Source organism: Ixodes scapularis, unplaced genomic scaffold, assembly GCF_016920785.2.
Source record: "Ixodes scapularis isolate PalLabHiFi unplaced genomic scaffold, ASM1692078v2 PGA_scaffold6__148_contigs__length_123643588, whole genome shotgun sequence".
Lineage (NCBI taxonomy): Eukaryota > Metazoa > Arthropoda > Arachnida > Ixodida > Ixodidae > Ixodes > Ixodes scapularis.
In genome coordinates, this window is record NW_024609881.1 from 105,724,007 (window position 1) to 105,840,347 (window position 116,341).

The 116,341-nt window shown below is 44.7% G+C and overlaps 4 protein-coding genes and 1 non-coding gene across 7 annotated transcripts; 2 read left to right on the forward strand and 3 right to left on the reverse strand.

Annotated features, from left to right (window-relative positions):
• Window positions 1-242: 242 nt before the first annotated feature.
• Window positions 243-35,878, reverse strand: LOC115326524 (cytochrome P450 3A4). Its single transcript, XM_029987434.4, has 14 exons — window positions 35,667-35,878; window positions 17,111-17,207; window positions 16,572-16,624; window positions 16,257-16,353; window positions 14,718-14,843; window positions 13,033-13,282; window positions 11,883-12,013; window positions 11,141-11,249; window positions 9,465-9,552; window positions 6,863-6,971; window positions 5,170-5,258; window positions 3,445-3,585; window positions 2,087-2,252; window positions 243-487 (listed from the first exon to the last, which is right to left on the reverse strand). The coding sequence occupies exons 1-14, from the start codon at window positions 35,720-35,722 to the stop codon at window positions 407-409; spliced, it is 1,593 nt and encodes a 530-aa protein (XP_029843294.2). The 5' UTR covers window positions 35,723-35,878; the 3' UTR covers window positions 243-406.
• A 1,739-nt stretch (window positions 35,879-37,617) lies between these two features.
• Window positions 37,618-37,701, forward strand: Trnal-cag. Its single transcript has one exon. It is a non-coding gene; the product is annotated as a tRNA-Leu (tRNA).
• Window positions 37,702-37,812: 111 nt separating this feature from the next.
• LOC115326526 (mitochondrial dicarboxylate carrier) lies at window positions 37,813-65,670 on the forward strand. 2 transcript variants are annotated; one of them, XM_029987438.4, is made up of 11 exons: window positions 37,813-38,520; window positions 39,838-39,955; window positions 43,088-43,207; window positions 45,634-45,794; window positions 46,664-46,705; window positions 47,169-47,283; window positions 48,011-48,103; window positions 48,524-48,604; window positions 54,475-54,531; window positions 59,471-59,602; window positions 64,196-65,670. In XM_029987438.4, exons 2-10 carry the CDS (start codon window positions 39,848-39,850, stop codon window positions 59,585-59,587), a joined length of 894 nt encoding a protein of 297 aa, XP_029843298.2. In that variant the 5' UTR covers window positions 37,813-38,520; window positions 39,838-39,847; the 3' UTR covers window positions 59,588-59,602; window positions 64,196-65,670. The 2 variants fall into 2 exon arrangements, with proteins under 2 accessions (XP_029843298.2, XP_029843299.2); XM_029987439.4 differs by lacking the exon at window positions 37,813-38,520 and adding an exon at window positions 39,013-39,105.
• A 102-nt stretch (window positions 65,671-65,772) lies between these two features.
• LOC8031142 (putative phospholipase B-like 2) lies at window positions 65,773-96,583 on the reverse strand. 2 transcript variants are annotated; one of them, XM_040205689.2, is made up of 12 exons: window positions 96,479-96,583; window positions 90,266-90,443; window positions 88,099-88,345; window positions 85,565-85,662; window positions 78,765-78,982; window positions 77,548-77,639; window positions 75,900-76,057; window positions 75,361-75,453; window positions 72,176-72,247; window positions 71,433-71,585; window positions 69,213-69,372; window positions 65,773-67,988 (listed from the first exon to the last, which is right to left on the reverse strand). In XM_040205689.2, exons 2-12 carry the CDS (start codon window positions 90,427-90,429, stop codon window positions 67,695-67,697), a joined length of 1,749 nt encoding a protein of 582 aa, XP_040061623.1. In that variant the 5' UTR covers window positions 90,430-90,443; window positions 96,479-96,583; the 3' UTR covers window positions 65,773-67,694. The 2 variants fall into 2 exon arrangements, with proteins under 2 accessions (XP_040061623.1, XP_040061624.1); XM_040205690.1 differs by having other exon boundaries at window positions 90,266-90,460; window positions 96,479-96,562.
• Window positions 96,584-105,221: 8,638 nt separating this feature from the next.
• Window positions 105,222-106,085, reverse strand: LOC8026940 (microtubule-associated protein RP/EB family member 1-like). The gene has a single exon (XM_040205691.1). It carries the CDS (start codon window positions 106,080-106,082, stop codon window positions 105,222-105,224), a length of 861 nt encoding a protein of 286 aa, XP_040061625.1. The 5' UTR covers window positions 106,083-106,085.
• Window positions 106,086-116,341: the final 10,256 nt, after the last annotated feature.

Consider the following 116,341-nt stretch of genomic DNA (forward strand, 5'->3'; position numbering starts at 1 on the left):
CATCAATTGTCATTCGTGACAATATTTCTCCTTAGCCAATGAGACAGCGGAATGACCATATACGGAGCGCGAACTCGTCTGCAACCAGAACTCGGCGTTCTGACGTCACCGTAATCCCTGCGCAAGAAGCAGACGAACTTGCGCCCCGCATTAGAACACGTCCCGCGTTTTTCTAATTGTCAGGGGACTATGCCTTCCTTTTCTCGCCCTGACTCGGCGTATGAAACCAGAATGAAAAGCAATTGAGGCACACACACAGGTCAATCCATGTTTCCTACGTTACATTAGGGCGGTGTCGCAGACTGTCGAAACGGAGCTTGTGCCGATGCTTCGCCCTTGAAGAAAACGAACTTCTGCGCACGCGCTTAGCGCATCAGGAGCTTCAGCTTCTGGACGGAGCAGAGCTTCAGAGCTTCTTCACCTTCAGCCAAGCGCCTTCGGAGGGATAGCAGAAGACAAAGGAAGAGCCCAGCTTAAGATGATCCTCCTGAAAAAGTTTGTGAAGCAAAATTATTTGATCTTTATATAAATTGGCTGCGTCCTTTGTCTTGAAGTCCTGTGATTCATAAAATGGAGTGTTTAAGGAGCGGTCGTTCGATTTTGTTTAGAAGGCATACAGTAATTTCGTTCTGTAAAGTTACGTTTATCAATTTCCCCGCTAACTTTAGCGGAGAAACTTTATGCATAGGTCGCGTCACATCAATTCCCCCTCTAATTTTAGCGGGAAATGCACGAACGAATGGAGGGACGGACGGACAAACCTTTGAGATTGGTGGTTCCATTAAAAAAGCATGTCATTCTTTCAAGAATATGGTGAGCGTTTTGGTGTCTAAAATAACACAACTTGTTAAAACTTCCTATTGTTATTTTCTTAAACCACCTGAGGCTGGGTGGAGGACGAGAAGAATTCAAAATGGAAGAGAAAGGAACAGAATAGTAGAAGGCAGCGTTGCTAAGAGTTACTTTTTTGTAACTATACAGGTTACCGTTCAAAACAATTATTTAGCTAGCGTGATCCCAGTGAGGACTACTGGAGCCAGGTGAATTGTCATTGGAAGGCGTCCATGGCCTGCTGGAAAGCCTTTCTATCATTATTTTGACTTTTTTTTTCCCTACAATCTCGTGTTTGCAAGAGCGTTTGCGATGAAAAGCACGAAAGCTCCTATGATTATTCGGTTCTATTTAGAGTACTCGCAGCAGCCATGAAACACATTTTCAGAGTTGTCATCAACCTTTCTAGAACGAATATGCATCTTCTCTTTCATTTAGTTACTTAAAACCTACAACGTAAGCAAACGGGACAGGAAAGAGAGGACACACAAGCGCTTGTCTGTCCTCACTCTTTTGTCCCGTCTGTTTGCGCTGAACGTTTTAATCACCATGCATTACCAACATGCCCAAGCTTTCATTTTGAACAATTTCCAGTTAAACATGGAGTGCATTATATTCACTAAAGTATCAATATCTGACACCTTATTGTATTATATTTTTTTGTGTGTGGCTAGTGTTATTTTAGTGTTTAGCGCTGAGCGGGTGCGTTTTTCCGATCGTTACTCTTCAAAAAGTCGGCTTTCTGACCTCTATATACGGTGAAAGGACACCCAGACGACATTGTTTTGATTTATTTATTTATTCCTTAATTTGTCTATCGCTTTTTTTTTAATTTCCAAAAAACGGAAATCCGTTTTGTTTTGTTTTTTTGTTTCGATTTCAGATCAAGGCTTGCGTAACCGGAAACAATGCCTATAAGCACCAGGATAGCTCCAGTATCTTCCATACGCCTCATTCGTTCTTGTAACAATTCTGTTCCTTTCACTTCCGCTTTTCAGTTCTTCTCGTTCCCCACCTAGTTTCAGGGGATTTAACAAAATTATGATAAGGAGTTTCAACGTCTTGTATTTTCGAAAACCTAATCTTACACCGGGAGTTTGAATGTGGGCTTTGAAGCATGATTTCACATGCGACTGAAAAGTCACCCAACATGAACAATACTGTAACGTTAAATCTTCGAAAAGTTTCTTCCGCCCACTTTCTACTGTTTTCAGGAAGCTCTTTGAAGGACGCAACAAAGATCGATTGCACAAACCTCAACGTGTCTATCGTCCAGCAGAAACTTGTACTTGGCCAGCATCTTTGCAAGTGTCAGTTTCATCTCGAGTTGGGCGAAGCGCATTCCCACGCAGTTTCGGGGTCCGTTGCCAAAGGGCTGAAAGGCCATTGGGTGGATGCTACCCTTGTTTTCTACGCTGAATCTGAATCAGGGAGACAAAGAAATTGCAGGGCCGAAATAAAGATATGTGCAGTGAACCAGGGTTCCCGTCACTGAGTAAATGAATGGCGATTCAATTCTTAATTTTTCCGAAGTAGCAAATCAGCTTTTTATCAGGTTGACCTATTCGTGATTGTAAATAAAAAAAAAAACTATTCTCTCTCTCTCCCTCTTTCTCAATTTTATGCATGCATATACAGTATTTTTTCGTGCATAAGTTGCGTTCTTTTTTTTTTTCTTACTTTCCACCGGTGCGGGTTATACAACGTTGCTACTCATACCATTTATCTTTTTTTCTTAAGTATGATCCTTAACTACAGAAATTTACCATGGGAGTTCTAGTTCCATTCTTTGACGAGAATATTCATACTTGCTCTCGCTTGCGCATATATTGCGATCATACTAAAAGTACGGGCGCTTTTCAATGCAGTTTCGCCTGAGCCGACCGTACAAATATATAGGTGCGACTCATAGATAGAAAAATGCTTTATTTGAAGACATCGAAAGGATCGGAACAAATCATGAAAAATAGTATAAATATTTACTCGTTTTATTGCATTACGGATAAGACAGAAAGCTTGAACAATCCTCAATTTGAAAAGGAAATTTAGCTTACCATTCTGACCTTCAGATGTCAAATAAATTAGCTACCACCAACGCTTGGCGAAAATTAAAGTTTATTATTATTCAAACTCACAAAGAGATAGGTAACATACAGCACATGAGCGAAAAATGAATGAAAACATGAAGAAAACAAAAACCAAAACTATAAAACTTTTTCGTTTTTTTTTTTTTTTTTGCATTTTTCCTTTATAAACTTAATGGCAAGCGAAAAGAAGTAAACCACAAACGATGAAATGAAAATTTAGCTGATGAGTTTTTCTTCTTATCCTTACCACGGGATGTCATTACCTCTCGAGTTGCTCAACAAGAGCAAGGAAGCAAACATAATACTATCATCAATGTTCGGAATATCAATCCATTTATGTACACCGTCAGCATGCGTGCTCGCACAAGCGGAGCCTTTCCTATGTTCTGGAAAAAGGCTTTGTGTTGTCACGTTACCGTTATTCGATTAGTGGGAATTGCGCGTGGATGTTTCACTCGAATATTGCGGTCGTATATTTCGCTTCACATGTGTTCGAGGAGGGCAAGATTGTTCTTCTCAGGCTCACCTCTCCGGATCAAACTTCTCGGGCTCAGTCCACAAGTCTGGATCGTGCTGAAGTTGGTACGGAGGAATCACAACGTTCATTCCGGCCGGGATCTTAAGTCCATCGTGCTCGTAGTCGTGCTGGCAGGTTCTCGTGATAAACCTAACAAACAAAACAAAAACAAAAATGTTTACGATACTTGGCGACCGCCCTTATGGCTTTGAAACCAACTGTATCCGCGGGCAGCTTACAAAACGCAGGCTGTGGTGAGTTCCCGTCATCTCATTATTACTTCAAAGCCAATAAAATTGCGGCATTTGGTGATAAAAACGTCGAATAACGAACCAGGAAGCAAGAGCGTAAACTTTATCAGGCGCACGTTGCGTTAATTCGTCAGCGACTACAATTGCGTTCATTTGTCTTTTTAGAAGAAATAAAATACGCCGTGCCTCAAACAGCGGTCAGGCTCTTTAAATCGACCGCCAAAAATTGGTTTCTTAACTAATCGCGCTACGACTTTTTGCAGCGTTCCCCACAGATGCTGCATTTTTTCTATACTACTTGCAAAGAGCGAACTTAGCTGAGGAAAAGGGAAAAAAAGATAAAGGCTTAACTCCTATGGAAATGCAGCGAAGCTACCGGTCTTGAAACAATAGAGCGTCGTTTGGCACGGGAGACAGGAGATGGCACAAGTTGTCGTGACGCCAACTGCCACCAACAAACGAACGTACGGCGCCGAGAGCCGGCGTCTTTGGCAGACGATTTTTTCTAGTCAAAAGCGGTGCGCATTCCGCAGGCGGCGACAGTTGCAGAACCAAAAACAGGCGCGGTAACAAAAGGAACTGTAAAGCAGGGGGCATAAGTGCACAAAAAAAAAAAAAAAACAGTCAAAATAACTCGAAAAACCTTCTCTTTTTTTTCAATCGAATATGTGTTCATTCATTATGTTTTATTTGTAAGGACGATAAAATCGTGCATTGACAACTGACATCGAAAAAGCTTGCACCGCTTTTGAGTCGAAAATATTGCCTGCTATTTGACGTCGGCTCACGGCGCCGTACGCTCGTTCGTTGGCGGCAGTTGGCGTCGCGACCACTTGCGCCATCTCTTGTCTCCCGTGCCAAACGACATTCTATTGTTTGAACACCGGTGGCTTCGCTGCGTTTCCATGCGAGTTAAGACTTCATCTTTCTTTTTTTTTTTACTTTTTCCTCCGTTTTTTCCTTTTTGCAAATTTTATAGAAATAATGCACCATCTGTGGGCAACGTTGCACAAAATATGTAGCGCGATAGGTTAAGAGACCAATTATTGCGATCCATTTAAAAGCCTGGCCACTATTTCAGACACACTGTAGAACGACATCTGCCTATCTAAGGCAGCTGAAAGCATATTCGGAGCACAAGTTCGTCTGCTTCTTTTTGCAGGGGTTTTGATGACGTCACAACAACGCCACGCTCTGATTGTCTCTGATTGATCGATAGTGGGTAGACCTGAAGGCAGCTTGCTTCGAGGTCTACCCACTATCCTTCTATCAGAGCCAATCAGAGCGCGGCGTTCTCACGTCACCACAACCCCTGCAAAAGAAGCAGACCAACTTGCACTCCGCATATGCCACGCCCTTGGTTTCATTTGGCTGGCTTTGATTATGGTGCCTAAAAACCTGTGGCAACGTCAATTCTATAAGTGCTTTCCTCCATTACATTAAAAAGGTGTGGAAGCCTTTCATATTAAGGGGTTTCCTTTACCCGGTGACCGGTGGGTAGAACCTCAACGACTCCGAGATCACTTGGTCGAGGTACCGCATGCCGAAGACGTTGTCGTAGGTGAACTTTCCCTAAAACAATCATGTATGCTCAGGTTACCTGCAGTCAAGATGAACTTTACTGAACGTTAAAAACGACTAATACGACTATCACGTAGTATATAACTTCATACATTCTTAGTGTGGACATGCAATCAGTAAGCGCTCCGTGTAACAGGCCCATTTTCAAGATGCTAATTAAGAAAACATTTCACTCAAAATATTAATCTTATGAACTTTCAGCGCTATTCTTCTTTAGAAGTCGCCAATAATTTCTTCTTAGCTTATCTAACTTATCAGCAATTTATAATCTAACTTATCAGCAATTTATCAAAGTACACATTTCGAAACTTGTGACTGCGCAGATGGTCATATTTGTTTACACATCTGTGTTGTTGTTGTTGCTGTTTTTTGTTTTTGTTTTTTTTTGTTATTAGAGGAAATAAATTAAGCATTGGTTGAGTGTTAACAAATATAATAGTTTTCTTACTTGCAAAAATGTATGATTCTAACACTCAAGTATGTCAAAATAGTCAGGGAAATAATAGAAATTGCAGTAACGCAAGTGTGAGGAAACGTTGAGAACCTTACAGTTTAAGAAATAGGGGTTGTATAGGGGCAAATCCCTTGTCCTATATGGAACAGCCCAAAACAACAATTCGACGTTCAGTCCACAGATGTCAAAACGAAGATACCAACTTTAAAGTACGGCTGATACAACTTATAAAAATAATTAATGTACGAATTAAAGGCTACAGTAAGACAATCAAGGTTTTCTTAGCCCTGCTGCCAAAACCTCAGTGTTTTTTGTTGTTTTTTTGTCTTTTTCGCACATTATCTACTTAATGCGTTACATCCAACAGCTATCACGCTGCTCGTAAAAGTTGGTACCGCCAGCTCGACATCAGTGGACTAAACGTCCAAATGTGGTTTCTTGGGTGTTACATATAAGACAAGTGGTCTACACCTATACAACCCCTATTTCAAAGAGTGTAGATTTCAGCATGCATACCCTGCTTTAAAAAAAAAAAATATCTTATTGTCTTTGCCATTTGCAGTGTTTGTGGGACTTTTCAGTAAATCACTCACTTTGCTAAGGTTTCGGCGGAAGCCTGTCTGTCATTTTAATTTTGCTGACACAGCCAGAAAAAACAATAAGTATTATGTGTGCGTGCTATGTGGCACACTATTCCATAAATGTGACTTTTTATAAATGAGGATGTGTTTATTTCAGGTGCAAATAAGTAAAGCTCCCTTTATTTTATTTTTCTAATTGTCCATTGTCAGTAGTTGTCAGTAAGATTAATTGTCAGTAAGACGTGGCGTCAAATAACTACCCTGATAACTTGTCCGCCTGTTGTCACGGCTGGTTCGAAGTATTTACATAGCCGTGCTCTGCAATCACTTCAAGTGTACAAATTGCGATACAGTAAGTCGCGGTTAAAGTAAATACAGAGCAAAGTGTTAGTTCTTACGTAGTATCACGCGCTTTAATGCAAAGTTCGGGCATGGTTTTATGGCGGTTGGTCCAATGACTGTGAGCCCTTTTATGACGGTAAATAGTCCACCTCTTAAAATCGCTTACGTACGTTTTGCTTAAAAATACAATTTTAAGAAAACTGCGTAGATATATTTACGTCTCTCTCCAGTACGGCAGTTATCTCGCTCCTCAGTCTGTCTTGGACGTCTTGGAACTTTGCCAGCAGGTATGTCGTGAACGTCAAAGCCGTGCTCGTCGTCTCAAAACTGTGTTGGTGAAAGTAACATAGGCCAAAATACTTTGTGACTCTCGCGATTTGGTCAGAGATAGATATTTACAAAGTCGCGCAAAGACAAAACAGGAAGGAGACAGAGATAGGAAAAACCGCGTTCTTTCCTATATCATTCTCCTTCCTGTTTTGTATTCCCGCTACATTGTGAATATGCGAAACCAACTAGCCGATCAGCTCATTTTGATACAGAGATAAATATTTTGATGCAATAGTCGGTAGGAATGTAGCACCTACATAAAGCAGAACCTCGTTTGCCTTAGGGAAGAACTTGTCAGCCAACCACAGACATCATCCAGAAAGGTTTTGCTTCGGCGCTACTTTCTTTTAAAACCCGTGGGCCGAAGCGAGACGATAAGATCGGGGCCTTATTCCCTAAGTATGCCGTAGAACGAATCACAATCAGCAAGGACTTCTGGATATAGTCTGTTGGAATTTAAAAATTCCAGAAAAAACGCCAACCCTGAATTTTCGAAGAGAGATAGGTAGCGAAGCGGCCGCTAAGTAGGGACACAGCATTCTTGTGTAATCTCCAAAAAAAGAAAAATCAAACTTTCTTGTGATTTTTCTTAATTAATGCCCATCAAAACAACGCCCCGCCTCATGTCCAGGACAGCTCAGTTCCTTGGACAATGAGTGGAGCTGTTTCGTGCTTGCGAATCCTATCCTGCGGAATTTCGGGCTTAACACGTCTAATGCCCTGTTGCAGGTAAAGAAAAGCAAGAAAAGCTGCTCCCGCGAAGCCTTCCACTCTTTCCACTTTACAGAGAGTACGCTGGGGAGGAGGCGAAAGAAAACGGGGGAGGAAATACTTGCCTCCTTTCCAGTGTTTGCTCTGATAAAGTGGATGTCTACTACGTGAACTTGGGTGTCTACTCCCGTGTCTGACGCTATTCTAATCCTTGGGTAGATGAAAGTTCCTTATTATGATGGACAGAAGAAATTCAAGATATTCCAAATGGTTGTCCATAGAAAATAATGCAAAATAGGGACTGTCATAGTGATGAAACGTTCACCACAGGATTAAGCGCTGATTATCAACTGATTATTTCTTAGAAAGACTCCAAATAAATAACTCCCTTTCTGGTGTTATTGACACTTCTAGACTTCCACGAGAATACAGAACAAACATTCTCAAACTGAAACTACCCTTATCCTAGACCAAAAAAGTTGCCTCACTGTCCAGCAGGGTTACGGATGGTAGTATGACATATGATACTTCTTTTCTTTCTTTTTTTTTTATACGCTTTAACAATCTCTTTGAATTGCTTGTTATTATGTTTGAACAAAATGGCAGCGCCACCGACACCAAGGCTTAGACGCGTAGTCTCTACAGGGCAATAAGTGTCGGGACGCAGACCCTTTTTGCGAATTTTGGTATGCTAGTAATCGCGTGTTAATGTGTACGTTTCTCGGGTTATAATTAATCTTAGCATTGTACCATTTTCTGTTTATAATGCTGCCAGAGTTATACAGATGTGCGGCTGAAATCACGTCTTACAACGTTTTTGCTGAAGGGCGAATGTCCTAGAATCTCAGAAATTACCGTAAACTGTTCTTGGAAACTCTCTGAAGAACTACATTGGTAACTCTCTAAAAAAATGACACCTGTTACTCCCTGAGGAAGCGCCATTGATAAGTCTCTACGGAACCGCACGTTGTAACTCTGTAAAAATAACAGTCATCTGAAACTCCCCGAGCAACCGCCACTTCGTGAAGAAACGTCATTGATAGCTTCTTGAAGGACCGTCATTGGTAACTCTCAGAGGAACCACTAAGGAAAAGGACTTGTTTCCCAGCAAGTTTCCAAACAGTGGGACCTATAGGTGCTGCGAGTCGTCGTTGACTTCCTGGCATATAGCGTCTTGGCTTGAGGATTCATTCTTCTGTTTTTTTTTGCCACGTGTTTTCATCAAAGTTCGATGCAGACTTCATATTCACAGGAACACTAGCATGTCATCCTAATGCTTTTTTTCCCGACCGTGCTTTAAAAACTAGTCTGACCAACTACCTTGGATAGATAATGCTTTTTTTGGGCGCAAGTTTTGCAACCATGGGCAGGACTTCAGAAGCCTTCACTATCAGACAATATACACACGCCAGCAGCAATATGGTGGTACCCAAAGGTCGTAGTTGCCAACGGCTATATGCAGATCAGAAATGTTATCTTCACCACCCGATTATGCACAGAAAGATGAGCGAATGCAGCTTTAAGTGCATTAGATGGATCACTTGTTCTCCACGTAACTTCATTTATATTGTTTACTGCATTCTAGCAATATAAACTCAGATTACTGATTTCTGCATGGGGAGCGGCTTATAAGCATATGCTTTCATCAACCATGTAACGTCCTTACGCGCTAATGGAGATGCATCTGTAGGATGCGTTCTTTCATTCTTATATTATGATGAAAAGTGTGATTTTTCTCTGCGCGGCATGAGTGATTTAGTGCAATTTATACCAACTTACCCAGCAATTAGAAAGACTATAGCGTTGGCCTGTATCTCGGCATTGTTCAGAGTCCTCCTCTTGCGCCCGCTTGATTTAGATTCTGCTACTGAGAAAGAAACCCAGTTTAGTTGTCAGAAAAAAAAAGACTTTAAGATCAATTAAACCTCTCTCCGCACAACACATAGTACAACAAACGCTGTGCGCTCAATTAGTGAATCTGAATCCATTGGTAAAAGAATTCAAGTTTTCAGAAGTACCTTTCTAGGTTCAGACTGGAAGCTTGGGGGCGTTTTGGTAAGGCATGATTATTTAAAACGTACAGCGAAACAGACGAGACGGAAAAAATAAAGGAGACAAACTTCCGCTGAACTTACAACTGAAGTTTTAATCGCCAAGGTACAGCCTATATACACGATCAAACAAAGGAAGCACACAAACCAATAAGACCCCTTTAAAACACGCACAAGCATCGCGCATGGTGTCGTCGTGACGATTAACCGACGGGGCGCTGACACTCTTCCCCCAAACGCGCTATCGCCTCTGCCTCTATAATCTCCCTGGTCAGGGTATGGCACTTCTTCCATGCTATGATAGTACACTTTTTGTCATGACTGTGGCTGTGATGCGGAATTTAAAAAAAATGTACTGTCATTGGAAGAAGTGCCAATACCCTGACCAGGGCGATTATAGAGGCAGGCGCAATAGCGTGCTTGGGGGAAGAGTGTGTCAGCGTCACGTCGGCTCTTTTGTCGGCTAAAGAATTCGATTTCCTTTCAAGACGACAGCAGGCGCGATGATTGTGCGGGTTTTAGTGGGGTGGCTTTGTGTGTATTCATTTGTAAAATCCTGTATATAGTCTGCGCCTTGACGATTAAAACTTAAGTTGTAAGTTCAGCGGTTGTTTGACTCCTTTCTTCCGTCCCCGTCTGTTTCGTTGTACGTTTTAAATAATCATACCTTACTATAGGCTCAAGGTGCAATCAGGGACGGTGGGAACTGTAAATGCTATCGAACACAATTTTATTTATGTCATTTCAAACAAAACGAGACGAGTCATCTATAAAGAAAGTTACTGTAGAAACTCTATTGCATATGTTTCTTTCCTGTCGTTCATTTTTTAATGCGTTAGCATTGGAACGCTCGTTTTCGAGAAAACCTGCCTGAGCCAGTCCGTGTTTCAGCGTCACGCTAAACGTGGCGAGTAGAGTGGGGTGGTGAGGAGGTATCGTGTCGGCGGCAGGAAGAGAGGAAGAGAATGACGTCAGCGCTTCGGACCAATACGAGCGTCGCACAGCTGGCGCGGAGCCAGACCCGAGCAGGCGCCGCGTCGCTTTGTAATGCGCAGTTGCCGCTTCGGCGATGGATGTGGTTCTTTCCACAAGTAATATGGCTGACCGTATCCTAGACGACGACCCGGAAGAAAGCCGAGGCCCCGAAACCAATGATTTAGTTTTTGTTTTAGTTGCCAATTTTTCTAGTTTTTATCAATGTCCCACGTTCCGCATAAATGAAAAGTTACCCGCTGATGCCAATCATGCATATAGTTTTTTTGTTTCTTTTTTTTTTTTTGTCCGGGAATTTTGCCTTTTTATTGTGACGTCACAAGTTTAGTTTACGTCAGCCTTTCTGTGAAGGCAGCCATAGACAAACTTTAATTGTCAGACTCGCTTAAAACTTGAATCAAACTAACTCACATTGTGATGTCTCGCCTTCGTAGCCCACAGTGAGCTGATGAACGTTTACAGCTGCCCCTTCTTCGGCCTCAGCGTTCAGCAAAAGTTGCAGCAGATCTTCTCGACGAGTCTGAGGAAAATACACAAATTTGCTGTGACAATCTCCAATATTTGCTCTATTCAACATAGTAGTTATTCATCCTATACATACAATTAACACAATGTCATGGGGCAAAATTGTCATCTTTGTTCTACGGTTAGCAAGGCTTGTTACTTCCTACTTTCATAGTATCTCACGTTCCACTACACCAGTCTCACCACGTTCCTCTTTCTAGGTTTTTTATGGCAAATGTTTTCAATAACACGGAAAAGGAAAATGAGGACCGGGTCAGTTGGGCTTAAACCTTCGGTGCTTTCCCGGGGTGGGGGCTGAGGATTAAGTATGGCTGAACCTCTTTTAAGGTTTAGCCTGAAAACATTGGATTAAAAAGGCTGAATTTTTTTCTAGGTTCAACTAGGACACCCGCATCTCCGCTGTTCGCACAAATTCAGTTGCTGTTCGCACGCCGTATTGTCTTTGAGAGCTTAAAAAATGCGGGGCGTCGGTTATTATATCTTCGCTTTTTGCTTCGAAATTCGTTCCTCAGCCCTCTTATCGGCTAATGCTGCAATCTTGTCTGCGGAGATCTAACACAATTCTCGGGACTCGCCGCGTCTGGCGTGTCTTTTTAACCTGTTACTAACTATATAAAGGGACACTTGCCTCTGGATTAGACCTGCGCATGTCAATTATCGGCATGATGCCATATCTGATGTTGTCCGACGGTGCCTTCATGAAACGTTCCCTCAAAAGAAATGCCAATTTCCATAGAAGAGAAAATTCTGGAAGGCAAGCTGAAAAACGGACAGAATGTTCCCCAGAAATGTATTAGAGAACGCACGACGATACCAGATATATTCTAAACTGAGCTTGTCTTTAAAACTCTCGTGAAAACAATTTATATATATATTTTTTTTTTATTCCGGATGGGCCCATATAGAAAGGTATTAGTATGTTTAAAAAACCTATATTAGAGCGATTGCTTTTATGATGGGCTTCATTATCTTTGACACGAGCTTCATTATCTTTAACCCTGAAGACCAGACATTGCGTTGCAGCTCTATTCTGAGCATCTTCAAAGACTGAAAAGTACACTTAAAATGCCTGTTTGGCTGTTAATGCTCATATGACCCGCAATAATGCAGCAAAATCCAATCGACTGATGAGATAATCGAGCAGTTTTGGAACGTCCAAAGTAATCAGTCATTACAGGCAAAAACCAAAAGACCAGAATTGCGAAACTTCCTTACGACAAAAAAAGTTGATGAATTTATATTACGACAAAGTTACGATCTTTCAAGTATTCCCGAAACAAACTTTCCCCAAGTGTTGCGTAAGTTACAACGAAATCATGATTTCGTCATAACTTACGCAAAACTTACGAACTTACTCAAAAGTTCGTAACTTCGTCGTAAGATAACTTTACGAACTTTTTTGTCGTAAGAAAATTTCGGGAATCTTGCCTAAGATGCATAGGCTTCCGCGAAACTGCCGTGAACGGAGAATTCACCCATGCAAGGACGAGTGACGTCACCTGACCTCTATTGACGTCACGTGACCGCTACATTTAGCCGTCGCGTGACGCTCCTGTGACAATTCTAGCCACAAAACAAACTCTGCTTTATTTTGTTTTTATTTTCTTTCAAATTTAGCTAAGCATAGGACAATTTATGGAGGTAAGTCCTCTTCTCCCAGTCCGTTCTTTTCTACCTACGTGTCTGGCTGTGATGGCAGTTTAGGAGAAAATTAAGAAGAAAAAAATATTCTAGCATTCAGAGGATAAATGATCACATGTTCTGTATGAGGTGCTTACCGACGAGAAACGTCAGCCAGCCCGTGCGAAACTGCTGCAGGCTTTCCATTATTTCCTTGATCATCGCATTCATGCCCGTCACTTCGGAATTCTTTTGAACGTCCGATTGCACTCCGAAGGCCGACCTAACGATCACGTCCATCGTAAGTTTCTGGAAGACCGCCCTTATTTCGAATGCCTTGTCTTGGTCATGGAGGGAATCAAGAACTTCCAGAAACTCATCGGAGCAGACGTCCATCAGATGTGATAGCTGCAAGAGAGGTTCAAGGTACAAGGATTGCAATATTTTCAACGATATTCAACCGCCACTTTTGCGGCGGTCGGGAGGGGAACTATATACTTTGATTTAAGAATTGGGCGTTCATCTTAAAGCCTATGGCCGACAACCAGCTTCCTTTCTTTTTTTATATATAAATCAGCAATCAAGACAGCCCGGTGTTCACATCTTGTATTAGCATGTTGTCTTCCGATGCCCACATGTGTGTGTGCTTTTTTTTTTTTCATTTGCTGTTCCACGAAAAGTAGAACATGAAAAGCAATCCCCACGGCAATGAAGGTTAGTCGTGGTGAAAATATGACCACACTCTTGATGTGGTAATGGAGGCTAGACGTGGTAAAGACAGACAAATGTTGTTTGGGGGAACAGAAATAAAGAGCTGATGATGATGATGATAATTCCGGTGATATTGATGCTGATGGTGATGATCATGATGATAAATAAAATTATAAGAAAATGAAGTAGCAGAAATGCGTAAACACACACGATCCATGAAGCTCATCCCCTCACACAGGGGCGGATTTAGAGGGTTGGTCCGGATGTCCTGACCCCCCTCTTGAATTCTGCATGTCTGAAATTTAGGGCGTGAAACTAGGTAGAGGGGGAGGGGGTTCCTAAACAAATGGTACGCTGACCGACACCTGACCCCCCTCTCAGGAAATTCCTGCATCCGCCCTTGGGCCTCACATACTAACGGCAGAAATAAAGAGCTGATGATGATGATGATGATGATCATGATGATAAATAAAATTATAACAAAATGAAGTAGCAGAAATGCGTAAACACACACGATCCACAAAGCTCATCCCCTCTATATACCAACGTCAAAAATAAAAATTAATTTCTATTCTCGAAACAATTTTAGAATAACTGGAACCGTGTAAACGTATCTCTGAAAAACTAGACCAACGGTTCTCAAACTGTGATCTGCGAACCCACAGGTGTCCTCGAGAACACTCATGGGGGTACGTGCTCATTTTAAACAGCTATAAAACAAAAACAAAAAAAAAACTCTTCTGTGCCATTGCACAAGACTTCTGATGTAGAATGCACTGGGGCCCCCGAACAACCTCCGAGTAAATTAGGAGGTTTGTCGTACGGTCAAACGTTTGAGAACCAGCTAGACGATTAGCTAGTAAACACCGACCATGTTTTAGCAATTCACAGTGCGCATTTCTCTTGTCGCTCTATATTGTGTTTAGTTCACTGACTGTAGTAAATTGAGTATACTATTGAGTAAAGTCCACTTCCGACGTCAATGCTTTACTCGAAATGTTGGATTTTTACCACCTGCAATATTTACTGCTTTGTTTTTACAACACTTCTCGCTCGCCGTTTTCAAAATTTTTACCAAGTTTATTGCCAGACAGATGCTCTGTTCAGCAAGCCTGGTTGAACTATGACTCACTTTTTTCATGTTGCTTGAGGTGAAAGCGGGTGTCAGGAGGCTTCGCATGTCCTTCCATCGTTCTCCGTCCACATTTATAAGACTGAGTTTGCCCAGATGGTGCTCCTTGGAAATCGGAGATACCACCTGCACGCATCAACTCCTCACTAAGTATTGCGAACCCTATTATATACCTTAATATGGTATTATTATGTCGCACCAAAGAGGCACATTTATCAAGAAAAAAAATACGATTAAGTTTCGTTTATTGTCCGCGCTTTATAAGGTGAAAGCCTTATAAGGTGAAAGCTTTATAAGGTAAACGCAAGTTCGTCTGCTTCTTTTGCAATGGTTGTGATGACGTCAGAACGCCCAGCTCTAATTGGTTCTGATTGGCAGGATAGTGAGTAGAAGACCTCAAGGGAGCCATGCTTTGAGGTATACCCACTATCCTTCAATCAGCCAATCAGAGATTGGCTTTGAGGCAACCCCCATCCTTCACCTCCTTTCCTGTTTGCCAGGAAAGAAAGAGAAGGAGCACGCAACGCGCGCGCCTCGGCGAATTCAGTTACATGATGAGCAGAATCCTGGGCCATGCAGGAAAGCCGAAGTTATGGGGATGAACGCGCAATTCTGGTTCACGTAGGGAGTCTATAGAAGAACTCTAGTTAGTGGCAGAGTTCCTGTTTATAGCTACCTATGGTAGCAGAGTTGCGCATTCAGCCCCGGCGGGTTGCCGTAGCACCGGCTTTCCTGCACGGCGCTGGATGCTTTGCTCGTCATGCGCCGCCGCGCATGGAGAACAGGAAAGGAGGAGAAGGAGGCGGAAGCAGGGAAATGTACGCCGGGGCGCGTGCAACGTCGGTGGAGCGACCGTAGCGGTAGCTTTCCTGCACGGTGCTGGATGCTTCGGTCCTCACGTGATTGATATCGGCGAATAGTGGCGTGGCGGCTCGGGGAATATACCAAACGCGCAACTCTGCTCCCCCTTCGGGGGAAGCGTGTCGAAAAACTCTAGTTAGTGGATACACGACTCGCTTCAAGCGGCAACACGCCGAAGCCCGACGAGACACGCCGCAGAGCGACAGACGCGTTCGTCTTGGCGTCCAACGTTCTAGCGTCGCGCTTGTCGTGAGGCGCTGCAAGAGGCTCTGGCGGCGATGCTGACGCAAGCTATAGGGTGTGCTGCGTTGATCTAATCTGGTGACGTTTGGAAATTCGCACGCCTCGTCTGCTAGTTGGTATAGGGAGTGCAAGTTCGTCTGCTTCTTTTGCAGAGGATGTGGTGACATCAGAACGCCGAGCTTTGATTGGCTCTAATTGAAGGATGATGAGCAGACCTCGAAGCAAGCTGCCTTGAGGTCTAACCACTATCCTCCAATTAGAGCCAATTAGAACTCGGCGTTCTTACGTCACCACAGACCCCAGCAAAAGAACCAGACGTTGCCTCATTCCAGGCAACGAAAGCACAAAATTAAAATAGACTCGTAAAGAAACAAAAACTAAAAAAGAATAAACCATACATAAGCCAAGATTTGTGCAATGGACGTTGTGACTCACCCCTCTTCCGTGGAAGTTGCTGAAGTCCTTGATCTGAATCTTTTTGATCAAGTCCAGGTCTTGGATGATCAACATGGGTTTAGCTCCATTGTAAAACCTACAGGGGATTTTGGTGATGAAGGAAACAAAACAAATGCCTTACACTACTTAGCCATTATATTTATTTACCACTCAAATTGATCATTATTGTTATTCAAGTTTTCTTAACGATTTTCCACAAAACAAACTTCATGTGCGTTTTTTTTTTTTCTGAATTAGAGAAACTATATCATTTATTTCTAACAAATAGGCTAATCGGCAAAAATTATCGCTTACCCAACAACGTCTCCGTACTTCTTAATCCAGTCTTCAAACGATTGGGCAGCTCCCTAAAAAAAACATGGCATAAAAATGCAAATAAGAGCTCGAATGACCAAGCGCAAAGACACAGTGAGCCAAAATCACGTGGATCCACTCTCCACAGAGCGCTCAGAAAGCCAAATATCGCAGTCTACAAAGGAAGCTGAAAGAATGACGAGGTAAGAAAAACAATTAAAAAATAAAGTCCGCGTTCTGACATTATTTTTTGACAGTTCATACATTTACCCTATGCTGATAGCTATAACGCAGGCTGGATTTTCAGGTCGAAATGCTTTCTTTGACCTCGTCAACCTACTTAGATCCCAATAAAAGGCAGAAAGGGTGTTCTGCCCAAGCATACGCAAGCATCCCTTCGGGTGCATGACTTCTGATTCAAGCATTTGTCACTCGATACTATGTAAACATATCAAGCAATAATAAAAGAATATGACAAGTACACCCCAAGACGATTCTCTCTTACCTAATTTTCTAAAGACGGAGTTCATTGAACTTACTTTCTCAATGAGCTCAGTAAGATTTCCGGAGAACAAACTTGGCGTAGGTCCAGGTATTCCGATTTCCTTGAACAGTGAAAATCGCTTCCGTCTCCACCTGTACAAAGATCATTTCGGTTCCTTTTACACTACGACAGACTTTACGGAGGGTGTTTGGGGAAAAACATTTTAACACTTGCGCAACCCGTAAGGTGAAACAAAGCGACACCTGGAGTGTAACGTCGAAGACGCTCTAAGGTGTCATCTCGGAGCAGATGGACTGAATGAACGGTAAAGGTGCTAGCGCGCACCATAGAGTCCGCATCGGCGTTTCGTATTAAACCGAGTAGCACACCGAACCGAAATTCCACAGCGTTTTGGAACCAATAAGGGTGTACTAAGTAGAGAGCAATTCAGCTGCCTGCGCAGCAGGGGGTGTGTTTTCGTACGTTACTACGGTACAAATAGTCAAACCTGCTAAACGAAAAGCGTCGAATAATCAGGGACAAGAAGTAGACAAGACGAAGTGCACTCTGAAATCAAGGTTTTTATTGAAACACATGCACACTGCTAATACCTTTTTTTTTTTTGGCTATTCGTTTAGGAACTAAAACTCTATATCTGTCAGGTGGATTGACGGGTCACTAACGCACTTGCCTTCCCCTTGCTTTCTGATACAGAATGCATCGTAAAATTTTAAGGCAGTTTCATCTGCGCATCTCCCGAGAATTGTTGTTTGTGCTAATTCTGGGTCACATGGGCACCTATCATAGTGCACAGCCAGATTGACTGGCGGGGACTATTTTACTGACCATGCAGGTTGTCTTGCTTTCTCATTTTCTTGTTATTAGCGCCCTGTGGTATGTTTTGGCGGAGTGCCGGAAATGCCCCGCGTCGATATGGAGCGCGGTCGACGACGTAAAACCACGAAGTATCCCACTAACAGATATCGCTGTAATAACGATAATCCTTTACATGTCCAAGAGACTGGAATATCGATCTCTTTACTTTTTGCGCCCTTGTTACAAGATGTCCCGATTAAGCATTGCTCGGTTGAGCGATGCTGAACTGTACGATGAGCAGTGCAATTTGTCTGAACGGCACACTGTTCAGCTGTGAGCAAAAAAAATCACTCGCAGGCATTTGAGAAGACGCGATCTTCTTATCAATGCGCCGAGAAATGGAGGGAGAGGAGAAAACGATAGGGCGAGGAGACGTCAGAACGCCGAGCTTTCAGATTGGAACGATTAGGGGGTAGACAGAAAGCTAGCAGCCTTTGTCTCCACCGCACTCGTCGAACACTTTAGAACGCGGAACGCCGGCGTCCTGCGTTTGGCTTTCGCATTCGAAAGCGTTTGATGAACGCAGTTGAGACCATAGAGTTGTTATTATGTGCGAGACGTTCAACTGGCGCTAGTGCGCTCTGGCAAATTGAAGCAGACAGCAACCAGTCGGAAATTGACTTCCGGTACAGCATTTCTATCTGAAAAAGTGAGTGCATTTCCTTCCTGCGCTTTATTATAAAAGCAAATATCCCGAATAATTCCCACTTACTAGGTAGATAGGAACATTCCTCAGTCACGCAGGTGAAATAAGTCGTCCGTTACGGTGTTTTTATTTCAAATTTATGGCATTAAAGACTGTGGTCAAACGGCTTCGCACATGGATTTAGGTACATTGTCAGACACTGCTAGCGCGAACAAGGCGATGGCGCTTTCCAGCATGGGGAATATACGTGCCAAACGAACGAAGAACTCGTAGAAAGACAAGAGAGACAGCAAGAACTACGCAATAACACTGGTAACCCCTTGGGCACGCGGACGATCAAAATAAATTGAAGGCCACGTAATATAGTCCAATTTGCAATAAATTATTGCTGGCTTGTTTCTTTCTGCTGACGAATATCTGCAAAGATGCTTGTTCGGAGTTCAAAACATCAGGGTCTCGACGTATCAAGCAGAAACTTACCTCGGATACGTCTTTTTACCGGTCCCATTTACACAACTTACCAAGTATAAACAAAAATACAAAAATGTCCTAAAAATTAGTTGTTGTTGTTGTTGTTGTTGTTGTTGTTGTTGTTGTTTTTGTTGTTGTTGTTGTTGTTGTTGTTGTTGTTGTTGTTGTTGTTGTTGTTGTTGTTGTTGTTGTTGTTGTTGTTGTTGTTGCTGTTGTTGCTGTTGTTGTTGCTGTTGTTGTTGCTGTTGTTGTTGTTGTTGTTGTTGTTGTTGTTGTTGTTGTTGTTGTTGTTGTTGTTGTTGTTGTTGTTTTACACTTGAAGTAGAAACATGGATTTTTATTGTGCAAATGGTAAAAGTAAAATACGTATTCGAGGAAACTTTCAACTTGATACGCTCAGTCGCTGATTTTTGACGGGCCATTAATTGTAGCTTGTAACATTATTGAGACACCCAAAAATAAGCGGCTCAACGTATCAAGTTGAAACTTACCACGAATACGTATTTTACTAGTCCCATTGAGTCATAAAAATTCCAAGCATATAGATTATGTACAACAAACATTAAAAATAAAAGACTGTCCCCTTTAAAAACGTGGTTTTTTTTTTCTTTTTATTTTGTATTTGAGATTGGAACTTAAAGTTTTAATGCATAAATCCAACCGGTAAAATACCTATTCGAGGTATGTTTCTACTTCTTACGTCAAGTCCCTGATTTCTGCAGGAGATTTTAGTGTCGAAACTTTATTTTCAGACACCCTGTAGAGCAACCTAATGTTTTACTTGCTTTTCTATTATTTATTGTACACTATCATCATCGTGCATAAAACCCGTTATTACCATCTACTAGCGATGGCTCGTATGGGTCCACGTATTTGAACACGAAGAAGCAATGTGCGGTGTAGAAATTTGGGATGGCCGGGGTTCCGCCAAATTTCTACACGATGCATTGCTTCTTCGTGTTCGCGGATTTCTAACTCTTAAAATGATGGAAGTCATCGAAACGTAAAAATCGCATAATCCCGCTCAAATCGCCCAGCTCAGCGAGTGGTACTTGCATTTTAATAAACACTTAATTTTGTATTGGCAGATTTCATTCCATAGGTTTCCAAAAAAACACGGGAAACTACAAAAGATTGATAGCCGCCCCTCAACGAAGTTGTAGCTTCTGTCGAAGGAGAGCTCTGACTCCGATCGACTCTTGTAGAAGCGTTGTACTTCGTCATCTTTAACGGCTGGGAGTTAGAAAAGTCGTTTACTAACCCGTGATAGAGAAAACGTTACCTGCAGCCATACCAACGCGAAGGGATTGAGGAAACGTAAGAACTCCACAGCGTAAACAACTGTACAGGCCGCAACGGAGTCCTTCACCATGGCGTCGGCCACTCAATGTTCTTGGATTCGTTCAAAAACTTTTCCCTGTTAAGTACAAAACGAGCGTGTTGGTAACGGTAATTAGACATGAGGAAGATACATAGAAAGGGGGGACGGACAACGAAGACTTCCAACTAGCAACAACATTTATTGACCCGAAGTTTGCATATATAGGTGAAGGAGGGGAGGGTGAAAGACGGTACACTGGAAAGTGGGAAAGCGATGGGAGAGAGTGTAGAGCCGGGGAAATGAGGGACGATCCCGTGGGGTAGACATCTAATCGCTCGGAGCCGCTGAAACGAGGGACGTCAGCTCTGGCCCCAGGAAGTTTATCTCCCTCCTGGATAAGCCTATGGACGGGGATCCGAAGTTGCTGTGACTGTAGTGCATGGCGAAGGCCTCCATGATCTCTCGTCCGTATCTTGAGGCGTGACCTCCAATCCTGGTGGTCGAGGGAAGGTCGGCCGAACAGGGTTCGCTGCACTCAGAGGTGTGTTTGGCAATCGGGTGGTAACAAATCTCCGAAGTGTCGGAGGCGGCTTTCTTGATCTCGTTTGCATGTTCCCTCACCCGATCGTTTAGGCATCGGCCCGTTTGTCCGATGTATTTAGCACCGCAGGACATGGGAATCGAATACACGCACTCTTTGCAGCAGGTTACATAATTGGTCTGGTGCTTTTTCTGGCACGTTGGCGCTGGACCGGGGTTGTTGACCTTTCTACAAATAGAAGCTAATTTGAACTTGCAGGAAAATACAACGTTGGTGTTGAAGCCGAGCGCAATAGATTTCAGGCGATGTGAGGTGTTGTGTATGTAGGGGATGCACGCGAAGCGTGACTTAGGAGGGAGGGGTTTGGACTTCTGCCCCGCGACAAGTCTTTTGATTGTTGTTTCAATCAGGTCTCTCGGGTATCCTGCCTTTATGAGGCGACTAATCTGCTTGGATAGGCTGGGGGCGGAAAGGTGCTGACAGGATTTAACCTTTGCCGAAGCAACTAGATTTCGAACGATCCCATTTTTTACATTCCTTGAATGTGAGCTGTTGAAAGGAAGAACGGGCTTAGAGGACCTCTCATCCTACACTCCACCATCTCCGACTCTGCAGCCATAGAGACCGTATTCCAGAAAAACTCACATGGGCTTACGTTCACCAAAGAGGCCCCCTCCCCTGAGGGCTTACAGTTCCTCGATCTCAGGTTGGTCCCAACTAGCAAAGGTATCTGCTGGGCTCACCAGCAGAGGTCCTCTAAGCCCGTTCTTCCTTTCAACAGCTCACATTCAAGGAATGTAAAAAATGGGATCGTTCGAAATCTAGTTGCTTCGGCAAAGGTTAAATCCTGTCAGCACCTTTCCGCCCCCAGCCTATCCAAGCAGATTAGTCGCCTCATAAAGGCAGGATACCCGAGAGACCTGATTGAAACAACAATCAAAAGACTTGTCGCGGGGCAGAAGTCCAAACCCCTCCCTCCTAAGTCACGCTTCGCGTGCATCCCCTACATACACAACACCTCACATCGCCTGAAATCTATTGCGCTCGGCTTCAACACCAACGTTGTATTTTCCTGCAAGTTCAAATTAGCTTCTATTTGTAGAAAGGTCAACAACCCCGGTCCAGCGCCAACGTGCCAGAAAAAGCACCAGACCAATTATGTAACCTGCTGCAAAGAGTGCGTGTATTCGATTCCCATGTCCTGCGGTGCTAAATACATCGGACAAACGGGCCGATGCCTAAACGATCGGGTGAGGGAACATGCAAACGAGATCAAGAAAGCCGCCTCCGACACTTCGGAGATTTGTTACCACCCGATTGCCAAACACACCTCTGAGTGCAGCGAACCCTGTTCGGCCGACCTTCCCTCGACCACCAGGATTGGAGGTCACGCCTCAAGATACGGACGAGAGATCATGGAGGCCTTCGCCATGCACTACAGTCACAGCAACTTCGGATCCCCGTCCATAGGCTTATCCAGGAGGGAGATAAACTTCCTGGGGCCAGAGCTGACGTCCCTCGTTTCAGCGGCTCCGAGCGATTAGATGTCTACCCCACGGGATCGTCCCTCATTTCCCCGGCTCTACACTCTCTCCCATCGCTTTCCCACTTTCCAGTGTACCGTCTTTCACCCTCCCCTCCTTCACCTATATATGCAAACTTCGGGTCAATAAATGTTGTTGCTAGTTGGAAGTCTTCGTTGTCCGTCCCCCCTTTCTATGTATCTTCCTCATGTCTAATTTTCCCTGTTGCCAGATTTTTTGAAAGGGGTTTATTCGCGACTCCAGCAAAACGAACGCCATTAAGCGGGAAAACCGGGAACCAGCCGGACCAGGTCGCTTTGCGCTCCTCCACGTCTCTGGTGGCTTTCGCGGACACGACTTGTCGTCGCAGTGGCGAACAATGTAATTTGACGAAGGTCCGAAAATTTTTTAAGTTTGCCTGAGTGTTCATTAGTGTGGTGAAGCTTCAGTAGATTGTTTCCTTCCATCACATGGTGGAAAGCCCGTTTACTCCAAAACACACGGTCGTGTGCTTTCAATTTCTTGGATAGGGAGGAATCACGGAAAAACTTTACGTTTTGATTTCTTGTCTGTCTCGAATCACATTCAAAGTGACGACTACTTGGTCACTGATAAGTGGTTTCTTTATAAGGATGTAGAACAGTGGACTGAGGACGACAGACGAGGTGTTTCACTGGAGGGAACACCAATGTTGCAGTCAAGTGAATGGGAAGGTTCGATAGCTGCTTTTCTTGAGTTTGGTTGTGTTCGATTAGCTTCAAGTTTGAGCCACCCACGCCGGTCGGTGGTTTGGTTATTCATCTAGGCTGCATTTCGCCGAAAAAGCCTCTGGAGCACACTGAAGGAGTTGGGCAGATTTCGCAATTACTTGATTCAGAAAAACCTGCTTGACAATTTATGAGGAAAATTATCTGCTTTCAAAAGGTGGGAGACGCGTCCCGCAAAGTTAGAAGCTGTCGCGGCATTATGATATTTCGCGCGTCCAATATTTATATTATACCCCCGTCGAAGTCAGCAAGAATATATGTCTACATTGCTCAGGCTGACCGGCCACAAAAAATACTCATTTTCTCTGTTCAGGATTCGAAGTCAAGTTCAATGCAGAGAGGTTCTGCGTGAATCTCCAATGAAAACTCTCTTCAGTTTGTCCGTATTCGTCTCCGCGCTACCGGCTAGAACCATTTGGCTGAGTTTAAGTAGTATCTCTCTGTCTGTCAAATATACTTTTATTCCGCAGTTCACTTTAATAGCTAGTCAACTAAGCTCATATTTCAACTCGAAGAATATACTAATATCGCTTTAGTGGGACCCATAGTATGTAATATAATACATAATTTGCTCGACCAAATTGACCTCTCGATTGCCACTAAAACCTGAATTGAAATATGAGTATCAGCTGCTTAGTGGGGCGCCAGTGGGTTAACATGCTCCTTGGCTCAAGAAGTGCCTGCTTAATTTTCGTAATTTCCCTGCAGCCTGTGTTGTTCACCGAGCAGACGACTGGAGCTGTTTCTTAAACGCTGATACGCACAAAAGATCGATTTCGCGGACAGATAAGTCGCATGGTCGAGGCATCCGAGTTAGCTGAAAATTACTCTCGGTGGAACAATTCTGTAGTCAATGCCGCCTTCCTTAGATGCAGTGGCGGATCCAAGGGGTGGGGGGGGGGGGGGGGGGGGGCGGTGGGGGCGATCGCCCTCTTCCCCCCCCCCCCCCCCAAACGCCTCGCCAGGCCACCCCTCCCCCCCGGGATTTTTCGTCAGCTTGAAGAAACAACGTAAGCAATCGACGCGAGGGACAAAATATTAAACCAGGGGTGGGTAGACGCGCCTGCTGGACGCTTCCAAAATGGGGTTTATCTCCGTCAAGGTCACGGTACGTCTTCCTGACACGGACGGCGCCAGGAGTTTCGAAGTGGAGAGGCAGTGGGGAGGCGCACCAAATATCAGGGTCCTGGACTGCAGGTACACTTCCAAACAAGGCCAGCACGTCGAGCACGGGGGGAAAATACCTTCAACATATATATTCCCCTTTCTCTCTCTCTCTCTCTCTGTTTCCTCTCTTTCTTTAGAGGTTGTCTGGGAAAAATTTGTGCCCTGAAAGCTCCCAAACGCAGACGCCAAGCAGCCTTCCTCAACGGTACGATCCTATACACAGCGGATTATCCTTCCTTTCTAGCGGCCGCCTTTTCATCACTTTTCGTTTAATGATTTCTTCGTGGTTCTGGGCTTGTCTTTTGGCATGTCGTTTTTGGCTTGCTTTGAGATGGTGTCGCCCACGGGCTCACTAAATGCTCATTGCCAAGGGAAGTGCGGAGGGGACGTACCAGGAGGAAACGTTCCAGGGGAGGGGGGGGGGTGGAGCTTGTACAACCTGGTGACCAATTGCTTTTCTTCTCAACTGAGAGAGGAAGCAATTGCTCTGGGTACAGTGTAGTCTGGGTTTGAGCTTCTCCTGAAGACGCTCCGGACTTCCCCACGACCTTGGCTTAATCATAAGCCCGCTTTCGTCCTCGCCTCCATACCTCACTGAGGATCAGCGCCGCAGCGCGGAATACAGAAAGAAGCCGACGAGCGCCAGAAGGGGGAGGTGTTTCCTCTAATGGGCTTCATACTGCCTGCGGTACGACTTCTCGTTGCGGGAAGCTAATAAAAGAAAGATAAACGGTACGAGCACTCTAAAGGCTGGAGGCTGCTTACACCGTGGCTTACACGGGGTCCTCAAGCCGACGCCGTAGGCATTTATTTGTATACAATGCCGTTTCAACTTAGGGTGGCGGGACATATTTTAGGAAAGGCGCCCGCTACCCCTTGTCTCCCCTTGGCGCCGTCTTTACTTTTCGAGTTAAACGCGGCTTCTGTGGATTGACGGCAGAGCTTTCGCCCGGCTTTGCAGGAGCGAATATGTTTGTGTTGAACGGAACAGAGGCGGTGCTTGCTGGTATGCAACTGCGGCTTGGAATTCCCTGCCTAGGGACTTAGGGAAAACGAGCCCCTTCAAAGATGCGACTATACATAAATTAAATAGACAGTGCCTGAGCCCGTTCAAGTGAACACCGACTCCCAAACATCCATGCTGCAGTCGTGATGGGCCTTTAGCCCAGTTGAGATTCGCCGACCGGACAACCGCTCTGCCCCGTCATATCTGAAGTCCTCTCGACCCTGACGAATGAGCTAACTACCCAGAAACAAGTAAGTGTTCCTTTCATAAAGAAAATATTCAGACGAAGTGCAATTGAATAAAAATTGGGAGGGTCCATTGCTGGTTAAAGGTCTTGTCTAAGTTTAAAAGTTATAGTTGCCGAACTGCAACATGCTTTCAAAAATATTCAACAATTATTCGCTTTCGTTCTCTCGAGTTGCATCCAGAACACGTGAAAACACGAGTTTGGGTTGGTAATTCCGCATGTGCTCCGCTCTGGACATTACAAATATATGGCGAACAACCGACGAACTTGCCTGGCAGCGTTCGTGTCGCTCGCTGCGTCAACAGTGTTTTGACGCCGCGAGCAGCGTCGAAGCCGCCGGGCCATTTTTGTCGCTTGTTTGCAACGTAATCGCTCCATTGAAGCAACCGGCGACAATGAAAAATATGTTTTAAAACCACGTTCTGCATTTTGGCACTGAATATAAAGTTCGAACTACTATGGCAAGCTTAATCTCAAAGAACAGCCGAGTTTTAGATTAGAACGTTTTTCGCATTGTCATTAGCTGCATGAGCTTCCTCCGTATAGTTGGCAAAGGTTGGCTCTCCGTACATGCTCTGCGGGTGTAACGAGAATATGTAAATATTTAAGCAAAAGGAGCCCAAAGTTGTAGCACCGAACATTCATCGCCAGTAGTTAAACTTCTTTTCTATTTCTAGCGCGCTGCCACGCGATCGGAGTAATCCCGTTTCCTATGAACTACAAAATTCCTTGCGTTATGGTGTTCAGAAAGGATAGTTCCACCACAATTTTCTAGATACTTACCTCTCGCATGGTGACCCGAAAGGTTTTAATTCAAAGAGTTCATCCTCGACAGGTATACCGATACAAAAGCTCTTAAGATCTATATTATGTTATCAGAGTTTAGTAAAAACGATAACTCCACAAAAAATATAAACACTCCCCCCACTTTCTCCCCCCCCCCCCCCCCGCCGTTTTACACCGAGGAACCGCCCCCCCCCCCCCCCCCCCCCCTAAAATGAAGATCTGGATCCGCCCCTGCTTAGATGATCAGAACTGGTTAGAGTCTATTACCGTCGCTCCATAGTTTCGGTTTTGAACGAAATCTCAGAAACGAAGGTTTGACATGAAAAGAACAAAAAACACAAAGAAAACAAAACTATGCCTCTGCAAGTTTATGTGCACAAGCTACACTTAACCGTCTCAGTTCAAATACCTATAAAATTGGGCATTAAACAAAAGAAAATCTGTTAAATCGGATGCGCCACCCGTTCAAGCGGCCCGGCCGAGCCGACGCAACCTGAACCCAGCCGCCTTGTTTGTGTGGTGGTGGCGCCCCCTATAGACCAGTGTCCGCGCCAATTCCGGGGCGCCGCCATGTTTATCTACGCTCGCGCCACCACGCGGAAAGAACTGGCAGGCAGGGAGGGGGGGCTGCCAGGGGCTGCGTCGGCGGCGTTGCTTTGGGTAGCTGGATGCGGCAGGCTGTCCGAATGCACCGACACATCGTGAAAGATGTCTTCACCAGAAGCCTCTGCGGCCCGTTCTTCAACAGGCAAGATGTCGTGAACATTCGAGAACCCATCTCGATCAAGGAAAATAAGGGAAAACCTTTCTTGTCTTAGATGTTCTCGGTGTCTCTGACCCTTGACATCCGCGTTTCAGTCCGGTTCATTGCGTAGTAAATATTTCGCTACCGCTTTCTTGTAGCTTTCAAATGCTTGATTGTTGGCTTCTTGTATACGACATTACATTCGTGGCACGTTTGAGACCGATTTTCGCGATCTGCTTGCCTTTCTGCGGCAGCGCGGCTCTGCCAAGCCGAAATAAGTGCGAGGCGTTCACTTGATCGAACGCAGTTTTAGCGAATGAAAGCGAGACGACGACGTTTCATCGAATGACTAGCGAATGGGTCTAGTTACATAGACAGCTCGGATTAGCTTTCTTTTGTAATGTGGCGCCTTGTCTGCCGCTGCGAAGCGGAGTAAACGAGGGCTCCGAGCATGTTAGCACGCGTCCCCCCCCCCCCCCCCCCCCCCCCCACACACACACACACACACACTGCGAGCGTCTGGGTTCGAAACAATTAATTGCCAGTTCTAAAGAATGGTACTTACTTGAAGTGGGAGCTGGAATTCTACGAGGTACCAGAAGACACTTACTATCGGGCAACGAAGCACGGTGCCTGTGGGGGCGGAGTCTAGGAACGCTACTGATTAATATTGTGACAGGCGATCAGTTATGATAGCAGACAAAACTTCGACTCGTTTGTTCAGAAGTTCGCGGTGATATTTTATTAGCCCTCGTTACAGCACACCAAGGATCTTAGGCAGTGAAATTCACATCACGCAGGCTCGTCCGTCGTAGTCAAATGAGCGCAGTCGACGATGAGGTGTAATGAGCTACTAAGCTTCACAAGGAAATTGCGCGTGAGAAAGAGTTTTGAGGAAGTCCAAAACACCGATCCAGCAGACGCACGCACGTACGTTTACTCCGGACTTCATGAACCCGACGGCGCAAGATCAAAGAGCACCGCCGCCATCGCCACCCGGTTTTCTCTGCACTTTGCGCGACGACGGCACTGCAACGGAGGGCACTCGCCTCGGCGTTAACAATCCGCGAAATAGATTAATTTCCCACTCTTGAAGCCATTCCAAATGATAAATGAAAATACCTCGGCGTTGTTGAACATCTGACGACACAACCAACACAACTGTGCCGCTGGCTGCGTGAGCCTGACACAAATGTGCCGAGCGCCTGCTCGGCACCGTTGTTGCTCGTGAAAGCCTGCTTATTTGTAGTTGAGACGATGATTCCACATCTTTCGTGGTGCTTGCAATAACTTTGAAGGGCAGGGGAACCTTCTCACGAGGACATTGAAGACACTCAACACCGGAGCCACCAAAGCAATCGCACAAACCGTCGCCATGTTTGCTTCTTCTTCGTCACTCGCGGCGCGGTCAACTCGTCGCAAGATGTTTTCTGGCTCGGCTAGATGAAAACCAACAACGGCAAAGTGGCGTATGGACACACGGCTCTCACATTACGGGCACTATACTCACATACCGCGGTAAACAGGACCGATGCCGGCGAAACGGCATTTGGCACACCAGCGAAGAAGCCCTCAACGGGAACCGGCGGCGCAGGCCGACGCAGCCCCCCCCCCCCCCCCCCCCCCTCCCCGTGAGCGTCTGGGTTCGAGATTATTGTTCGCTTTTGCTCCTTGCGGTCGAGGCTAAAAAGAGCACTTCCGGACAAAGGTCTATAGGTCGCTGGAGTCGCGAATAGTAACTCAATCACCTGTTCCGAGTTCTTTAGTGACAAATGACTAAAAATTTCTACTAATAGGTGCGAAACATTTCTGAAGAAACACCGATTAAATCCTTTGCCAAGCTCTATTTTCATTTACCTCAGTTCCTAAGGAAAACCTCTTCTTATGAACCTTCAACGGAAGCGAAATTTTTGCGCCTATTTCTTTGTGTAGACGTGGTCTCCCTTATAACAGCAGCTCACAAAGACCAGTCTTTCTTCCGCGAACGCTAGAAAAGCAATTTCAAATCAAATAAAACGATTTCTCAATACCACCTGGTAGTTGAGGGGCCGAGATTCGTTGAAATGTCTGACTTCATGGGCCCATCAGTAGCAGCGCCACAGAGCGGCGTGCCCGATGGAGGCACCTGTGAACGCTTGGCACACCTCCCATTTCTAGTACACCAAGGAGGTTAGAAGTACTGGGAGGGGGCACGTTGCAATATTGGTGAAGCCTAGTCATAAAAAGTTTAAACGATTTTGTGCCCAGCGTGACCACAGATCTCTCTGGCGATTGGTGCGCGTGACATGTCACGTGCGAGATGGATGGTTGATTGTGGAAGGATTCCTTGCAGGCTTGCGCGCGCTTCGTCCGGTAGGTTTTATCAGATCGAAAACTAGACTGTGGTGTATTCTAGTACCCCATAGGAAAACGAAGGCTAGCTCTGGCTACGGTCACGTAATGTGGTCACGTTGGCATGGTAAGTAAGGAGAGTAAGAAGGAAAATGAGAAAGAGGCGAGGCATCAAGGGAGCATGGCTTGTGGAGGCTACGCAGCCGACGTCATGCCCTCTCCTACCCTTCTATCCTACTTGTAGTACACCATACCTCGGACATTCCCCTTCGTCAGGATTGTAACGCGTTGACGATAAAGCTGGCGCCACCTAGTGGCGACGATAGTAATTGCGGTACCCTTGGCCATTTATGGGCCCGTGACGTTGCGAGAGGGACGCCCCGTGCAAATATCCGAACTATCCCGAGTCGCATCGCGCGGCTTTGATGGCTGATTTTGAAGCGCTCGCCAGGATCCGTCGGTTGGAACGAAAAATATAGCCATCCGCTGAAAATGCAAGCGTGTGATTATTATTTACAGATATCATGGATCATATTTCACCCGTTTCGAAGTGTTCCGCGGATACGTCAAGTTTCCTTTCTCTTCCCCTTTAGCTCTTAGCGACGACCCAATAGGCCTGTTTCTCTCGGCTTGGGGCGCTGTATACCACCCGCGAGACGCGACCAGAAAAGAGGCGCCTTCGAAGTGGAGACAACTTCCACCTCCATCCACTTTGGCAGAGCGACCGTAGGAAAGGAGGCGATCTCCTCTCCAGCGTTAATCGCTCTGCTAAAGTGGAAAGAGGTGGGAGGAGCTTCCACTTCACCACCGAGACCGTAGCGTTCGCGAGACGCCACAACATAGATGGTGCCTGGAACGCGTCTCCGACTGGTGTGTTTACCGCGTCCAAAAAAGCGGTCCCTCAATTTCCGCCTGATGACGTCATAGAAGTGTCATGCTGTCGCCGATCGCGCTCCTGGCGGTGTCACAGCACCTGTGGTAGGTGTGGCACACGCCTGTTCTGCTGCAGTTCGCTGTCGAGCTGGACACGAGTGCCAGCACTTAGCGGGCACTCGTGTACAATCAGTAAGTACACGAATCTCAGCCGTACGCTAGCGTACCGCTCGTGCCCAATAAGCGCCCTGCACTGGCCTCTAGTAGGTCACGTAGCAACATCCAGCGATACAGCCCGTGGCCTTGCTATCGATAAGTGACGAGTGTCAGACATCTCATTATCTCTCCGCAGCCAATGAGATTGCGCCATTATCCGATAAGGACACCGAAGCACGAATCACGAAGCCCGAAGAGAGAACGTAATAAGGCATGGCCTTTGTCCTTTTTTGTTGTTTTTAAAGCATGAAATGCTTTCTTAGCGGAACCCCCCTTTCTCCTTATTCCGAAATTCCCTCCATTTAGCGAGAAAATCGACGTCACGTGACCTAAGCACCAATTCTGTTTCCCCGCTAAATTTAGCGGAAAAATCTATGCCACGTGACCTGACTTCACAGCAGACCAATTCATTTTGTTGAGACGTTTTGTGTTTGTCCCCTTCTTCGTCCGACGTCTCCGGTTTTTCTTTGTATTTTCTTTTTTTTTTAAATTTCTGTAACAATAATTAGCTTGCCTGTTTGCTTTTTTTACAATTCAGTTCCCCGCTAAATTTAGCGAAAAAATCGACGTCACGTGACCTGAGCACCAATTCAGTTTCCTCGCTAAATTTGGCGGAAACTTGACGTCACATGACCTGACTACACAAGACCTATGCGGACCAATTCAGTTTTCCGGCTAAATGTAGGGGGGAAATTGACGTCACTATACGCCAATTTAGTTTTCCCGCTAAATTTAGCGGAAATTTTATCTACCGTTACAATACGTCGTGCAACCTATGCACCAATTTTGTTCTCCACTAAACTTAGCGGCAAAAATTGATGTCGCGTGATCTGTGTACCACGTCAACTTCCCTGTTAAACTTTGCAGGGAAACGATTAAAGATATAGGCTCTTCGCTCCTCAAAACGACTGTTTGATGTTTTTTAAACAGATTTAAACGATCGCTCTTCAAATACTGCATTTTATGCCTAACAATATCTTCGAGATAAAATTGACTGTCAATTTTTAACTGTCACTGTAAGTGACTAGGGCAGGGCTCAACTCTGAGTACGGCAGACTCTTTCTTTAGGTTATTTGCATAAATCTGGCAGTAATAATGCCTGGTTTCTAATTAAGATGTTACCTATTGCCAGGAGCGGGTCCGGGTAGTGCGAAAATTGGAGATTAAATATCAAAAACTTTAGAAGAGTATACTGAGCAGTGCGATCACTCAGCTCTCCAACGACTCGTATTATGGGGGGGAAAAAAACACCGAGGAAAGCGCGGGAGCCGTTGCTGATTAAGTTAATCTCAGCTACTTTTATGCTATAGCGGGTAATAGCATCTTGCGTTATGGGGTGCAAGGTACGTAAGTGCAGGGCGCTCGTCCAAGGTTGCTGATTAGGGGGTCTGCGCGTCATCTTTAACAGATATGAATATTTTCCCTCTCATGGTTGTTTATCTCTCCTAACCGGCCACGGTCGAAAGAAGGAATCGAGTGGAAGGTTTCCGAGTAACATCACATCTATTTTCACATTAAGATACAAAAACGACAATCAAAACATACGGAAACCTTTTCCGAAATGGGTGAAATATGACTTGTGTTATCCGTTAATGACAATCACACGCTCGTATTTTAAGCGGATGGCTATATTTTGTGTTTCAAGCGTCCGATTCTAGCGAGCGCTTCCAAAATCGGCCATCGAGGCGTGCGATGCGTCATGAGTAGGGATGTCGCGAACTTTTGTCGAACCAGATTTTTTGGTCGAACTTTCGGGGTTCGACTGGGTCGAACCGGTTCGACGAACCCTCGACCTTTTCACCAGATTCGACCGGGTCGACTTTGTGGACAGTGTGGCCAGACCTTGATACGTCTAGGTTTGGAGAATTTCTTTTTTTATGCAAAGGGGTATTTTATTGTGTGAACAACTGCAATTAAAAGAAACTAATTCTATTCACTGAATAAGTTAATAACTTAAATTTTAGTACTGTATTGACTGAAATAGCCGATCAGCGCTGCACTTGATTCATCTCTTAGCCATTACCATCCAATCCGAAGCCAACTGGCCAGCCTGTCGCGCATGCGCACACGAGTCGAACCTCAATACAAGGTCGACGAACTTTTAAGTCGAACCTGGTCGAACTCGAACCGCGGCCGGTTCGCGACACCCCCAGTCATGAGAACTCCGTCGCAATCGTGATGTCAGCCTCCTCCGCACAGCCAAAGCCTGGCGTGATTATAAGCGCCGCCACGCGCTGACTTTTGCCTGTTACAATCTCGTGTTTCGGAGTGGCGGAAAACTGCACCACCGGCACGACGACCGTCGTGACATATTCATTTTGGCCCGCCGTGATCTACGAACTCGAGAGCGACGAGGATTTCGACTACGAAGGGGACTCGGAACAGGCCTGCTAGAAGTAAGCAGCCAACGGCAGCACCGCGAAGACCACAACCGCGAAGAATGCTGTTAGGCCTAACACACATATCCTAATCATCAGAACTATAATCCTCTTCACTAGACGCGGCACCGCGGGCCTCCTTGGTACGGGCTGTTGCCTTTCTGCGGTGCCGCGGCTCTCCTGAGCAAATAAAGATGATTATGATTATGATTATGTCAGCCGAGGACGTGATAGTCATACTCGCACACGGTGACGGACAGGCGATTCGGGCTAGAACCGTACGAACCATCCGACAGACCGACCGTCCGCCCGACAAAATCTGAAGGGGGTTGGGGTCCCCATGGAATGCCTCGCATTTAATCATGATTAGCCAACTTGGAGGTAATCGCTATTATGTGTTTTATTAACAGCGTGCTCACTTTTACCCGTTTCCTTCGCAATTCGTGCGGTTCGCTGAGCTTTTCTGCTTCTCTTTTCTTGGAAACAAAGTAGTCGGCACAAAGCCAGGTAGCAACCGAATATTCTTGGTAGGAAAACCCAGACTCCTGGGGACAGTGGGTCGCCTTTCATAGCCCTCATCGCGAAGATGGTCACTGTACAGGCGATCGGTTTTCGCCGGCACCACATGAAAGACGCTCGAGACGGATCCACACGCTTCGGAGTTCCTCATGGTTGGGAAACCCGTGGGTGGCGTCTCGCAGTTCAGCACACTCTTGCAGCAACTCTCTGCCGCGCAATAGCGCGGCATCTTACACGCAAACGTGTGAATAAACAACTCGGCGGTACCTACGTGGCCAACTCTTCAACCTTACGTTGGCTCTTTACGATTGCGTGATTACGTTCACGACCACACTCCACCTCACAAATGTATGCAGTAAAGACAAGGGCACAAGCGCGTGAGCCTAGCTGAGTATGCTTTTGTTTGTACGAGAGCTCGTGCATAGAAGGCACTTTCCAAAGCCACGCGCTCGTGTCCGTGACTTTGCCTGCACTGCAGATGCTTGTGAGATGGAGTATAGGGTATCTATATAAGTACGGTGTACTGCCGAGGGTGGCACCACCGTGAGAGGGGCAACACGTCACTGTTGCATCTCTGCCGAAGTAAGATACAAAATCAAAAGTACACTTTATGAACTGAGCATGGTAGCTTTTTACAGATGGCAGCTCGAGAGAACACCGCGCCGAGCATGACAACCATAGAAAAAGGAGGGAAAGCAGAAGACGTCTATGGTAAAACTGCCATACTAATTGCCGACTTTCGGTGAAAATTCTTCGCGCTGAGTGGAGCATGAGCATTGCTAAACAAGAACGTACAACGTACCCATTTCAAGAACGTGCAATGTACATAGGTTCTCAAATGGGAATCCTTGAAGTCCGCCTTGGGGTCCCGAAGCCTTAGACCGTCAGTCAAGCCGATCAGTAAAACTTTTCTTTTCAACTGATGCTGGTTGACCCACAAAGCCAAATAGGCCCGACCACATGCACTGAGTGAGAAGAGTCGATTATTCTCCGTTTCAGAGCCTCAAAGTTGGCTTGCATGCATTTAGTTTTCTTCAATTACACTTTTGTTATGGTAATCGTCCATTACCCTAGGTCCTCCTTCCCTGTTAAATGGGGTCCTCCCATCACTTCTGTTGATTCAGAAGGAATCTCCGATAGATTAGTGGTTGAGAACCACTGTCCAAGAGTATGCATGCACCTCATACCTATAGTATATTTCGATCGCAGTAATAATAGTCGTTCATTTAGTTAAGATACAACAGTAAGGGTGCAGGCGAGCTGGTGGATGTTAACCATGTTGAATATACCTGAGACTGGGGTAGAAAAAAACATAAAAGTCGAAGAAACAGAACGGGACAGGACGACCTGGCCAAGTGCTACCGTTCAAATCAGAGAAGCTATACCTCTAACCTTCTTCTTTCAATGGCTTCACTCAAGTACCGGGTAACCATGTTTATGTGTGTATGTGTGAGTGTTTCTTTTTTCTAACAACAATATTTTTGTTGCGCATTCTTTTTTTTTTTTCCTCTCGATTTATCGGTACTGGCGGATATATTACTTGTGGATGTCGCAGTACCGGCGAAGGGTTTATGACGTATAGTTTGGTCACTGAAACGCAGGGCATAGCGAGTCCCGATTGTTTTATATCGCGGGACAAGTCAGAATGCGACATTAGCCGATAAGGACGCCGACGAACGAATCAAGAAGCAAGACTCTTGAACATAGCAAGTCACGTGCTTCGTTTCTCAAGTTGTCGGTGCCCATACGGTGTGCAAGTTTCTGTTCTCTTTGCGTACCTCGTGCGTCTGCATGCCTACACGCCAAATACGACCACGTCATTTCGTTTTCTTACCGACGTCAACCAATGAGAGCGCACGTTTGAAAGCCCCGTCATTGTGCGTTCCCTGCGCCATGTTGCCTTTTGATTGGCCCGACTCTCCTCGCGTTCCGAGACGCCAAAGACGCACCTTGGAATAAAGTGCCTAAGAGATTCCTACAAATAGCGACATTCTTTGACGCGCCGACTGCGTGACGGTGCAGATTTTAATGGCGGCGCACAGCCGAGGTTTGAATTGAATGCCGCCATTTTGTTCCAGCGGAATATGCTTTGTCATTTGTATTGGCTGTCATTACTTGTAAAAGAAATATCAAGGGGCTTCACCTTGGAACACTCGCTCGCCGTATACGGTACGAGGCGCAGTTGCTTTTATACTCACAAGTATAACCACGTGAGGACGACGACGATCAGCGCTGCCCACACAAAGTCCGACATTTCTTCCGAAACTTTCGTTGCTAAAAAAAAAACCGGGACCGTCTCTGTGGTGGAGTCTTCAGACAGAGAACTGCTGAGGTGCGACAGGTTCTGGGTACACCTAATCTTTAATTGTGCCGACCCTGCGACTGACTTCCTGTCCAAGGGGTTAAGGTCCAAAGGTGTAGCAAGACGTCTGAACCGACGGCTTGCAAGACCCTTGCGCAACGTAAAGTTGTGGCTAATGATGAGATATGCACAGCCAGTCGACAACTCGAAGTACTCCAAAAGACAGGGTTATCGCCTTCCAAAGTGCACAGTGCGTAATCCAAACTACCCCGAGGGATCCTTTGCATAATTGATATCGACTTCTTCAACGCTTCTGCACGCTACCATTTTTGCCATCTTAGTCTGCTGGGCTGTGAAACATGCACTGAGCACGCCCAGTCGTTTTCTTCTGCGCGATACCAGATGCCGCACATGCGTTCACAGCACAGTGACTCGGCATTTTTCGCCTGGACGATAAGCGACAGAAAGGTGTACTACCCAAACACCAATCTAAAACATTCTAGTTTCTAGGTCTGCGAATACCCTCTTCTTCATCCATGGACAAGAATAAATTTATCAGTGAATTTTTTTTTTTTTTTTTTTTAGGAAATGTTTTGTTTTTGGTGGAATGACAATTATTAGGTCTACAACATAAAACTGGGCAATGCACCACCCGCGGCATCAAGACAGCCGATGACGTCAGTTCCGTCCGCACTTTAAAGGCCTTTTAAGTGCCTTGACAACCAAAGGTATAACCACAGTCCTTAGATGCCCTTTTAGTATAACTCATGCTACTACTGCATAGGCAGTTGTGAGAGTCTTGCATAAGCACGTGTAGGCGCTTATGCGCACTTGTTTGGTGCATAAACTTTCCCCGCTGTCTGGTGCAATTTTGCGTCTCGTGTAATAATATTCCAGTTAAATCTGTTAGCTTCGAGCGATAATTTTAAGCGACCAGAGAAGTTGATAATGCCACCACGATATCAATTGTGTGATCCGTTTTGCCGTGTCCAGGCGTTAACTTCGTGCACCCGATTGTTGCTGGGATTTGCTTTGTTGTGTCCCAACACTGCAAATAATGCCATTTCATTAATATTATTTTAACATTTATATTGTTTTGCAATAATTTCATCACTCAAAGTCTCTGCATTAAAATCAAGCCCATCATTCCCAAGACGTAATCCACAGGCGCCTTATTTTTGCATTCCCAGTATAATACACTTTCTTACCCGATTCATGTTCACAGATTTAAGTTAAGCTTTTGATAATAAAAGCTAATAGCTTTGGCGGTTGATCTAAACGCAATTCCTTTTTTTTTTTTTTTCGCTCTCTGCCTCTGCACCCGACGGCAGACATAGGCCTTTCTTTGTGACGTCACGGGAGGAGAGCTGCGGCCTTATGGTGACTCGCCCATTCTCACTCCCACAAGTAAGGAGGATAGAAGGGTAGGAGTAGGAGAGGGCGTGACGTCAGCCGCGTAGCCGCTACAAGCAACACCTGCTACAAGCCATGCTCCCTTGACGCCTCGCCTCTTTCTCATTTTCCTCCTTTCTCTCCTCACTTTTCAGGCCAACGTGACCACATCATATGACCATAGCTAGCCTTCGCGTCTAGCCTTCGGTCTGATAAATCCTACCGAACGGAGCGCGCGCAAGCCTGCAAGGAACCCTTTAACAATCAACCATCCATCTCACACGTGACATGTTACGCGCACCAATTGCCAGAGAAATTTACGGTCACGTTGGCCACAACGTCATTTCAACTTTTTATAACTAGGCTTCACCAAAGCTGCAACGTGCCCCCTCCTCAGAGTACATATTCAAGGACTTTCAGTACTTGTTGTCCTCAGGCGACCTTCTTTCTCGTCTGTCAGGATGGCCGAGCGGTCCAAGGCGCTGCGTTCAGGTCGCAGTCCGGTCTTCCGGGCGTGGGTTCGAATCCCACTTCTGACAAATATGTTTTTTATCCTTTGTTTTTATATTTATTGAAATATTTTTACCCTTTTTATGAGAAGTTATATTTCAATGTAAATATTTTTTTTTTTTTTTTTTTTTTCAGATGGCCCCATTGCTCTTTCGATGCGAGCTCCGTACAATAAGTTACATTATTTAATACCGATGTAACGGGGGTCTGCCTGATGCAGGTCAAAGACCCCATATTAGCAGTCCTGCTGCACTGGCAAAATTACTCAGCTACAGCGTAAGGTAACTAAAATGGTAAAGTGATAAAGTCGAACAGATAATGTGACTATCTGACGTGAGACCATCGTCATGTCCGAAGGTTCCTAATGAGCTCACAGACTTTTCGCTGCCTAAACAAACATTTTAACGTCTGCTTTAAAGCCAAAGACTACTACTTTTCTGCAAATAATTATTGTTGGAAATAAATGCTCGATGGTAAGTTTGTTCACCTCTCAAACCTTCTACGTTGCCTTCTACCAACGTTGTCTTCTACATGGTTGACGCCTAACGCCACCTGGTAAGTGTAGAAAACGTTATATGCACGAATGGCGCCTCGGTCGCATAGCTCGGTCGTCGTTAGAAGACCGGAAAGCCATTCTGCATTCCGCCTTTCCCCTCCATCAAATTTCCTTCTGCTACAGCTACAGCTGGCTACAGCCGCCGGCAGCAAGGCAGACACAACGTCTACGGCGAAATGGGTTTTACGCTACCTGTCTGGAAGAGGAAATAGCAGCTGCAGAGACAGGATGTGCTCCCAGAAACGCTGAGAAAGATAATTCTGCCGCTATCGCATCGCAGCGACGCGTGAACGTAAGTTAAAATCATCGTAGATCTCCGTTTCGACAGACATCTGTCAGCGATGTGTGCATACATATACCGGCATAGCCTCATGGAAATCTCCATATTTGACTCGCAATGAACGGGAGTAAGGTCTACCGAACCTTCCTAGCACAGCTGGCTCAAAATGCTAACTCAGACCGGCGTGCGGTTTCTCATAGTTTCAGTTATTTCCCCACACCGGCGCCTTCGGGAACTTGACCCCTATTTTCGACTGGGTTGCGTTCGCTCCAAACACGTTGTCGAACTGTGTAAGGAAACTGGTTGAGCCTGCAGGAAGGGCTCCTACTTTCTCGTTCTTCTCTGATATTCGTATCGAAACGGTAGCAATTTTCCTTCGGCCAAGTGGAGGCCACCAAGTCTTTAATCTCGCGTTCCGCAATTTTGTGTACTGATAGCGTGTCGGATTCTTTTCACGATAATACTGATAAGTTTGTAGGTTTCGAAAAGTCATTGTGTACTACTCTTCGCGCAGGGACCGAGTGTCTGGTTGTTTTCGCGAATGAAACGCTAGATTGCTTGTTTTCGAGTGAATTTTGTTTGGACAGCACTTAAAAGGTTGGTTCCTTTACTGTTTATTTTGTGTGCGAGCTCTCCGGCATTGCTCCACAATTATGTGATTTCACTGAAAGCAACCGCCAATCAAACAAGCTGTTAGTATTTCACAGTATCAAAATACTTTTCTCTCATCGGTCTCGTAAGGTCGTAACAGTGTTAATTGCTCCCTGACAAAACTCCCATTGCTAAGTGTGTAACTAGTGGCAATATATCTATCGGTATTGTATCCCAAACCCGAAACTGAGGGGACGGGGTTACTGCAAATACCTGTTATTGGCAGGTCGCCACCATATGTACCAATACAGCTATTTGTTTATCGTGTAGCTCTTAAACCATTCAATGATGTCGCCAAAGCAATGATGCCCCAAAAATCATTCAATAATATGTCACCACTAAGGCACTGTAGAGAAGCAGTGCGCAAAGACTTAGACAAGCTGGACACCTTCATCTCTCACTTACAGACAATAAATTTGTGCTAGATAAATGTGCGATGATCTCACCTGACGCCCTCCGTAAAATGTTTAAAAATATGTGGAATAACTTATTTTTCTAGAGCTAACTTAAATGTTCATAAAGAATACAAAGCATTTCTCCTCTTTTTTCGTTTTCTTTTTTTCTTTTTCTTTTAAAGGTTGCACAAAAATCGCCCTTGCTATGAAGCAAACGAGTGTTCTGAGGAAGTATGTCTGGAATGCACCGAGTCATTTGCGTTCTGTCTTTCTTTCTTCGCAGGCTCTGCGAAATGGAGTCTCAACCGCCACTCCAGCAAGTCCGTCTTGCCAGATGGTACTTTGGGGGCCTGGCAGGCTCGATGGCTGCCTGTGTGACTCATCCCCTCGATCTCCTAAAGGTCTGCTTCGAACTTTGTTTGTGGATTTCGAATTTGAATCGGAATATGCTTGCGGCCCCCAGAGGCATCTGTAGTCCGTCATTTTTTTTCTTTTATTCAGTGTTTGAATTTGCACATGGGCCGTACAACCTGCGTAGTTTGATTGTAAGTTTAGCTGGGCTTTCAGTGCCGGGGCCCTAGACTCGCCAAAACAGAAAGTTGGTGTTGAATTTTACGGAGTGCACCGATTGGGCACTCGCAACGATGGCGGCGCGGTTTTGTCGCCAAGGTCTAATTGGCACGCTCCGAGAACTTTGGGCTTCAGCTTTCTGTTTGACGAGTCTGGAGCTCGTGGAGTCTCCAACCTCTGGGGGCTATTCCTGGAGCTTCAATTAACCGTGTTTCCAGGGTTGGGCAGTATTTCAAATACAAGTATTTGAAATATGTATTTCAAATACTTTGTGTATTTTGCATTTGTATTTAATTACAAATTGGGTAATGTATTTGACGTGTGTATTTAAATACTAAAACTCGGGTATTCCAAATACAGTTGTAATTAAATACAATTTTGTGGGCGAAAATACATCCCTCAAATTTATTGTCACTGTCCAGAGCAGAAAGAAAAGTATGTTCTGCACCGAATGCAGTCTCTCAATCAAGCACAAGCGTTTAGTGACTTTGTGATCGCGGTGCTAGTCCAGGGCAAGAATAGTGACGAAATCGATGTTCACAGGCAGACTGGTTAAATAAGTGCCTGTGACAACTTGTGATGCTTTCCAGCCTGATTTCCATTCATATTTTTGCCTGGAACATTCTAAATGCGGGGGTCGTCCAGATTTTCGTAAATGGTGCGAGTTGCAACAATAAGAAATTCTCTAGCTAGGGCCGCGCGTCTTGGTCGTATCGGTTCTTTGTTGGTCTATACCAAAATGTAATCGACAAAAAAAGCTGCTTGAAGCTCTGTACTTTTTTCACCTATTACGTCCAAGCTGATTACATTTTTCTGTGATTATATCTCTATTACTTTACTAGAGCCTCGCACACTAACTCACGAGTGTGCGATGCAAAATTAAAATGAGATACCCAGAAACCCTTTGCAGGTGCTCTGAAGTCGCTGACACAAATTTTGAGGAATGTATTTGGAAAAGTATTTGGAGGAGACCAAATACATTTGTTTGTATTTGTATCTTGTAATTAAATGCTTTTTTGGAAATGTAATTAGATTTGTAATTAAATACATTTTTGGCAAAGTATTTTGTATTTGTATTTCAATAGATATTTGCATGTATTTTGCCCATCCCTGCGTGTTTCCAAGTGTAATGTCAATTTTCAAACCCTGGATGAAAGCCTGCGTGTCATCCACTGAAAATATTTCTATATGTTCTATTAATTAAATTTGATACCTTCTTTACCTTTAAGAGATATTGTGTTCCCCACACTCTGGGGAATCGCACATAATACGGCAACACTGCAACAGGATGTTTCTGCTCCCAGTCTACTATGCAATATTTCCAAAGATGTGCACCATCACTTTCCAATGAAAGACATACATTCTGCACATAGTAGGTTGGCATCATATTGGGGACTACCAAAAACCTGCCTAACATGTCTGTAATAAATAAATTTGAAACCAACGAGTAGTTTTAGCAGGACATTTGTTGAGGATCATCGAATCCCTTTAAATATTTTTTATGTCCGAAAGCTTTGGAGCGCAGATTTGATTCCCTATCTGCATTGAGAAGCGTTATGCCATTTAGGAACGCCCAGTTTTGATTTTCTATTGGCCATACCTCCACATTGCTGACCCTGTTTCCCGGAGGTTACATTTTATTTTCAGCCTTGGGCAAAACGTAAAGCCAATATGGCTTCCCTTGACATAGAATCTAATATCTTCATATCTCCTAGGATATTACAGTAGATTTTTGTTTTGTTTCTAGCTTAGTCAGGAAGAGGGTGACTTGCACTTAGAGAATCTTGTTAGTAGGCCAAGCTTTGCTCTTTGACAACTGATGTTACAGATTGCTACCGCAACATTTCTTTACTAAGCTATGGCAACTAGCATTCCGGAGGACATTCAGCGATTCAAATCGTTGAAAGCACCCTATGCAGAAGGTGCTTGCAAAACTGAGATGCTGAGATATGCTTCATTGACTGTTAAACTTATGCATCCCACCTGGAGATGGGTGGTCGCTTTTTAGGGCAGCTCGTTCCACTATGCATGCGTCTTGCATGGCCTGTGATGCATGACTTCTTCAATGAGCCATGCATTTACTGTCTCGGGATCCACCAGAAGAGACACAGTAGCTCCAAGCAGCATGACTTGCATTTTTGCAACCTCCCCTTGGGAACTCATGGCCTTCAAATGTTTTTATTTTGGATTTTTTCTTTGTTCGGTTAATGGATTTTAACTCTTAATTTAGGATAGGGAGCCCATACACAAGATTATGTTACCGCTCTCCCTTTACACTGAGAATGGTGTTAGTACTTTCTAAGAGTCCACTGATATCAAAGCTTGTGCATGAGGACAGGAGATTTTATGTTACATTGCCTCAGATTTGATTGCCCGTACAACATTCTGTGCCGCAGATTTCCCACTGCTGCATTGTTTGTTTAGTGCACTGCCGAGTGCAAAGAAGCAAACTCTTTGACATTATTTGTAGGGCGCTCTAGAGCTACTAGATATGCCACGCATTGAATTTGTGCATTTCATTTCGATTACCATCTAGGTGCCGCCATTTTGGGGCTTCATACAGAGCAGATGGAATTAACAATTGTCACAATTAGAAAATGCGACTTCCCAGGGTTTAGCTACAATGTCAGAAAGCTCGGACAACATTTTTTCGCTCTTTCGCGGACCGGTTTAATATTTCAGGAGGACAGAAAAACATTTTCAGCGATTTCAGATAACTAGCAGTAATCGTTTTGAACACCAAGATTGCCGAACTGCCATTACTCTGAGGCGTAGCTTATTTCGTGGCTCTAGAGCAGATGAGAGTCGGTTTTACAGTGCAGTCTGTTTATCCCGGGCCCCCTAGTCGATGTACGCCAAGACAGATCTGCGGATTCTTCTTGGTGGTAGGCATGCAAGAGATCTGCGGTGTCGTAAGGAGTGGCGTCGGCTGTAGTCGTTTCCGTAACCACTCTTCCTTCCAGGTGCACTTGCAGACGCAGTCTGTTGGACGCGTCACCCTCGTCGGCAGCACGGTGGCCATCGTGAAGAACCAGGGCGTCCTGGCGATGTACAACGGTCTGAGTGCCTCCATTCTGAGACAGGTGGGGGTGCTGTCTTCTCGAAGCTCGTGCTCGAGACTTCAAGGCCTTGAAAGCGAATCTAATGCCTGTCTGTTTTGGTTTGGATGCACATTGTGCCGGCCCGGTTGTGTTCACTGACCTATTGGGGCATTATGTACATTACAATAATTCAAATGTTAGAGAGATTATATTGATGTGTTGGCACTTGTCACAAAAAGTTAGTAAAAATGTTCACAATCGTACCTTACCTCTATGCTTGTCTGCCCGTAATAATAATAATAATAATAATAATAATTTTTATCTTTGGGTACCCAAATGCAACCACGACAGCCTTTTCTTTGGTGCACCAACACAGAGACCCAAGAACGGGAAACAAAAATCAGAAATTGACCCACACAATAAAAAGTAATACTTTAAATGAAAAATTTGAGCAGAGCCAGCTATGTTGCTGTCTAGTTAAGCGAATAGCTGCAGACATAGTTGAAGGAGTCACAGTCGGTCAATTTTCCCGCTAAATTTGGCACGTAAACTGAACTATCACGTGGCCTAGTATGCACGAGCCATGGGACTCTAATCGATTGTGGTGCATTGTAATCAATGATGAGACGTCGTCGTGAGGAGCTGTCGTATAATGACACAAATCTAGAAAGTGGCCAAGTAGGTTTTGCATGGCAAGCGAGCTCCATGCAAAAGGAAAACTGACTTCTTTTTTTTATTTTATCTGCAATATTATCTATATATTTTTTGCCAAAATGTCACGGTCATCTCTCTATGCATTTGCTCTCACTGGCTGTATCAGTCAAAAGCATGAGAGCTGCCTTGACCTTGCATTTTTAATCTGTATGTTCTGTGTTGGTACGTCTTCTAGCCTTTGACTGCACTCCGATTTAGGGTCAAGGGAAGTGGAGTGTTTGAAAGGCATAATGTTTCTAGACAGGCTTTGGTTGCTTCACTTTTCTTGGCGAGCTTTCGACGTGTGGATGGAAGGAAAGTAAACCGGTCACCGGAAGACGCTTAGTATTTTACCAGAACGAAATAAGCGCCGAGTGACACCAGCAACTTTTAACGAGTAACAAAACACAGAGTGCCTGAGGCTCTGCTTCTGAAAGAACCACTGACCTTTCTGCAAGGATCGAAAGTATGCAGGGGTGCTGTTTAGGAAACACCACAATCTAATGTGTTCCAAGGTGCCATGGCTAGCCTTTTTTTCAGTGATCGATGACCTGTTTGCTTGTTGTTATCCTATTAGTACTGTACATTTCTTAAAGTTGGCTACTGCCTTTTCATTTGGGTGTGTGCTCTTCTTATCTTAAGTGCCTTTGAGCTTTGAGGGTATAATTCAATAAATAAATAGAAAAATTGGCAGCTGCCCTCATCTCCACAGTCATATAATGCATGACATGCAGCGTTTAAAGGGATACTTCAACGAAATTTTAAATATTCCCGTCGTGTTCAAAAATAGGTTGAATATGATCCACAATATCCGTAAATGACAATCGCATGTTTGTACTTTGAGCCTGGTGGCTGTATTTTTTGTTATAAACGGCCCACTCTGGCAAGTGCTCAGAGAAGGCCCAGCGGAGACCACGTGACATCCAACGCAATCGTGACGTAGGTTGTCTCAGTACGAGCAAAGCTACGGCGAGGCTGACGTCGAGAGGATGGCCTAGTCGTTCCAGCCACCGAAGCGGCTGCTTTTGTACGAATTTTGAGTGACGGGTTAATCTTCTGTAATCTTGTAGGGGGACAATAGCGACTTCTGCGACTCACAAAAGGCATTCTCGGGAAGAGGGGAGTTCCTCCTTCCCCCCCTTCTCTCGTCGTGGCCGGAGGCGAGACAACCTCCGTCACTAGCTGTCAAGGTTCCTAGACGGGCATTACAAGCGAGGCGTTAGCGACATCCACCAGGTGCTCTTTGCTAATCTTTTAATTCGTTTTAAAATTCCTTTTCGTGACTTGTTTAACAAGATATTAGTATCTTTGATGTGATGCTGCTTCTTTGAACACATATAGACCAAAAAATGAGCGCCAAAATTTTGTTGTAGTATCCCTTTAAGGAGCGAATGTTTAAATTTGATTTGACGACACAAAACGGTCATTTCAGGGACATCAATTTCCATCACGGCGGGTCACGCGGCGGCAATTTTCACGCCAAATCTAGCGGGCAAACCGAGTTGGCGTAAAGGTCACGTGGTGTCGGGTCGCATTACATAGATTTTTCCCGCCACGTTTAGCGGGGAATCCAAATTGATCTGTAGGTCACGTGATGCGAGGTTGCCCACTAAATTTAGAGTGGAGACTAAATTGGTTCATTAGTCACTTGATGTCCCTTTCTCCACTAAATTGATCAGGAAATTCATAGACATAAAAAATTTTGGGACGGGAGGAGGGGTTCGTTGAAAAACATTTCCGCTTAATGAATAAATTATTTTCGCTCGTCTTTGCAGTTGACTTATTCGACGACGCGCTTCGGCATCTACGAAGTCGTTCGCCAGGTCGTGGTAAAGCCAGGCGAAAACCTCAAGTTCTACCAGAAGGTGGGGCTGGCGGCGTTTGCCGGCGCGTCTGGCGGTTTTGTGGGCACCCCCGCCGACATGGTGAACGTCAGGTGCGCCCCCGTCCGTGTCTGAAGACGCTTTGCCGATCTCTTACGCCGGTGTTGCTGGCAGCAACTATGCTGCCTGTGGCTCGTCGCTGAGAAACACTTTGTGGAGTTCGAGAGTGACCGACGCTTGAAACGGGAGCTAGGGCAAAATTTAGACAGTCTCTGGTTTGCCTCGAAGTCGGTTCAACACGTTAATAGACACACCTGAATTAGCTGACCGAAATTACAACTTCCCGAAAACTTGTTTTGAGGTTGACGTCTTAAAACACTATATAGAAGTTTGTTTCGGTTTCGCTCCCCAACTCTTAATGTGCCTCGCAGCGCAAATGTGGCGATAAAATAGTTATATAGGTACTATTCTGACAAGCACTCAAAAAATTATTTGTCGGGAAGAAATATTCTGGCCACTAATCGTGATGTCGCATAGATGCAATCATTCCCTTTATGAGGAAAAAAAAAGGCTTTGGAAGCCACAATTAATTTGAGAGATATGAATCACTTTTCCAGAAACTACCACGTTTAGACAAAAGGCTAGTTCCGGTCAATTACGTAGGCCTTTTAATCAATTACCCAAGCACCGAGGAGCAAGCTTCAAGTGTAGTTACGTACACTGAACCTGCTGATGACTATGCAGTACCCCTCCTAAAGTGAAAACCTGAAACAAGTGGCCTCATTTTGGCTATTCACTTGAGTTTTTCGTACATTTAACGCAAGCACGTGCAACACATATACCTCGGCCTCCTGCATTCTCCTTTGCACTTGTGTAATGGGGCAAAAGGTCCATTGAAACGATGGGGTAGGAGGAGGGAAAAGTAGTTCATACCCGTACAAAACTTTTACAATCTTTCATTCTTCGTGGTTATTCGTTTCAGAATGCAGAATGACATCAAGCTCCCGAAAGAGAGCCGAAGAAAGTGAGTCTGTCTCTTTTGTTATCATCCGTTTATTTTATGGGTTTGTGAACAGCGAAGTTGCCTCGATTATTGTGCATAAAAAACATGTGTTGGGACGTTGATGCCCGCCCAACGATGTCGTTATACGACGATCTATGCGGTTATGAAACTAGTCGATGAAAAACGAAGAACCTAGTAGGTGGTCTGCCTCGTGCAGGAGCTTTCTACCTTTGATAGCACTTGAACCTACGTGCCGCCAAAGCCTAGCATAAGGCAGTGAGCATGTGCTGAAGGCAGATCATGAAGTGGGTTCTGAACCTATTGCCGGCTATAGTTAAAAGTGTATAACTGACGAAGGAAGTAGACTAAATATGTCCTTATCTGCTTCAGACAACGTCAGCAGCGAAACCGTTTGATCCATGCCTAAGATAAAGCGGGACAAATTTTCTGTCATATTTTCAATTTGTGTTTTTTCAATCGACAGCTACAAAAATGCCCTGGACGGGTTGTGGAGGGTGTACCGCCAGGAAGGGCTCACCAAGCTTTTCTCCGGAGGATCCACGGCAACCGCCAGGGCCGTCCTCATGACTGTCGGACAGGTGATTGGGCGTCTTGGAGTCGCTAGAGTTGCGGGACGATCTATGTAGTCACTGTCAGATTGAGAACGGTTGACATATAGTTGTGGCGGGGGTCCACCCAATCTGCCCACTTTGTGTGACTAGCCGATCCAAAGCATCCAGGTATACCTTGAATGATTCTAGTTTGCATTGCAATTACAAGCACGATCGCAAGCTGGGTCATCTCTGGAGAGCTACAAAAGGCAATAGAGAGCTTGCGCACTTGTCTATGAAAGACAGTTCTGACACGAACAAGGTGACTTCACATGTTTCAATCTAATTGCCTCTGAAACATACGATTGACCCTTCCATTTTAGTTAAAAAGCTTAAAAACATCACAAAACCATTTTCATATCTGGCGTACTAATCCTTGAGAAGCTCCCCCTGCATCTGTAAACTATGACACGCATACCCAATTTTTTTATGCAAACTAGTTTTTCCAATAAAACTACAATAAATGGAACTCCAATCTTGTTGTTTTTTTTGTTTTTTACCATCTTCAGTTTTACAAAAGAGTTTATTCTCTTTCTCTCTACCAATACTCAGATATGTTTGAAGTGTTCGCTTGCAGCTTGAGCATGGTACAAACAGATTGCCTGACATTGCCACCTTCCCTAGACGTGCGTTCTTCAGGACGCATTGCACGTGCGTGGCCTCTGTTGACCTTTGCCTTAACGTTTGTGCGCACTTTTCTCTCTTTGCCTCGCAGATCTCATTCTACGAACAGATCAAGCAGACGCTTCTCCTGACGAGGTTCTTCGAAGACAACTTGACGACCCACTTCAGCGCAAGCCTCATGGCTGTGAGTAGAGGCCCCTCTACTTGCACGTTTTGCCGTTGTTCAAAGATGAGCTTTGAGCGAGCGTCTAATTTCGGGCGATGCTTTGGAACATGGGTTCCTGAACTGGATTACTAGGGACCCGGGTGTTCTCCAGAGATTCCTCGAGTGTTCCCCAGGCGTTTATCCTGTTTAAGTAAGAGACCTGTGCCAGCCACGGATGCATAACTGTGGCCCATTAATTTCCTACACACTAAAATCTGGAGCATCCACTTTCTCACTTGGTACTTAAGAAAGCCGATCGCTGTAATTTACGTAGGGAACTCGACGAATGGAGGAGCTGATCACGTGTTAAGACCGAAAAGAAGCAATCTGCGCTGATTAATTCTGGTGAACTATCGTGCTCGGGTACTTTTCGTTAAGCCAAACTTGTCCCGTTTCCAGGCTGGAATTGCAACAACACTGACACAACCTTTGGATGTGATGAAGACCAGGATGATGAATGCCAAGCCCGGGGAATATGCCGTACGTGTCTCAATGCTTGTCTGTCGATTTTGTAAGCCAATCGTAGAGTACGGGGCATGTACCCATGTCGCAGTAAGCGCCCAGCCGCTGCTTTTGAAATGTCTGGAAATTTAGTGTTGGACATTTAAATACCTTACTCTTAAATGGGCCCTGCAATCATATTTAAGCGTCTGCCTTTTTTGCGGTTTCCACGTCTCTTGGGGTTCGGGCAAGCCAGCGGGCACGGAGAGAGTAACTGAATATCAGTGAGTCATATTTTAACTGGACGACGCGGAAACCTCCTCCACCTACGAGGGCGACCCACGTTGCCGAAAGCACGCAAAATGTGACGTTTTTGGTCTTGGGCTTACTACTGGTCAGAGCCGCTAAAAGATTTTTTTTAGTCGAGATACAAAATACAAGTGTCGCGAACCGTTTTAATTATGTATGAAAGTAGCTTTTGTCAGTATTTTAAATCAGAAAAGAAACAAATGCAGTTTATAAAATACGGAAACAAGAAAAGACCCATCGAGAAACCCGCCACCAAGCGGTGGAAAAAACGGCGCATACTAGAAAGGGCTAGTGGGATGACGCTCCGACGAACGGCGGGCATAGAAAGATCCCGGATGTACGCGGCGGTGCTGCGGTCGTATACCGGCTCGAGGATCCGAGTGTTCCGAAGGCTTTCGGCGCGGGCTTGGCTGACGATTTGGCCATTTGGTGATATGGCAGTGCAAAGTGGCTCCCGTTCTGAATTTATCTTTACTCCGTGTTTGCTGTCATTTGTGGCCAATGAAGTGTTATGCCGAATTAGTCTAATCGTGCAGCAAATGCAATGCAAGCCGCCCTGGACGCCCGCTTCATCCAGCCCAGAGCCGTTTATACTGAGAGAGTTTGGCCTTCTTAAGGAGATTTTGGCAGTCTGACAACCACAGCAGCGTAGTCTGACAACCGGGGGATGACTACTTCCGTCCGCCATATTGTGGATCTGACTCATAGGAACTCTACGCGATTTCACAGGAATGAACAAGACAAAGAAGTAACGCCATATTGTGTTATCGCGAAATCCGCTGGTTCTAGCGGCCAACAAGCTCCGCCCATCGGCCAAACTCTCTCAGTATAAACGGCTCTGATCCAGCCTATCCAACACATGCTTTAGTGGCGCCCTCTCGAGCCGTCAACACGGAGTGCGGCAGCCGTGAGCGCTCGTTGAGCTCACTACTCCTCCTCTAGTTTACGGCCACTCAAGCCAGGACCTACGACGTCATGAAGGAGGTTATTTGTTGCTTGTTTTTGTAATTCTAATTTGCCTATAACTTTTAAAATAAAGCGAAATTTGAGAAAAGTTTCTTTAAGTTACTACGTTCAGTGCACTCAGGTTCGGTGCAAATTAAAAACCAGTCAAAAAGTTGTTGCAGGGCACCTTTAAAGGGACCATGAAATGACCTTTTTACTTTTTCCAGATAACTTTTACATTAAAACCGTCAATGTTCACTGAATGCCGAACAGGCATCCGTTTTCGTCTCGGTTTATTAACTTCTACACAAAAAATTATTGAAATATCGACTTTTTCATTCTCTCCAACTGACCGCAAAACAAGCCGTGACATAGGCCGTTTCCGGAACCGGAAGTTCTCTCGGCAGTAGGAGAATGGGAGAGTTAGCGGCAACGAGTTGGGGCGCGCCGGTAGGTTTTACTGCGCTGATGTCACCGACGTATTTCCTGAATCGGCGCCTCTCATCGCTGCATTGCAGCTGAGCGAAATTCAATGAGATATGTTGCGCTACAGCGACAGCATGGGACTAGTCCCATACGCCGGTATGCCTGTTGGGAAGTGCAGCGAGTCTTCCGGTGAAGACTCCAGAAGTCAACCACCCCGTCATTGTTGGCAGAAGGGCCGGCCCGTGTCAGTCGTTTGCAAAGCGACGTAGATGGCGTTTTTCGCGGCCTCGGAGATGCAGGAGCGAGCCGACGTTAAAAAAGATACGTTTGAACTACGAGTGTCAGCAAGAGCCACGTAAATACCTGTTTACACTCGGAGCAAACGCGTGCGCTTGATGGAAGTGCTGTATTCGCGCTGTTTGTAAGCGCTTCGGGACCGTTCTTTTACGATTGCAACTCGATACTGACGCGACACTCGGCAAAGAAAGGTTGGACCGGGGTTGTACGTATACCTCCCACGAACTGTTATAGCTCGACAGTGACGTGCAGTCTGTCAGAATAAAAATGGCATACCAATAACAAAGTGTACATACCGTGTTACGAAGGTAATCCATACGGCGTTTATTTCAGCTCTATATCACACAAAACAAGAAGATACAATCGACGAGAGTCCCTTTTCGACGAGTGTTCGTCAACACTGCCTCGGAAAACAAGGGGAAGAGATTGACCTCACCTCTTAATCTAGAATTGAGGTCAGTGATCAAACTACCGGGTGAAACAAGGAGACGGTAGGCTCTTTAAATCGACCGGAAAATTCGGTTTCTTAACCTATCGCGCTACGACTTTGTGCAGCGTTGCCCACAGATGGTGCATTTTTTTCGTAAAATTTTCAAAGAACGAACTTGCCTGAGGAAAAAGTAAAGAAAGAAAAAGGCTTAGCTCCTATGGAAATGCAGCGACTCCACCGGTCTTTAAACAACACGGTGCCGTTTCACACTGGACACAAGAGATGGCGCAACGAACGCTGCAACGAACGAGCATACGGCGCCGAGAGCAGGCCATTTTAGCAGACAATCTTTTCGACTCAAAAGCGGAGCGCGTTCCGTAGGCGGCGACAGTCGCAGAAACAAAAAAAGACAGGCGCGGTAACAGCAAGGAACTGCAGTTCCTTGTCTGCAAAAAGGCTGACTCTCGGCGTCGTCTGCTCGTTCGTTGGCGGCAGTTGGCGTCGCGACCGCTTGCGCCATCTCTTGTCTCCCGTGCGAAGCGGCGCCGTTTTGTTTGCAGACTGGAGGCATCGCTGCGTTTCCATAGGAGCTAAGCCTTTTTCTTTCTTTACTTTTTCCTCAGGTAAGTTTGCTCTTTGCAAATTTTACAAAAAAAAATGCACCATCTGTGGGCAACGCTGCACAAAGTCGTAGCGCGATAGGTTAAGAAACCGAATTTTCCGGTCGATTTAAAGAGCCTACCGTCTCCTTGTTTCACCTGGTATAATACGGGAAGGGTCCACAAGGGTCGCGCGGGCATATTCCATTTAGCACGCCAGCCGGTCGTAGGCAGACTGTCTTGCGACGAAGCAACGCAGCGCCGAGTCGGATTGCCTGCTAGGCCTATATTCTGAGCAGCTCGCTTCGTCGGAGTCGGCGAATCCAGCGTTCTTGTTTGTCGTGGTCTGTTTTAAGTACTGTTTTCTTGCTGCTTGAAGTCGGCACGCGCGGGAAGAACACGTAGAAAAATAAACGTTCAGTCAGTCAGAGTTTTGAGAGGAAGGAAAACAAAGAAAATAAACGTTCGTCGGTCACCGCCACCCAAGTAACTGTCGGCCCTGCCCTACTGCGCACGCGCAGTAGTTGCTTCGTTTACCACACGATAGATGGCGCTTGGCTCTCAGCATTATCAAATTTGGCAATTTTCGCCACACATCTCTAATTATGCTACAAAATGTGGATCTGAATATTATTTAACAAAACTTTTAGGAAACATTCGCCGGCTATTTATTGTTTACGATCGCGGTGCTGGTGAGGTAGGCTCTTACCCAATAGGCGACCTGGATTTGGCTGACGTGCTCCATTTCCGCGGATGCATCGTAGTGAACAGGCGAAGGAAGGGATGCGCAAAAGAGTCCAGTTTTCTTTTAAAAGTTCTATAGCAAATAATTTTTTTGGCTTCCTATTTTTGTGTTTTTGTGTTTCTTTTCACACCTTTTACGACGTGCGGTGGATGAAACTCGATTTTAAAATCATTTCATGGTCCCTTTAAAGAGATACCGAGTCAAAAATTTGGATTTAGCAGAATAAGGCCGCAGAAGCGTTGAACGGGGCACTACGAACTCCAAAACCTCACTCATACGTTGATATCTCAAATGGATGGCCATACTTTTGGAAAAAAAAAGGGTGCGATCAAGCGAGGTCTTTGACGTCATTTTTCTCCAGGAGAATTTGAGAATGAGGGGAAGCGACCTCGCTTTCTCTTCTTCTCGCTTCGGTTCACCAGTTTGACGGGATGAAGCGAGGAGGAGAGGGAATGGAGAATCGTGACTTGACTTGTCGCATCGGCCTCGTCGGCCGTGTTCAATCCCGCTATTCTTTTCCAAAAATAATGCGATCCTTTAGAGATATCACTGTACGAGTCATGTTTTTTGGGTTTTGCAGCGTCCCGCCTATCCGTCCAGCCTTGTTTTGTGAGCTCGAAATTTCGGTTCAGTACCCGACCTAGAAACGGAAATGGTCCCCCGCGGCAACCGCTTCTCCGAGCACACCGGCGCATAGCGGAGAAGCTTGACACGTGTGTGCTGAAGCAAAATATGCATGCTGGGGCAAAGCGGTGCAGAGCCGTATATTGGGAGAGTTTGGCTAATAGGCGTGGCAACAAAGGCGCTGGAGTGGAGAAAAGGGAAGGAAAGGGGGGAGAGTGCCGAAGGAGCGAGAGAGGAAGGAGGAAGCAAGGAGGAAAGACCGCCATTTTGACGCAACACACTCTCGGCGCAGAACACCGTTGAGGTTATGCGTCGTCTGTGACAGGCAGCCTTCTTTTCTGCCCAAATAAAAGTTTGCGGTCAGACGTCGAGAAAACTTCATTCGTTAGCTGTTTAACCAACCGAGGAATATCACTTATATCATTTTCTTGCCAGAGCCAGCGAAATGAAAGGAAAGAAGCGAAATTCGGATGTCAATCTCGTGCATTCCATTGGACGAATGAATGAAAATGGCGGCCCTCCCCGCAGCCGGGAGTTGACGCGCATGCGCTCACGCCACTCACTCGGCGCCACGGGCCGATTGGCTCACTCGGGAGGGGGGCGTTACGGCAGCGAGATCGTAAACCGTGCACACTCTCGCAATATACAGCTCTGAAGCAGTGAAGCCCACCCCCTCATGCGTCTCTGCTGCATTTTTGCTCTCGGACCTATTGAGCGCCCATCCACCGGTCTTCCAGGATTATCGCCCGATTTTGGGTGGGCGCTTCCAAGGTACTTTACGGTAATTGTTTGAACTGGAGCTACTGTTCCTGTATAGATGATACCTGTCACACTACCTGCAATCACTAGGTATTTAATACACCACTAAAGCATACATACTTTGATGGAAGCGTGGGGTATCCAAGGCACTAATGACCAATGGCTAATGAAGACAGGTATTTTGCCACATAAATCGATTAAACCATTTATAAATTGACTCTAATGGTGTCACTGTTTGTGATACTGAGGAGAAAAGAAACATTTGTATGGTTCATGTTTGACTTTCGTAATTATCTGCTTTGAGTATGGCACATCTGTCTGAGTCTCAGCAGAAGTGGAAATTTTTACAATGTTTTCTAGTGTCCTTATGTTGTGTCTTGTACGAAAATAATTTGCTGAATTTTTCTCTTTTATGTGTAGTTTTTTGTGTTTTTTATGTTTTTCTGAGAGGTGAAACACTATTTTTGGAAGCAATTCCGAAATCAAATTTTTTCCATCTTAAAGGTTATGTTTACCAACTTCAAAATAAAGCGTTTTGTTCTGAGTTTTTTTTTTTTTTTTTTTTTTATTAATCGAGGAATATTGATTTTTGTCCGCCAACTGTAGTTTAGTGCATGAAAATGTGTGATTTTGGGCTAATGTTGATATTCTTTTGCTTTCTGGCCTTCTAGACTGGAGCATCTTGGCTGAGGCTGCAGTGTTTGCATAGTCTCACGCATGCAGATGAAATTCTCTTTGACATAATCACTTTTTTTTGTCTTTTGTGCATTTACAGAGTATATGGCACTGCTTCATAGAAACGAAAAAGCTGGGTCTTGGGGCATTCTTCAAGGTATGTGGTTGGTCGATGATGATAAATGTCATGGTTGGGGGTCACCCTCCTGAAGTTGTTTGTCAATCTCAGTGCTGTGTGGAGAATCCATGTTATATGTAGGAACTATTGGAACAGATTATACACAGGTCTTAAAGTTGTTTTCACTTCATTACGTTTTGTTTGTTTTTTTTAACTCTGGTAGTTTGGTGTGTTTTTGGTTTGAAGCATGTCTAAATAATGTTGAAGTATAATGACATGGCTTTATAAATGTAGTTGCCACACTTTAGAGGGGCACTAAAATGCTTTTGAGTTTGTCTGCTTATGGTGGTAACTCACTCTGTGCGCTAGGCGACCTGAAAACCCCAAAATTACGATCGTGCTTGGCTCAGTTTTTCTTCTGCTAATGGCACTAATGGCCAACCACTAATCTTGTTGCACTCTTTTAATGTGTCTTTGGCGGGAAACAAAGCTATGCACGATCACACTCCTGACTGTTATGGGACGCTTATAATACATACAGTAGAATCTCGATGACACAATTACGGTTCGTCCTAATTTTGGGGCGGCACAAATTTTTTCTAATTTCCGGCTGAAGTCTCTTTAAAGGGGTACTCCAGCGATTTTTTGAGCTACCTCAACTAACTATATTTTCTGACTCCCCGGCCTTTAGCCTTTCCGGTATGCTATTTAGCAGCGCGAAATTCATAATAGGTATTGTGAAATCGGCAAATGAAAATGGTGCAAAAACCAATATTCAAATATTTGCGCACTTTTCAGTGCCGTGACGTCAGTGGCAGGCAGGCTTGCCAGTTGAGCAAGTAGTCTAAATATATAATATGCTAATCATTTGTTCCGTGCTGGAGCGCGGATACGGGAGCGAGCTTCCAAAGCACTCATTTTACACCAAGAAACTGCTTCAAATCCGTTGGGAACAACTTCTGTAGTCCAAAAAGTTAACCCCTGCCTTCCACTGACGTCACTTTGTTGTTGCCAGTAGAGACTTTCAGTTTGAAAAACATGGTGAAGACCAAAACTGTACATTCAATAACTTCGTGAAAAAACAATATTTTGACCCAATATTTGGGATACTATTTTAGCAATGTTTGTTGGTTAGTTTAGCAAAATTTCAAGCAAATCAGAGACAATGAAAAAAACGGTAGAGTAGCCCTTTAAGGGGCACTGCAATCATATTTAAACGTCTACCTTTTTTGCGGTTTCTACGTCTCTTGGGGTTCGGGCAAGCCAGTGGGCATGGAGAGGGTAACTAAATATCAGTGCGTCATATTTTAACCGGACAACGGACAACGCTGAAACCTCCTCCACCTACGAGGGCGACCCGCGGTACCAAAAGCAGGCGATATGTGACGTCTTTGGTCCTGGGCTTTACTACAGGTCAGAGCCGCTAAAAACTTCTCTTTAGTCTAAATACAAAATATAAGTGGCGCAAACTGTTTTAAAATTTTTATGGCAGCACAAAGTGGCTTCCATTCTGAACTGATCTTTACCCCGTGTTTGCTGTCGGTTGTGGCCAGTGAAGTTTCATGCCAAATTAGTATTTAATCGCGCAGCAAATGCAATGAGAGCCGCTCTGGCTGCCCGCTGCATACAGAACATGCTTTAGTGGCGCCCTCTCACGCCGTCGACAGGGAGTATGGCAGCCGTGAGCGCTCGATTAGCTCACTACCCCTTCTCTAGTTTACGGCCACTCTCAAGCAACGAAGGACGTCATAAGGGAGGCTCATTTTTGCTTGTTTTTGTAAGTTTAATTTGCCTATAACTTTCAAAATAAAGGGAATTTTGAGAAAAAAAAGTTTCACTAAGTTACTACGTTCAGTGCACTCAAGTTCGGTGCAAATTAAAAACCAGTAAAAAAGTCCTCGCAGGGCCCCTTTAAGATTAAGGGGCGCGTTCAGTTGCGGCTCCGGGAGTCGAGGAGCTTGCACTAGATGGCAAAAAGCGACTCCTGGTGCGGGTTACTCTGGGGTAGAGGAGTTGCGCTCTCGAACACCGTGTTTTGAGACGGCGGGCGAAGAGTGAAATAAGCGCGGTATGACGTATTTCGGGATTGCTTACGAAGTTCCGGTGCTGAAAGAAGCAAAATGGCGGGAGAACCTCAGTCGGCTGCGGTGTGGGTCTGCGTTTTGCTTCGCTTTTGATAACGAAAGGTTCTCGAGGTAAAACGAATAACAAGTTCGAATTTTGTTTCCAGCCCAAGCTCTTTTCGGAAAATGTCTTGGAGTGTATTTCGTTTGTTAGGGATATTCTAATAAACCACGTAAACGTTCATTCGACACAATGTTTTGATCGCCTTTGGACGGAGACTCTCTTATTATCGACGATAGTCCTGTTCGTGCTGGACAGAGTAAGGCAGGGTATGAACGTGACTTTGGTGCTCGGTTGGACGCTCGCGTAAAACGTGATCCCGATTAATGTTTTGTTTGCGTAGCTAAATCGGGATGCATATGAGCACGAGACAGTGGCAGAAGCTCAATTCGGCACACAAAACGTTAACCGTCGAGCGTGGCAAACTTTCCGTCTCTATACGAATAACTTTTACGGGAACTTCGTAAAGAAGTGCAGAGAAAACGTATCGCCGTCTAAAAGTATCGTAACTGGCGGCACAGGTTTTTCCCGAGCTTCATATTTTGTGTGTGTTGCTACGTTTTTGTGGGTTTTTACAACAGTAGCAGGCCTTTGCACCGCCCTGTGAAGGGATCGATCGCTTCAAACAGCAGCACTAATGTCCACCGTCGCTCGCTTTTTCTCCAACGACCTGTTCGAAACTTCTTTAATACCGGCATCAAATAAATGGATCGTGCTCAACGTCGTCTGCTTCCATTTTATTCGGAGACCGTCTGCCACAGGGAAGGAAGCGGAAACTGCATAGGAGCAGCTGAAGAGCCGCGCTTTTTTTGCCGCTCAGTATGCGCTTGGAAAACTTTTACTTGAGTTACTGCGTTTGGAGCTGAGGAAGCCGCTACTGAACATGCTTCTTGCGTTACGTTTCAAGATAGTCCGAATGCTTTCTCGGGCCACGGTGGCATCACTCGGCTGCTGCAACAGTAGCGGCCATTTTTGCGTCATTTTTGTTTTACGTTCTTTCTACATATTTGCCGTGCAATCAAAAACCGTGCCTGCTTTCCGAAATTCGAAAACATACCAGCGTCCAGCATTCCTTCACTATACCGTATTTGCTCGCATAATGAACGCACTCTCATAATTAACGCACCCCCTAAAACGGGCACCAATATTTGGACTTTTCTTTTCCCTCGCGTAATGAACACACCTACAATTTTTGGCTCCGCAAGTCTCGAATTGCATCCAATTTAGCTAGCCACCAAGCCAATTTTTTTTTGCTGCCAAGCGGTCGGGCCAAGTCGAGCCAAGCCAAGCCGCTCTTGTAATTGCTGCAATTGCGTAGTTAAGGAAGTGATCAACCGTGAAACCGAGCGTTGTGCACACTTGACGAAGGTTGGGTCAAGAAATTGCCCAGCCCCGAACATTCTTCGCCTATTGGATGCATTGATGTCAACAAACACGCCGTCGTCTGTGGTCAGTTTTCGGACCGTGAGTGAAAGTGATTAGGCCTAAGAACGGTCGCGTTGCTCTCTTTGCTGAGTGAGCTTCGTAGGGCGCTTTTTCTTTGGCAAAAGGCACGCCGAAAGCGCCCTGAAAAGGTTCGCAATTTATAAAGCATGGTTACTGTGGCATGCCCCCGACCAGTTGTGGGTGCGCCTCCATCAGTGGAGATGTGCCCAGTACCTTGCCGTGTCATATTGGCACCTAATATGACATTCGCACAAAAAGTGTAAATGGAAAACTTTTATGTGTGTGAATTTTTTGGGAAAAGAATTGTGTTCATTATGCGAGTAATTACGGTATACTATGTTGTCGGTGATTTGAATTCGACTTGCTGGAGTAACTCGCATTCACCTACTCCAGGGTTGCTGCTTTATTTTTTGTTATCAGATAATAGACGTTAGGTTAGCCATGTTTGAAATGTTGTCTTATCTATTTTCTGTCCCTTCTATATTTTTGTTTCCTTTCTACTCCAGTCTCAGGTTAATTCAACATGGTTAATATTCATGAGCTGGCCTGCACCCTTACTATATTTTGTATATTAAACGGGTTTTAGTAACTCGATCACTCGAGTGAACACGAGAAATGACGTTCGGAATCAGCGCTGATCTTGTGATCGTCAACGAGCAAGCATCCGCAGAACTGGCAGAACTCTTTTTGTTTGCACACGCACATCAGTAGAACTTTGTGAGATTTTCATCAACCAACTTTTGGAAGGACATCTCTCATCTGCCCAGCTTGAGTTTCCACTCGTTTCAACATGTCTCGCAAGAGAAAAGCGCCGTCCTTCAAAGAGAAGCTGGAAGTTCTGAGGAAAGTGGACGAGAACCCTAAAAGAAAAAGCACGGACTTGGCGAAGGAGCTAGGCCTGGCACCATCGATGGTGACAGCAACGTAACTAACAACAAGCAACCGCCGACGACTGCTGAAACACTGAATGCCCTCGACGTGCTGCGGCGCATAGCGAGCCCGGTCAACGTCAGCGACGACACATGCACACGTTTTTACGTGTTCCAAAGGCGTCTCCCGGGTGACGTCGAAAAAAAAAAAGGACTTGGATGAACATTACTGGTTTCTTTGGCGGGGAGTGTAACCAATAAATTGCAAGTTGCCCTGCCCCCCCCCCCCCCCCCCCCCTTTGCTTTCAAGTACTTTTTTAGCTTGTTTTTTTTTCCTATGAATTTCGGATGACATGAATATTTTCCGCAATCCCTCGAGATTCGTATCATCGAGATTCTGCCGTATAGATTGGGGTTATTGCCATCGAAAGACAAACTCAAAAACCTCTTGTGTGCATTTCAGTATGTTTGGTCGAGCGCATGCTCAGCGACCTAAAACAAGTTTAACGCTTCACACGGTCGTGCTCCTTCTTTCCCAGGGCTTTGTTCCAGCTTTTGTGAGGCTGGGTCCCCACACCGTGCTCACTTGGATCTTCCTCGAACAGATGAGGCTCAATTTTGGCTCCATCAAGGACGTCAAGCCCAAAGCACCGTGATCTTCCAGTCAGAAGGCAAGACATGGGATCTCTTGCATTTCAGGCTCCACGCTACTCTGGCTTCTCAGCTTACTACCGACAGTTGCGTATGAGAACACCAACCTGTGTAGCTCAGGCGTGCTTGGGGTGTAGTCCCTTATGAAGGATTTTTCACAAGGAGCAACACCTGCCTCGGGGTGTATGTTCCATTCTTATGACGCACAAACAGTGCTCAGCAAGTCTTCCGTCAAGTTTATCCCTAAACTCTCGATTATGTCTGTAGAAACATTGGGTCTCGCACGAGTCAGGGAACTTTGAATGGAGTCGAGCCCATTCATAGCGAAACCAGGTACAGCAGGTTTCGCTATATCCTACATTCAAATATTTGTAACAAAAATGTACATAAAACATGGGTGTATAACGAGACAACTGGTCAGCTATATCCAACTTTGTTGGAATATGCGGCCCTCTAAACCATGAGAGCGCATGCATTGTTTTCAGAAAGAGAATGAAAAACCTGCGCAGTGCAAACTGAAACCAAAGTGAGCGAACACGGAGAAGAAAAAGACAGAGGAAGGTCCGCAAAAAAAACAATGCCAAAACGCACGGTTTGGAGCATTCCCCCGTATCATCTCGGTGCAGGCTTCCCAACATTCTGTTCTTATGCAAAGTTTATGAACAATGCCTATGTTGGCCTATTGAACTTCATGGTTTAATGCTGCCCTCTTACTTTTATAATAGTTCAGTGGCATACCATCTTGTTTTTGAGTGGGAGGGCAAACCAGACCTCCCCCTCCCGCCGCCCCCCCCCCCCCCCCCGAGTCGGGGGGCAGTGCCCTTGGGTATCCCTTGGGCACTGCCGGCCAGTGTTTGCCCTGCCCAGTGTTGGCTGTTTCAGGGGGGGGGGGGGGGGGGGGCAAAACACATGCCTTGCCCCCCCACTCTGAGAACTGGGGGGGCAAGCACCCCCCTTGCCCCCCGGTTGGTATGCCCATGTAGTAGTCATCTTATTTTAATGATTGAGCCACAATTTGACTGTCGCTATGCTGCATTCTCTTGTGAGTATGTGAAGGCTCGTAGGATCTAGCAAGATGATGAACAGACATGTGCATCAATACACAGTACCCATCCCGAATTCGCAGTTTGGTTTTGGTCAGTGTTGAGAGTTACTTAAAGTATTATTTTTGAGTAGATCATACTTACTACTTCGAGTAAGTTTAGAAAACTTGTACTTTACTTGAAGTGCATCCTCTGAATGTGTACTTGTACTTAAAGTATGGTACTTTGCAAGGAAGATACAACTCCTGACTTCAAAATACATTCCCCAAATTTGAAAAAAAAGGCATATCATTATTTGAACACGCGCTATCATCTTTCAGTACATTATCTGGTCATTTCTCCGAGAGGCAACGGCAGCTATAAGACCGATACAAATAAGTGCCTTATAAGTTGATTGTGTTAAATAGTTTGTCAGCGAGAGTAAAACAACTACTTTGTGACAACTTTACTTTATCCAATATTTGCCACCATTTTAGGAAATAACTAATGCACCCTCATTACCCCTAAAACAATGTAGGTATACCAGTTTGGAAAAAAAGAAAACTGTATAAGGAAATGAAATGGCATTATGAAAGATTGTGTTAAAAGGTTTACTTTAAAACTACATTGTATTTATAGTACCTTACTTCAAGTACATTGTGCCCAGTGTACTTACTACTTTACTTGAAGTACATAGCCTCTTATTTACTTTACTTGAGGTACTTTTTAGATGTACTTTACACAACACTGGTTCTGGCAATATGGCCACCTGCCATAAAAAAGCTCTTGGACAGAGGTTCAGATCTGCATTTTGACCTCGCTATTGCTTTGCCCTGACACTTCAATGCAACGTATATCAAGCAAGGCGCTTCTCCCGATGGGTCACGTGCACGCTGCCTCTTTCCTGCAGTAGCCCCGTGCACAAAGGGAAGAGCGCTTCTAACTGCCGTACGTGTTTGTGGGGCCGCTTTCCCACATAGTGGTCGTATGTGAATCCAGATAGTGCCCCTCAGAAGCTTCCTAGCACACGCGGGGTCGTTTTCCTGCACCGCACCCGTGCACTTGGGAGAATACCCTCGTTTCGATGCATGCGGACGTTGTGATTGCATGCTTCCGGCTGTAAGTAATTTATAAATAAGGCCAGAACCATCACACGAGGAGGCTTGGTTTGTTTGCTTCCAAGTCTTCAAGAAAATGTTACTAGAATCAATGTTTAAAAGTGTACAAGCAGTAGTATCCTTATGTGAGCATTTCAACGCTAGCTCGCTGAAGTTGAAATTCCGTCGGCCTTTTGAGCTCGCTGAACGATGTAAAAGAATGCGTTTGAGGAGCGTGTACTCTGAACAGTATAGGTCCAGAAATATACTTCAGCTGCTTTGCTGAAAACAAGATGTGCCACGAAATCATGAGCATTTTTTATTACAGGACACCATTGATGCAATAACAAAAGTAGGGTCAGAACGTAGCATTCAGTTGCTCAATACCCAGTTTAAATGGGGCTGCAGTGCACTTGTTGATTTGAAATGATACTTGCAGACACGCGAAAATCGGTTGTAATGATGTCAGAAGTACAATGTTTTCTTGGCTACAGTCCAAGGGCTATATTACATCTCTAAAAGCTGAAATTTTATGCGGTGCAGACTATCTACGGGTGAGGACTATACGAGGATTTGTTTTTATAGATTGTTCCTTATGGACTAGACGTGATGGGCTTTGAAACGGAAAGGTATGCTAATGATGACTTATGTCTGATATGAGCTTTCGTTGTGAGCTAGTGAAGCAGCCACTTGCCAAGGTGTGCTGTGTACGAGAACCTTTTTATGTTCGGACTAGAGTTGCTGGATCCTCGGAAAGCAGTTCCATCGCCTTTCCTGCCTGCTAGCAGGATACAAGCAGATTAGTAACATGTTGACAACCCAAGTCTTTGTAAAGCAGCCTGTCGCCGCGAATTTTAATTGGCTTTCTAAAAATGGAGAGATCGGGGAGAACCGGCTTATTCCATGGACCAAAATGGCGACCGTACGGGAAAGCTTGGCACTACTTTTCCGCAATTTAGTGGCCTTAGTATGCACCAGGCATCAAGTGCAAACTATATAAAAAAAACCTTGTTTAAACTGAAATTCGCCCCGACGGACTATATCCAGGAAAATATGGTACTTTTTCCAGTGGTGCTATTGCTGCGCCATTTGCACCAAACTGTGCCAAAAGGCCTGCCCCGCTACATCCTGCTACATTTAGCCCAAATGTGAGGAACTTGCGTCAACATTCATACTGAAAATACTATAATGGCTCAGGCCCCGATGCACATCCAGGTCGTTATGGCTGACTTGCACGAATTTTCACAGCTTTTGATTTTAGCCACAAATAATGTTTTATCCTATGTGACCTCTCCGTCAGTGTCAAACACTGACAGTACTCGGAACGTTCGCAATATCTCTTATGTTCGTAGTCTGCTGTAGCGTGTAACTTATCTTTGTTGACCATGCTTCTCACCACGCTCCTGTGTACTGTAATGAAGCGGCAATCGCAAAGTAAGCATAGCCATTTGGTTTATCTTGGTTTGCTGGAATGCATCCGACTGCTAAAGGGAAAAAAGCATTCTCCCAGAGCAGAACGTTAAACACACAAACGTCGGACATATTAATTTAAAAAAGGAACTTTGTGAGTGTAGAAGTAACAGCTATTAGTTGCAGTAAAAATTTCCGAATTAAACTGCGGCTATTATTTATGATAAGCTGCGGTATTCTGGCGAAACCTAATTTAAATTCGGGACTTACCGATGGTACTCGCAATACAATTTATACAAACAGCTCTATATGTTTATTTTATTTGAACTCCGTTGTTTAGTTGTCACCTTCATGTTTTGTCCGTTTGAGATACAGTCGATAGAACAAAAATATAACTAAATTAGGTGAAGCAGTAGAAGGAAGCTTGGGACTAACTTTACCGACTTTGACTGGATTGCTTTAAGAAGGCATACTTATCGTTCACATGCCGATCTCTGTTATTATGAGGGTCTACATACAGAATGTCATTCATTTCCATAATTTAATAAAAAAAAAGTTTTTTTTTTAATTTGAGTTAAGAATTTTTGTTTTATTAGGACCTTTAGAACTTGAGTGAAACCTCAATTTGTGTGCTCAAGATTATTCTAACATTATTTTAGTGGATTATACTATTCAGTTTACATTTTGTTTCGTACCTAAAACGACCATTCACAGCATTCCATACTGTCCTTCATCGATCAGCCTCTTGTTGCCATGCCTAGAGCTCCTATGTGCAACTAAAGAGCTAGTGCTGTATTTGAGGAAATCAAACCTGCAGTTGCACAGAAGTGTGAAGGCAAAGCATGCACATTTTTTTTAGTTGGATAGGCCAATGCACGAATCTTAACACGTAATATTTGCAATGGTGCAAATGAAAATGAAGTGTGTGCTTGTGCTTCAAAAGTACTTTCTCCTGCTTCGTAATGGACATTTGGCTGCTTCAAGAGGTGCTACAAAATGACTTTGGTCAGTTGCGTCACTGTCCTTCATTTGTCTTTTTAATCCATGCAACGCGTATTAAGCGTCTTCCTTTTTTTTCTTTTAGAAAGCATCTGCCAATATTTCCGTTGGCGCCATCTGCCAGGCCGCAGGCTAAGGAGCGATGAACAAGTGAATTGCCACATTCCATTAGGAATAGTGCCTACAACTTGGGATTTCTTCGAGTCGCTGTCTGAATGTTGTAAACAGTTTTAAGTGTGGCTTGTACCAGTATGTCGTTGTGAGCGTCATTTCACTTCACTGACTCTCGATTGGTGCATCAAAGTTGCTCTGCAATGTCACGCATACATTCTGCATAACCCGGTGATTTAGAAACGGTCGTGGTGAGGACAAGGTACAAAAAGGAGTGTAGCGCTTTAGCCGTGTAGCAAAGATTGTGCTCCGTATTGTGATTGAACGACATATTGATTTTTTTGTATTTTTTGGGTATAGGCAAGGTTGATTGCTGGATATATTCAGATTACGTTATTCTTTTAGGTAGGGTGGTTGCCATCGATGGGTCTCATTGAGTTGAGGTTTCTGGAGAGAATAATTTTGTAGCAGCGTTTAGAGTGTGTCAGTTTGAACTGGCATTACCATGAGGTGCCGAATTATTTTTTGCTAGACCTGCTGGAGTATTTATGCCATTACAAAGACTATAATTTCAGTGTGTGGTACAAAGGTTCTAGGCATTTGAGGTGCATGTAGTAGTGATATAATGTTTATTGGGTAAGTTAATTAAGGTAATTGAGTCTTCACTTTTATCTCAGGAATTCCTATTACAGTTACGGCTCATGATGCTTCATTCAGCTTATTTCCAGGTTATACGTATGTGCATACTTGTCGGATTACTAAATGGCCCAGACATTCTACACGCCTTTAACGTGATCTGAAAAAGGTTTGTGCATGATGTTTTTAATAAAGTTCCTGAAACAATGGATACTTTAGTATTGCTGGCCATGAGTCACGGCCGTCCATTTGTTTCCCCAACAGTATTTTTTTTGCGTTATCCTAACTTGCCATTTTTGTCAGGATTGATATTGTCTGCTGTTGCTTGGCTCATGTAGACCAGGTATTGGTGTCAATGTTTACCACCCCCATATAGATGTTTACAAGTATGGCTTTTGGGTGCGGCAGTCTTCCTGGTGGCATATGTAGATCATCTGATGGTGAAGTCTTGCTGAGGCATACCCACAGTTGCTAGACTAGCACCCAAACAAAGCATTTCTCACAATAACCACAAACCAGCCTAGCTTTTGAAGAATGGTCGCTTGCAAACATTTGTAGAATGTTGTCGAGGAAGGTCGGCGGTGGTGGCGAGTTGCCTTTCTAGTCGAGTGGCAAGAGCTGCTAGGTTTAAAGGGTGCCGTCTGTTGAGCCGAAAGATTGTTGCAGGAGAATCTTGATGTCTGCCTATGGTTTTAGTAGGTATGACTAGAGACACTGTTTTATTCAATGTTAAGGTGTTGTAGGACTTGGAAACAGGACTGTATCTTTATTTTTGTACAGTGAAATTTATGCAATAAATATCTCTGGAGGGACTGTGGTCTCCAATGGACTTGGTTCATGTGGGCATGGCAGGAGGCAACAAACTTGCTAGAGAAGGGACAACTGAAGGATCTCTTCACTAGAAAGAAACATCGTGCAGCTCTCATGTTAGTGACAACACTTGATTCTGTTTGCAGATGGGTTCCTTCGTGGCACATCTGTTCATTTCGATTCCTTGATTTCTAGCCTTCGCAATTTGATTGCAGGCACGTGAAAGCGGGCCAAAAAACTTGTTGAAATACGAGCACAAATGCACTGACTTAAAACTCGATGTGACGATGTATTCTTCGCACGTAATTGGATTAGTTGGCGATAGCATGCACAGAAACACGAAAACTGCCGTGATCTAGCGCTTTTCGAGAAGGTTCATTGGCCTCATTGGCAGGCGTCAGCGTTAATAGCGCTTGAACTAAATGTGAAACGGAGTACCGTAGAATACCGTGCATGGCACCCGTTCCGCACTAAGCGCCCACCCCTAAAACTAGAAACATCAGATAATATATGCACAGCACATTTATATGTAAAATTGATGACCTCACTGGCGCCCATTCCCACTTTTGTCGCTACTGTATTCAAATTTTGAGTGGGAGCTTGCTTGGTATTTTACGGTATAGCGTTCTTCCGTGTACTGTTTTGATTTGTTGTAACCGCAGTGGGTGCAGTAAAACCACTCGTGCTGCTACAGCTCTCCCGATTAAAGGGACACCGACAGAGTATTTATGCTCGCCGAGGTTTTTATTTGAATGTGACTTCTAAAGGGGCCAACCACCCGCAACATAATTTGCGTATCAGAATTCGTTTTCTTTCCCCCCGAAAACAGACGGTCGAGAATTGGCCATTTTCAGTCGCGCCCACACTCTTTTCCGTTTGGGCGCACATTTATAAAAACTGTGAGAGATGTCAGTTTTAATGTTTGTGCAGAAGCTATTTGGTTGGCTTCCTGAACAGCAGCCCAACAATTTCAGTGTCAACAAAAGCTTAGCAGCGGCGGAAATGACTCTTTTTCTCGTTTTCCCCAAAGAGTCCTGTGCATTAGCTGATGTCAAGTGATGGCTTCCGGGGGTGCCACCCCACCCCAGCAAGACAAGCCTTGATTCGCGATCCAGCCTACTACAATAGAGATCAGTGGTTTTCGTCGTTCAGCACGCGGACCACCAAAAATTTCGTGAAGTGCAGTGTAAAATCGGTGTTAACAGATGTATGAAAGCAAAGTGATTTTTCGACGGTAGAACCCTCCTTCTAATCGGTGCATAGAAATGACACAGCGGAAGCATAAAAATAATTACTGGAAACAATGTTTGTTCTTATGCTGTTCACGAGAACCAAGCAGCGATAGCAGACGACAGAGTCAAAACGACCTCCTCTCAAGCTTCTCGGCGCTGCCGCTACGGGAGGTCGGCAGATGAATGGTGCTTGTGACCCGCTAAATCTAGCTAGAACAAGCATACCTCGCGAAAACGCAAAGTGGAAATTCGATTTCGTTTCGAAATTTCACTCCTAGTGGGCCCATTTAAATTCACGGTTGTAGGTAGCGGTATGAAAGCATTTCTCATTCATCGGTGTTTTTATTACGTGTGTAATTGGTCACTGCATTCAAAAACTGCCCACTTTGTGTCAATCTCCAATAACAATACTTACCAATAAGCATTTCTTATGTTTGTCTTCAAGCAGAAACATGTTTTCAAAAGTGTCAGGAAATTTAGAGCACAGGCTCGCAGTTCCTGCATAGCAAACGCTTTCCGCAGTGTCCAATTGTGGCGGTGGTGGGGATATATAAACATATTTTTCTAGGCAACAAAAGGAATTGGAAAACTAATATATTGGCGGTATCATTGCAGATAACGAATTGTGAGCAATTAATTACGTGGAAAGAGCCAAAGGCATTTACGTTAATAAGAGACCCTTTCAGTGCGATGATACGTCACTGCAGACATGGCTGGCTAATCTAGAGTTGGTCATGAATTTGTAACAAAAAATGGCGGGGAAGTATTTGATTGTCAGATCTCTGGTCTTAGTTCCTAGACTGTCGGCAGGCTCTCGTCGTAAGACACCCCATGCAGTTTTAATGCACTCTGTCGTGAGCAGTTGTTGCGAATCGGCTTTTCCGCATCGCGCGACCTACGACGAGGTCCCCGATGCCTACTTCCCGAGCCCCACTTGTGGGTGAAGGGCGTGAACTGCCACAGGTCCGGCTGCCCGTCGTGGCGGTCTTTTAACCCTGACGTACTCCACCGAAACGGCGGGAGCGGGTCGTAGGTGGGGCCTGCCACGGCGGTGAACATCAGGTCCGCGAACAGTCTGCTGTTGGTCAGCTGAAGAGCGGGAAAGACATCGAGGCCTACATCGCCAACTTTTTCCATCGCTTATCGGTGATAATCCGAAAAACGCTCGCCGGTAAAAGTTTCGTCAGTTCAGATTAATCCTAAAATACTCCGAATTTTTAAGTTGCGGCCGCGGTAAGATAAAAAGTATAAACGACGGAATTATACAACTAAATTTTATAAGAACACAGGGTTAGTGGTCCTGAGGAGAGGCCACTTTAGTTTCCTTTTAAACCCCCCATCTGTTGATAAATTGAGGTTTACTTTTTAGCTCGTCAAGGTTAGTTCGGGACGAGTCCTAGTACTAATGGGTAACGGCCGAAGCTATTGTTTTAACCTTCTAGTTTGGATCACACAATGTGTGTGCTTCTTAGGGACGAGGGGTAGTGTTTTTATAACAGTGACTGCTATGGACCCGTATATTCAGATGGAGACTGCAAGTTAGGCTAGTTGGTTCTGATTCATGAAGGGGATATACCGCAAAAAAATTACAGCAAGATTCATTGGTGGATTCTTATGGAATCCGCCAATGTGCACCACTGTGCGTCGGTGCGCTACTGTTGGCTAGTGTCACTCTTTATGGTACCCGATGACCCAACATGCGATCATCGTAGAGTATTAAGCAATACCATGAACAAAGGTATAGCGCTTTAGCCAGGGTCATGGAAAAGAGCCCAGGGACTGTCTTTTAGATGAAGAACAGAAACAGGATTATGTCGCAAATGGTCTAAATACCACCACGGCGAGACAGGCGGGTACATATATCAAACAGCTTGTGTCTGCAGTATCGCTGCCATCCTTGCCAAGTGGTGGTAATGCCTGTGGTTGCATTGCACGCGTTTACTCTCCTTCGAAACTTTAATACGGCCCTCTTTGTTATACGGTACATGCACACTGAAAAAAAAAAAACCTAGCTTAGACATTTCGTTAAATGCAATGAAAGTGCGACAGCACTTGATAGGGTCTTTAACGGTAGCATGCGCATGGGGTAACATGGTACAGTGACGTCACGTGATGTGATATAAACGTAATACCATGACATCACGTGACATTGTCACGTCACGTCACACTGAAACGTCAGGTGACATTGAGACATCATACGGAGAAAGGTTAGTTCGTGGAAGTTCCCACCAATGAAACTATCCGATTTAAAAATGCAATTATGAATGGCAGTGCGATAGTGGCAAGGAGCTAAGCCGGACGATCGAGACCAACCTTCATGTTGGTGGCTCCGTGGGATTCATGACCCAAGTAATGGAACGGGTACACTCCGTCGGCAGGGTTCAGGTCGCTCCTCGCCGAAATGGCGTTCTCGGCGCTGTACGGCGGCGTGCAATTGCAGGCAGACAATGGGTCCCTCGTGTAGTCGTTGTACCTGGCCGGACAAAAAGGCCAAATCTTATATATCTTCAAAACATTGCGCCAGTGCAAGTCTGTCTTCCAGCAGCTTCTAAATTTTCTTTCTCTCCATATGGAGCCGAAACAGTGAGCGAATCCAAAAGCTGGCTTATATTACCACGGCGAGGAAAGGTCCATGCTATAACGCAGAGCGGGCGCAATAAACCCTTTTTCAAAACCCGTTCAGCAACACTGGCGGTCGCCATTAGGCTAGGTGGAGCAAGCTGCCGCCCGTTACAAAGGATATAACCATTATCATCCATTTATTGGACACAAAGGATGCGATTAGATCCGAGACCTCGCCGAACGCTCACGTGGCCCTCGTATCCAATGCATGCTGAGAATATGTACCCAAACAGTGGCGGCCCCGGGTGACTGACGCACCCGGTACTAGGTAGCGCTCGCTGTTAATAAATAAAAAAAAAACTGGTTTGGTGACGCAAGTCGCTGCCCGAATCAAAGGGTTCAGCCGCATCCATCCATCCATGCGATAACTATACGATTCTAAACTGCGGCGTTGTGTGCTCGGGCGATCATCGTCTTGCCTTGTCAAAAACTTTCCATTTTTTTTTTTTTTTTTTTTTTTTTTTTTACATTCATGCAGGGTACGGATAACGTTGGTACCGACGGAAAGGCCTTTTCTGCGATTTCGATTTCAGATAAAGCCTCGGATAACTGGCGACCATGATTTTGAAGCGCCAGCATTTGGCTGTTTGAAGCGTAGCAACTCTGAAGTGTCACTTGTTTAGTGGTTCTAATTATACCAGGGTCCAACAGAAAATATCGGCAAGAAAAAGTAGATTTATTTGATTTAAATCAGATTTGTCTGATTTAAATCAGATGTGTTTGATTTAAATCAGATTTATTTAATTCCAATTAAATTTGTTTTATTTAAATAATATTTATTTGATTTATTGGTATTAATTTGATTTAAACCAGGTTTATTTGATTTCAATCACCAGCTAGAAACAAAGTGATTCTTTATCACCACCTATATATTTAAACATGACAGATTGATTGATTCATTGATCAATTCATTTGATCACAGAAAAATAATACGGAAGAAAAGATTACTGCAATAAACTTTTTAAGTGCAGTTTAATTAACAACTCATTTATCTAGACACACCATACCAGAAGCAAGCAGCTTATTTTTTGGTTTGTGAAAACTTGTACTTGCTTTATCGTTTGCGTCCTGATTTGCTCTCAGTATACCTTCCTTATGGTGGATGTTGTTACCAACACGCTCGTTTTGTACTTACGTTTCTTGTTTTGGTTTCTTTCGCGTTTTGATTTGATTGCAGTAGCTATATCATATATAACTAACAAAATGAACTGTAAAAAAACATATATGCTCTCTGATTTGCACAAAAGAGTTGTTCATGCTTAACCAGCTTCAATTTGTTTTTTAGCTCGATGATTCTTTGATCTAAATACATAACAAGTGCACATAGAAAGCATCAAGTGATAGACAAACATTAAAAAAAACGATTTTTGGGATCATTCCTGGGGGAAAGGCGTGATTGAGCCATCATAGTAAAACCGGTGCGATTTAAATAATTTAAGCCGTGGTTTAAATCACGATTTAAATCATCTTCATTTTTATTCTCCACCTTGAATTATACTGATATGTGCCACGGCACGGATGCTTGATCAATGCCGTGTGCACCACCTTAGGACGTCCGTAGAACCACGTGGGCTGGACAGTTCGGTAATGCCTCAGCACGCTAGTTTCTCAAATTATATATGGGGAGACAGCACTTACCAGGCGATCACCGTTATTGCGCTCATTTGGAAACAAAACAAAGGAAACATTATTTTTGTTTTCTATGTTTTTCTACTCTCTTGGTCTCGGGTTTTAGTTTTGTTTGCACGGTAACTGCAAAATCTCCCACAAGGCGAGTTAATGGTAACGGAATCTGTACGTGTGATCAGTGTTTCTACTCTGCTCTTTTCTGCCTAAGTATTGGGTTCTCTTATGTTTTTACGCTTGTCCACTTGCTGATCTGGGGGTTCGCCGTGACCTAGGCAGTGGTACCTCATCAGCTTGATCATAGACTCCATGTCGACGACCTTGCCGTTGTCCCTCTTGAAGATGAGCGCCCTCGGAGTCTTGTCGTACGTAAACCAGTCGCCGAATTTCTCCAGGTTCGACTGCCAATTGCTCATGTTGAAGACCACCTCAGAGTACCTGTGTTCAATAAGGACTGAAATTTGGTAGGGACATGGAAAAAACAATTTGAAGGATGCTATGGCTACAGTAGAATGCATGTTTGCCACGCTGTTTGAACGTTGAAACAAAATAGCGATTTTACTTTATAAACTTTCTCAGAAAAAAATTATTAATTCATAGTGCACCTTTGATAAAATAATGTGACAACCAGAAATTTCTTTGGGGTTTCTTTTAAAGAGGTCATCCATCATGTCATTCTTAGTACAAGCAGCCAGTGACTTAGGCAAAAGAAAATTTTAAAGTCGAGCCCTTCCCCTTCCCCCCGAAAGGATCCTTAATCTTCAAGCCCAGCTTCATAGCCAACTCTCCGACACCCGAAAAATGATTCCTGGCTGGGCAAGCAGCAAAGGTACGGTACTGTGTAAGGAACTGCACTCGAGCATTCACCAGCAGCTTCGAGAGGACGTCACCATATGATGATATGAAGCATGAATCGCACCGTATCGTAAATCCTCGTAGCTTAATATACCCCTTCCCTAAATCTCGATGACAGAAAACAGACATGTGTTCTGAATCTTCGACAAGTTCCAGCGGTGGTATATGCTTACGGGACGTTGTAACTTGGCCAGTAGGTCTGCCTCCTCAGCACCTTTGTCAGATCTTCCTTGTAAATGTAGCCCCTGCGCATGGTAACATCCTTGTCTCATAAAATGGTCAGAATTAAACTGGGCACAACCAGGTGTAAGCCAATCGGACAAATAACTGAGTTCCACGATCGTACCATATTTAAGAGTCTTTAGGGAGTTTTCGTAGAGCATTTTCCTAGCTCCGCTACGCTCTCCGGAACGAAGACTCCACTACTGCGCATGCGCGGCGCTAGCCTTGCCTGCAGAGTCCCGGATCTTCTAGCCGGTTGCTGAGGACGTTGCGGGACAGCGCGAACCATCTACGAAAACTCCCTATTAACTTTCGCGTTAGCGTTCCACCCTGAGCTGCGAAGTAATGTACATGGCTATGTTCCATTTGTATAGCGGAATAGCCTGAAGAATTTCGCAACAACCGGGCTGACGTGCGAAAAGCGATATCTCTGAAATAAGTAATATGGGCTTGTCAGCAGGGTATCAACTGTATCAGAACCGAAAACTGGAAAAGAAAAAAAGTGTCTATTTTCCTGAAAATTTAAACTGAAACGTTATACTTTTTTCTTTTCTTTCTTTTTGGTGTTTCGGGGCAAACAAATAATTTTCGCGGTTTTCAGTTTAAAACTGTGCATATAAAACGTCCACCGCGAAAAGTAGTGTAACGTATTTTGATGTTTGTATTTTCGGGTAGGTAACGTTCTTGAGAGAATTCAACCGAATGACAAAAAAAAACAAAAACAAAAAAAAAACAATCTTTTTGAGAACTTTGTTAGTCACAAGCAGACACGTACGTAACGTGTTAATAGTAAAGAGTTACTTCTACCTAATTACCTTTTTGCTACTGAGTAACGTATTTAGTTTCTTTTTATTATTTTTTTAAGGAACGAGTAACGTGCTCAGTTACTTTTAATACAAAGTGACGTGTAAAGGTATTTCGTTACTTTTGAAGAGTAACGTGTACAACGCCGTTTAAACAGCCTGGTTTTAATTCTAGCCTGAGTATGCGTCTACTGCGACAAAGGCAAATGGGCAATGCGAAAAACAACTAAGCAGTATGAGAGTATGGCAACGTTTATCGCCGAACAGGTCAGTCAAACTCTACAGCTGGGAATGTGCCTTCACCCAGAGAACACAATAAGGTTCGTTGCTTTAACCTTCTAGAACCGTGTACAGACCAAGTGTAAATGCGGAGGTTGCCAACCCCGGAAGGCACAGAACCCATTCCCAACTTATAGCTTTAGAATCAGAGAGAACGACAGAGAGAATGGAACCCCTGATACACCAGCTCTTCCTGAAGCACTACAGTGAAATTCCTTGGAGCAAGTCAGTAGAACGACTCTTCAGCGTCGCCGGAGTATGTATTCTCAAGGAAGCGGCGAAACAGATAACTCATAAAAACTTCGAGAGGCAGCTACTGCTAACAGGCAACGACACTGAAAAGAAAACAATAAACCATAAAACAAAAGCAGTTGTGTATTTGGTTGTGAAAGTAATGGAGAAAGTAACTCGCTACTTTTGTGATTAAGTAATGCGTTCCTTTTAAAAATCAGTAACGAGTAACCTATTTAGTTACTTTTGGTGGGTAACGTACATGTACGGTCACACGCATCTATGCACCCACCTTCTATTAGAATAGGTGTGGATGCTTCGTCTAGAATGTTAACATTCACCAATGTTAGCGCTTACAGGACAGGAAACAACATGATTTAGACATTCAGGCGTTGGCGCAAGTAGCCACTGGAATTCCCGCGACCCTGCTGAGGATCATGCATTTTATGAACTAAACTTTATTTAACGGCTAAGAGATCAGCTCATAACAGGCTCACTGTTTTTGTTCCACGCAATTTATGAGCAGTTCCAAGCTCTTCCCTCTTAGTATTAAACAGTTTATTAAAAATGTAGTTTTTTCTTCTCACTCTATTTGTTCCTTTAACAACATGCGAAAGCGAACCGGTTCGAATCGGCATGAACGGCCATATTTCTTCACTCCGGAGCTGAACCGGACCTGAACCGTTTTCACTGAACCGGAACGAAAACCGGAGCTGAAAACATTTCGGTTCGACACCCTGCTTCTCGGTGAGCAAGAAAATGCAGGGGAAAGTATTAGAATGACGTAGTTTTTAATCATTGGGGAATTTTTCGTAAACCGTTTTCCTACCTCCGCTACGCTCTCCGAAACGAAGACGCCAGTACTGCGCATGCGCGGCGCTAGCCTTGCCTGCAGAGTCCGAGATCTCGTAGCGGGTTGCGGAGAACGTTGCGGGACAGTGGAAACTATCCACCAAAAACTCCCTATTAAAGCAATGCTTTTTAACGCCGCCCCCGAACCCCAAATGTTGTCGTCATGCGTTATAGAGAAATTCCGCTTCCCCGCTAAATTTAGCGGAAAAATATACGTCACGTGACGCCTCCTGACTTCACGTGACCGGGGAAATTGACGACACGTGACCTATATGTGAACTCAGTTTACCTAGTTTACATTTAGCGGGAAAATTCACGTATGGTGGCCAAAACATAAATTCAGTTTCCTCGCTAAATATGTAGGAAAATTGACGTCACGCGACCTATACACCTATTCAGTTACCCGCTAAATTTAGCGGGAGAATGCACGTCCTCTAACGTTCACCAATCCAGTTTCTCCGCGAAATTTAGCGAAGCAGATCGCCGTCACGGGGCCTATATACCATTGTGACGCCCCGCTAAATTTAGCTCGAAAATATACGTCACCTGACACACCGTTTACCTTACCAACTCCCTATAATGCACCTCACGCGTTATAGGACTTTGAAGTTACAGGTCGCTGCCCATCTTTAGTTTAGTTTGCTTTCGCAACCCTTTCGATATTAGATTAAGACTCTGTTTAGAAACAAAGCCTGATCTCCTGCACCATGCGTGGACGCTGCGCGTGCGCAAAAACGAGCTTCTCGAAAAATGAGGAAAGCGCCTGGATGGATACGCGGCGCCAACAGCAGTGCCACCTATGCGGTGTGGCGTCCGTCGGACCCGCGTTTTTGTGCATACCTTGGATATTTTATATTTAAGTCGGGCACTCGATGTGCATACTTTTGGGTTTCTATAGGCCATATCCGGATTTCTATTGTTCTCTGACTACGTGGACCAAAATAACATTTGACATTTCAATGCCAACTCACGGAAGCTGCTCCAGGACCCAGAGAAGGTTGTCCTGCAAGGGCTGGCCTGGAGTGAACTTCTTGTAGTCAACGACCATCCACTGGTTGTTGTATCTGAACGAGGAGAGCTACCGTCTACGTTGTGAACGACCACAAATTGTGAACAAACAGCAAACTCCCACACACTAAAAACTGCTGCATCTTTTATTTTTAGCAACTCTGGGAACAGTTCGACTTCTAGACAACAAATTATAGCAAGTTTTTTTAAGAAGGGCTAGAGAACATTTAGGGCAATGGTGAGCCATAATTTAATCTAAACCTTAGAAAAAAAAGAATCAAACTTCGTTCCTGTAAATATTTTGTTGTTGTTCTTTTGTCACAAGAGCTTTGTTTGGGGATTCCCTGAGTTTTATTTTACAGGAATACATCAAGCTTACGGTTCCTTGAACTTCGCTAAAAGATACGTCCGCAGACGCCCTGAAGAACACACGACGTGCACAAAATTGGCGGATCTGTCTAAAATGTCGGTTGTCGCGAATTGGCTCACGAACTAAACTCACGTTCCGCTGTTGTATCTGCTGAAGATGTCTGCCCACTCCTCACCCGACGTTGCCAGTCGGTTTGCGGCGATGTTGCGCACATACTCGAGGTTAGTCGTGGGTTTTACGTAGCTGTACAGCGAAGAGTTGAAGTTCAGATTGGTGGTTTCCATGGTAGCCTAAGGAAGGTTTTATCATAAGGGAGTTTTAGCGAGTCGTTTATGAGCTTACGGTTCCGAAATCATGAACGGTGCCCGTTCCGCGAAGCCGTACGTTAAGCATATTTTAGCGAATCGTAGAACTGGTGCAACCATGTGAACGATGATGAGGATTGCGTTTGACCGGCAGCGCCATCTTCTAGTAAACATGTGAAATGATCTGCTGCGTGCAAAACCGTGGCGGCTCGTGTTTCTGGCGTACGTCTGATATGAACAAGACTTCCAACATAACATTTACCTGGTCGCAATTTCAAGACCTGCTAAGCTAGATAGGGTAAAAAGTGTCTCAACAGCCGCAAAAATAGGTGGTGGTGTGTGTCTCCGTCATCTTGAACTTTGTGTGCCGTCGAATCGAACCATTTCGTGTTCTCGCGATCGCCAAGGCAGCTAGTCAGTCCACAGATCGCAAAACATTTGCTGCGATCTCTAACCATTGTGAGCCATCCTCGAAATGCTTTGGTTCTACCTCTCAAACGAAGCAGAGTAACAGAATGCCAAATCGTCTCCCGCTGTCCTAAGCCTAACGCTCGGCTGGCGCGGCGGACCACGACCAACCGCCATCTTTTTTTTACCTGAGTCGTGTACGGTGCTCGCTCCGTTGCGGTTACGACTCCAGTGGCCGGAGTGGGAGGAAACAAGAAGAGCCTCCCGATGCCTCCAACGATTCGCGCGCGCATGCTCAGTGGCATCCCCGATGCGTTCAAGGGCGAACCGTTTGTGTGGAAACGCCTCGCTAAAACTCCAGACTGCTCAATAGAGAGAAAAGTACGAAGAGCAAACACGAAAGAACAAAAGAAGCTGTGTCACTTTGTATTGTGGTGTATGTTAAGTTGTATACGCTGCAACTTAGGTGTGTATAGCTCATGAAATGCCTTTTATTTTTATACTTCGCCAAGCACTTTTTTCAGAACCACCTTACATACAGTAATCAACTCAAAGTTAAAATCCCCCAATTTACCTTTTAATGCCTCCATACCCCAGACCTTCATTGATTGGAATTGCCTTTCCACAGGCATAGTCTCAATTACTAACACCCCTGAGCTTAGACCTGCAATTACAACTTTGTTAACTGGTGGCAACTGATCGCGTACTAATTTAGTATTTTCCCCTTTTTATTGTTTTTACTTATATGATTGTGTTACATTGCTTTCTGGCCCTGAGAGAAAAATTAATGAACTTAAATTAAATGAAATTAAATGTATAATAGAAAATCGAATACTGTAGTAGACACGTCGTGTTACGAATTGTGTCTCGCAGCTCCCGTTGGTTAATTTTTTTATGAAAGTCCCAACTCAAAAAGTAAACATGAGTAGATATGGTTTAATTTGCACTGCACAATCGGAAAGTACTACGTTCTTGGCGAGCAATGCATGCTGCGCGTGCTTAGTGGCATTATAGGTTTACTCGATGACCCGATAAGTCTATCCCAGAAGCATACGGACGTCACTCACGAGTCCAGAAGAAATCAGGTAGAAGTCGTCGCCAGAGCAAATTCTGCCTGGACTGGACGAGAAGGTAACAGTATGGCCTGGGATAAGTTCGCCTGCAAAAGAAGACACGGTTGTACGTTGCAGGCATTGCAAAATTATTTGAAATCACTATTTATCTTTCTTTGAAGTCCGTGATAGTTGCCATTGTGGTACATTCCAAATCCCGTTATCATCAGTTTGTTTTATAGTCTTGATTGGTCTGTATCATTTGCCTTATACTTTAATCACACAAACTTGTCTCAAAGATCATTATAACAATTTCAAAATTATTATACGACTTGCACTTCCTAACCTACGCCTTAATTCCTCTTGTATATGCTGCCTCTCAAAAAACTACCCAGAAAAAAATATTAAAAAAACTATTACGTCTGTTACGTCGACGTTGCGTAATTCAAGCTGGCTTTTCCGAAGATAGGCTTCGCCTCCCATTATGTGTGGGTCCTGGCGTCTGCTCGGACTTGTGAGTTTACGATCTTTATTCTAGATTAAAGTCTCTAGTTCCATGAACATCTCTCCAAAGTGAAATGCTGTCTTTCAGGTGACATATCGTACAGCTGGCACCTGGGTGCCTTTGGCCACATTTGAACCGGTTATTAAGAAGTCACTATACTCGACCGCCTTCCTTGCAAGAAATACCATTTAATTACTTTACGTAGTACCACTTCTAAAATATGAACGGTACACCTTCTCCCAGCCTCTCTCCCGCTAGCTGCACGACTCCATTTTTGAGCGAATTCACTGTGGAGGACGAACATTTTAGACAATTGCATTACTTTTGTGTACAGCAGTGTTTCTCAAATGGGGGTCCGTGGCCCCTTTGGGGTGGCGAAGCACTGCTTCATTAGTCAAGCCCGGCAATAAAAGTTGTCTTTTTTTCAAATACAAACAAATGTTTTTTTTTTTTTTTTTTTTTTTTTTTTTTTTGGGGGGGGGGGGGCCGAGTTATCTTCTGTTTATGTCAGTAAGAGATATCTACTCCACACTAGCTCTCAGTTAACTCAATTTATTATATAATTACTATATTTAACCTATACCTTCGCCCTCCCCTCACAACGGACAGAGTCCTCCATCATCTCCGCTCATCCACTAGGGGTCCGCAAAACATCAATGGATGAAACCACTGATGTACAGTATAGGGGCTTTAGTCGTTCTCAGAAGCAACAAAGGGAGTTCCTTACTGGAACCGAAGGTAGAGTGGAACTTGAAGGAGTACTTCTTGAGGATGTGCAGCATGCCAGCGTACGGCCCCCAGAAGACCTGGGAGAAGTACAGGTCTTCGCCACCGGGGAGCACTTTGACCAGCGCCGAGCAGGAATCGCTGCCCGTCACCTCCTGCCGCACGGCCCTCTTCAGGGCGACCTCGAGATCCTCCAGGTCGCCGTCCACGTTCAGAAGTCTGCGGAAATGACAGCGCCCATCGGTTTGCGCATTCCTTGCAGCCGATGCTCACTCATAGCTTTTTGCTCGCAACCGTGCAAGAGATTAGCTACCTTTTGAAGATCTCAACAGCATATATATGTGACTGGCAGCTTAAGAAACGGGGGGCGTGGCTAGATCCGCGCATCTATAATTACTTCTGCGCAGCCAATGAGACTGCAGCATTATCCGGTAGGAGCGCCGAATAGAGCACTGCACGGGCCGGAATTTCTAGGCCCGGCCCGACCCGGCCCGGTAGAGACACGGCCCGGGCCCGGCCCGAGCCCGACAGAATATTTCATTTCTAGGTCCGGCCCGACCCGGCCCGGTAGAGACACGGCCCGGGCCCGGCCCGAGCCCGATAACATTTTCAAATATGAGCCCGAGCCCAACCCGAGCCGGAAAACTGGGACCGAGTTTTTTATATCATAAATATGTCGACTTAGAATATGTATTGTCGAGAGAATGGGTGAAATATGCGCATCATTTGCGACAGTCTTTGAACTCATCGCACACCGACAATCCTTGAGACAAAAGTTGGGAATTTTTTATTTATGATTTTATTAAAAAGATATTGCACTTTTCGTTGTTCTATTCAATTTGTTTAAGAGAAATTTTCTTCCTACATATTTTTGTGGAGAAACAATAACTTGTCCATGGGCTCTCTCTTCAGGCAGGTCCGTCTTGCTTGCATAATGTAGCCCACCGCGCTAAAGTTCCGTTCGCTGCTAGCACTTGTAGCAGGGATGCACAGGATGCGTTTCGATAGAATGGACAGTTTCGGGAATTCTTTATTGTGCGCTCTCCAGAAGTCACAAAGATCAGCCACTCCTGAGCACGAGTATAGTCTTTCTTGCCATGCAGATACTCCTCCAATTCGTCGGAGGCTACCTTGTCCTCCTGCGCGTCACACCAGTCTTCAAACAAACCCTGGCACCTTCTTTTTGATGCGGAATCTCGAACGTCATCGTTTGTCTCATCTTCATCTTGGGTCATTGCTTCGGTGACACGGGCAAGTAGCTTTCTGACGTGCGCGTAAACTTCAAGGCGCTCGTCCTCGGGCAACCTGCGGAGTTGGCGGAACTGAGGCCAGAGAAATGTGGCAGTGTTGTGGAGGAGGGAAATTTTCAGCTTCGTGTCCAGGAAATGACGAGCACGGGACTTGATCTTCTCGATTTCCACTGCCTCTACAGCAGACACTGCCGCACCAGGTTTAAGATGTTTCTTCAACGCAGAAGCGTAAAGGACAACCAGAGGTAGTGTTGGACGTCTTTCCTCTTCGAGCGCGTCGGTAGCATCTTTGAAGGGTTGCAGGAACACGATTAACTCGTTGAGTGTTGTCTTGTTCACGCTTTCCATCAATAGATTGTTCCTTGACTCCAGTAGAGCTTCTATCTCCTCGAACGGAGAGCAGACGGACTTTAGCCATGGATACCTTTGAATTTAAACTTACGGCACATGACCCGGGCCGACGCGATTTAAAATTTACGGCACACGACTGACCAGGCACGGACCGGGCCGGTCCGGGCCGACGCGGCCCGGAAATGTTTTTTTTTCAAGCCCGAGCCCGGCCCGGGCCCTAAAAAATACGTGCTACCCGGCCGGGCTTTCGGGCTTTCGGGCCGGCCCGAGCCCGTGCAGTGCTCTAGCGCCGAACACCGAATCACGTATGCAGCGGCTCGAGAAAGCAGCGAAGGCCACGGAAATACCCATCCGCCAATTTGCTTCATCGACACAGGCGATCTTCGTCTCGCCTGCCACGTTAGAACCTGTAACGCAAAACCGTAAATGCCGTTGACACCCCTTTCCAACCCCCCCCCCCCCCCCCCCATTTCTTCCACCCCACCCGTCCACCATACGTGGTTCATAGATTCATCGCCTTTCTGCATAATACGTGAGTATCCTGTGTACCCGTTCTGCAAGAAAAAAAAAATATGCTTGTCGAAATGGTTGGTGGTAATAATAATACGTATACAGCCAATCACAGCAGTCGACACGGATGGAGCTGATAAGCTGGCGAGCGACGGTTCTGGAACCAAGGTTCTGACTAACAAACACACACTCTAAAAAATGTCTGTAAGTCTACTTTCACGCACAACACTCGGAGAGCCAATCACCGCAACTTACAGAGGTAGCTCAGCGAATGACGGTGCGGAATCATATGTTTAGACCAAAAAACGCAGTCTGAGTTGTTACATTAAGCAATGCAAAAACATCACGCTTGCATTGCTTAATGTCACAACTCAGACTGCGTTTTTTGGTCTAAACAGATGTTTCCGCATCGTCGTTCGCTGAGCTGCCTCCGTAAGTTGCGCTGATTGGCACTCCGCGTGGTGTGCGTGAAAGTAGACGCACAGACTTTTTTTAGAGTGCAATCGGAAATGCAGAACACTTTAACAAATTAACCGGGTTTTTTTTTTTTTTTTTTTTTTTTTTTTTTTTTTTTTTTTAATCGGGGTTTGATGACGGGTTTTACTCAAGGATGGCCAATTCTATTTCAAAACTGCATACACTCAGTCGTGACGCCCAAGACGTTGTGGTTGAACCAATCACGTGCAAGAAGATTCCCAAAAAAAAGGTATGTATCATTCACTATTCGCTTGAACCCTTCATCAGAACACCATGTTTGGTTCTCGCGTAAACTGCGCGACAATGGTGGCACGAACACGGCATTGGCTGTTTTATTTATCCCTATTTCCGGCACCTAATCCAGCACATTCCCTCTCTCGCCTTTTACTCTGAGGGCCGGGTATTAACGGACATAAATTGGCGATCACGATATTCGTCTTTTCGATGGTGGCCCCTGAGTTATGAGACAAACGGGAAACCCGGCCGACCATTTGTTGGCGCCATGCTTGCAGTGGAAACTGTGGGCTGACCGGACTAATGAATTGTCTGTCTTTTGGTGCCTGACCCCGCTATTTGCGTGCATGAGCGTGCGCAGGTAGTTTGATCATGCAATCCAATTTACAAAGCTTTTTTTTTTTTTTTTTTTGGGGGGGGGGGGGGCAGGAATGTACAGATTTTTTTTAACTGTCAGTGTACACAAATGTAGGCTGGGCAGGTAAGTTATGCGGTCTTCCAGTTGCGTACCAACTTGTTTTTAAATGAGGGGGGGGGGGGGGGGCAAACCAGACCCCCCCCCCACCCAGGGCCGGGGGACGGTGCCCTTGGTATCCCTTGTGTGCCGCCGGCCAGTGTTTGCGCTGCCCAGTGGCAGCTGTTTCAGGGGGGCGGGGGGGGGGGGGGGGCAAAACACATGCCCTGCCCCCCCCCCCCCCCACTCTGAGAACTCGCCCCTCTTGCCCCCCCCCACCCCCCCCCCCCCGGTTGGTACGTCCATGCGATCAGGGGAAAATAATAGATAGGGTTAATAATTGACTTTTCCCGGTCAATTATACGCCAATACCACTGACGAGCACCAGCTGTAACACGTGGTGTCAAAATTGCTATACGACTGTTTAAAAAATAATAACCTTCTGTACACGAACCAGCATGGCTTTAAACGGAAACTTTCAACAGTTACTCAGTTAAGTGAATGCTTTCATAACTTTTCAACGTCTAATTGATGCCGGGGGACGAACGGACGCAATATTGTCAGGTGTGTCAAAAGCTTTTGATCATGTATCGCGTAGATACCTAATAAATGAACTTAAATGAATTGGAGTCAGCTCTAAATTGGTTCAATGTATAAGTGCATACCTACATAAAAGGAGACAATTCGTTAAAATAAATAGCACAATATCTGGCGTTGTACCAGTATCATCGGGGGTCCAAAGGGCTACGTTTTGGGTCCGGTTTTATTTTTTATATATATAAATGACATAGCACAAGCCATTGATGATTCTGTCATGATGCGATTATTTGCAGGGAACTGCCTCATTCGCGCAAATGTCAAAACTAAGGAGGATCAAGCTAAGCTGGTCGGTGCTCTACTGAAAATTGGGTCTTGGTGCCGAGAATGGGGGATGGCAACAAATAAGAAAAATATTCTACCCTATGCATACACAATTAACGGGTCGTCTTTAAGATAAGTAAATAGCTACAAACATATGTTTGTAACAGTTTCAAATGATTTCAAATGGAGGGGGGGCTTATGTCGACAACATCAACTGTTTTCCTAAGTATACATTAGGATATTTGAAAACAAAGTTTAGGGATGCAAAAGTGCTCAGCTGATGGTCTACAAAACAGTCATACGACCAAATTACAGTACGCAAATGTAATATGGAACCCCCATCAGAAAATTAAATTCAGAAATTAGAGAATGTACAAAAGCTTGCTGCCCGGTATACGCTCTTCAATTACAAAAGAACACACTCTGTTACTGTTAGAACAACTAGACATTTAACCTTGTCCGACTGGCGCAGGAATGATAGACTCAAGGACTACGTTTTCGTGATGCATCATAGACTCATTAACTTTGACTTTACAGTGAAAATTTGAGATCATCCCCTTATTACTCGCATTTTAAGACAGCCATTTTAAAAAGATGCAGCCATTTCAAAGTAGAATCAATGTATTTCACTATTCTCTCTTTCCTAAAATAATAGAGGAATAGAACCTTCTTCGGCAGGAAATTTTGAACCCATGTTCCCCCACAGAGTTTTCACATAACATGAAGCGCTTGCGAAGCTAGTTTCTTCTTGTTCCATTGAGCGGTGCACGTGCGTTTTCTAATAATGTTGTGTGCGGTCATCGTAATATTATGACGATGTGTTTTTGCTTCGTTCATGTGTTGGCTCGTGTTTTGGCGAATGAAAATTACGATATGCATACGGTGGTTTCTCGTTTCCTGTAGCTGTTTTATTAATGTGTATCTTTCTGCTCTCCTGTAATGACCCCAAGAGACGGGTTACAAGTATATTGAAATAAATAATGAATAAATAAACAAAATTTTGTTTCTTAAATTTCTAATATGTGAAGATACACGTGTAGGGTTGCAATTTCAAGCTTGCTGAGCGTGATCGAAAACTGCTAAATCTCTCAGTTAAAAAAAGAGGATTTGGAGCGCGTGAGAAGCACGGCACTGCGTTAAAGTTACCAGTCGTGAAACAGACGCAAGGCTGCGGGTACAAAAACGCGCCTACGCGTGCTTTTCCGTCTCTTTATCATCCGCGTTTTCGCAAGGCCAGCTTTGCGCCTATTGCACGAGCGGTAACTATAGCGCACTACCGTGCTTCACACGAGCTCCAAGACTCTTTAGAGCGCAGCTCTTAAGGGCTGTTTATACTCCGACGTTGAGCGCAGTGAACACAGCGTAGCGCAGAACGTGCGCCTTTCAGTGGCCAGGAACTCGATATCTGCGACCAATCAGTATCTGTGCGCGCTGCGCTACGCCGCGCCCGTCGATGTCACGTTGGAGTATAAACGTACCTTTAGGCGCCCGTTTCCGGCTTGAGCGGCGTCGCCGTCACCGTCGGCGCCGGTCTAATTGCGCGTGCATTATGAAAAATGTCCCATAATGCACCGCGCAGGACCCTCGTGACGTCACTCGTGACGTCACGAGGGTCCCGCGCGGTCACTCGTGACGTCACGAGGGTCCCACGCGGTGCATTATGGGACATTTTCTATGATGCAACACGGGGGGAGGACGAGGGGAAGGGGAGGAGGAGCGGGAGTAGGAGGAGGGGAGGGGGGGAGGACGAGGTGGAGGGGAGGCGAGGAGGAGGGGAGAGGCGAGGAGGAGGGGGAAGTGGGGAGAAGGGAGGGGAGGAGAGGAGGGGAGCAGCTTGAGGGATGAGGGGAGGAGGAGGTGGGGAGAAGAAAGAAGAGGAGGGAGGAGGGGAGCAGCAGTATCAGGGAGGATGAGGAGGAGGGAGGAGGGGTATACCCTCCCCTCAGGACCCTTCCTTCCTCCTCCTCAAGAGCTGCGCTCTAATTCGGCGTTACAGAGTGTTGTAACGCCGTACTAAGTCTTTTTAAACTTAACTAATTTATTGTTTTTCGAAGAGGCTTAGAACGTTTCCAATTAAAAAAAAAATTTAAGGAACAAATCTAAGTTCATTAATCGACTTATTGTGACGATTAGGCCGCTATATTATGTCCGCCTGGCCGAATAACTTACCTGAAAAGACCGCATTAATGGATTCCACTGCTCTTTTCAAACGACTTTGTGAAGCCCAGAAAGCATCCTGTACGTCCAGCTTGTGTTCAGTTCTTCCTTTCCAGGTGAAACTGGACGCTAGCTGGACCAGGCAGGTATCCAGCCCCCCCCCCCCCCCCCCCTCCTCCGAAATCTGCCATTTTGCTGGGACCTCCTCCCACCCCTCCCCCTCATACTGCATTTTGTCATAAGCGTGCCCCCCCCCCCCCCCCTTCCCCCCCGCCTCCGAATCAAAATCTTGGCTACGTGGCTGAGCTGGACACATGGGGGCTTTTTCTAGACTTAGGCAGCACGCGCTTAATTACTTGATGGACAGAATAATTTCATTGATCAGGGGTAGCTTTCATTTTAATGTTACCTTTAGAAATCCGGTCATTGCTTGCTGCATCGCGGGTCTGCAGGACTAGCAAAAATCTGTAAACGGATTAGGGCTGATTATTTTGTATGTCCACTTACAGGAGGTTTGTGACGTTAACGTAGGAGTAGTTTGGGAAGAACTTGGTGTGATTCAGACCGTCGTTCAGCCCAGCCAGCTGATTCAAGATCAAGTCAACCTGCGCAGAAGATGTTATGCGATCATTATATATCCTCTTCCAAGAAGGTTTCGATTGACCGGGCATGTGCAGTCTTGAAACAAAGCACGCATCATTCTAAAAACACAGACAAATACAGACAGACACATAACTTCTTCGAACTCAGCAAGTTTTCTTTTTTTTAGTTACATACAATTTATACATTGAAAACATCGGCCGTATGAAATCAGCATTCTCTCACTAAAAATTATGGCCTTTATTCGTTTTCTTTTTCTTCTAAAACAAATAAAGACGCGTTGTCTGTTCAAAATCTTTTATAAACAGGCAAATCCTAATGGCAGTGGGAAATGTGCAATATTCTTAATGATCTTCCCTCGTTGCTTGAGCCTGTTTGACCGGACGGTCACCCTCAGAAAGCATTCCTTCAGTGATTAAACGATCGTGTCTGAGATTTTGGTTGCGCTTAAAAGCGTTTACTAAACCCTAATCAAAAGCGGGCGCCGTCTAGTAAACGCAGCCTATAAAGTATCCGCGTTCGCCACAGTGGGGTGCGGGGCACGCACCCGAAGCAGGCATGTTCTGAACACGATGCTCGACCTAATCATAGTTAAGCCTAAGTAATTATCGAGGCTAATTACTTAGGCTTTAGCGTTAATTAGCGAGGCTAATTAACGGTGATCGCCCTAATCATAGTTAAGCCTAAGTAATTAGCGAGGTTTACCAAGGGGGTGGCGGGTATGGCACTGCGCTATCCGCAGCCCGTCGTCTTTTTTCTCTGTCATGAGAAGGAGGCGAACATTGTGTAAAATCCCGGGAAGCACATAAGTGTGCCGTGCTTGCGACGGATCCGAAACCACGGAAAAGTTTTCCGTAACCAAGCAAAACAAATCGGAACGCTTGCGATTTATCAAAATGATCAGGACAAGTTTTTTTTTTTTTTTTTTTAATGCATGCAATGCTTCTCCCGTTAAATGTAGCGGAGAAATTGACATCACGTAACCTACACGCAGCGCGCAAATCGACGTCATATGACGTATTCACATATTCAATTTCACCGCTAAATTTGGCGGGGAAATCGATGTCCAGCGGATAATTGACGTCGCGCGACCTGTATTAACGCGATAGCGTTTAGGAGCTCATGTCGCTGAAAATCCGGCGTCAACATCGGTGAGACCGAAAAATCCCATAATGCAACGACCGCAGCCACGTGTGACGTCACACGTGAGTGTGACGTCATGACCCTATCGACCCGCTAAATTTGGCGGGAATACTTTCCGCTATAGACCATTCCATTTAGCGCTCTCTGGGCGGCACCATTTTGTTCGACCACAGCGCCCTCTCCACACATCCGGGAAGTTCAGCGGGTTCGGCGGGGTAAAACGAGAGAGAGGGCACGCCGCCGCCTCCGCTAGCAGACGACAAACCGGGAGGTTGCCGTTCTCCATCTTTGGGCTGTATCGGCGGGCTCTACCGAACACCGAACTCTCGCTCGTGGCTGCCGTTGTGAAGTGGTTCGCGTTCTGAGAATAGTTGTGGCTACTCCAAAATCAGCCTATAGCTCTCTGTTGTTCTATTTTGCTAAATGATGAACCAGCATATCTTTTTTTCGTTACTTAAATAGCAGTCGAGTCAGCCGGCAGTACTACCCTCAACTACTGCTTGTATTGCGGCAGGAGAGCACGTTTTTATTTATTATTTCAGACTTGCACTCATGGTCGCTAAAGGCCTAAACCAGTACGAACTTTTGCATAGTAAAAAAGGTACAGCAACCGGATTTTCTTTTCGCCAAAGAGACCGGTCAATCTGACACAGTTTTCCCTATTTTTGTTTTTTATTTGCACGCAGGTAACAGTGCAATTGGACCCTGTGAGTCTTTTTATCTAGCATAGTATTATACGATAACTGGCATACCAAAATCTGCGCATCTGCGCTTGAAAGTTCCAAAATGACGCGATTTTAAACAGAGTTTGCACGCCAGCCGGACGCTAGCTACAGCCCACTCGGCAGAGCGGACGAGATGCGGGGTGAGAGGGGGAGTGCATTTTTTTCTCTTTTACCCTCTCTGCTATGACCCTAATGGAACGGTCTATATTTAGCGCGTCAATAGGGTCATGACGTCACACGCACGTGTGACGTAACGCGTCACGTGACGCTACCGGCTAGATCATGCACACACGCTTGCACAGCATGGGGAACGTTCACGGGTTAATATGGTTAATATGGGAATCCACCCTTAAAGGCGAAGCTTAAGCGCCCCTAAATTTCAGGTCAGTCATACTGATAAATTTAGGGGGAAAATTAATGAAAATATAGTTATTCTTCTTCACTCCCCGAAACGACTCTAATGCCTTTTAAACTAAATTAAACAACAGCTCCCTAAAATACTGTATTTTATGCACTTTAGGACTTTGGGGAGTAAGTACGCTGTCAATTTTTCTTCTATAACGTTTCGCTTACCTGGTGCCAGTAGGGGTCCGTTTTGCGGTACTTTGCCGCCTGCTCGTTCATAAAGTCAAGGTTGGCGCTGAGAAAGTCGTACAGTCGCTCGCAGTACTCGGCTTCCTTGTCGCAGTAGTCGCTCCACTGGTTGCTGAAGTGCTTGGCGACCAGGTCTTTGGTGAAGTAGGCTTCCAAGAAACCGGCGGCGTACGCCTGGTACTCATCGGGGAAGACCTCGTTGGTGTAGATCTCGAGGAAACCAAACCTTAGATGTTCGGAGAAATTATCAGAACAAAATAATTAATGTTTTTTTTTCTCCAAGTGCATGACAAAATGAGACCGATGAAAAAAACTGCGACGCAGCTTGACAAGTCCTCGACCCACCATCCAATTTGGAGATCGTTTTATAGTGTGATCTTGATATTCATTAAAGATACATAAGGATACAAACTGTCACAAAATGAGCTACGGTGAAAGAGCTTGTTTCTTCGGGTTTCGCATATCTAGTGAGATGTGCGAATCCCGATTTACGAAGAAGTAGGCTCTTTCAGAGAAGCTCTGTTTGTGGTGAGATGAACATTCAGAACGTACACAAGATTCTACTAATCATCTTGACTGAAAGAAGATTGAGGGCGCAGGGAAGCTGGTGAAGGCCAAGCAACACAATGAAACCCGAGACACGGACACAAAAAGGACGCACACAATGCCAAGACGGTGTTGTGTACGTCCTTTTTGTTTCCGTGTCTCTGGTTTTATTGCTTTGGATAATAATCTTGTATATATTTTTAACGTATAAACCCTATGCATTAAGCACAAAGCGCTGCGCGGTCTTCCATTTCACTGTATGTTGCCTTTCTGTGCTGCCGCGGCTCTTCTGGGCCTTTTAAAGGGTAACTGTAAAGAAAAAAAAAGTTTTTTTTTGAACAGCCTAATTGGGACAAGCATATCACAAAACAAATATTCCGCGAAAAAAAAACTTTTTCTAGCAATATTTACGCCACAGGACGTAATTTAGTCGGAGTTACAATTTCTCCGTATTTGAAACTCCCGCTCTTTCAACGCGCGCGGAGTGGCTGCTTTTACGTCACTCCGTGACGTGTAGCAGCCACTCCGTGACGTATAATACCAACTTCGTGGCGCGCGGTTTAAAACAGACGAAATAGCCGCTAACTAAAATCAGTCTCGCGCAATAAATATTGCTGTAAAAAAATTTTGTTTTGGGCGGAAGAATTGTTTTGCGACATGCTTGTTTCTTTGCAGTTACCCTTTAGGACATCAGTAAATCGCAGCGGAAATTGGTTTTGATCGCATGTTAAAACTTTAAATCTTAAGCGTTTTCTTTTTTCTCTTTTTGCGTACGTATTCCATATAACTGTCCGTATATATGCGGCCCAAATGTTTTCTTTTTTTTACCAGCATGCAATAGCGATTACCCACAGTGACAGTGTAAATAACATTCGGCAGATGTTCGCATGAAAACTGTTTGTAAAGCTCCAGGTTAATTTAGTAATGCTACAATTCTTTGGCGTGCACAACCCCGAGAACCACGTGTCCCTCCGTGTGCGCTCAGTCCGCGATAGTCTTGTCCTGGAACACGATGGCGCATAACAAAAAATTGCACAGGGAAAGACGACAATAACTTAGACGACTCAAAAGGTTGTGGAAGTTATACGGAATCCACAATGGATCTTAGCGCTGTAAAACGAGCTGGAAAAATTTGTTCCGGCACAAAAAAAAAAAAAAAACTTTTAGCGAATGTGCATTTTGGTGGTGCATCTTAACTGGTGGAAATTCGAGGCATAGCGTCTCTCCCGCGAAAAGATGAGACCAGTAAAGGTGCTGGAATCAACGGCGGACATGCTCACTGTGGCGTCCTTACCCGTTAGTCACAGCGGGCAGACGACGCGCTCTCTGTCGTCTGCTCGCTGCGCCTACCGGGAGATGGCGCCACAAGTTACAACTATCGCTGGCTCGGTCGTCTGCGACCACCGTTGGCCCTAGCAAGTTTATAAGCGTAACTTTTTTCACGAGAGAAGATCTACGCCTTGGAATTTTTTCACCAGGAATGCGCAACCTAAATTCACATTCGGTGAAAGTTCAAGATTTCGATGTCTGGCGTCGATTGTTTCCGGCTCGTTTTATAGCGCTTAGGTCAATTGTAGACACCCTCTATATAGATACTTACCCTGTTTCGTTGATCTTGTTGTCGAAGGATCCCCATGCCACGGCAGTGTCGCCCGGTTTCCCCCTTTTGATCTCGAAGCTAGCGGGGACCACTTTCAACTCGACCCATGCGTCCAGAGCTAAGGTTGACACCAAAAGGGCAGCGAGCACCAGGACCTTGAGCATCTTTCGTCTTGATCCTGCGGCAACAAAGACGCTTCGTACGACATCATTTATCGCCACCGCAGTGCCGTGACGGCTGCAATCTACGAAGGGAGTCCGGCAAACGAAAAAGCTAAAAATTTACTTAGACGCAAAAAACAAAACAAAAAAAACAAACACTCATGAGTTGGTTATTATCTTGGTCAGCAAAAGTAAACATACAAGCGGTAGTAATTCAATGCAAGTATATACATCGTTCCTTTTTTTTTTTTTTTAGAGGGGGGGGGGGCGGTGAAGTGTTACCGACTTGCTAGATTTAAACAGTCCTGGATTGCGCGGGGGGGGGGGGGGGGGGGCTTTCACGTTTCGCGTTGAAACGACTCCGGAAGCCAGCCACCGCTTCTTCCTGCCAGTTATTTCGAGGAAATGTTTTTTTACTGTTTTACAAAATTCAAAAAGGAATCAATTTGGAACTAATTTGTGACCAGCTCTCACAAAAAACATCGGGCCCAACAGGATATACAGAGTCGCATTCACTGAAGATTTTACTGCACACGCGAGAGCTTCTCAAATTTCGCTTTGCTATTTTCAATTTAATGAGACATTCCTTTCTCAGCTTTATTTTGTCCGAATCATAATAGAAAAACGCACCCTACTCGCCGTGGTAGATGTTGTAGTGGGGTAAAGCGTTGAATATTCTATTTTTATAATCCATCCTTTTGTACTGGGGTAAAGAAGAGCACGACACCATCCCAGCGCTTCGACACATCAGCGTCAAAAGTGTCTGTTAGCACGACTACGCGTGCCACGTTTTCAATCTTCGGTAAAATGTCCTACTACGAATATCGCTTGACCAAATCAACCCAACGCGTGAAACAGGCTTTGCCGCGCGTTACCCAAACAACGCATGCCGCCAGCTGACAAGCCAAGGGATCCGCGGCCTGTTCTACCTTCGACGTCACAAAAGATGATGATGATAGCTAGACAAGCGCCCCCTGTCGGGTGGAAAATTTCTTATCTTGATCTTCGCCATGTCAAGTGTTGTTCACTATAGTCAGTACGCTCGCGGTGTCACTGATAAGGAAGTGCATACGATCACTCGGCCGTTTTAGGCTCCATTTTGCTTGTGTCTGCAATTCACATTCAAAGGAAAAGCAATAAGGCGTGTAAATTCTCGCTAGTTATTGTGGGAACTTGTGCAGCCAACCTTCCGCCCACATATGCCGTTGTACAAAAGAAAAAATAGATGTGTGGGGATTAACTTACTTCCTAAAAAAAGTAACTTCTTTCTGAGATACACGGACGAGTATCTTAGCTGGTTGCCATATTGGCGAAGCAAGATTATTTTGTTACTTAATTTAAGTAATTCACACGTCCGCTCGGATCTTCCTTCCAAGTACCGTCACAGTTTCCTTTTCATTTACGTTTTAGACGAAAAAAAAAAAAAAAAAAACGCCGGATCGTGTCGAATTTGCTGCGTGTGATTGATTTACCCGGTGATAACAAGCCCACAAAAACGACGAACGCCGTGACGAAGCACTTTTGGTGGTGCTTGATTGGCTCCCTCGGACCGTAGCGTTGGCTGCGGTCGACATAAAGGGATACTGAATCGAAGCTTAAAACATATTTTTCACGTTCAGAAATTAGTTAAACATGATCAACTCTGCGTCTTAATGATAATTACACGCTTGTATTTTGAACGGATGGCTGTAGTTTCCGTTCCAAAGGTCCTATTCCAGCGAGCGCTCGAAAATCAGCCATCAGAGAGCGCGCGCGATGTATCACGGGAGCCGTGACGTCAACTGGCCCAGCACGGGCAAAGCTGCTTGGCTGGCGCGGTTATGAGCTCCTTGGTGGCGTCAACGGGTTACAACCTAGCTGTTTCTGTTGTCCCTCTACAATCCCCTAGTGTAGTTGAATAGGCCGGGAAGCAAGGGAAATCCGGTTCGACGGGGCTCGCGCGCACGCGTCTTGTCGACGCCGCACTTGAGCGGAGGTTGTGCTCGCCGAGGTTTTTAGTTGTACGTGACATATGAGAGCCCAACTACCCAGAACAGAATTTGCGGCGCGAAATTCGGTTTCTTTCCGCCTGAAAACCGCCGATCGAGAACTGGCCGTTTTGAGTCGCGCTCACTCTCTTCTTTGTGGTCACGGGCCGTTTTCTAAGGTTTAGACACAACCACCAAATATAATCAAAGTCGTAGGTCATCGAAGGCACGCATACAATGTTAAAATAGAAAAGAAATATGATACTCATTTTTGGGGGCTTCTAAAAAGCTGCAAATGCGTTGTTTGACTTGACTTCTGCCATCTCTCTCCTCCTCTACTATATTTCGTTTTCTTCCCCAGTCCAGTTTTGGTTTCGGTTTCGGGCAGTTGCGTTTTTTTTTTTTTTTTTCTTTATTAAAAATATACGTGACGCAGTAGAAAAATATTGATTGGGTAGTCTTCTGATACCATAATGAATCGCCTGTCAGAAAATAAATAATAAATATTGGTGATTGTCAGTGTCCCTTTAAGTTCGGAGCGACGTAAAGGCATAAGCTTTGTTATTTTTAAATAATGTTTTGGTGTCTTTTCGAGCTAAAAATTCGTGCTTCCGTAGTGTGGCTGGAACGAGGTTGACAGTTGGACAGTAAACTAGGCGCTAGAATTTTGTTGGAGTATCCTTTTAATGTGAAACAGATTATCCTTATACATTCGCACATTACGACTCCTGCATTTTTTAACTTGATTTTGTGTTTAATTATCAGCCTTTACTGATTTCCTAGATGTTCATGTTTCATAACGAAGCTTTTTTGTTTGTTAATTATACTAGGCTGTACCTACCATATAATGCTTCTGCGCTATAGGTTGTTTTCTAGATACATTAAAAAAACAGTATATAAATACGAGTCGATTTGATTAGACAGACTGTACATACGATAGTTGTTCATGATGACCAATCTTTCAGTTTTCTATTGGCGGCGAGCGCGATCAAAAGCATCGCTTATGGTCGGCCTTCCATAATTGTTCAAACGCTCGCTATGAATCTACTTCCATTAAATTGAAATAAGATGAATGTAGGCTTCCCAATTTTGACGGCGTTGCTTTCAGGACGCGATGACAAGCTTCTACCATGCTTTTCACCCATATCATCAAAATTGTTGCTTGCAGTGATAATCCTGGCCGTGCGTCACAGATAGAAACCCTAAGAGGGAATCATTGAAATGTCTCTTCGCCAATAGGTTTTATATTCACTGGACTCCATATTTTAGCGCAGCATTCCCAGCGCGAGCTTAGAACTATTCACCAATTATCTTCTAAGCATTGCAATTATGGTGGTGGGGATGCACGTTGCACGAGCGTCGTGGAAAGTCATCGTAAACTTGCAGCCAGACTTGTGCCTATCTCAAATGCTCTGCTCAAGATACTGTATTTCAAGTACAGGGTGTCACAAAAGAAAATTTACACTGTCTTTTTTACCGCAAAAATAAACTAGGCATCGCCGAACGCTCATTCTCCGCCCAAAGGTAGAGCTAGAGGTCACAACCAGATGCCAAAGTTTCAGCCCGATCCGATAACTTAATCAAAAGTTATAAGTGATTTTCTGAAAATTTCATTGGGAAAATGGAGACCATTTTCGCCCGTTTTTGGTTTCTGGTGCCATAGAGCCCCGTGTGTTTGAAAAGTCCGTCGGCCGCCATTTTCTCATTGAAATTTTCAGAAAATCACTTATAACTTTTGATTAAGTTATCGGATCGGGCTGAAACTTTGGCATTTGGTTGTGACCTCTAGCTCTACCTTTGGGCGGAAAATTAGCGTTCGGCGATGCCTAGTGTATTTTTCCGCTTAAAAATAACGTGTAAATTTTCTTTTGTGACACCCTGTACTTTTTGAAGTATCTTGGTATCTTGCAAATACTTTTGATCCGGAGTATTTGATACTCTATTTTAATTACATTTCTGGGTATCTTGTACTCACTATCTCAAATTCATGTTTGACATTCCGCCATTTTCCGAGTTTCTCGGTATGAAGTGGCGTGGGCGTGGCACGAGCAAGCGTGAACATTCGTTCGAGCAACTAAATCCTGCTGCTAGCTCCGATTAACTGCGGTGACTTTGACTGAGCCCGTGAAAACATCGCTTTTTTGCCGATTGTGACTCATATTGCAGCCTAAAGTTCGTACAATGAAGGTTTTTTCCTTGCTTTCTAAGGGCGCCTTTCGTTTCCTGGAGTTTCCCCCATAAATCCTCAAACAAAAGGGGTGGTTTTACGGAAGTAAAGATTGCCACCCTGAGGCGCAACGCAGACCGGGAAACGACCTACGATTAATGCAGACTTGAGTGTCAAGAAAATAACAAAGAGAAGACAATGAGAAGAGGACACACAAAAAAAAAAGAAGACATTTTGTTTTGCTTTTTGTATATTTGACCCCGTTACGGCAAAACGTCGAGGTTCTCTTTTGTTACTCTTTTTCTCTTCAGTCTGTCACACATTGCTCTCGCGAACACTGTCTGTAAACGAACACTGATAAACAGAGAACAGTACAGGAAACGAACTACGAGCTGGATGACCTCTCAAAATGCCAAGAAAGTGTCCGCCAATGTTGAGTGCCTTTCTGAAAGCAACCTGCTTGAAGAAGGTGCGACCACTACCGTGGCTTTTATGTGGGCTCTCTTTGTTATCCAGTCATTCAGAGCCGTACCGCAAGTTTGTTTATAGTGAACTTCCCCATAGGGATAATGGATTGTAGTTAAATGCGTCTAAGCTGCGCTACAGGACGCAATATTCAGCGATGTGGTGAGGTGCTCTGACTCGTTTGTTGCTCCCACACCTCGGTGTTTACTCAACACAAGGCCTGTGCACATGCCCACAGGCCTTGTGGGCATGTTCATGTTATCTTTTTTTTTTAATGGAGCGCGGGGCACAGTGTAATTTAAAAATACTAACAATTAGCGAAGTGATGTTAACTGCCGGATCTCTCCCGAGAGCAGTCGTCAGAGGCTTTGAGCTTGACCCACTTGGGTTTCTGTGCTGAGCTGGGCACCGTGCATGCTGCACAAAAGAGCCCAATCACCGGAGAACAGGAACTGCAGCCGAACGCTGATGCGGCGTTCGGTTAAGTCACCCGAGCGCTGAGCCATTGTATTTGTTCTCCCCATCCATCTCGTTCTAAAGTTAACCGCTTGGGGCGCCACAGTCTGATCTCCTCCCCATAGCTAAAACGACCTCTTTCTTGTTGTCCCAGAAATGTTTTGTGACATGTATCAGTGATGTTGCCACGCGCGTTGCCGAGCGAGAGCGTGGCCGAATGGTTGCCGCGCTTGACTCTCGCACGAAGGCTCCGGGTTTGATACCAGGAAGCGTACTCCTCTTTTATTTATTTTTTTCAATTTAGCGTTCTCGTAAGTTCGAGAACCTTGTCGCCTGATCGAGTTACGAATGTTCTACGCGCCGAACGTTCTACACAGAATGTCCCAGAAACCCACGCGGGTGTAAAAGGTGCTCCGAGTGGCGGTCCGGAGTCAGTCTCGCCCCAGCGCTCGATCCTTTTGTTTCGGCAACATCGACGCCTGTGACGCTATCTTTTCTCTATTTTGTTTTGGGCACAAGTTCGCCCCATTACACGTTTAGTTTCTTCAATTATTCGCCGCCTCATCATTTGTCATTCGTGACAATATCCTGCTTCATATATAGTTGGACTGCATAAAATAGCCCTAGGATACTTTGTTTTCGTTTTTCCGTTTTGTGTTGTTGCTTGCTAATAAACCATTCTGGTAACCCAGGTTTGCGCAGCTGTATAATTTTTGTCGTCACTGACGTCGCTACAAATTACGAAATGTGGAAGTAGCTTCAAAAGTAATTGAATTACATTTTAAGTATTTGTACTCTACTCAAGATACTTTACAGTGAAAATAACTTGAGTAGTATTTAAATACTTTATAAAGCAGGGATTTAGTAACTTAACTTAAATACTTTTATCAAGTATTTTTGCACCCAGCAGTAACGGACTTGACTATGGCCGCCAGTGAATACTGTATACACCTATACACGCGCTCAGTACACAAAGCAGGAGTTCGTGATTTCTTACCAGGCCGGATGAGTAAAACTCCAGGATGTGGACAGCAGCTTCTCTGGGGACTAGTTTATCCTGCCAGAGATGTGCAACGCACCTGTGTCCTTTCAGACGTTTCACTTGACGCTCTGGTGAAGAAGAAGGTTTCGGGTTTTCAACGCCTGTGGCTCTCCCGTATCTCCAGCCAGAGGACATTATCTCGTCTCTGACGCCTGTCTGCATGGCTGTCGAGTGCAAGCACGTGCTTTGCAGATTATAATGCGCCCATTCAGGCAAGAGATGTCTGTTGCTTTCATTTTCTGCCCATATAGGTACAAAGAATAGAATTACACCGCAAACTAAGTCCCTCTTGTTTTCACCCGCCGATAACGAATGTTTTACTCGCAGAAAAGGGATATTGGTTATCGGGGAGAACTGCACGCTGCGGAAGGCCTGACTGATTTTCCTTGGGCGGCGTATTGATTAGTGCCACTTACCATTTCGCGTGTACCTGGGTTTTGCATTCTCCCGTTCACACTGATTGATGCCGAGGCAATGTGAGCACGCTCATTGCTTTAGAACTGCCCTCGGCTGTACGGACGCTCGTGCAGTAGAAACCCCACATTCGTTTACCTAAACTCCACAAATGTGTTCACTGTAGACAAATGCTCATGGCGCGTGTGCCTAATCCAGCAGGATCCTTTGTTTGCACAAGAACTCGCGCGTCAAAGGCACTTTTTAAAGCCACGCGCTCGCGCCCGCTCCTTTGTCAGCGCATGCAGATATTTGTGAGATCGATAGGGTGCCGAGGGCTCGTCAAGCTGTGTAAAAGAGCTTTTTTTTTTTCTTTTGCACTCCATCCCCCAAAATGGAAATGAAACAATGTTCAATGTTCGACATCAAGTGCTTCCACCACATGCGATGGTGGCATTTTTTTTTTCTTTTTCAGAACAATGTGCTTGCGATTTTTCATGTCACGTGCGGGCATATTTTATTGATTAGAGATCTCATTAGGTGATTTGTTCTATCAAAGTTTATATACAATAGAAAGTTAATCTATTCTAAGGAGTGTCTGATGTCTCCGTTGTATATGAGGTATTTAGCCGGTGAATACGACCGACAGCTTGGGGTCCTTTAAGCATGCGGGTGCCAAGCTCATTCAAATCTGACCGGACAGGGGTGGAAATTGAATCCTGAATACCTAAGCTCAACAGCCTGAGGTCCCAACCGAAATTAATAATATAGCAAACTTCCTTCAAATTTCACGTTAATTTTTTTTTTTTTATTTCAATGCCACGTAGCTTTTTGGAAGCTTTTGGTGACATTAGCTTTTCCCCTTGTAAGGAGATGAGGTGAAAATGGTGCTCGTCTCTGACTTCCTTGTTTTCATTTTTTCTACTCTAGGCACTGGAGAAATATCTTGCACACTCGTCTCATTGTGAGCTGGCTGTTTGTTGTTTTCAGTACATGTAGGCGAAGAGCGATTCGCGCGGGAGTCTTCTCCTTGTCATCCGGAAGTCTCTTGCCCTGCCGTGTTTGACAATGGTTCTTCGTCAAAATCAGGATCATCGAGTGGCGCACGAGAAAAGGCACCACATTTCAGAAATCCACTGGTAATGATACTGATGTTTGCGGATCGTTCGAAGGCTGTGTTGACCAGCTCAATGACGTTCTCCATCGCGACTCACCGACCACTCGCAGCATGCATTATTGTAGGTAGCTTTGACCATCATCCACATCATCATCATCATCATCATGCCTCATCATCATCAGCATCATCTTTGTGGTTGTTGATTGGCACAAATAAAATGTTTGCCAATCAACAACCACAAAGGTCTACAATGTGGCACAGTGAAAAAATTTCACAGCTATAAAACATGCTCAACTGATAAAACTAGCATGCAACAAAACACGACAGTACATTTTAGCGACGGAAAATAATCTCATCTAATTGTCTACTGAGATTTACGTAGCTATCAAAAATATCAAAATTTTCATGCCCAAGATTGTTCACACTTGTCTGCATTCCTGTTGTTGGTGATATCATGTGTTGATTGTGGGGATAAAAAGTGAGAGCTCTCCTATTTGAGCGAGTCGGTACGTTCAAATTCACTGTGAACAAAAATGTTGAGTCAATGTCCCCGTGAACTATTTTATACAAGAAGGCCACATCTTGCGATAATCTTCTGAGGGATAGACACTGTAGGCCAAGTTTGTCGAGCAGGAGTTCATAGGTGTAAAAATGCCTCCGGCCAAGGTATTTGTCATAAATTATGCGCACAAGGCGTCTCTGTACTGATTCTATTTTAGCTGCATCACGTAGTGTCAGTGAATTCCACACCACAGAGCCAAAGTCTAGTCTCGATCTGATAATAGAACAAAATAAACGAAGGCAACAAGCATAGTTCGCAAACTTTCTAGTTAATCGAGTAATCATTCCAAGTAATTTAAATGCAGAACAGGCAGTATGGGCGACATGGCAGCCAAAAGTACACTCCGAGATCACGAAGCGATGATACTCTTAAAATACACTTATCATCAATTGAGTATGAATACTCTATAATTTCACGTTTTTTACTGAAAGACACGACCTTAGTTTTTCTGGATTAATGATTAATCAATTTTCCCAACACCAGTTTAAAATATGCGATGCGTCACTCTGAAGAAGGTCTCAGTTGTCGATCAAACTAATACTCAAAAAGAGCTTGATATCATCTGCGAATAACAGCACGTTTGAGTTTACTACGCAAGTAGATATTTCATTGATAAAGATCAAAAACAAAAGTGGGCCCCAATTGGAGCCCTGTGGTACTCCCGATGACGGATAAAAAGGATCAGAGGAGTTATTTAAAATGCGTACGACACAATGACGGTCAGTCAGGTAGCTTTTAAGCCTTAATAAAAGCACAGGAGCAACGCCATTACTCGACAATTTGTGCAGCAGCAAAGCGTGGTTCACCTCATCAAAGGCTTTAGAGAGGTCAAAATAAACAACGTCAACTTGACCGCGATTACAAAAGGTACTGAATAATCAAGGAAGGTACAAAGGTTTGTCTCGACTGAGCGCCCCTTGATAAAATCGTGCTGAAAAGAACTGATACGTCGTTTTGAATAAAAAGACAGACGGGTGTGCATCACTATCTCAAATACCTTTGAAAAAGAACATAGCGATGATACAGGGCGATAGTCCCCAACTTGCGAAGTATCCCCCGTCCAGGGACCAGGGTTGGAAAAAATACATGCAAATATGTATCGAAATACAAATACAAAATACTTCGTCAAAAATGTATTTAATTACAAATCTAATTACATTTCCAGAAAAGTATTTAAATACAAGATACAAATACAACCAAATGTATTTGGTCTCCTCCAAATACTTTTCCAAATACATTCCTCAAAATTTGCGTCAGCGACTTCAGGGCACCTGCAACGGGTTTCTGGGTATCTCATTCTAATTTTGCATCACGCACTCGGGAGTTAGTGTGCGAGGCTCTAGCAACGTAATAGAAATATAATCACAAAAATGTAATCAGCTTGGACGTAATAGGGGAAAAAAGTACAGAGCTTCAAGCAGCTTTTTTGTCGATTACATTTTGGTATAGACCAACAAAGAACCGAGACGACCAAGACGCGCAGCACTAGCTAGAGAATTTATTATTGTTGCAACTCACACCAATTACAAACATCTGGACGACCCGCGCATTTAGAATGTTCCAGGCAAAAATATGGAGGGAAATCAGGTTGGAAAGCATCACAAGTTGTCACAGGCACTTATTTAGCCAGCCTGCCTGTGAACGTCGATTTCGTCACTATTCTTGCCCTGGACTAGCACCGTAATCACAAAGTCACTAAACGCTTGTGCTTGATTGAGAGACACTGCATTCGGTGCAGATCGTAGTTTTCTTCCTGCTCTGGACAGTGACAATAAATTTGAGGGATGTTTTTTCGCCCACAAAATTGTATTTAATTACAATTGTATTTGAAATATCCACGTTTTAGTATTTAAATACACACGTCGAATACCTTACCCAATTTGTAATTAAATACAAATGCAAAATACACAAAGTATTTGAAATACGTATTTCAAATACTTGTATTTGAAATACTGCCCATCCCTGCCACCATCTTATGAATAGGAACTACAATAGACTCTTTCCACACAGATGGAAATATAGCCTTACTCAATGAAATGTTAAATATATGCTCTAAGATAGGCGCAAAAAGATTCGAGCAACCTTTAACAATAATGTTAGGCACATAATCTGTACCAGATGCTACTTTCGGCTTCAGTTTCCTTATAGCCGCCAAGATATCGCTAACAGTGACTTTGTCTACTGCACAAACATCAGAGTGGACAGGATCGTCAAGAAATGCACTATCTTTTGGAACATCAGAGGAAAAACAACCACTGAAATGACTTGCAAAAAAGTTGGCGATATCCTTCGGGTTAGATAGCTAATGAGAATTACTTCTTAGACAGATACCGTGTACCACCTTTTGTATGTTGTCTAGAAAATTTCCAAAACTTATCTGGTGTGTGGAAAAGACTATTTTCTACTGCGTTTGAATGCACACGCTCGTCATGAATAAATACCTTTTCAACAAGAGACCGATAAATGCTAAACTTAGCATACCACATTTGCGATCCATTTATTTTTACGATTTACAACAATGCGATATTTTTATGCAATATATTAGATCTTCAGAATACCACGAAGGGTACTTTCTAGGTTTCGATGATCGTTTTGGAATAAAATTTTCCATTCCATTTCTCACTACCGCCGTAAACGACTTCGCCGCTGAGTCGACTGGGACCAGTCGTAATTTAAAAAAAAAAAAAAAAAACCTATAAAGACCAAAATAATCGCCTGTGTTGAAAGAGTAATACGTCCGCTTTGGTGAGCTGCAGATTTCAACGAATTATGAAAAACAACAATAAAGGGTGGGTGAAAAGCGTCAACTTTGACAAGTGAAACATCCGCAAGAGTTAAGCCGATGATCGGCAGCTTTGAATGCCTCGAAAAAGCTTACGTCGAGAGGCTGTAGCTTGTGTGTCGTGTGTGAAGGAATACGAAGCATAATGATTCCATGTTGTTTTGCATATCGAATCGCTTCAATATTCTTCGTCTGACTACTGTGGCCATGCCAAACAATGAATACCTTGTGGCAATGGCGTAGGCAAGGCGGAGGGGGGGGGGGGGGGGAGGGGGGGGGGCGGGGGGGCGGGCCCGCTTGCTGTCTTGCTCACGCAGTCGGTTTTGCACGGGGCATGGAGCAAAGGGGGAGCGCGGACTATTTCCAGGTTATATGCTTTCGGAAAAAGTGTTTGTGGGCTAGAAAATGCTCAAATAAATAAAATAGGCAATATTTCTTCATTCATGTTTATTTGATGGGATGCGGAACTTGATCTCGGATGTATAGAGAACGGATATTTTTAAAAATGTCTGGTGTGAAGGAGTGAAGGATGGCAACTAGTGACGCGGAGTATAATAGCCGTATAAAAAAGATTGTGCCAGATTGAAATAGAACAACAGATTCTTTTCTCTTTTTTTTTGTATTTTTGGGTTGTGGGCAAAGTTCACTGCTAGGTATAAGCAGATTATATATTTTTTGGTGGAGTGGTTGCCATCGACTGGTTTCACTGAGTGGAGGTTTCTGGAGATAATTAATTTTGCAGCAGCTTTTAGAGCGTGTCAGTTTGAACTGGCATTACCATGAGGTGCAGAAATATTTATTGCTACACCTGCTAGAGTGCTTAAGCAATCGTAAAGACTGTCTGATTTCTGTGCGGGGTACAAGCGTCCTAGGCGTTTGAGGTGCATATAATAGTGATATAACGTTCCTTGCATAGGTTAATGTAGTTGAGTTTTTACCCTTATCTCAGTATTTCCTACTAAATTTAAGGCTCATGATAATCTATTCAGCTCACTTCTAGGTTATAATTATATTCCTGTTGTATCCTAACAGGGTACATTTTCTAATCTGGATTCCCCAAAACAGGCGGCAAAAGCGTGCAACGGGATGCTACGAACACCAACACATCACTCATACAGCGATATTTCGAACGGATGACCGTATTTTTTCAAAAAAAGAGGCGCATTTGGCAGGAATGTTGACGTCATGTTTCTCCGAGAAGGGGAGGGAACGGCCTCGCGTCTTCTCCGCCTCGCGGCCTTGAGGGAGCGAAGCGAAGAAAGGAGAAAAGTAGGTATCTTGACGGTCACGCGCCTCGTCGGCCTGGTTCAATCTCGGCTTCTTTTTTCAAAAATACGGCCTTCCATTTGAGATATCGCCTTACTAGTAGTGTTGTAGGGATTGTAGCGTCACGCCTACATCTCCAGCATTTTTTTTTTAAATCCAAATAACGGTTTACCATCCCTTTAACGTGAGCTTAAAAAGGTTTGTGCATAATGTTTCTAAAAAAGTTCCCGAAAAAACTGACACATTAGTGTAGCTGGCCATGGAGCACGGCCGCTCGATCCCCCAGGCCATAAGTCTCGGCTGTTCATTTGTTTTGTCAACAGTATTTTTTTTCCGTAATCCTAAGCTTTCAATTTAATCAGGATTTTTATTGTCTGCTGTTCCTGGGCTCATGTCGACCGACGTACACAAGTATGGATTTTAGATGCTGTCATCTGATAGTGAAGCCTTGCTAAGGTGTACCCACTGTTGCTAGACTAGCCCCCAAACAAAGCCTTTTTCACGATAACCAGCTTAGGTTTTGAAGCGTGGTTGCTTGGATACGTTTGTAGAATGTTGTCGAGGAACGTCGGTGATGGTAGCGAGTTGCCTTTCTGGTCGAGTAGCAAGAGCTGTCGTGTGTTGAGCCGAAGGATTGTTGCTGAGAAATCTTGAGGTCTGTCTAGGTTTTAGTAGATATGGCTAGAGGTTCTTTTTTATTCTTAGTTAGGGGTTTGTAGGACTTGGAAAGAGAACTGCATCTTTATTTTTGTATTGTAAAATTTATGTAATAAATGTCTCAGAAGGGACTTTGGTCTCCATGGTCTTCGTTTGTGTGGGCACGGCGGAAGGCGGTGAGCGCGTGCCAGGAGGAACGTCCTGCCGCTCAGGCTATGTTAGTGACTATAGATGATCCTGTTTGCAGAGTGGTTGCTTCGTAGCAGATCTGTTCATTCCGATACCTTGATTTCTAGTCTTCACAATTTTATTGCAGGCACGTGGAAGCGGGCCAAAAAGCTGGTTGCAATACGAACCGAAACTAAAATTTTCTGTGTCACGAAGCATTCTTTGCACTTGCTTGGATCAGTTGGTGATAACTGGGGTTCCGTGTTTTCGGATAAATCCAAGAAATACTCGGTCAGTCAATTTTCCGTCACTTTGGATTTATCTGAAAATCTCGAGAGAAAAAAACAGAAAGAAGCTCTCAGGGAGTGCGTCTGAACAGTGAAAGGGGAGGAGAAGGGAAGGGGGGGGGGGGGGGCCTTTCGCCCTGAGTGTCGACCCTAGTTACGCCACTGCGCGGATGGTAATTAGATCATCATCCGTGTTTTTCCGCCGCTTGCTATGCGCCTGTTTTACGAATTTTACCTTTGTACCTTTGGTGCACTTTCATACTCACCACGTGCTTCAAATCGTCCTAAAATTTACTGACCTAGTGGTTTTCGATGACGCTCAGGCTCAGCAAGCTTCTAATTGGAGCTTACTGAGCCTGAGCGTCATCAAGTGCTTAATTGGGCTAGTTGGTTCAACGGTTCATCTTATCCGCAAAGTCGGCCGCAGAGAAACCACATTACCATCAAAACGATGAAATGGAGTGAAGTACTTTTGCGTACTCTTCTCTCGCGGGCAAGGAATAACCTTACTGAGTCAGGGTTTCGAATAATAAATTCGGAATTCTTTTTTCCTTTTAATGGGCAGGAACTAACCTCGCCCAGCCGTGAAAAGTTTTCGAATGATAGATTCGGAAGCTAGTAAACCCTAGGCATGCCAAGGGTCAGGCATTTTCAGAAAATGCCATACAAGTAATTTCTACCTTTGCGTTTGGTGAACCACGCGTTAAATCGCGTGGGTCACTCAGCCAAACACAGGCAAAGAATGTCATTCCGTAGCACTCTGCGGAATGTCCCTTATGCATACAATAGGCTCGACCGCCCCTGTTGAGGGAACGGAATCTATTAATGTTCCCCCCAATCCTTTCGCAACGCCGTGTTGTGTATACATGCAGCAGAGAGATGCTCGCCGACCCATTGCACTTTGGCTCGGAATACTGGGAAACTTGGTGTTGGTGTGACTGGTGACAGTGCTTGGAAATTCGGACACCGCGTGCCGAACCCGATTCGTTCACCCTGGACTCTGTGAAGATGTGCTACAGGCTTCTGGACAAGACACTTGGACATTTAAAGGATCTCCTTCCTTCCTCGGCTCCGCCCCCTTTTCTGCCAGCCACTTTCTGTGGCTCCTCGCGCCCCGCTTGTCGGCTTTGGCGAAACAACCTCCCTCTCTCTTTTTTTCACAATTTTTTCTTCTATCAGCTTTTATCCCCTTCCCTTCCCCCCAATCCAACGATGACCGTTCGGCCCATGGCTGTAACTCCAACGATGGTTTTTCCTCTTTTGCAAGACTTCTCTCTCTCTCTCTCTCTGCGTACTCTCAAAATATATTTTTTTTTTCTTTTTATTATAGGGTATAAACTCGACAAAGAAAAGAAAGGAACGAAACGAACCAGAGCACTGAAGCGTGCGGGAAAAATGGAAACTTGAGAGGACGGTTGGTGAAGTGCATACCAGATGACCGTCGTTTCGAGGCTGCGGTGGCGCCCTCAGTATTCCTCCTCGTCGTTCCGGTCATTACCGACCACGGCCGCCCCCTCTTCGACGTAATCCTCAGGAACCGCGAAGCCCTCCTTCGTGGCATAGAGGATCTCCAGGATCTTCTCGGTGCCCACCGACTTTCCGTTCCTCTGCTCGCGCTCTTGGCACAGGACCTCAATGTCCCTCAGCTTGCCGTAGTAGAAGTCCCGCTCTTTCTCCAGGCCGTCCACCTTGGTCTTCAGCTTGGAAACCTGACTCGTGAGATCTTCCAACTTCTGCGAGCCGCCCCCTGCAGCACCGCCAGCTATCTGGGTGGCAGCGCCAATGTGTTTGGAGTCGAGGCCCGACGCCTTTCTCGTCGTCGGCTTGGTCGAGTGCACTAGCCTGCTGGCGGCCACCTTGTTGTTGTGGGCGGTGCGAGAGGGCCCTGGCTGGGTGCCGTCCCAGATGATGGCACTCCCCCGGGCCTCCATGGGGTCGTACTTCTGGCCGACGTAGTTGGCGTCGAAGAACTTTTTGAACCACTGGACAAACTCAAAGTTGTCCTGAAAGCGGCCCTTGATCATCTGGTCCACGGGGATGTTCTTGTCGACACCAACTTTCTTGAAGGAGGCTTGCAACACCTTGAAATTTTGAATGTACTCGTGTTCCAGGTTGGCTTTGACCTTCACTTTCCTCAAGTTGACGCAACCTGGAAACATCATGTTCATGAATTGGCAATAGGCGGCACCTGAACAGAGCTCCTCGATCCTTGTGTAATGTGTGTGGAGGCAGTCGTTGACCCAGTTTATCATGTCGTACCTGCTCAGGGTCTCCGTTGTGGAATTGGTTGTGGACACGTTGACACACAGCGGATTCTGTTCTCCCATGACTGCTTCGACGGACGGTTCTCAACCCGATGCAAGATGAGCCGTGGAACAACTTGCGCCTCGTGTTGTCTTACTTCTTACTTCGTCTTTGTTGTTTTCGGCGCTTTGATATGTTAATTATAATTGGAATCACATGTTCATTTTCACAAATTAAAAAGCTAGCTAAGATATTTTAGTAAATTATACGGCTTATCGTGAGGATTATCCCATTAAGTTATGTCCCGCTGACCGTATCTCACCTGCACAAACGGTGTGCTTTTTACGGACTTGTAATAAATTTGTTCCAAGTAAGATCAAACACCCTCTATGTAGGCGACGGAAAACAAGGACACTTAAAACGTGAACGCCTTTTAACGGCATGGCAAGAAAAAACGATATTTTTACTCATACTGGAAGTCCCGCGATTCAATGTGGCGACGAATTCATGGAAAAGGTGCGTAACTCCCTTTTATCGTTTTCCAAGAAGACCCTTGGTTGGGTAAAATGCACGTTCATGCATGTTCAACGCACACTCCACCCAAGCAGGATCTTTGTGCTTGGCAGACGATAAATGGGGCCTAATCCTGATGAGCGTGCGTTGATAACGACGCGCTCATATATTGATCATCGCATTTCGTTGTTACCGACGGTTTCAACAATTTACATTCAGCAGGAAAGGAATCAATCCCGGCTCACTGAATGAATACATTTCATGCCGGATTGAAGTGAACAGGTCTATAGACGGAGAATGCAAAACCAAAGCGAAACTCCACATCTGTGAGAAAAACGGGGAGCGCGACATAGTCCCTCCGGGGATGGAAATAACTGCCATAACCATTAGTCGCCAGGGGTACTAACTGGGACGGAAGTAACTTTGGCGCCCCTCCCGTTAGTCACTCAAAGTTGGACCCCCATGACCAACCCTTGCGTGGCTTGCAGCCATTGACATCCCATCAGCTGCAATGGACCTTTCTGGGACGGCCAACGCCCCCAGTGAGCGCTCAGGGGCATTATGGGACCTGTGAGGCCTTTAGTAGTAGTAGTAGTAATCTTTATTGGCTCAGGAGAGCCGTGGCACCGCGGAAAGGCGACAGCCCGTACCATGGAGGCCCGCGGTGCCACGTCTAGTGATGATGATTATGAGGTGGTATATACAAGGGGAGGCGCCGACAATGCTGATGGAGCCCGAGGGCGAAATTGCGGGCCGATGCTGTGGGTGATGAGGGCCCAGAGCCTTCAGTGGGCTGCTCGCCGGGCCGGTCCTCCATCCAGCTGGCAGAAGCGTCGACGAAAGCTCTCCAGTGCGGTGTCCGTAGGCTTCACCGTGCGTTGGGGTGGGAAATTCCTGGCGGTCCGGTGGTGATGAAGACGGCATGCATGAGGAGGACGACCTGCTCTTGTGAACCGCCGCGCGAGTCTTGGAGGTTCGGTGGCCGGCGGTTCAGGCTAGAAGGCCAACTAGCCAAGGCGACCCTCGGCAGGCCATTCGATGCACGTTCTCAATGGAAAAAGCCCTGGCGGTTGACGGTGCGGCCGCTCGCTTCGTTGAAGGCAGCGGCTCCAGGTGGCGGCCTGGTCGAGGCAGACGGCTGCCACCCCCGATGCATTCATTTCCAGGGCCAGAACGTATCGCTACGGCCACCCGGTACAGACTCCTGTCATCGTCGTCGATGACAGGAGTCGAGCCAAGTATAGCCTAGTCGAGCATTTGCATGCTAGGTTGCGTACTCTACCGTCCGAACTTCAGCACCATTCTTAATCCATTCATGCTTCCAGGCGAGCTAACGGTCTTCGAATGTGATTGAAACTAGACTCTAGTTGGCACAAACTGCGTTCTTTTTTTTTTCTTTTTTTTTTTTTGGGGGGGGGGGGGGGCGAAGAAAATAAAATTTTACAAGTAGCTCCGTAGGAAAATGTTAAAAGAATCCCGTTGGGTGCTTGAGTGTACCTTGAGCTCTTTTGGCTCTTGGCCCCACGCGCGATGGCCAATTAAAAAAAGAGAACGATGGCCCATCTGGGCCCATCTAAAAAAAAAGTAGTGGACAGACGCAACGTCACTAGATCAACTCAGTTGACAAGCTCCGCATTAACCGCGCTTCGGAAAGCCGGCCCCCTCCGTTCGCGCGAGCGTGGTGGCGCTGTCGTCGCAGCCCGCCCGGTCCTCAAGGCCGGCCAAGCTCTGGGCAAGCTCGGGTCGCTGGCTTTTCATCGCGAAATCAGGCGGTCGGTGGCACGTCGGCAGCCCTTGCGCACTTCTTTCTAAGAAATAGACTCCTGCAAGTAGATTCTGCTGCAGTCACGATTGAAATTATCCGCGCTAATGATGTCTTCAATTTTTACTGTATAATTCATAGGATAGCAGCATGGGTATCTATCTAGCTTTGGATCTCTATTCCGAGTGCGATTCTATGTTCGTGTAATATCAAAGTGTAACGGGATTTATGTCATAGCTGATGTCTCTCATATTCGTCTATGACCACCATCCACAAGCAGGGGCTCACGTGCGCTGTCAGCGCCGTATGCAGTTCTCAATAAACGCTCCCACTTGTCAAGGAAACAGACAAAAATGCGTTTTCTGCCTTAGATTTGCACAGATGAATACTGTGCAACGTTTATTTCTTTTTGCATGAAAAAAATCGCAAGCACAATGCAATACACCAAGACTGAAAATACCTGTTGTTGGCGACCACAGGACCCGAGCTTTCTTTTGCTACTGTCTCCTTCTCCGTCATTTCTCGATGGATGTATCTCGCGTAGAAGAGCAGTTCCGTTACAACGAAGAGGCATTGCAGTTTTCAAAAGTGGTCTTTGCACCCCAGCCTTCCTATGTCGCATTCTCAGGGTAGCTAAAATCTCTTTACTTTGGCTTGCAATAGATCGCAGAAACGTCGCGAAATCAATAAAAGAACATTATCATTTATGGGCAACTGCAACTTCAAGAAAATAGTAGTTAACATAAAGCGAATTTAAATTTACACGCGCTTATAAACACGTCAACAAGCATGTTGCTGTCAAGCACAGGGAGCATGCATTCGCTTACACAAATGAGCTCGTTTCGTATAGTCAACGAGGGTGTCTCACAATTCGTGCACTGTTGCCGCGAAGCTATAGCAGGTATGGTAAAATAACGGTTCTAATATCTATCGCACATTCACCCGTAAATCTCCAAATATACACACACGAATCCGCGCTGATCAGCTGATCGGAAGTGATGTCTTGAAATGTTTTACTCCTTATTCACGCGTCTCCGAAATTGCACGCACACGCAAGGGAGCGAGGTTGTCACACACGTAAAGAACACAAGAGAGAAATAACTCAGTTGTTTTCACCAGTAGCAGGCCTCGACGTAGCCGAAAACAAATACAAAAGCAGCCCGATTCTTTCAAATCACGAAGACGTCTTCGAATTGTCATTCCTTCCTCTTGCAGCTTTGGTATGTATACAGCAGTTTACGCTTGAACTTGTGACACAAACACAAAACACCAGAACAGGGAAGTTCACGGTATTTTAGTCCGCAAACGACCAAAACGCAACGGCCCATGTGCCGGAAACCACGAACGATAGACGCAGCCATTTTTCCGAGCTGCTTGCCTTGGTGCCGAATACTGGAAAACTGCCAAAACTAAGAACGTCCGGCGGGCGTAAATTTACCTCAAAAGTTCCAGTAAATGTTGTCTCAATCCGGACCTTATCACCGTGGCAACAGTCCTTAGTAATACACTTTGTGAACCCACACGAAAATGATGTTTCATGGCGTATCCACGGGTACCGAGGCAAGTCAGACCGAACGGGTCGGGCGGATTTGGACACGAGCGCCACTACGCGGCAGCGAATGGCAGCGCGTCACTTTTTTCTCGGAGCTTGTCAACTTGGACAGACGTTCATCGTGCCAGGGTGCGACCAAAATACCCTAAAATATTGTCACCTGTTATATATGGCCTATCTGTTTCCGAAGAACGTTAAGTGAGAATGGTCGCGCAACGCATCAATCGAAAAGGGCCCAGTGGGCGATTTTCGTTGTGGGTGCCCTCAAAACATCACAGCAGGCGACGGAACAGCGACCCTCACTGTTCCCATAATGCCTCACGCGCACCGCGTGAAGGCATGCTCTTTTTTCCACAAAGGTCCATTGTGGCCTATTAGCGGCGAGATATTTTGGTGGCGCCCTCCCATGGCTCCCTTTCGTGACGTCATTATATTGCAAACAACAAGTTCGATGGTGTTTGCAATGAGCGTTATGGAGGCTTGAAATCGTTACCCTCTCAAAGCGACACTGCCAACACCATCAAAATTCAAGCTCTTACATGCATCTTATTTTTGTCGATGAGAAATCCTCTCCTGACGTCATAGTCAGCATTCGGCCAATCATGGGCGGCCGACCACAGCGACGTTTTCCGTCCCGCACGTCGCCAGTAGACTTTCCAAAAAATAGAGCGTGTGGCCGGTGTCATTTTGAGGGTTCGTGCTTATTGCGCGTGCTTTGTTCGCCTTTCGAAGCGACGAACACGCACGTGCTGGGCTATGAAGATCGCACGATGGACTGTGATTTTGTAAACATTGGAAAGGTCTATAGCTGCTGAGGGCGTTTCCTTATGGAGGTACATTTCTAGGTGACTGGTGAGCGACCGAAAAAATCCGCCTGGTCCGGGTATCGAACCCGGGACCTCTCCATTACAAGTGGAGCGCTCTACCAACTGAGCTAACCAGGGTCTACCCCTGGTTAGCTCAGTTGGTAGAGCGCTCCACTTGTAATGGAGAGGTCCCGGGTTCGATACCCGGACCAGGCGGATTTTTTCGGTCGCTCACCAGTCACCTAGCTGTGTTTGGAGATTTATGTTTGTCCTTTGTACATTTCGCACCACTAAACTTATTTTTCTGAAAAACAATAAGTAAGAATGAGCATAATGCGCTCAGGTTCCGGTATAGGGTATGGAAGGGGAAACAATAATTTAATATTTTCCTCTGAAAAATAATAAAAATATGTAAAAGGGAGCGTTTTATTCTGATTAAGACAGACTATTTTAAGAACAGCCCTGAAAGGCATATATTAATGTGGTTTGCGCGGGCTAGTTATACCTGCCAGGATATCGTAATAGAGGTGAGCTAATCCTCGCGACAAGATAATTACCTAAAATCTTTTTATTAACTTTCTAATTAGTGAAAATAAACATATGATTCTAGTTAGAAACTCGATGAGCGTCATCGAAAACCACTTGATCATTTTAGAATGACTTGAATCACGCGGGAAGAGGTGCATCAAAGTTACCATTTCTGCGACAGGCGCAAAGCTAAAGTGAAAACGCGGATGATAGTGGCAAACAGATTCGGTGGACGCGGTTTTCGGGCTCCGCTTTTTGGGCAAAAAAACGCGCCGATAAACACGGTGAAAGTAGAGACGGTTAATTCCTTTCTTAATTAGAGCTTCCGCTTAGACTTCATTTGCCGTCGGCGATTCTCCGAAAACCGTCCTGACTATCGACACCAAACCTTTTTCGAACTGTAGAATTCCCGAATAGTTCGTTGTTTGTGTCGTCGAGGCATTCGACGTGAGCGCCACGGAATTTACGCTGATTTCCAGGATGTTTATATCCAAAAGGGCTGGCCATCCGGACTATTACAAATAGTGATGACAGGTATCTTGTATGCCGGAATGGCTTGCCGGAACGTTGTCTCCCTTTTCGTGGTGAGCGGTTTTCTTTTGGTCAGTCCTTGAACGTCGGCGTTTTCATCATGATGCAGTGACGTGGAAATCGGCGTCTTGAAGTACCACCTTGCGCACCAGGTTTTCGCGAGCAAAACCAGCCACACCCAATTCCTTTTGGCAACCCGACCGCCAGCGAGCAAGCCAAGTGCACTACCAGCTGTCGAGAGACGGGAACGAGTAGGACGCCCAGGTGGCCATCAAGGCGTTCTCCCAAGGGCGAGCGGCCGAACGAACCGAACACCAACGTAAAGTATTGAACCATGGTTAAAAGCGCTAAAAAATACGATGAACGAAAAAGTAGAATCTCTTATGTCGATCAAAGACACAGTTGATCAGATAGAAAAGTCAGTTCAGCTTATGTCAAATCAGTACGATTTGGTTCTGAAAAAAATGGACGAGCAGTCAAAAGAAATTACTAACTTGAGAAGACGAATGGAAAAAGTTGAGGGAACCCAAGATACTGAAGAAATCTGTATACTGAAAAGCAAGTAAACAGTCTAGAGCAGTACTCCAGACGCCAGAACCTTGAGATTCATGGAATGCCACCAAGCGCAAATGAGAACCTACTGAACAAATTAAATGATCTCTCAGAAAGATTAGAACTTCCAAAAGTAGCTGAGAATGATGTGGAAGGTCTGCACAGACTCCCAGCAAAAAATACAAAAGACCCAGCTATTCTGGTTCGATTTGCATCACGAAGGACCCGAGATCAATGGCTAGAAAAAAAGGAAATACCTAAAAGAAACCCGATCAGACGTCTGGTTTCTTGATAACTTGACCACCACGAACAAGAAGCTTCTCTGGATGCTGAGAGAAGAGGCTGCAGAAAAAGAGTATCAATTTGTCTGGCAGAAAAATGCCAACTTGTTCGCATGAAAAAAGCAGGGTGACCGTGTAATAAAGATTGAATGCGAGGCAGACCTCGATAAGATTGTGTGAAAAGCTGGCGGGTTGCGATATGTATTTTTTTGTTTTCTTGTCTAATGGACGTAACGTCTACTTATCACGATCGAATATCGTTTACTCATCTTGTTCAAGAATGTCTTGTCTATAACAAAGATATGATCTCATTTTTCCACTTAAATGCTAGAAGTCTTGGCAATAAACACGATGATGTTGATATGTTTCTGAACTCTTTAAATTTTACTTTTGATGTACTAGCGTTCACTGAAACTTGCTTTACGAGCAGGGATGACGTTGTCGGGTTCATAGGATATAATAGTGAGGGAGTATATCGAAGTGATAAAAGGGGAGGAGGGGTCTCTGTTTATTTTCGTGATAACTTACATTATGAAGTATTGCCTGAATTCTCAAAAATATGCTCAGACTACGAAGCACTTGTGGCTAAATGTTGTTCCCTGGTAATAGTCACTGCTTATAGACCCGCCGCCGGGTCGTTGAAGAAGTTTTTTTAATTCATTGAGAACGTCATGGAATATATGCTGCCTCACTCAACCTTTCTATAATCTTAATAGGTGACTTTAATATTGATATGACCTCGCCCGTGAGTGGATCCCTTGAACTACTTGATATTGTTCAGTCCTACGGATCTGATAATGTAATAAACTTGCCGACTAGAATCACGGTGGAAACAGAAACGCTAATTGATCTCTGTATTACAAATTGTCATACCGAGGCTGCTGGTGTCTTTTCTTGTGATTTAAGTGACCATTTCCCGATATTTAGTTTTATTGTCGGTCCAGTAAATTTAAAACTGAGCTCTAATAATGCGACTGAGACATTTAGAAGAATTGATATTAGTTCAATTGAGCTGTTTTATTCTAGGGTATCGAATATAAACTGGGAGTCGGTAGTAACTGAAACGGAACCAAATAAATCATATGGTTTATTTTTGGACCTCCTACAAAAGTGTTATGAGGAGTCATTTCCATGGCAAGAGTTTAAAAAAATATAAAAAGTAAAAAAAACCTTGGATCTCAAGTCCGTTATATAAGCGTATATAAGAGCGCAATAAATTATATGATAAGTTCATCAAGACAAGAGATATCTCAATATTACAGGAATTTAGGAAAGTGAGGAACAACCTCAACGCTGATATCAAGAAAGCTAAAGCTCAATACTACAAAAATAAGTTTAATGCAATATATAACAATCCGCGGAAAGTATGGCAAGCCGTAAATGAACTTGCTTCTAGGCCTCGTGCACACGCTCCGAAGGAACTTACAATCGAGCGGGTTATACTTACTCGGGTCAGTCTCTTGTAGATAAATTTAATTCCCACTTTCTAGAATCCGGTTCTTCTACTATGCCCTCAGCGAGAACGCCTACATGTGAGTCGTATGTTGGATACCCTTTACATAACTCAGTATTTCTGGCACCTACCACTGAACTAGAAATAACTACTATCATTAAATCTTTAGGGAATAGCGGTGCCTGTGTAGAAGATGGGCTACGTTCTAAGCCAATCAAAGCAGTTTCCTCTTTCATATCTACTCCGCTTTCGCATATGTGCAACCTTATTTTAATTACCGGTATCTTCCCAGAAAAAATGAAAATAGCGAAAGTCTGTGTGATCCATAAAGGTGGTCCCCAGAATAATATGAATAACTATAGACCAATATCAGTACTTCCGGTCTTTTCTAAAGTAGTGGAACGCGTTATTTACAAACGTTTAAGTGATTTCTGTAATAATCATAATATTATTACAAACAACCAGTATGGTTTCCAAAAAAGTAAATCAACTGAAATGGCCCTGTTAAATATCAAAAACAAAATCATAGACAATATTGAAAATCAGCGCTATACTCTGGGTGTTTTCTTAGATTTCAGGAAGGCCTTTGATTCTATAAAACACGACATCCTACTCCGAAAGCTACCGCTGTATATATATGGAATAAGAGGCAGTGTGCTAAACTTGATAAGCAGTTACTTGACCTCACGTTTTCAATATACCGTCCTCAATGATATGCGCTCTCCTTTAGCGAAAATTCCATACGGTGTGCCGCAGGGGTCAATTCTCGGGCCATTACTTTTCCTTCTTTACATCAATGATATAGTAAACATCCAACAAACACCTAACATAATTTTATATCCAGATGATACGAATGTATTCTTTACTGGTAGCTGTTTGGATAGCGCAGAAAGAAAAACAAATAATTGGCTGGAGCAACTTCATTTATGGTTAGGCTCAAACCAGTTAGAGCTGAATACGGCAAAGACTAAGTACATTATTTTTAGAGCAAAAAATAAGCCCATAACTAGCGAAATTAGTATATCTTTTCAAAACTCGAATATTGAACGCGTGGAATCCTTTAAATTTTTTGGTGTTCGTTTTCACGAAAATCTATACTGGACTGTCAAGTGAACGAACTCCGAAGGGATATTTCCAGATCAATTGGTTTAATTTGTAAGTTAAAATACCTTCTTCCAGCCTGGTTAAAAAAACAACTGTATATATCTCTGATTCACTCGAGGCTGCATTACTGTTTATTGGTCTGGGGGACGACTACAGCAAGTAATATTAAGCAATTATTTACATTGCAAAAACGCGCAGTTAGGTCAATTGATAATTTACCTTGGACTGAATCTACTTCCCCTAGCTTTATTAAACATGGAATATTAACATTAGACAATCTTTTTTGCCTAAAGGTCGCAATTTCAGTTCATACTGAAATAAACACGAATCCCGCAATATTTTACGAAACATATTTATCCAAGCAAAAAAAAATTACAATTTGAGACACCAGCAGTTTTCAAAACCTAAAATAAGAACTAATTACGGTACACAAAAAATATCCTACAAGATAACCGATCTTCTTAACAGAAATTATTGTGTATTCGAATTAGCCCAGACAATAGCGTCCATGTTTCTTTTCAAAAAATACCTTACGACATACTTCAATGTGCCTAGTGTGTATTCCTAGTATAGTTCACATCAAAATAGATAGTACATTTTTTGTGTCTCATATTTTTATCTTCTCAGATATTGTTTTATTTTTGATTTATGCTGTTTTTGATTCATTTCCTGTGCCCTGCTGCTGAGTGCTGTAACAATGGTTGGGACCTAGTCAGGTGATTCGTTTTCGCCTTTTGTCCCAACCTCCCTGACAATTGTGTCAAAAATAAATAAACAAACAAACAAACAAACAAACAAACGTACACAAGATAAAAGACAAACACGGGCGCTTCTATCGTGTGTACGTCTTTTTACCGTTTTTAATCATGGTTCAATACAGTCAATACCAACTAGCCCAACAAGTTTTTTTACCAACATAAAGAAACACACACGCCTGTCGTATTCTGTTCTTTTTTAAGTGCAATAATGTATGATGTTTGAAGTATAAGAGGACAAAACTGTGCTATCGTGTCTGTTTCTTTATCGCTGTCCGAGATTTTTTTTTTTTTTTGCTGTTTATTTTTATTATGCACTCTAGACGCCCACCGGGGGTGAGTAAATTAAGGCCCGTTCAGACACTTCCGTTTGCTTACAACCGAGTTCTTGTAATCTCTTGCGGCGAGAAAACTCACTGGCATTGTGGCGTCATCTATGAGGTGACCCTGGAACTGCATTTCACTAGAGCAAAGCTTTCTGCAGTATTTGAAAGATCAAGTGTAC

Coding starts and splice junctions, on each gene's coding strand:
- LOC115326524 (XM_029987434.4), bottom strand. CDS start 35,722: ATGTCGGACTTTGTGTGGGCAGCGCTGATCGTCGTCGTCCTCACGTGG. Junction 16,625..17,110: donor TTACTGAGCTCATTGAGAAA/GTAAGTTCAATG, acceptor TGTTTTTTTTAG/GGAGCTGCCCAATCGTTTGA. Junction 16,354..16,571: donor AAGTACGGAGACGTTGTTGG/GTAAGCGATAAT, acceptor AATCCCCTGTAG/GTTTTACAATGGAGCTAAAC.
- LOC115326526 (XM_029987438.4), top strand. CDS start 39,848: ATGGAGTCTCAACCGCCACTCCAGCAAGTCCGTCTTGCCAGATGGTAC. Junction 43,208..45,633: donor GTGCCTCCATTCTGAGACAG/GTGGGGGTGCTG, acceptor TCGTCTTTGCAG/TTGACTTATTCGACGACGCG. Junction 48,605..54,474: donor CCAAGCCCGGGGAATATGCC/GTACGTGTCTCA, acceptor GTGCATTTACAG/AGTATATGGCACTGCTTCAT.
- LOC8031142 (XM_040205689.2), bottom strand. CDS start 90,429: ATGCTCAAGGTCCTGGTGCTCGCTGCCCTTTTGGTGTCAACCTTAGCT. Junction 85,663..88,098: donor CGGACCCCTACTGGCACCAG/GTAAGCGAAACG, acceptor TCTTCTGCGCAG/GTTGACTTGATCTTGAATCA. Junction 75,454..75,899: donor AGCAGATACAACAGCGGAAC/GTGAGTTTAGTT, acceptor CTCCTCGTTCAG/ATACAACAACCAGTGGATGG.
- LOC8026940 (XM_040205691.1), bottom strand. CDS start 106,082: ATGGGAGAACAGAATCCGCTGTGTGTCAACGTGTCCACAACCAATTCC.